Source organism: Salvelinus namaycush, chromosome 31, assembly GCF_016432855.1.
Source record: "Salvelinus namaycush isolate Seneca chromosome 31, SaNama_1.0, whole genome shotgun sequence".
NCBI classification, from domain to species: domain Eukaryota; kingdom Metazoa; phylum Chordata; class Actinopteri; order Salmoniformes; family Salmonidae; genus Salvelinus; species Salvelinus namaycush.
In genome coordinates this window covers 32399406-32543584 of record NC_052337.1, presented here as the reverse complement: position 1 = coordinate 32543584, position 144179 = coordinate 32399406, and the positions used below count along the sequence as shown (strand labels likewise).

General features: G+C 42.9%; 5 protein-coding genes across 12 annotated transcripts; all 5 read right to left on the bottom strand.

Annotated features, from left to right (window-relative positions):
• Positions 1–56361: 56361 nt before the first annotated feature.
• On the bottom strand, positions 56362–72149 carry LOC120025896 (TNF receptor-associated factor 2-like). The gene is made up of 11 exons (XM_038970610.1): positions 71962–72149; positions 71665–71743; positions 71262–71360; positions 70869–71030; positions 70641–70715; positions 70364–70438; positions 70107–70193; positions 69142–69618; positions 68804–68981; positions 68057–68205; positions 56362–56580 (listed from the first exon to the last, which is right to left on the bottom strand). The coding sequence occupies exons 1-11, from the start codon at positions 72147–72149 to the stop codon at positions 56362–56364; spliced, it is 1788 nt and encodes a 595-aa protein (XP_038826538.1).
• A 3223-nt stretch (positions 72150–75372) lies between these two features.
• LOC120025897 (GRAM domain-containing protein 2B) lies at positions 75373–85194 on the bottom strand. Its single transcript, XM_038970611.1, has 14 exons — positions 84967–85194; positions 82891–83022; positions 81465–81555; positions 80435–80504; positions 80146–80249; positions 79710–79805; positions 79528–79599; positions 78997–79077; positions 78691–78802; positions 77733–77849; positions 77362–77452; positions 76963–77067; positions 76358–76442; positions 75373–75855 (listed from the first exon to the last, which is right to left on the bottom strand). Exons 1-14 carry the CDS (start codon positions 85077–85079, stop codon positions 75817–75819), a joined length of 1308 nt encoding a protein of 435 aa, XP_038826539.1. The 5' UTR covers positions 85080–85194; the 3' UTR covers positions 75373–75816.
• Positions 85195–107239: 22045 nt separating this feature from the next.
• On the bottom strand, positions 107240–115785 carry oclna (occludin a). Its single transcript, XM_038970844.1, has 8 exons — positions 115691–115785; positions 114679–115327; positions 114381–114548; positions 112444–112577; positions 109461–109646; positions 109090–109261; positions 108690–108731; positions 107240–108414 (listed from the first exon to the last, which is right to left on the bottom strand). Exons 1-8 carry the CDS (start codon positions 115738–115740, stop codon positions 108316–108318), a joined length of 1500 nt encoding a protein of 499 aa, XP_038826772.1. The 5' UTR covers positions 115741–115785; the 3' UTR covers positions 107240–108315.
• Positions 115786–117606: 1821 nt separating this feature from the next.
• On the bottom strand, positions 117607–127186 carry marveld2a (MARVEL domain containing 2a). Of its 5 annotated transcripts, XR_005473038.1 has the most exons (10): positions 127075–127186; positions 126202–126301; positions 123547–124554; positions 123081–123301; positions 121865–121900; positions 121559–121701; positions 120356–120527; positions 119832–119882; positions 118666–118847; positions 117607–118514 (listed from the first exon to the last, which is right to left on the bottom strand). XR_005473038.1 is itself a non-coding variant. In XM_038970454.1 (9 exons), the coding sequence occupies exons 3-9, from the start codon at positions 124535–124537 to the stop codon at positions 118728–118730; spliced, it is 1734 nt and encodes a 577-aa protein (XP_038826382.1). In that variant the 5' UTR covers positions 124538–124554; positions 126189–126301; positions 127075–127186; the 3' UTR covers positions 117607–118727. The 5 variants fall into 5 exon arrangements, 4 of the variants coding, with proteins under 4 accessions (XP_038826382.1, XP_038826380.1, XP_038826383.1 ...); XM_038970454.1 differs by having other exon boundaries at positions 117607–118847; positions 126189–126301; XM_038970452.1 differs by having other exon boundaries at positions 117607–118847.
• A 9336-nt stretch (positions 127187–136522) lies between these two features.
• Positions 136523–141667, bottom strand: stard4 (StAR-related lipid transfer (START) domain containing 4). 4 transcript variants are annotated; one of them, XM_038970885.1, is made up of 7 exons: positions 141494–141667; positions 141092–141203; positions 140808–140857; positions 140403–140529; positions 140007–140121; positions 137520–137666; positions 136523–136674 (listed from the first exon to the last, which is right to left on the bottom strand). In XM_038970885.1, the coding sequence occupies exons 2-7, from the start codon at positions 141194–141196 to the stop codon at positions 136586–136588; spliced, it is 633 nt and encodes a 210-aa protein (XP_038826813.1). In that variant the 5' UTR covers positions 141197–141203; positions 141494–141667; the 3' UTR covers positions 136523–136585. The 4 variants fall into 4 exon arrangements, with proteins under 4 accessions (XP_038826813.1, XP_038826814.1, XP_038826812.1 ...); XM_038970886.1 differs by having other exon boundaries at positions 136546–136674; positions 137543–137666; positions 141494–141660; XM_038970884.1 differs by having other exon boundaries at positions 136556–137666; positions 141092–141216; positions 141494–141665.
• Positions 141668–144179: the final 2512 nt, after the last annotated feature.

The following is a 144179-nucleotide window of genomic DNA, read 5'->3' as shown; positions in this document are numbered from 1 at the left end:
GGTTGGGCAGGCTCGGTGCTCAAGAGCTCCAGTACGCCTTCACGGTCCGGTATATCCGGTGCCACCTCCTCGCACCAGCCCAGTATCACCAGTGCCAACACCACGCACCAGGCTTCCTGTGCGTCTCCAGAGCCCTGTTCCTCCTCCACGCACTCGCCCTGTGGTGCCGTCCGTCAGTCAGGAGCCGCCAGGGCCGTCCGCCAGTCAGGAGCCTCCAGAGCCGCCAGCCAGTCAGGAGCTTCCAGAGCCGCCCGCCAGTCAGGAGCCGCCCGCCAGTCAGGAGCTGCCAGAGCCGCCCGCCAGTCAGGAGCTGCCAGAGCCGCCCGCCAGTCAGGAGCTGCCAGAGCCGCCCGCCAGTCAGGAGCTGCCAGAGCCGCCCGCCAGTCAGGAGCCGCCCGCCAGTCAGGAGCTGCCAGAGCCGCCCGCCAGTCAGGAGCTGCCAGAGCCGCCCGCCAGTCAGGAGCTGCCAGAGCCGCCCGCCAGTCAGGAGCTGCCAGAGCCGCCCGCCAGTCAGGAGCCGCCCACCAGTCATAAGCCGCCCTCCAGTCATGAGCCGCCCTTCAGTCATGAGCTGCCCTTCAGTCATGAGCTGCCCTTCAGTCATGAGCTGCCCTCCAGTCATGAGCTGCCATTCAGTCCGGAGCTGCCATTCAGTCCGGAGCTGCCATTCAGTCCGGAGCTGCCATTCAGTCCGGAGCTACCTCTCAGTCCTGAGCTACCTCTCAGTCCTGAGCTACCTCTCAGTCATGAGCTACCTCTCAGTCATGAGCTACCTCTCAGTCATGAGCTACCTCTCAGTCATGAGCTACCCCTCAGTCATGAGCTACCCCTCAGTCATGAGCTACCCCTCAGTCATGAGCTACCTCTCAGTCATGAGCTGCTCCTCAGTCCGGAGGGGTCCCTCAGTCCAGAGGCGCCCCTCAGTCCAGAGGCGCTTCTCAGTCCAGTGGGGCCCTTTATTAGGGTTCCCAGGCCAAGGCCGACGGCGAGGGTCGCCACTCAAAGGACGCTAAGGAGGTGGTCAAAGACAATGGTGGAGTGGGGTCCACGTCCAGCTCCAGAGCAGCCACCGCGGACAGATGCCCACCCAGACCCTCCCCTATAGGTTCAGGTTTTGCGGCCGGAGTCCGCACCTTGGGGGGGGGGATACTGTCACTTTCTGACCTTAATTTTCCTCTGTTTTGTCTTTGTTTTAGTGTGGTCAGGGCGTGAGTTGGGTGGGTTATCTATATGTTGTGTTTCTATGTTAGGTTTGTTGTTTGGCCTAATATGGTTCTCAATCAGAGGCAGGTGTTTGTCATTGTCTCTGATTGGGAACCATATTTAGGTAGCCTGTTTTGTGTTGGGTTTTGTGGGTGGTTGTCTTCTGTCTTTGTGTTCATTTACACCAGATAGGACTGTTTCGGTTAGATTCACTTTTGTTATTTTGTATTGTGTCTTGTTCAGTTGATTATTATTAAAACATGGACACTAACTACGCTGCGTCTTGGTCCGATCCCTGCTACACCTCCTCTTCAGATGAAGAGGAGGAAATCTGCCGTTACAGGAATGATCTGGAATATAACTAATTTTTTTGAATGGCAGAGACAAAAATATATATACTGTACCAGTCAAAAGTTTGGACACACCTACTCATTCAAGGGTTTTTCTTTATTTTTACTATTTTCTACATTGTAGAATAATAGTGAAGACATTAAAACTATGAAATAACACATATGGAATAATGTAGTAACCAAAAAAGTGTAAACAAATCACTGGATAGGTGCAGTGAAATGTGGTAGTAGTACAGTGCCCCTGGAGCAAATTAGGGTTAAGTTCCTTGATCAAGAGCACATCGACAGATTTTTCACCATCTCGGCTCATATATTCAAACCAGCAACCTTTCGGTTACTGGCCCAAAGCTCTAACCACTAGGCTACCTGCTGCCTGCATAGATTCTCAGCAACTCTGTCATCTTAAACTCCTTCGACTGAGAAAAGTTGATGTTCATAACATCCCAAATGGCAATGACACTGTAGGTATAGCCAACATCTGAATATAACCATTATGCAGACAATACATTTTTTATTTCACCTTTATTTAACCAGGTAGGCCAGTTGAGAACAAGTTCTCATTTACAACTGCAACCTGGCCAAGATAAAGCAAAGCAGTGAGACAAAAAACAACACAGAGTTATACATAGGATTAACAAAAGTACAGTCAATAACACAATAGAAAAATCTATATACAGGGGCCATAGTGGCGAAGTAATTACAATTTAGCAAATTAACACTGAAGTGATAGATGTGCAGATGATGATGTGCTAGTAGAAATACTGGTGTGCAAAAGAGCAAAAAAAGTAAATGAAAACAATATTTGGATGAGGTAGGTAGTTGGGTGGGCTATTTACAGATAGGCTATGTACAGCTGCAGCGATCGGTAAGCTGCTCAGATAGCTGATGCTTAAAGTTAGTGAGGGAGATATAAGTCTCCAACTTCAGCGATATTTGCAATTCGTTCCAGTCATTGGCAGCAGAGAACTGGAAGGAAAGGCAGACAAAGTGGGTGTTGGCTTTGGGGATGACCAGTGAGATATACCTGCTGGAGCGTGTGCTATGGGTGGGTGTTCTATGGTGACCAGTGAGCTGAGATAAGGCGGAGCTTTACCTAGCAAAGACTTATTTATGACCTGGAGCCAGTGGGTCTGGCGACGAATATGTAGCGAGGGCCAGCCGACGAGAGCATACAGGTCACAGTGGTGGGTGGTATATAGGGCTTTGGTGACAAAACGGATGGCACTGTGATAGACTGCATCCAGTTTGCTGAGTAGAGTGTTGTAGGCTATTTTGTAAATGACATCGCCGAAGTTGAGGATTGGTAGGATAGTCAGTTTTACGAGGGTATGTTTGGCAGCGTGAGTGAAGGAGGCTTTGTTGCGAAATAGGAAGCCAATTCTATATTTAATTTTGGATTGGAGATGCTTAATATGAGTTCGGAAGGAGAGTTTACAGTCTAGCCAGACACCTAGGTATTTGTAGTTGTCCACATATTCTAGGTCAGAACCGTCCAGAGTAGTGATGCTAGTCGGGCGGGCGGGTGCGGGCAGTGATCGGTTGAAGAGCATGCATTTAGTTTTACTAGCGTTTAAGAGCAGTTGGAGGCCACAGAAGGAGTGTTGTATGGCATTGAATCTCATTTGGAGGTTTGTCCAAAGAAGGGCCAGATGTATACAGAATGGTGTCGTCTGCGTAGAGGTGGATCAAGGAATCACCCGCAGAAAGAGCGACATCATTTATATATACAGAGTAAAGAGTCGGCCCGAGAATTGAACCCTGTGGTACCCCCATAGAGACTGCCAGAGGTCTGGACAACAGGCACACTGAATTGACACACTGAACTCTATCTGAGAAGTAGTTGGTGAATCAGGCAAGGCAGTCATTTGAGAAACCAAGACCTGTTGAGTCTGCCGATAAGAATACGGTGATTGACAGAGTCGAAAGCCTTGGCCAGGTCAATGAAGACGGCTGCACAGTACTGTCTTTTAACGATGGCAGTTATGATATCGTTTAGTACCTTGAGCGTGGCTGAGGTGCAGCTGTGACCAGCTCGGAAACCGGATTGCACAGCGGAGAATGTACGGTGGGATTCTAAATGGTCAGTGATCTGTTTGTTAACTTGGCTTTCGAAGACTTTAGAGAGGCAGGGCAGGATGGATATAGATCTGTAACAGTTTGGGTCTAGTTTGGGTCTCCCCCTTTGAAGAGGGGGCAGCTTTCCAGTCTTTAGGGATCTCGGACGATACGAAAGAGAGGTTGAACAGACTAGTAATAGGAGTTGCAACAATGGCAATCAGAAACTGACCATAGATCAGTGGTAACACTTTACAATGAGGATCCATTTGTAAAGAGTTTATAAAGGGTTTGTAATTACGTTATTAACGGTAATTTAATCATTTGTAAGTGCATTATAAACCATTAATAAAGGGGTTATAACAAATTGATTAGAATAGTGCGATAGTCAGTCAGTGAGACACTATTTACCTCCAGCTATTAACCATTTATAAATATTGAACCCTTATGTATCACCATGCAACCTTATTTTCAATGGTTGCACAGTTAAATAATTGTTATTTTCTCACTTTTGGGTGTGATGCCTTTTTGCTCTGTCCCAGGAACAGATGGTTGGTTTTCAGGCCAGTGGACAACGCCCATGATGTGTCTTCTTGCCCCACGTTTCAAACCGTGATGATGTATTGGTACACTTATTTATTCCAGGAATGAAAGCCTCATCTGAAGATATCAAGCCATATTATTGGCATGGTTTGCTGGTTTTGGAGAAGTACCCCCCACTTTCTGAGATCTGCCCATCTGTGAAATGCGCTTGAAATTAAGACGACCTGGAACGTCCCCATAATTTTGTGTTGACACTGAAGAATCAGGATGGAAGTGTGCAAAGGCCAGACAGAAGAGATTTCGCAAAATAAACGTTGTTCAACAATTAAAATGTTGACAGAGGAGAGAAGGTAAATTCAGAAACTGTGGATAGATGGCAGAATTTGCGCAAAACTGAAAGTGCAAACCACTGCGTTTAACCATGGCAAGGTGACTGGGAATATGGCCGAATACAAACAGTGTAGTTATTCCCTCCGTTAGGCAATCAAACAGGCAAAACGTCAGTACAAAGACAAAATGGAGTCGCAATTCAATGGCTCAGACATGAGACATATGTGGCAGGGTCTACAGACAATCACAGACCACAAAGGGACAACCAGCCACGTCGCAGACACCAACGTCTTGCTTCCGGACAAGCTTAACACCTTCTTCGCCCGCTTTGAGGATAACACAGCGCCATCAACGTGGCCCGCTACCAAGGACTGTGGGGTCTCCTTCTCCGTGGCCGACGTGAGTAAGACATTTAAGTGTGTTAACCCTCGCAAGGCTGCCGGCCCAGACGGCATCCCTAGCCGCGTCCTCAGAGCATGCGCAGATGAGCTGGCTGGAGTGTTTACGGACATATTCAATCTCTCCCTATCCCAGTCTTGCTTCAAGATCTCCACCATTGTTCCTGTACCCAAGAAAGAAAATGTAACTGAACTAGTGCTTTGAGAGGCTAGTTAAGGATCATATCACCTCCACCTTACCTGACACCCTAGACCCTCTTCAATTTGCTTACCGCCACAATAGATCCACAGACGATGCAATCGCCATCGCACTGCACACTGCCCTTTCCCATCTGGACAAGAGGAAAACCTATGTAAGAATGCTGTTCATTGACTATAGCTCAGCATTCAACACCATAGCACCCTCCAAGCTCATCATTAAGCTCGGGCCCTGGGTCTGAACCCCATACTGTGCAACTGGGTCCTGGACTACCTTCACCGCCCCCAGGTGGTGAAGGTAGGAAACAACACTTCCACTTCACTGATCCTCAACACAGGGGCCCCACAAGGGTGCGTGTTTAGCTCCTTCCTGCCCTCCCTGTTCACCCATGACTGCGTGGCCACGCACACCTCCAACTCATGAAGTTTGCAGACGACACAACAGTCGTAGGCCTGATTACCATCAATGACAAGACAGCCTACAGGGAGGAGGTGAGGCCACTGGGAGAGTGGTGCCAGGAAAATAACCTCTCACTCAACGTCAACAAAATGAAGGAGCTGATATTGGACTTCAGGAAACAGCAGAGGGAGTATGCCCCTATCCACATCGACGGGACCGCAGTGGAGAAGGTGTAAAGTTTCAAGTTCCTCGGCGTACACATCACTGACAATCTGAAACGGTCCACCCACACAGGCAGTGTTGTGAAGACGGCGCAAAAGTGCATCTTCAACCTTAGAAGGCTAAAGAAATTTGGCTTGGCTCCTAAAACCCTCACAAACTTTTACAGATGCACAATTAAGAGCATTCTGTCGGGCTGTATCACCGTCTGGGCTCTCCAGAGGGTGGTGTGGTCTGCCTAACACATTACCTGGAGGCAAACTACCTGCCCTCCAGGACACCTACAGCACCCAATGTCACAGGAAGGCCAAAAAAGATCATCAACGACATCAACCATCCGAGCCACGGCCTGTTCACCCTGTTATCATCCAGAAGGCGAGTACAGATGCATCAAAGCTGGGGCCGAGAGACTGAAAAACACCTTCTATCTTAAGACCATCAGCCTGTTAAATAGCCATCATTAGCCGGCTTCCACCCGGTTATGCAACTCTGCACCTTAGAGGCTGCTGCCCTATATACATTGGAATCACTAGCCACTTTAATAATGGAACACTAGTCACTTTAGTAATGTTTAAATATTCTTTACATACTGCTTTACTCATCTCACATGTATATACTGTATTTTATTCTACTGTATTTTAGTCAATGCCACTCCGACATTGCTCGATCTAATATTTATACATTTCTTAAATCCATTCTTTGACTTTTAAATGTGTGTGTATTGTTGTGAATTGTTTTAGATTCTACTGCACTGTTAGATACTACTGCACTGTTGGAGCTAGGAACATAAGTATTTTGCTACACCTGCAATAATATCTGCTAAATATGTGTAGGTGACCAATAAAATTTGATTTGATTTGAAATTCTCTATGCCATTTGTTTCAATTTTGGATACATAAATTCTGCTGGATAATTAAGCACACTGCTCAGTTAGCTAAGTAGCCTTCTAGCTAGCTAATGTTTGCTAGCATAGCTAATAGAACTAACGCATTAGTAAACCCGCTACAATCATGAAGTAACGATAGTGTACAGTCAGTAAGCAGTTACACCGGCAGGCCACGGTGGCAATAAATTAGTAATACCAAAAGCTTACCTTGACTTGAAAGATTTCCAGTGTTGTGTTGAAAAGTCATAGCCAGCTAGCTAACATAGCATCCCTCTGTTTGAGCAGGGTGTTTCAATAGGCTAAACTAGATAGTTGCATTTGCTAGCTAAGTAAGTGACACTGAAAGTGAGAAAAAAATTACTCTCTGTCTCTCTCTCTCTCTAGTTCTCTCTTGCTTCTCCTTATTGGAAGAAATCAATTTGGTCAAAACTTTCAACTATTGTCTTTCTCTCTCTTTGAGTCATCTACTCACCACATTTTATACACTTATGTGCTAGCTAGCTGTAGCCTATGCTTTCAGTACTAGATTCATTCTCTGATTCTTTGTTTGGGTGGACAACATGTCAGTTCATGCTGCAAGAGCTCAACTTCCTCTGGAAGTTGCCATAATTACTGTGTAAGTTTATAGAACTATGAGCCACCTAGGTTTTGTATTGAAGTCAATGTACCCAGAGGAGGACGGAAGCTAGCTGTCCTCCGGCTACACCATGGTGCTACCCTACAGAGTGCTGTTGAGGCTACTGTAGACCTTTGCAAAATAATGTGTTTTAATATTTGGTGACGTGATTATATTTAGTGTAGTTTTATCTAAAATGTATAACTTTTTAATGTTTTACAATTTCAATTTTTATGTAATTCACTGAGGATGATGGTCCTCCCCTTCCTCCTCTGAGGAGCCTCCACTGTAGTAGAGTTATGTGTAGCTAGAGTGTCTATGCTAAATTGTCATAAATTGCTCTCCCACAGATTCCCATAAGGTCTCAGACTCAAGGATTGGGAAATGCTTACCAAGAAAAAAACAGATTAAGATGCAAAAGGGGACCATGAGACCCTACTTTATATTTTAAGTACTTCATCTATTGTCTATTTCTATTCTGACTTGTAATGTTAAAAAGACAAATCCCTTGTCAGGCTACTCACTATACCAATGGTAGGCTACAGATTTGCCTCACTGCAATTCAAATAGTTTTCCAAATGTATCCTTCTATTAAATTACATTTGTTCTTTCTATGTATTGATGAGATTATATGCTGTTATAAATGTTTGCAGCTCATTAATAAATGGTCAGTAGGTTTCCACTTTCTTTAAAGTTATCTTTTCAGCACTTATAAATGTTGGTAACATTTGTTAATGGTCAGTGGATTGCCACTTTAAAATAAGATGTCATTTTAGCCGTTAGAAATGTTGATAACTCAGTTGTAAATATTCAGAGGTATGTCACTACAAAATAAGTTATACTTTTAGCAGTTATAAATGCTGATAACTCAGTTATAAATGTTTATAGGTCTGTCACTAATAAATAATTGCTAGATGATTTGAGAGTTCACACAGAGCTTACATACTTATAGGCAGTATTCTGTACTCATCATAACATACATGAGAGAAGATTCAAGACTTTGTTAAACATGTTCAGTCAATGAATGGTGGGCATGAAGACCAAAACATTCAATGTTGTGAGAGGATACCTCCTCCATTGTTTCAACAACCAAAGGTATTACGGTTACCATTTCACACCAGAGTGTTCACTATACTTGGACTATGACAGAGAAGTGGTAAGTGTGTTGATATAATCTGGAAAGGAGTAATGTGTTAGGAATGATGATGGAATAATGTTCTGGATGCAAATTTGGCCAGGGCATCAGGGTTTCATCAGGGTTTCATCAGGGTTTCTTCTATTCCTGGGACCAATGCATCACACCCAAAAGTGAGAAAATAACTATTGTTCAACTGCAACTATTGAAAATCGGTAGTATGATGATACATATGGGTTAATCTTATAGGCATTTGTAAGTGCGTTTATAAATGGTTAATAACTGGAGCTAAATATTGGCTCACTATTTGGCAAACACTGGCCAGTTATTGGATTATTTTGACCAATGCGATATAATAGTTTATTAATAGTTTATAATGCTTTTACGAATGATTAAATAATTGTTAATAACATAATTATAACCCCTTTATAAACTCTTTACAAATGGAAGCTTATTGTAAAGTGTTACCAATCAGGGTCTAGGGGCATCTTCATCCTAGTCCTGCTAACTTCCTAACTGGAGCTGTGCACCCCTGCCCTAGAGACATGGTTTGCATTAGAGAGATTTGGTTTGTCAGTTCTATGATGAACAGTCCAGTATCCCCATTGGAAAATACTTCACAGTGGATGGGATCTCCAAAATGGTTCAGGGGACTGTAGCAACTCATCACATCCCTTGTGACTCTTTATAATATCTACATAAACTTTTATTTATCCAGGTTAGTCTCTTTGAGATAAGTTTTTGCAAGAGAGACATGACCGGAGATTGTAGATCTGGTCCAAGATAGAAACCTATAAACCGTGGCCAAGAGAGCAGCAAGGTCAGTAATGTTACAAATACTTTAATACTAAATCCCCGTAGGTCACCTGAGCTAACCTGACATAGCGATCACGTCTAGCAGCTCCCAGTGTGTAGTCACCTTCAGCAGTGGGATAGCAGCTCATTGCGGATGTACGGACTAGGCTTTAGTTTCAAAGAGACCGGAGAAAGCGGGCTCCCCCAGACAAAGATGTCCCAAAGCCAAAGGCCTGTCAAAGACGCACGCTCCACAGCTGCTCCGTGGTCTAAACAGCACCACTCCATACATCGAGGAGGACGGTGATGTCATCCTTGTTAAGCTACTGGATGTCAGAGGTTGGGTCAGAGTCAGAATGAGATAGACACGACTGTGTTCATACCAGTATCTTTTCAATGTCCCATGTATCTATTAAAGATGCACTATGCAGAAATCGCTCTGCTATTTCCTGGTTGCTAAAATTCTAATTGTTCGCTTAATTTCAGTTTATCTGGCAAAACAAACAGTATACTGTAGAGAATCATTGTACGATCTAAACCGCTGTGAAATATATTTTCCATAGCCAAGAATATTGTATATTCAGCTGTTTTAAGCTGGTGTACAAAACCTAAAGTAAAAGAGGCACAAACAAACTTAAGAATGTGTCACGCCCTGACCATAGAGAGCCCTTGTTTCTCTATGGTGTAGTAGGTCAGGGCGTGAATAGGGGGTATTCTAGTTTATCATTTCTATCTTGTGTTCTAGTTTATATTTTCTATGTTGGTGTTTTGTATGATTCCCAATTAGAGGCAGCTGGTAATCGTTGTCTCTAATTGGGGATCATATTTACATGTAAGTAGCTATTTTTCCCACCTGTGTTTGTGGGATATTGTTTTGTGTTTGTGCACCACGTAGTCACGTTTAGTTGTTAGTTTATTGATATATTTTGTTTAAGTTTCTCTTTGAATTAAATATGTGGAACTCAACATCCACTGCGCCTTGGTCCCGTTCTTACGACAGCCGTGACAGAATGGGTAGCATAGAAATAGCGCCTCTTAGACTTGCTTTCAGTGAGAATGACAGATCTATTACACACATTTCTATGTGAATTTGGTCAGGTCGCTTTAATTTGACTAATTATCGTTAGTTTAGTGTGTCTTTGCACCAAGTATTCAATGGCCTGACATTTGCCTAGATAAATGAAGAGTGCAGTGAATTAGCTACATCTGTACTAAATAGAAATAAGCTAGCTCCATTACATTCCCAGTCCTTAAATCATGACAGGCCAGACAGTAATATAAATTAAAAGCCAGTAAATACATATCACACATCAACTGCTGTACTGACACAATACCACAGGCCTGAAGTAACTGTCAGTCTTGGCAAAGGAGAAATTGGAAATAATGTGTGAATTTCCTAAACCTGGAGGATATGCAGGCATAGCTTCAGAAGATGTCATAACACAAAACATGCATTTATAATCTTGAGATATTTTTTTAGTCTGCAGATGTGCAGGCTTAAATAAATCTGAAAATAGATTTAAGATCATTCATTTTTAAACAAAGACAGTGAAAGAACATGCTACTTTTTCCATGACTGACGAAAGGGTATCATTCATTCTGTAACTTAACATCAGACCAGGGTGGCTAAACCTAAAAGATCTAAAATAAACCTTCACAATTTTCAATGCTAACACTTCTCTGAGCCAAACCATGCCATTTTGAAAGGAAGGAAATGCCGCTGAACCAGGATACTGCATGCCATGCGTTGCGGCAAGAACCAAACCCAATTGTCCACATTTCCCATCTCTCCAGAGATGATGTCAGCCTGCTGAGTAGCCAGCCCTGCAGGCCTTGTGGAGGTGGGGGTCTGTGCCTCAGCTTCACCACGGACAGCCAGCGTCAACGGTAAAGAGAGAAAGCACTGTCTTGTGGAACTAAAATCAGCTGGCACCCACCACACACTCCCCCGCTGCCAGAGGGTGCCCATGGCAGTATGCCATCCTCACTGAGTGCTCAGAGAAACTGAGAGCAGAGCAGGCTGGTGAGGAGAGTGATGTAGATACAGGCACCAGTCGTTGCAGTGGAACACACACTTTGCACATAGAAATGTATTGAATAGAGACAACAGGATATCTGACAATAATATATGCTCTACATAATATATTTATATCTGCTCGGTCTTCTGAACAGGCCACAGGTCATAAGAGGTAAACCTGAGGTAGTCTACAAAGCCAAGCATCCTGGGAGGTGGAGGGTTATCTGTGGAGTCAGCAGAGTGTCATGGAACCTTTACCATGCAAGAGAAAACCATGACCATGAATCTCTTTCCATGAGGTAGCCCACTATCTACATTGACACACTGTAAAGATCTGATATATTGCTTTTTATGAATCTGTACTGTATATCCTTGAGACAGATATAGTGAGTGTCACGCCCTGACCTTAGAGAGCCTTTTTCTTTCTCTATTTGGTTAGGTCAGGGTGTGATTCGGGTGGGCATTCTATGTTTTCTGTTTCTTTGTTTTTGGCCGAGTGTGGTTCCCAATCAGAGGCAGCTGTCTATCGTTGTCTCTGATTGGGGATCATACTTAGGCAGCCCTTTTTCCCACATTTAGGTTGTGAGATCTTGTCTTTGTTTGTTGCATGTGTTGTACTCCGAAGCTTTACGTTCGTTGTGTTGTTTATGGTTTTTTTGGTGGAACATTTAATAAAGAAAATGTACGCCTACCACGCTGCACCTTGGTCCGGTCATTCTACCACTAACAACGGACGTAACAGTGAGGTAGAGCAGACCTGTTGCCAAGACCATTATGCTCCCTCTTCCTCTCCATCCAGCCTCTGTCAGAAGAACATATAGCCTTACATTTCCTCTCCCTCTGGCCCTTTCTATCAGTACCACATCTTTGAAAGATGCCATAAAATACTTGACCTCTGCTCTGCCCTCAAATCCTATATCAGATCCTAATGTGGGAGGTCAAGTGGAGATGTCTTGACCCAGAGTCCTGTTTGACATACATACTGTAGGAGACAATCACTCTTAGCTTCCTACATCACTGTAACCTTTGACTCCTAACCAGTGGCATGCCGTTTTTCACGGTGAATTTTCTTTGTCCCAACACTGCATGGAGTGGTGTTTTTCAATCTAACGGCTGGCCATCTCAGTTTGGTGATTTTTTTACTTTTCACCTTACAAGCTCCTGGTTGCATTAGTCTTGCATTTCTGAGGGAAGCCATTGCAGTATAGGGACAAAGTGGCTAGCTATTCACCTGTGCCTCTGAGACTGAGCTGAATACATCATGATGTCAATCAGACAGCCACTTAATCACAAGGAGGGTGGAACACTACAGTAGAAAATAAGGCCACTATGACAAACAACCCTTTACCCCCACAATTCATCTTTTCATGCGTTCCTGGTATGATTAAATTGTTTAACGAGCGAAGCAGACATGCATTAGACTGACTCGACTTTGACAGAGTAATACCTGGCAACAAGTGGTTGTGGTAAACTGATTCTGCTGCTGTTCAGTCACTTAATATTTTACACTCAAATTCCCACAGGATATTCCCCCATATTTACTTTTTTCTTTCACCAAACCAAGATCAAGTTCATGTCAAACGAAAGGACACATACCAATGATCCATGTTTATTATTTCATTGAGTATGTGGACCATTAATGTTTGCCATTGTTACAATATAGAATTACAATTTTCCTGACATTGACTTTTCAGTGATCCCAGAGAAGTTAAAAGCAGGAATTATAAGTTAAAAAGAATAGACACAGGGGTCCCATTGTTGTATGTACGCTTCATTTAAATCTCACCAGAATATTGGAAAGCTCTTAAACATACACATCAGGGCAAGAGACAATGGTTGCAATATAGTCCGAAGATGGGATTAAGTTACAAAAGAATAGCCTGAATCCTAACGTGAGAACTCAAACTGACATCAATGCAAGAGGAACGTAAAAGTTTCAGTATAAGATGGAGTCCACTTGCTTTATCATATTGAAGATCAAGACAGATATGGTTGCTAAAGGGCTGCTATGCTGTAGGTCTTTCTAAGGAAAGACAGTGTGACATCATGCCAAAACAAGGACTTGATTGGATAAGAAAGGAAACTATTTTCAGTTCATCAAGTGACGCATCTCTCTTGGTATTTCCGCACAAGGTGAGACATGCTCCACCACATCCAACTAAATGGACAATTAAACTTAGTGATTTCGGCTAGAGTCCTTGGAATCCACAGGGTTTCAAACTAATAAACTTAACCCATTTTCTGAACTTACCTATTCACTGTCTTCAAATCAAATCAAATCAAATGTTATTGGTCACATGCACATGGTTAGCAAATGTTAATGCAAGTGTTGCAAAATGTTTGTGCTTCTAGTCTGACAGTGCAGTAATATCTAACAAATTCACAACCACTACCTTATACACACAATGTAAGGGGATGGAATAAAAATATATACATATAAATATATGGATGTGCGATGGCCATGCGGCATAGGCAAGATGCAATAAAAGGTATAAAATACAGTATATACATATGAGATGAGTAATGTAGGATATGTAAACATTATTAAAGTGGCATGCTGCCATCAATCCACGGTTTCTGGTTAGGGAAGATTTGAATTGGCACAGTTGGTACAACATCTCCAATGCACTTCCTAATAAACTCACTCACCGAGTCAACGTATTCGTTAATGTTATTATCTGAGGCTACCCGGAACATATCCCAGTCGACGTGATTGAAGCAATCTTGAAGCGTGGAATCCGATTGGTCAGACCAGTGTTGGATAGACCTAAGCACGGGCGAGACCTGTTTTGGTTTCTGCCTAAATGAGGGGAGCAACAAGATGGAGTCATGGTCAGATTTGCCGAAGGGAGCGCGGGGGAGGGCCTTGTATGCATCGCGGAAGTTATAATAGCAGTGGTCCAATGTTTTGCTCAAGCAGGTGCAACAATCATTGTGCTGGTAGAATTTAGGTAACCTTGTTCTCAAATTAGCTTTGTTAAAATCCCTAGCTACAATAAATGCAGTGTCAGGATATATGGTTTCCAGTTTACGTAGAATCCCGTGAAGTTCTTTCAGGGCCGTCGAGGTATCTGCTTGGGGGGGATATACACAGCTGTGACTATAATCAAAGAGAATTTATTGGAAGATAATTCAGTCTGCATTTGATTGTAAGGAATTCTAGGTCAGGCGAACAAAAGGTCTTGAGTTCCTGTATGTTGTCATGATTACACCATAAGTCGTTAATCATGAGGCATACACCCCCGCCCTTCTTCTTACCAGAGAGATGTTTGTTTTTGTCGGCGCAACACATGAAGAAACCCGGTGGCTATACCGACTCTGACAACATATCCCGAGTGAGCCATGTTTCTGTGAAACAGAGAATGCTACAATCTCTGATGTCTCTTTGGAAGGCAACTCATGCCCTAATTTCGTCCACCTTGTCGTCTAGAAACTGGACATTGGCGAGTAATATGCTCGGAAGCGGTGGATGGTGTGCTCGCCTTCTAAGTCGGACCAGGAGGCCCCCCCGTCTGCCTCTCCTGCGGCGACAACGTTGTTTTGGGTCGGCCTCTGGGATTAGAACCAATGTCCAGGGTGGAGGTCCAAACAAAGGATCCACTTCAGAAAAGTCGTAGTCCTGGTCATAATGTTGGTAAGTTGACGTTGCTCTTATATTTGATAGTTCTTCCCGGCTGTATGTTTCTTCAACTTCATTGGACACTTACGATTTTCTGGGCTAACTATGTAAGAAATAATACATTTAAAAAACGAATTACTGCATAGTTTCCTAAGGATGTGAAGCGAGGCAACCATCTCTGTCTGTCCATCTTGCTATGGTTATTGAGGCAGTTGAACATAATGGTCTTGATTACAAGCAATTATGCCAATGGGTGTAAGGCTTTATTTACGATGAAAGTCTTTCCATGAAAGAACCAAGTCTCTGAACGCACAATGGAAACAGGTCCTTCTGTTGCTTTAGGAGGGAGAGAAGGGGAAATCTGAAGCAGAGAAGGCATCGCTCATAAAGAAGGAAGTCTAACCAACACCAACCAAAACAATCTGGCGTCCCTATGGCAACTGCACCCTCGCCCTTAGATGTGGACACCCGTGGGAGGTGGAACATTTCTGAAGGTCTTGCTCATGGTTTATCCTCCTCATGTACATGCCCTCAGCTGTGGACACACACACAGCAAATGTGGAGAGAATTTTGGTGAGTTCCGCAATCTCCAAACCAACACCCTCTCTTAAAGAGGCATAAGTCAAATCTAGTAGGCTATATCAGTGCTTTCCAGAAGTAGACTTAAACCTGGTTATAAATCCTTTATAGATGGTAGCTAAATGTAACGTAACATGTTACGAAATCCCAACCTAATTGTATGTTTATCCATCACTGGGTTAAAATATGTGGGTTAGTCTAGACTGTTGAGAGGTCTGTAAGCAACAGTCCAGTGACTTCTAGCCCATATGAATCTTTGTCCCAGACACACTTCTCTGGTGGTAGTTGGCATCCAATCTTGGCTGTCTCGCACTGCCATCTATCTCCAGCACAGGAGCATGTGACTCCTGTCTCATAATTTTTCCCCTAGTAAAGTCCAAATCCATGAAGAGCAAAACACAATCAGAGAGAGAGAGATACAGAGAGAGATACAGAGAGAGATACAGAAAGTGTGAGGGATAGACCTCATGAGTGCAAACCAGATGACTTCACAAACCTGCCAGCTGCCATTCTGACTTTACCTCAACAACTCTGTCTGACATAAGATGAGAAAACACTTGACTGGGTTGCCCTCTTTTCACCTCTTTGTTGATTAATGATTATTTAAAGATAAAAAGAGTAATTACAAGACACCCCAATGTCTGATATGGGAAATGTAATAGTAAATCCTAGAATTAGATATTTATAATCTCCATTACAGACATGTTTTGGAGTTTCCTGTCAGGACAACCAGATTTTGCTTGTACACTGACAGTTGCATGAACTTGGCTGCCCTGTGTTGTTTTCTTTTGAAATATTGCATGTGAATTCACTGTCTCATTGTGATTGTGCAATAGTTGTGCAGCCTGCCTAGCTCTATGCATAATTCACCTACAGGGTGTGTAACTAGTTGTGTGTGGCTCCGTTGGTAGAGTATGGCACTTGCAATGTAAAGGTTGTGGGTTCAAGTCCCATAGGGGACCAATTAAAATGTATGCATTCACTACTGTAAGTTGCTCTGGACAAGAGTGTCTTTGTAAATGTATTGAATGAAAATGATGCATGTGGCCAGAAGGTGTGTGTTATTATATTTCTGAGTGGTCAGATAGCTAGCTAGCTAGCAACAATGACAAGAAGCTGCTGTGTGGGAAATCATGGGGATTTTGTTATTGATACTATGTCTTGTTTTGACTGATTTCATGTCTGCTAATAATAAAAAACTGTTAGATAGCTAAATAATGATGTATTTAAGAGACAAGTACTAATTGTGCAAATGTATGTATGTGTGCGTAAAACATTTGGAGACTAAATATAGTTTACATGTTTTCAACAGTCTAAGGTCGTGTCTACACTTGACACTTACAGTACTTTCAACTTCTGCTATCAGATTACGAAGATCGCATTGAAAAGACGGGTCTAGATGCACAAAAGTTGTGGTCTGATTGTGTTCAGATCTGGCTGACCACATCAGAAGGTGGTCAGGGATGCATTGTGTGTGGATGTCTCCTCAGTCTGGATGTAGCCAGGCTACCAAAAGCGCATACAGTGGGTGACGTTATCAGCACTCCTCCCACAAGTCTCCAGAAAACGTGTGTTTTGGGACCGAGAGGCACCTTTTCATTATAACGTTGGAGGAAATACGTGCCTAGCATATGAGGAACATGTTTGCTGGCCTCATAAATGCTAGCCATCTAGCTAATATTTTGAAAAACGATTTTTGAGTTATGCTAACCCGTTTGAAATCCCTTTAGCATTGCTTGCTAGCTACCGAGGTTAGCTTGCTAGTTAGCTACAATAGTTAGCTACTGCCATCAGTTGTTGTGTTATTATCATATTTTGCCTATTCCACCGTCTGTAGAATGCATACTGGCATTTGAATATGGCTCGGGAATCCGTAATCACTGTGGACATGGTAGAGACATTTAAATGTAGGTGTAGATGCAATAGCGTTCAGAATTCCATGATCAGAACTCTATGATCAGAATACTAAAGCTGCATGAACTGTCAGGTCTAGACAAGGCCTAAGCCAACCCTGTCTGTTTTGCCCTATAGTTGCCCATGCATCGGTTTTGTTGCTAAACAACCAACCCGTCTATAGGAACATATCTTTTTCCTGGCCAAGTGACCAGAGCAGAAAACTAAGTCCCAGTGTTTGTCATAGTCAGGTGACATGGTAAGGATTCAGGAAAAACCTCTGGCCTTCTACTGACTGATCTGAAATATTTTAATATTGAATACTGTTCCAGTCCCTGTAACGTCACAAATAACTTTTTCAGCAGTCATGTTTCCTCTTACACCATGATTATTGTGTCAATAAATCTACACTATGGGCTTCATTCATGAAAATAAAGTTTGATTGGATGTCGAATCTGTAAAGATCTATGTCACAGCTCTGGAATAAAGGTCAAAATCATTGAGCCAGAAATCAATGTAAATCCACTAGGTCTGGGAGGAGTACCCTATCAAAAGAACTATGCCTCGTATTTCCAGCCTCCCTGCCTATTCATTGTTCCCTGGATCTATATCACGCATGGAAAAATAGGGTGCTTACTTCTTATCATTAACATGAACCGGATTTCTACTTTATTAACATGAACCGGATTTCTACTTTGTTCCAATTGTTGTCTAGAATCTGGCTTACTTTATGGTACTTTAAAATAAATACTTTTTTTGCATTGCCTTTTCACCAATATGTACAGTAATGAAAAATGTTGGAACAAACCTCTAAGCAGTTTCACCTCTTCAACTCCCTCGGCTCTATCCAGTGAGCTACTACAGCTGTCTACACTGCACAGCCACAGCGTGACTAGACAGACACTGCAGGCCTCTTGAGGTCACTGCATGCTTCTTCCTTCTCAAATTCAGAGGGTAACCACCATCCATCCACTCTCCAAAACAAACCAGAGGGATGCAGGGGATGCCCCTTTCATGTCACAAGTAGGTCTTCCGGTCCAAATGTTCTCCCGTGTTCTGGTGTCACTTCATGAAACATCCAAGAGCCATGTTGTAAACCGTAACACTGTCAGCCATAGACGAGAGTCTACTAAGTTTGTAGTCCTATGCTCTCAAAGCCTTGACGATCGGCTGGGTCTACAAGTTCGCTCAAACCCACAGATCTGACTACTGCAGACAGCCTAGCTAATACTCATCTCTCTACAGACAATGCAATTCAGCAATGGATGATTTCAATGGCCTATTTCAATGGCAATCTGCCTCTCGGTAGGAGCCAAAATCAATACTGACAATCAGCTGTCAGTCGCACGAATCAGTGGCATGAAAGAGGTCAGTGCCTCCAGACATACTATATAGATATCAGAGTTGAAAACCTACCCTTCTGTCTGAACAGTAGTGCAAAATAGTGATGTGTATTGTCAAGTTGTAAAACAAAAGTAACATTTCTTTTTGGATAATAGGTGCATTTCATTATCTCTTTGAACTTGTTGGGAACCAATCCATTGGTTATGGACTAAAATCTAACACAGGCCCGGTAATAGGGATGGGGCAGATAAAGAGGGAAATCCTTGACTAAGCCATTTATAACTACATCAGTGTGATTTCAGCATTACAGTATTCATGAGGGCATGTACAGTGCAGTAATTTGTAATTCAAACTAATCCTTTCCAAATAGCCTATCTCTATTTAGGAACCCAAACGTCACTATTTATAATTGTCATGGTGACTCTTCTAGTTTGGCACACTGTCACCCGGTTTCCTTCCATCACCATATGTCTCCATCTATTCTATCTTGGTTATGGCAGTGTTTGGTTAACAGGGCCTGTGCATGCCGAGTGCAGCCGTGCCTAACCCCACTACAGCTAGCCAGACAGTGACTAATCCCCCTCAGGCCTGCATCCATCACAGAGACAAAAGCCTGGGTGTGAAGTCTACGGGGAAATCTCTGCGAGGATCAGAGTCTCTCTCTATCTCTCTCTCAGTTTCCAGACAATTGAAGGGGACTGACTGACAACATGGTGAAGCCACCCTCTCTGGGGAATAGGATAAGGATGTGGACTGTGAACAGTAACAAATAGGTTCTACTGTTATAAAGAGGAGCTTGTTCTTGTAACTTGGGTGATGTAGTGTGAACTCAGCTTCTCCCCTGTGTCCTTGGAAAGAATTGTGTTCTAACCTGAAAAAGAATACAGTCAGAAAAGTTTTTTATGTCAAAGGAAAATACAGCACATGTACAGTTCATTTGCTACAATACATGTCTGTACAATTGACCCTTCGCTAAGCCCCGCCCCCTTGCAACATTTTCCGGGCAAATCCAATTCCCCTTTTAACCACTGGGGAAATGCCCTCACAACGATCTCAACCTGTGTTAAACACAGACTACCCCTTGCTGATCAGGAGACTCTGGGTTATGTTGTGGTGGACTGTCATTACAATTGCTTCACGGGAACCTGGTAAAATGTATGAGACAGATATTTCACTGGATGTATAAATATGAAGCATCCATTTGGCATTTCCACTCACTACCAAATACGGTGGTGAGAGGAAGCCCGGTGCCTAGTACTGGGAGAAGATGGAGCAAGATGGATTCTGGCAAACATTCTGCTAATTTTCTCAAAGATTAAACATTTGATCTTAATACAGTTGTATGTTTCCAAAACTAGAATCTGTTACGAACAGAGTGGACAAAGTTTGTAGAATTCATCCTTTGCCAAACTTTTAAGAGTGCAAGTGTGAATTGAGTTATTGCACATGTGTACTTCACAGAGTAGGCGTTCCCTAACGGAAACATGCAAATACATGGTGGAACGTGCCAATAGGCTGCCGCTAGCTCATGCTTGGCTCTGCCCACCTCCTTGCTTGTTCTGCCCACTATGATTAATTTGCTCCAGTTGGAAATTACAGGCTGTGGTCTATCTTAATTATACAAATTTTTGGTTGCAGTATGGCTAGCCACTGGCTCTGAATTCATTGTCAGCATACAGTCAAAGCTACTAACCACTTTTGGAGCTAACTAGCTAGTGCTCTCAAATAGTATCCTGATGTTGACAACAGATGAGAGTTCTATTCATCACATGGCTAACTTAGTTAGCTATCATATATTTCATATTAAGTGGTTAGCTAGCTAGCTTTAGCAATGCTTGGTGGTCAATGAGACGGAGAGCTAGCTAACTAACCAGCTAAGCTAGCAAACAATGCAACAAAAGTATGATTTTGGATTCGAAATATACTCCATCAACAGTTTCTGCATTTCAGGAATCACAGTAGCAAATATTCCTGGTGCACTGTTAAATTATTTAGCCATTTAAACAATTCATTTTGAAAGAAAACTCTTATTTTTTTCCTCTGGCTTTCATGCTTTTGAGATGTGAGCTTGTCAAGTCCCGAGAGTAGAGTGGTAAGGAGGAGTCAACCGTGTCCAGAAGCGACTTCACCATTCATTTTCTGTATTCAGGGGTCACTCAATGATTGTTTTAAGCTTTGTTTTACTATTGACAGTTACAGCTGATTTGGGGATTGTATATCAATACACTCTCCTGAAATGTAAGTAATCAGATTTATTTGTTTCAGTCTCTGAATTGTTTAATTAAAAACTTTTCGCTGACAGTTCCTAATATCAGTGCATAAAAACTACAATCTGCCTCCTGAATTAACCAAGTGTGCATGTGCGCCGAGCACATGCCCACTAGGCCTGAGCTCATTTCCCCCGGCTAAACTAGCTGGCTAGTGGAATTATGCTAGTTTTCAGCCTCATTGCTAAACTTCATAAATACTGCACCCTCAACTTCAAAACACCTTTGCTAGTTATACAATCATGTAACTACAAAATTCGCTGGAAAGAAACTTGAAAATTATTTCTTATTTTGTTGAATAGTCATAACTGGTTCGCGATATCTGTTGTAAGATATCATTGCTACTTAACGCGGGTTCAAGTTCAGTTTTGAGATCCACTGGCTTCATTGGCGTAGTGTTAGCTGGATGTTTCTGACTGGTCTTGGAACTGTGACAACGGGCAGCTTCTTCTCGCTTGGCTCGATGGGATATGTAGTGATTTTGCCAACTCAGCCAGATACAGTGCATTTGGAAAGTATTCAGACCCCTTGTCTTTTTCCACATTTTGTTATGATACAGCCTATTTTAAAATTGATTAAATAGTTTTTTTTACCTCATCGATCTACACACAACGCAAATTTATTCAACATAAAAAACTGAAATACATAATTTACGTAAGTATTCAGACCCTTTACTCAGTACTTTGCTGAAGCACCTTTGGCAGCAATTACAGCCTCAAGTATTTTGGGGTATGACGCTACAAGCTTGGCACACCTGTATTTGGGGAGTTTCTCCCATTCCGCTCTGCAGATCCTCTCAAGCTCTGTCAGGTTGGATGGGGAGCGTTGCTGCACAGCTACTTTCAGGTCTCTCCAGAGATGGTCGATCGGGTTCAAGTCCGGGCTCTGGCTGGGCCACTCAAGGACATTCAGAGATTTGACCCAAAGCCACTCCTGCGTTGTCTTGGCTGTGTGCTTAGTGTCGTTGTCCTGTTGGAAGGTGAACCTAAGCCCGAGGTTCTTGAGGGCTCTGGAGCAGGTTTTCATCAAGGATCCGTTCATCTTTGCCTCAATCCTGACTAGTCTCCCAGTCCCCACTGCTGAAAAACATCCCCACAGCATGACGCTGCAACCACCATGGTTCACTGTAAGGATGGTGCCAGGTTGCCTACAGGCTTGGCCTTCAGGCCAAAGAGTTCAATCTTGGTTTCATCAGACCGGAGAATCTTGTTTCTCATGGTCTGAGAGTCTTTAGGTGCCTTTTTGCTGAGGAGTGGCTTCCATCTGGCCACTCTGCCATAAAGGCCTGATTGGTAGAGTGCTGCAGAGATGGTTGTCCTTCTGGAAGGTTTTCCCATCTCCACATAGGAACTCTTGAGCTCTGTCAGAGTGACCACCGGGTTCTTGGTCACCTCCCTGACCAAGGCTCTTCTCCCCCGATTGCTCAGTTTGGCCGGGTGTCCAGCTCTAGGAACGGTCTTGGTGATTCCAAACTTCTTCCATTTAAGAATGATGGAGGCCACTGTGTTCTTGGAGACCTTCAATGCTGCAAAAAATGTTTGGTACTCTTCCCCAGATCTGTGCCTTGACAAAATCCTGTCTCCGAGCTTTATAGACAATTCCTTCAACCTCATGGCTTGTTTTTTTCTCTGACATGCACTGTCAACTGTGGGACCTTATATAGACAGATGTGTGCCTTTCCAATTCATGTCCAATCATTTGAATTTACCACAGGTGGACTCCAATCAAGTTGTAGAAACATCTCAAGGATGATCAATGGAAACAGGATGCACCTGAGCTCAATTTCATAGCAAGGGCTCTGAATACTTATGTGAATAAGGTATTTCTGTTTTTTATTTTTAATAAATTAGCAAACATTTCTAAAAACCTGTTTTCACTTTGTCATAATGGGGTATTTTGTGTAGATTGCTGAGGGAAAAAAATATTTTATCAATTTTAGAATAAGGCTGTAAAGTAACAAAATGTGGAAAAAGTCAACGGGTGTGAATGCTTTCCGAAGGCACTGTATTTACACAGTATATACTACTCTTAATTTTTTTTAAACTGACTATCGTATTTGTTGATTAAATCTGACTTTATAAAAATGTAATGAGTAATCCAGGAATGTCACAAGTTAATTAACATGAAAAAACTCTATAATGAATGGCTAAATTATTTCCGGAAACGATCTTTCTCATCACTCTGTTGCCAGGCTTCCACTAGTTACCACAGCCAAAGTAAAACTTAGCTAGCCTGTCTAGGACAGGGGTTCCTCTAGCGCCACTCCTCCCACATTCCACTGAAAAGGCAGAGCGCGAAATTCAAAAAATATTTTTTTGAAATATTTAACTTTCACACATTAACAAGTCAAATACAGCAAATGAAAGATAAACATCTTGTGAATCCAGTCAACATGTCCGATTTTTAAAATGTTTTACAGCGAAAACACCACGTATATTTATGTTAGCTCACCACCAAATACAAAAAAGCACAGACATTTTTCACAGCACAGGTAGCTAACCAAACTAACCAAGAACCAACCAAACTAACCAAGAAACAACTTCATCAGATGACAGTCTTATAACATGTTATACAATAAATCTATGTTTTGATCGAAAAATTTGCATATTTGAGGTATAAATCAGTTTTACATTGCAGCTACCATCACAGCTACCATCAAAAATAGCACCGAAGCAGCCAGAGTAATTATAGAGACCAACGTGAAATACCTGAATACTCATCATAAAACATTTCTGAAAAATACATGGTGTACAGCAAATTAAAGACAAACATCTTGTGAATCCAGCCAATATTTCCGATTTTTTAAGTGTTTTACAGCGAAAACACAATATAGCATTATATTAGCTTACTACAATAGCCTACCACACAACAACATTGATTCATGGCAACAGTATTGATAGCGACAAAACCAGCAAAAGATATTAATTATTTCACTAACCTTCATAAACTTCATCAGATGACAGTCCTATAACATCATATTACACAATACATATATGGTTTGTTCGAAAATGTGCATATTTAGAGCTGAAATCCGTGGTTATACATTGGGAAAACTTAGCATCTTTTTCCCAGAATGTCCGGATATATTTCTGACACTCACCTATTCTGACCAAATAACTATTCATAAACTTTACTAAAAAATACATGTTGTATAGGAAATGATAGATACACTAGTTCTTAATGCAATCGCCGTGTTAGAATTCTAAACATAACTTCAGTACGACATGCAGCTTACGTTATAGCGAGAGCGCGCCCAAAATCTGGGCGCAAACTAATAGTAAACATGTTCGACAGATATATGAAATAACATCATAAATGGGTCCTACTTTTGATGATCTTCCATCAGAATGTTGTACAATGGGTCCTTTGTCCAGAACAATCGTTGTTTGGTTTTAGAATGGCCTTTTTCCCTCTCGATTTAGCAAGCAAAACTAGCCAAGTGGCGCTAAGCTCTCCTTCGTGTACAAACGCAGAGGACGGAACACGCCAAAACTCCCGAAAGAAATTCAATAATCTGATTAACCTTTTCTCAATAGGGGGGCGGCATTTCGACTTTGTAAAAATTCGTTCCCAAATTAAACTGCCTCGTACTCAATTCTTGCTCGTACAATATGCATATTATTATTACTATTGGATAGAAAACACTCTCTAGTTTCTAAAACCGTTTGAATTATATCTGTGAGTAAAACAGAACTCATTTTGCAGCAAACTTCCTGTCAGGAAGTGAGAAATCTGAAATCGGGCACTCTGTTCCAGGGTCAGTTTATTAATTTGCATGTAATCTATGGGTCGACATGCACTGCATACGCCTTCCCCTAGATGTCAGTAAGCAGTGAGAATTGGAATGGAGTGTCTAGGTAGATCTGAGGCCGTACAAAAGCTCTTGGAACCGGGGGTGCAATCTTTTCAACGTTCGTCATGACGCGAGACAGACCTCAGGATTGCATTCTGAAAAGCTCTCGTTATAGGAGTTAGATTTATCCGGCTCTGATTTTATTCGATATAGGTGTTAAAAACATCATAATGTAGTTAATTTAAACCGAGTTATATCAGTTTATATCAGTATATTGCGATTTTCGGTATTTTGTTTGTGCTGCGTTATGGTGAGTTGGACACGTTTTCGCCACATGGCTAATGTTTGCTGCTAATTCCAAAGTTGAAGACGACAATCTACAACCGAGCAACGATTATTCTGGACAAAGGACAACTTGCACAAGATTCTGATGGAAGCTCATCAAATAGCAAGAACTATTTATGATGTTAATTCGTTGTTCTGTTGAAAAATGTTAAACTATTATTCTGCCATTAATTTCGGTGCGGTCTCGCTTTAACGCACGCTGTATGTCGTAGTAACGTTAATTTTAAAAATCTAACACAGCGGTTGCATTAAGAACTAATGTATCTTTCATTTGCTGTCCAACCTGTATTTTTTAGTCAAGTTTATGATTAGTTATTGATTAGATTAGGTGCCTCTCCCAAGATTTCTCCCGACATTTTGTTTGCAGTTTGGCTACTATTCTCATTGTATAACCACGATTTGTGCCGCTAAATATGCACATTTTCGAATAAACCATATATGTATTGTGTAATATGATGTTATAGGACTGTCATCTGATGAAGTTTTGAGAAGGTTAGTGAAAAATTTAATATCTTTTGCTGGTTTATTCGCTATCGCTAACGTGCATGAATCAATGCTGCTGTGTGGTTGGCTAATATAAGCTAATATAATGCTATATTGTGTTTTCGCTGTAAAATATTGGCTGGATTCACAAGATGTTGGTCTTTCATTTGCTGTACGCTGTGTATTTTTCATAAATGTTTTATGATGAGTATTTAGGTAATTCACGTTGGTCTCTGTAGTTATTCTAGCTGCTTTGGTGAGATTTTTTGATGGTGGCTGCAATGTAAAACTATGATTTATACCTGAAATATGCACATTTTTCGAACAAAACATATGCTATACAATAAATATGTTATCAGACTGTCATCTGATGAAGTTGTTTCTTGGTTAGTGACTATTTATATCTTTATTTGGTCGAATATGTGATAGCTACCTATGCAGTAAAAAAATGGTGGAGAAAAAAAAGTTTGGTCTTTTGCTATCGTGGTTAGCTAATAGAAATACATATTGTGTCTTCCCTGTAAAACATTTTAAAAATCAGAAATGATGGCTGGATTCACAAGATGTGTATCTTTCATCTGGTGTCTTGGACTTGTGATTTCATGATATTTAGATGCTAGTATTTACTTGTGGCGCTATGCTAGGCTATGCTAGTCAGCTTTTTTACTGATGAGGGTGCTCCCGGATCCGGGATGAGTACCAAGTAAAAGTTAAACTATATTGAAAAAACATACTTTACGATGATATTATCACATTTATCAAATAAAATCAAAGCCGGAGAAATTAGACGTCTATAGCGAATGCTTTTCAGAAGCCAATACTGGTGACCTTTATGCGTCTTCCTGAACAAAGGAATTCGGGGTCATGTCATTCCAAGCTCTCTCTTTTGACCATAGAAATACCTAGAAACCCCATTTCACCTCTCACAGCCTATTGACATCTAGTGGAAGGCGTATGAAGTGCATGTATAGTCATAAATTTCAAGCAAATTGATAGGGAGGCCCTGGAACAGAGCCTCGATTTCAGATTTTTCACTTTCTGACAGGAAGTTTGCTGCAAAATGAGTTCTGTTTTACTCACAGATATAATTCAAACGGTTTTAGAAACTTGAGAGTGTTTTCTATCCAATAGTAATAATAATATGCATATTGTACGAGCAAGAATAGAGTACGAGGCCGTTTAAATTGGGCACGATTTTTCCCCAAAGTGAAAATAGCGCCCTCTATCCTCAACAGGCTAGAGTGTACAAATTCATGAAAACAAACATTTGATTTTTGATCTTAAATTAAGCGTAGGGTTAGCAGTGTGGTTAAGATTAGGGTTAATATTAGGGTTATGTTTAAAATCAGATTTTAAGAAGAGAAATTGTAGAAATAGGTAGGATTTATGACTTTGTGGTTGTAGTAACTAGTGACGACCCTGTTGCTATCCATTGGAGTGCTGCGATTGGTTTCCCAGATGGCTGGGGCGGGGCTTAGTGAAGGGTCAATTGAGTACAGTAGAGCATATCCTCAAACGCCTGGAACCAATTAACCAGAAGTCACACAAATTCTCCTTGACCTGTCCAGAGAAAGACACATTGGATCGTTTTGGCTCACTACTATTCATTTCTATTTGCAGGAAGACATTTTTAGAGTTTGAATAACCATACAAAAGTATTTTAAACCTCTTTTCCCACATTGCCACCCTGAATCCTTTCATGTATTAAAATGCGTCTAAAGAGATTATCACAGTGTGGGAGTCGTACTCCCGTTCAAACACAGACCACTCCTCTCAAAATGATTTAGAGTTTTTACATCGTCCAGCCCCCAAGGTTACTTCAAGGCTGCACAACAGTCCAACCAAAACCCTAATACAACAAAAATGAAGAAAGACTTTCATCTTTATGATAGGAAGGAGTTTGAAATATATGTCAATAACGGCCTGTGTAAAACTTGTCGTAAATATTGGTGGTTTTCTAAATGGTTCCCAGGTCAGAGGCTGAAATGGACAGCTTCTTGGGGTTCTTTGATCCTGTTTCTAACAGGGCTGCCTCGGAGGCATCCAGGGGAAGCTAATCATTGGCTCGCTGATTTACGACCGCATGAAAGAGGAAAGCTATTGGGCAATCCTCAACTAGTGCCAATACCAACACGTATCCAAACCTGAAATGAAAAACAGGATTTCCCTCTCTATATATAAAACTGTTTCATGTGTGAGACTTAGTCCATGCCTAACAGACTCTCCTCAAGGCTTTTGATAAAGAGTAAGTCTCTAGGGAATGATTGAAATAAAATATATATTAAGACTTGTCATCAACTGCTCCCTCTGCCATTGATGTAAACTGTAGAAGAGGTACTTCATTCAAGACTTTTGGGTCTCATCTATCCTGTACTACCTGGCTCACATGCCTCCTGTTTCACACCATGCAGAACATCAACATCTGACAGACCATATCACGTAATGAAACCAGTGCCATTGGTATTTTGACAGGAATCCCAATATTCAAATTCCTGAACAGTATTTGTTGCTTATCACACACATTTAAAATGTTGTATCATGAATGTTGATAGAGCAATGCATAATTATTGTGCATAAGTGTGCATAATGGTAGCTAACCATCTAAGCTGTGTTTATCATAAAACAAAGGCCCAGTGTGTTTTTAAGACCATAGATACCTAGATTAAGTGTATTCCCTGATTCCGCAAATCCTATCAAGTTATTTCTCTGCCTCCCTTGTTGAGACACCACTGGTCCATAGACGTGTTTTGACTTTGCCCATCCGAAACGCATGAAGTATGGCTCCTAGGGGATTCCAGGCAAATTTCCATGTTTTAGCACTGCTGATTTCAATATTTGGTTACCAGGGGAACCCGTCCACACGGCATCCGTTCTCCAAGGTCGGGAGGTCACTGGAGAGGCAGACAAAGTTCTCCAGGGGTTCTCCAAAACAGCATTCCTTGGCGAATCGCAAAACTACTTTAACCCTCAGTGGTGACAGTGCCGTCTGTTCCAGAGGAGTTGAAGACATTAGGATGAGATGCACAGGAGATGAAGACGTTGGGAGGAGATAACATTGTGCCCAGCATTTGGATGTTGTTACCAATATTGCAAAAGCCCACCTAGCATAGCCCTGTGTTGCTAATATCTCCCCAGACTTCTAAGATATGTCAGTATGGATAGGACCGCAACATGATCTCACAAACTCACTGACCTTTGACATTTATCCAAAAGACACAAACTGAGAGGGTAGGTGTTTGATTGGGAATTAGGCATAATGTCAGGCCACAAAGAGGACATCTTCTCTCCGATGTGAACCCAAAAGACCCCAGAGGGACAACGCCAAACAAGGCCAGACCAGTGTGTAATCAGCCCAGTGGAACTAGACCAAAACAAACCTCCGTCTCATGTTAATGAATCAGCACACCAGTCAGGAAGCTATGATATCATCGCTATCTACCGAGAGCGAGCTGAAATGGGCTCATTGACATCGGTCTGGGCCAACTGGGGGACCACCATGATGGATAGGCAAGATAATAAGGAGTAGGAGTCAGGGTGTCCTGTTGTAGAACTCTGTCCCACTGGTAGGAAGGCCATGTGTCACAGCAGTGGTCATAGACTGTACAGAGGGAGTACAAAGCATCTAAATAATACTAAGCACATGAAGATGATAGTGCTTACATTTGCAATAGCCTACATGTTAGCATTTTTTTATTTTTTATTATTGTTTTTTTTTGTCTTTAAAAAAAAAAATGGACCCCCTTTTCTCCCCAATTTCGTAGTATCCAATTGTTAGTAGTTACTATCTTGTCTCATCGCTACAACTCCCGTACGGGCTCGGGAGAGACGAAGGTCGAAAGCCATGCGTCCTCCGAAACACAACCCAACCAAGCCGCACTGCTTCTTAACACAGCGTGCATCCAACCCGGAAACCAGCCGCACCAATGTGTCGGGGGAAACACCGTGCACCTGGCGACCTGGTTAGCGTGCACTGCGCCCGGCCCGCCACAGGAGTCGCTATGAGACAAGGATATCCCTACCGGCCAAACCCTCCCTAACCCGGACGACGCTAGGCCAATTGTGCGTCGCCCCATGGACCTCCTGGTCACGGCCGGCTGCGACAGAGCCTGGGCTCAAACCCAGAGTCTCTGGTGGCACAGCTAGCACTGCGATGCAGTGCCCTAAACCACTGCGCCACCCGGGAGGCCCCACATGTAAGCATTTTAATTATATAGTATCAACATAATAAATGGTGTTATTACATGTACTACCACATTTGTAGACATGTTTTGGGAATCCCTCTTTGCTTCATCTTGATTTAAACAGTGATTGCTGAGATTAAAGCGATCATCAGCCATGCATGATTTGATGGAAGCCTCTATCTACAGTTATCACAAAATACCACAGCCTTCAAACCAGCTCCCCAACATATGTCTAAATATGATCCCATGGTCACAGTGTAAATGTTGCATCTTTAGTATGTCTGTGACATACACTGGCTGGGCTGATGATGGAATCATGGTGCACGCACAGTAGTTATTTTTTCAAACAACATTTAGTTTATTTTGTACATTACGCTATACAGGTTGAATCCTAACTTGAGTTTAATGTATGTACATTCCAACTTTTGAGTAAATTGTCGTTCTCAACTAACATCAAGGCGGTGACCCGTTCCTGTAGGTTCATGCTCTACAACATTCGCAGAGTACGACCCTGCCTCACACAGGAAGCGGCGCAGGTCCTAATCCAGGCACTTGTCATCTCCCGTCTGGATTACTGCAACTCGCTGTTGGCTGGGCTCCCTACCTGTGCCATTAAACCCCTATATATTTTGATTTGTTTAACACTTTTTTGGTTACTACATGATTCTTTATGTGTTATTTCATAGTTTTGATATGTTCACTATTATTCTACAATATGGAACATAGTAAAATAAAGAAAAACACTTGAATGAGTAGGTGTGTCCAAACTTTTGACTGATACTGTATATCCATTGATTCTTGAAGAATATAGCTTATAAATGAGTCATGAGCTGAGTTCAACTGTCACACTCCATGAGAACCCAAAATATAAGCTTGTTTTACTCCAATGTTTGTAAACATTGTAAATATAAACAAACACTGTATAGCCTCATAACATAGTTAAAACAATAATTTTATTGCATCCATAGCTCTGTCTATTAATCTGAGACTGGTTACATTTCTCCATGCCCAATCCCTCAGTTTTATACCAAAGCAGAGGTGGGGCGACCGTTTTGTTATTGTTTCATCTATGGATTTGCCCTTTAAACAGCTGCATATTATCAAGATGTCAAAGTGTCACCAACAAAAAGGTAAACAATAGACCTATAGCAAATGCAGCATATGGCATTCATTTTTCACATGTAAATAGCACTTTTTAGTAGTACTCAAAGCATGCCATTCCACAAGCGCAGCATTTATTTTTCAACTCGAATCAATGAGCCCAATAAGTCCTCCATTACAACAAAATAATAAAGAACAGAGTAGGGCTGGCTAATAAGTCCTTAGTTTTGGGGTCATGCTCAGGTAACACAATTTGGCTAATTTATACGTCCATATTTCCGAGTCCTATTCTTGAAGATCAAGGGGTATAACATTTATTGGAATGACTGGAATTCTGATAGACTTTGGTTTTTAATGTAAACATATAATTTAATTGTATTATTATATGTACGTAGTAGAAAGCGATGGGTTAGAAGAAGCCTACATAACCAACCCATGAAGTAAAATGTAGCATCCATATATGGCCAGCTATGTAAACTTTAACATTGATTTATCCTGCAATAGATGTCCTTCAATTGGTAACATAAATTGTTGTCTTTATCTAATGCCTCTTAAAAAGAAAGTAATCTAAAAGTAACTAAATGTAATCAGAGTTTGGGTAATCCAAAAGGTATGTTACTGATTACAATTGTGGACAGGTAACTAGTAACTGTAACAGATTAAATTTAGAAAGTAACCTATCCAACCCTGACTACATCCTGTCGCACATCAAATTGAATAATACCCTTAGGGGAATTCATCTATTGCTTAGAAACCATATCATTAAATAACAAACAGGTAAAAGGACATAAAGGTAAAATATACTATATTTGGTAATCCCTGAACTTGTACTCAACAGCAGTCCTGAGAGACTGTCACGTTTCTGACCTTATTTCCTTTGTTTTGTCTTTATTTTAGTATGGTCAGGGCGTGAGTTGGGGTGGGCAGTCTAGTTTTGTATTTCTATGTTTTTCCTATTTCTGTGTTTGGCCTGATATGGTTCTCAATCAGAGGCAGGTGTTTTGTGTTGTCTCTGATTGGGAACCATATTTAGGTAGCCTGTTTTGTGTTGGGTTTTGTGGGTGGTTGTCTTCAGTCTTTGTGTGTCTGCACCAGATAGAACTGTTTCGGTTTTCACGTTTGTTGTTTTGTATTTTGGAAGTGTTCAGTTTTTTGTCTTTTATTAAACATGATGAACACTAATCACGCTGCGCTTTGGTCCTCTCCTTCCAAAGAAGAAAACCGTTACAGAGACGGTAGAAGAGAAATGCAACCCTTCATTTCAAACTGGCATCACCTCAGTCCAGGCATTTCACTGCCCTGATCAGAACAATAACATCTTTCATGATATGCCTAGCAACTAATCCCTTGTTTGGCCATTCCACCGGTGGTAAAACGGGCTCGCAAGGCCCCGGGCTCGAAACTAACCAGGGGCCTTTTACATTCATTCAGCCCTGGGAAATCACAGCTCCTGTAAAATCCATAGTGTCGAAGCATCACTACATTGGAAGTGTGACGCTGTTTACTGCTTTTCCCCATTTACCATGAAGTCACCTTGTTTCTACCCCCTGAGTGAAGTTTCATAACTGTGTTCTTCTCCTTAATGTGACATACTGCTTCTACGCTAGTCGTGCTTAGTGTACATGTACTCCGTACAGGAAAGCCAGTGTTTTATGGTGATTGGGCGCAGAAGACCTGGCAACTCTTAGATGTGAACGATAATATTCTGAAATGGAGAATGGGAATTTGGCTGGGAAACCAGAAGCACTGTCCAAACCCCAATGTTCCTCTACAAAGAGAAAAGACAAAACAGTGTTAATTTCTGCTCTAAAATCCTGCTGGTGTGACTGTGAATAAATTATGGATAATGACTGTTGTTACGCAACAAATATCATGAAATTGCCAATGAGCCGAAGTCAATATTATGAAACTGCCAATGAGCCAGAGTCTGGTCCTGGGTAGGGAAGCCAACTCTGAGCTAAGGTACGAATCCCACCCAGCGACTTTAGCTACAAACCCACTGTCTTCCCTCTAATCTATCTCCCCATCTCAATTTCTTAGCAACAAAAGTTATTTGGTCATATTCAGATTTATAGAATTGGTTTTATTTGATTGAGGGATGGATGGATTGATGGATGGATTAATGGATGGGTTGATTGATTTGAGATATGCCCATGAACTGCATTCCCCTCAATATGCACACAACTTCCTGTCCCAGCTCTGCATGGTTACTGGATCAGAGTTCCCACTGAATAGCAGGAGTGTGAAATCAGACTGCAGTCAGGGTCTACGTGAGTGTTCATTCCAGTCGGTGACATGACTGATACCAACAAACCTCAGAAAACAGGAACGTCATGGCGAGAGTCAAGCAATACACACACCTCAATTACTCTGTTTAAAAAGCTGAGCATTCTTGCTACGACATCTCAAGTAAATATATGACAGAATGATTACTTCTTTGTATAAGTGCTGACCGAAGCCAACTCAACATTCTTGGAGTAGACACCCCATGGATTGCAGTTTACTATGTTCCATAAACTATCACATTTAAAGGTATGACCCAGATGCAGAAGGTGTAGAAGTAACAAGAGTTTATTACAACCACAGGGGCAGGCAATTGACAGGTCAAGGCAGGCAGGGGTCAGTAATCCAGAAAGGGTGTAAGGGTCCAGAACGGCAGGCAGTCTCAGGGTCAAGGAAGGCAGGGGTCACAGTAATCCAGAAAGGGTGTAAGGGTCCAGAACGGCAGGCAGTCTCAGGGTCAGGGCAGGCAGGGGTCAAAACTGGGAAAGACTAGAAAACAGGAGCAAGAAACAGGCAGAAGCAGGGAAACAAACACTGGTAAGTTCTACAAACAAAACAAACTGGCACAGACAAACAGAGAACACAGGTATAAATACACAGGGGATAATGAGGAAGATGGGCGACACCTGGAGGGGGGTGGAGACAATCACAAAGACAGGTGGAACAGATCAGAGCGTGACAATAAACCATGTTCATATTGGGAAAATAACTATTTAATATGATCTAAGTTATTTATTAGCTGATAGACAGCAATTTTACAAATGGAATGTGACTTCTCTTGTCTTTTGTGACATCTGCCAATACATTTTCAAGATTTACACACATAGTTTTGGAGTAACCATAGTTTTCTTGGAAACTAACCGTGGGAGTTTTTTCATACAGTAGGTAAAGATAATCATAGGACTCAATAGAACAGCCCTATTTACACACTAGCTCTCAAAGGTAAAGTAAATTCACCCAAAAGGGTTTTTCGGTTGTCCCCATAGGATACCCTTTTAGGTTCCAGGTAGAACCATTTTGGGTTCCATGTAGAACCCTCTGTGGATATGGTTGCACATGGAACCCAAAAGAGATCTACCTGGAACCAAAAAAGGTTCTTCAAAAAGGTTATTCTATGGAGACAGCCAAATAACCCTTTTAGGTTCTAGATGGCACCTTTTTTTCTAAGAGTGTACTGTAAAAACCTACTTTAACTAGTACTGCTAGCAACTAAACATCATGCAGTTTTGTATAGTTCGAATGAAGAAACACCTCCTACTACTACTACTCTAGGCTCCCTTCACAGGTAAATTATTTCAGTTTTTCAGAATTATATACAGTGCATTTGTAAAGTATTCAGAATCCTTGACTTTTTCCACATTTTGTTACGTTACAGCCTTATTCTAAAATTGATTAAATACAAAAAAAATCATCATCAATACCCCCATAATGACAAAGCGAAAACATAAATACCTTATTTACATAAGTATTCAGACCCTTTGCTATGAAACTCGAAATTGAGCTCAGGTGCATCCTGTTTCCATTGATCATCCTTGACATGTTTCTACAACTTGATTGGAGTCCACCTGTGGGAAATTCAATTGATTGGACATGATTTGGAAAGGCACACACCTGTCTATAAAAGGTCTCACAGTTGACAGTGTATGTCAGAGCAAAAACCAAGCCATGAGGTCGAAGAAATTGTCTGTAGAGTTCCGAGACAGGATTGTGTCGAGGCACAGATCTGGGGAAGAGTACCATAACATTTCTGCAGCATTGAAGGTCCCCAGGAACACAGTGGCCTCCATCATTCTTAAATGGAAGAAGTTTGTAATGTCGTGTCTTTGGCTATGCCGGATTAAGTGTTATGACATGCTATTCTATAAAATCCTTTCTCCGTAATAACTATTACCTGATTGAGCTAATCATGTAAATGTAATTAACTAGAAAGTCGGGGCACCACGAAATAATATTTATAGAGCTGTTATCTTCCGAATAAACTCTTAAAGACCTGTAATATTTTACATCAATAGCAGTCAATATTAATCGTCACCTTATTTCAGTCTCATCTGAAAGTTGTAAATCTTCACGAACCCTGGCTAACAAGTTGAATCAGCAATACAAAATTGGGTTTAATTATTTATTTACTAAATACCTAACTAATCACACAGAATTACACATACACATAATTAATCATAACTTGATTACAAATTACGTCATAAAAGAAAACGTCCCTAGCGGGCGGAACAGATATGACAGCTTGTTACACAAAAGAAAAGGGGCTGGGTTTGAGTGAAAGAGCGGGAAGACTGAGGAACAAAGGGCGAAGCTGTGCTATCGTAAATACAATATATTATGCATTCTAAATTACCGCCCATTTGGAAAAGGAAAATGCAATAAATATTTACTCTGAGCTGCGCTTCGGTAGGTTGGTGGTAGATGGAAGGCCGTGTTGCCCAACCGAGTCCTTTGTCCTTTGAAGAATGTCTCTGGTGGTCAATTGGATAGTTGTAGTAACGTCGTTGTGTGGTAGACGGGATACTCTGTCTATCCTAATTTATGTTTGCAGCTGCTGTTGCTAACTCAACGGCTAGGCGGTATCACTTCTGTAGTGAATAAGAGTTCAAAGTTCATACCATTCGCAACCAAAGCTCACGCTGATGTTGGCTTCGTTCTGTAGTTATTATCTGAACCATTCTGACATCGGACCGTCGTCCTCACATCCTCGGAACAGGAGGCTACATTTTCGTCAATGGCTTATATAGTAGAGGGAGAAAAGGGGTGTGTTTCATAATTTACAACCTATGTCTCTTCACGTGGGCGGGCCACTGAGTCGGGCCTAATTCACTCATGAAAACCCAATTCTCACATTTTAGAAGCTAAAATCACATTTCATCCCATCACGAATAATTTAATATTCAAACATTTGAATTGAACAACAATTCCATGTGAATCCGATAACTCTGATGTGTAGACTTTCCACAGTAGAGTTTATGTCATTCTATCATTGATGAGAATGTGCCAGATGACAACCGAACTGACATAATATACCTTAAGTACCACCGCATATGTTCAATTGATCGGATTACCAGAATATAGTTAATTTCCCCCCAACTTCTGATGTTCCCAGAATCTCTATGTTAACCAAGGGGTTTTCTAATGTCACATCAGTAGAGTAGAGAGAGGAAAAAGGGGGGAAGAGGTATTTATGACTGTCATAAACCTACCCCCAGGCCAACGTCATGACAGTAACCACCAAGACTCTTCCTAGAGCAATTGGGGAGAAGGGCGAGAGGTGACCAAGAACCCGATGGTCACTCTGACAGAGCTCCAGAGTTCCTCTGTGGCGATAGGAGAACCTTCCAGAAGGACAACCATCTCTGCAGTACTCCACCACTCAGGCCATTATGGTAGAGTAGCCAGACTGTCACGCCCTGACTTTAGTTATATTTGTTTTCTTTATTTTTTGGTTAGGTTAGGGTGTGACAAGGGTGGTTTGTTTAGTTTTTGTATTTGTCTAGGGGTTTTGTCTTGTCTAGGGGTTTTGTCTATCTATGGGGATTTGGTATGGTCTAGGGGATTGTAGGTTTATGGTGGCCTGAATTGGTTCCCAATCAGAGACAGCTGTTTCTCGTTGTCTCTGATTGGGGAGCCTATTCAGGTTGCCATTTTCCATGTTGGTTTTGTGGGTAGTTGTTTTCTGTTTTGTATGAGTACCTGACAGAACTGTTGCGTTTTGTTCCACTTTTGTTTTTTGTTTCAGTGTTCAGGTTATAATAAACATCGTACCATGCTGCGCTTTGGTCTAATCCTTCTTCCTCAGACGAACATCGTTACACAGACGGAAGCCACTCCTCAGTAAAATGCACATGACAGCCCGCTTGGAGTTTGCCAAAAGGCACCTAAAGGACTCAAATCATGAGAAACAAGATTCTCTGGTCTGATGAAACCAAGATTGAACTCTTTGGCCTGAATGCCAAGCGTCACGTCTGGGGGAAACCTGGCACCATCCCTATGGTGAAACATGGTGGTGGCAGCATCATGCTGTGGGGATGTTTTTCAGCGGCAGGGACTGGGAGATTAGTCAGGATCAAGGGTAAGATGAACGGAGCAAAGTACAGAGAGATCCTGCTCCAGAGCGCTCAGGACCTCAGACTCGGGTGAAAGTTCACCTTCCAACAGGACAATGACCCTAAGCACTCAGCCAAGACAACGCAGGAGTGGCTTCTAGATGTGCAGCGACGCTCCCCAACCAACCTGACAGAGCTTGAGAGGATCTGCGGAGAAGGATGAGAGAAACTCCCCAAATACAGGTGTGCCAAGCTTGTAGAGTCATACCCAAGAAGATCAAGGCTGTAATCACTGCCAAAGGTGCTTAAAAAAAATACTGAGTAAAGGGTCTGAATACTTATGTAAATGTATAAAAAACAGTTTTTGCTTTGTCATTATGGGGTATTGTGTGTAGATTGATGAGGGAAAATCTATTTAATAAATTTTAGAATAAGGCTGTAACTTAACAAAATGTGGAAAAAGTCAAGGGGTCTGAATACTTTCCGAATGAGCAGCAGTTAACAAAGACGTTGCCATTGTAAGAAAGTGACATGGAGGGTTGTGAATGAACAACTGCATACCCTTAGGTCTATTTATCGGAAAGGTTTTGCTCATCAACATTCCTTACCAGCTAGAACAGGCTGTGGGTCATTCTGACAAATCCCCATTTTATTTTCATTAAAGGCACTTTAAAATCAATGTTACGATACCTCACCAGCCACAATCTTTCAAACACCCGGGAAACGTCTGGGAAGAGAGCCGAAACACTCTAACCCTCCATCCTCCTGCCTGGTCAAAGTAAGTCCTATTACACAGAGCTCGGGAATCCTGGAAAAACTTGACATCATCGTTAGTATTCAGCCCCTAGCTGTCAAAACAAGCACTGAGACCATTAACATGTTGACGTCTCTTGTTAGGGGAACAGTAAAGAGACACGTAGTCTACAGTACACCTACTACTGCTGCTACTGTGTGGGTCACAACCCAGCATATAATGTAAATAGTTTTTTTGCAACTCTTAGAGCATAGGCCATGGGCATGATGAATGTCTATCATTATGGCTGGCAATGAAATAGTCCAAGACGCTGGTGACAGCAATCAAGGGTTCAAAGGTGTACATTGATTTTGAAAATGTCTTTCTCTGATATTTACCATATGGGAAGGCGACATTCTACCACAAAGCTGCTTGTTCTAAATAAGAGCATCAGAGTTATTATCTGAGGCTATGGTTTCACTGTTGGGGCATTATATAGATGCAGTCCACAGTAGATGCTTAGCTAGACAATCTGATAAAGTAGCAGACATTTAACACAACATTTAACAACTTCAACAACCATGTTCCAAAGATTATTGTATGATATAGTACATGTGTCCTATATCCAAGTGCCTCCCAATTTACCAAAGACACTTTCACTGGTTTGTTGGATATCAAGTGCCCTTAAAACCAAAGTGCCGACGAACATCGACATCATCCACTACAGTAAGTGCCCTGCCGTAATCACCTTTGAATGACTGATTGGGGAGTTCCGTGTAAAAGCATTCAACAGAGTCTGAAGCTGGGACTAAGTGCATTACATACTGTATATCCCTATTTACGGGGTCAGAGCAGAGGTCTAGACAAAATAACGCATCCACTATGCTATCTGTTTAGTCTGAATGGAAACTGTTGGCATCAGTGAATAGGGATGATGATTTAGAATGCAGAGCACAAAAGTGGTGGAGCGCAGACTATAGAAGACGGTGATCTCATTTTCAGTCTGTGGGCCTGGGGGAGGACGGGGTCACGCGCTGCTTTGTCATCGCCGGCTGTCCTTTCCTAGCCTCGGCTAGAAACAGAGGCTGAGGCCAGTGAGTCAGGGGTGTCCATCACACACACACATCAGGCTTTCCTCTCAGTTGCAGCCTACTAACTCCTACTGTCTTCACTACTGTACACACTAGTCTGCCATGATGAGTGTGTTTGTGTGGGACGGCAAGGGTACATTAGATCATGTGGTGTAATGTTTCTGCACTTTTATATAGATGACATATCAGAAGTCTTGTGCTTAAAAGGGAATATGTGCTTAAAAGAGTACATATGATATAGCCTTGGGCATGAAGTAGCATACAAACCATTAAACTGAGCCAATATTGAATTTAGAACTTAGACAGGGTTGGACAGGGCATAAGTCAAGGGACTGTTAATGTTCATGTGGGTAAATAAAGGTCTGAGGGCCCGATTCAGACTTAGGAAATGTACGTCTTTTCTACGCACGTCTCAGTAGTTGGTATTCAGACTTACCTTATGCTAGTGCGAAACGGACTTTGCAGGCGTGGTTCCCTTGAGTGCTCTGAATACAATTAATTCAACCACTGAAAACCCTCCCACTTGCTGGTAAACTGATTTTCTCATCAAGTTTTCATTCAATAGAGTTTTCAGTACATTTATCTAAAGCCATTCCTTTAAATTTGGTGTACCTTTAATTTTCTCAAGTTAAAGGTGCAGAATATTAGGGTTGGGATCAATGAAAGAAAGCCATGTAAATACATGCATATTCATCTCCTTTTCTGCACCAATTGTTATATGTAACGTTCGTCTTGTGGTGAATGAACGGACCAAGGCGCAGCGGGTGATGAATACATACTGATTTATTAAATGAAAGACGAAACACTAATGAACACTAGAACAAACTACAAAACAATAAACGAAGGCAACAGACCTGAAACAAACGAACTTACATATAGACGAAGAACGCACGAACAGGAACAGACTACCTAAAACGAACGAACAAACGAAACAGTCCCATGTGGTATACACAGACACAGGAACAGACTACCTAAAACGAACGAACAAACGAAACAGTCCCATGTGGTATACACAGACACAGGAACAATCACCCACAAACAGTGAGAACAACCTACCTTAATATGGTTCTCAATCAGAGGAAACGTCAAACACCTGCCTCTAATTGAGAACCATACCAGGCAACACATTAACCCAACATAGAAAACACATAACATAGACTACCCACCCCAACTCACGCCCTGACCAACTAAACACATACAAAACAACAGAAAACAGGTCAGGAACGTGACAGAACCCCCCCCTCAAGGTGCGAACTCCGGGCGCACCCCTAAAACTCAAGGGGAGGGTCTGGGTGGGCATCTGTCCGCGGTGGCGGCTCCGGCGGTGGACGAGGACACCACTCCACCACTGTCTTTGTCCCCCTCCTTAGCGTCCCTTGAGTGGCGACCCTCGCCCCCGACCATGGTCCAGGAACCTTCACCAACGCCCCTCCTAAATAGAGGAGACAACTCAGGACAGAGAGGTAGCTCAGCACACAGAGGTAGCTCAGGACACAGAGGTAGCTCAGGACACAGAGGTAGCTCAGGACAGAGAGGTAGCTCAAGACAGAGAGATCGCTCCGGACAGAGAGGTAGCTTAGGACAGAGGGACAACTCTGGACTACTGGCAGCTCCGGACTGAGTGGCAGCTCCGGACTGAGTGGCAGCTCCGGACTGAGTGGCAGCTCCGGACTGTAGGGCAGCTCTGGACTGTAGGGCAGCTCCGGACTGTAGGGCAGCTCCGGACTGTAGGGCAGCTCCGGACTGTAGGGCAGCTCCGGACTGAGTGGCAGCTCCGGACTGAGTGGCAGCTCCGGACTGGGTGGCAGCTCCGGACTGAGTGGCAGCTCATGACTGTGGGGCAGCTCATGACTGTGGGGCAGCTCATGACTGTGGGGCAGCTCATGACTGGAGGGCAGCTCATGACTGGAGGGCAGCTCATGACTGGAGGGCAGCTCATGACTGTGGGGCAGCTCATGACTGTGGGGCAGCTCATGACTGTAGGGCAGCTCATGACTGGAGGGCAGCTCATGACTGGAGGGCAGCTCATGACTGGAGGGCAGCTCTGGCAGCTCCTGACTGGCTGACGGCTCTGGCAGCTCCTGACTGGCTGGCGGCTCTGGCAGCTCCTGACTGACGGACGGCTCTAGCGGCTCCTGACTGACGGATGGCTCTAGCGGCTCCTGACTGACGGACGGCTCTAATGGCTCGGGACAGACGGGCGGCTCTAATAGCTCGTGGCAGACGGATGGCTCAGATGGCGCTGGGCAGACGGATGGCTCAGACGGCGCTGGGCAGACGGATGGCTCAGACGGCGCTGGGCAGACGGATGGCTCAGACGGCGCTGGGCAGACGGATGGCTCAGACGGCGCTGGGCAGACGGATGGCTCAGACGGCGCTGGGCAGACGGATGGCTCAGGCGGCGTTGGGCAGACGAGCAGTGCAGGCGGCGTTGGGCAGACGAGCAGTGCAGGCTGCGTTGAGCAGACGGCCCGACTCCGACCTGCTGAGGCGCACAGCAGGCCTGGTGCGTGGTGCCGGAACTGGTGGTACCGGACTGGAGACACGCACCTCAAGGCTAGTGCGGGGAGCAGGAACAGGGCACACTGGACTCTCAAAGCGCACTATAGGCCTGGTGCGTGGTACCGGCACTGGTGGTACCGGGCTGAGTGCACGCACCTCAGGGCGAGTGCGGGGAGAAGGAACAGTGCGTACAGGGCTCTGGAGACGCACAGGAGGCTTGATGCGTGGTGCCGGAACTGGAGGCACTGAGCTGGAGACACGCACCACAGGGAGAGTGCGTGGAGGAGGAACAGGGCTCTGGAGATGCACTGGAAGCCTGGTGCGTGGTGTAGGCACTGGTGGTACTGAGCTGGGGCGGGAAGGTGGCGCCGGATATACCGGACCGTGCAGGCGTACTGGCTCCCTTGAGCACTGAGCCTGCCCAACCTTACCTGGTTGAATGCTCCCCGTAGCCCGTCCAGTGCGGGGAGGTGGAATAACCCGCACTGGGCTGTGTTGGCGAACCGGGGACACCATGCGTAAGGCTGGTGCCATGTACACCGGCCCGAGGAGACGTACTGGAGGCCAGATATGTAGAGCCGGCTTCATGGCACTTGGCTCAATGCTCAATCTAGCCCGGCTAGTGCGGGGAGGTGGAATAACCCGCACCGGGCTATGAACACGTACAGGAGACACCATGCGCTCTACTGCGTAACACGGTGTCTGCCCGTACTCTCGCTCTCCACGGTAAGCCCGGGAAGTTGGCGCAGGTCTCCTACCTGACTTCGCCACACTCCCCTTTAGCCCCCCCCCCCAAGAAATTTTTGGGTGAGCCTCTCGGGCTTCCAGCCGCTCTGCCTTGCTAGCGCCTCATAATGCCGCCTCTCCGCTTTAGATGCCTCCAGCTCCGCTTTGGGGCGGCGACACTCCTCTGGCTCTGCCCAGGGTCCTTCTCCGTCCAGAATCTCCTCCCATGTCCATTCCTCCTTGACCCACTGCTGCTGTCGCTGCTGCCCGTTAACCCGCTGCTTGATCCGGGTTTGGTGGGTGATTCTGTAACGTTCGTCTTGTGGTGAATGAACGGACCAAGGCGCAGCGGGTGATGAATACATACTGATTTATTAAATGAAAGACGAAACACTAATGAACACTAGAACAAACTACAAAACAATAAACGAAGGCAACAGACCTGAAACAAACGAACTTACATATAGACGAAGAACGCACGAACAGGAACAGACTACCTAAAACGAACGAACAAACGAAACAGTCCCATGTGGTATACACAGACACAGGAACAGACTACCTAAAACGAACGAACAAACGAAACAGTCCCATGTGGTATACACAGACACAGGAACAATCACCCACAAACAAACAGTGAGAACAACCTACCTTAATATGGTTCTCAATCAGAGGAAACGTCAAACACCTGCCTCTAATTGAGAACCATACCAGGCAACACATTAACCCAACATAGAAAAAACATAACATAGACTACCCACCCCAACTCACGCCCTGACCAACTAAACACATACAAAACAACAGAAAACAGGTCAGGAACGTGACAGTATATAAAAAAATACTCTGATCTTGTATATTAATTAAGGTTAGGAAGGTATTTATGAAAAATAAAACTGGTGAAACTGGTGAATCAAAAATACAGTGGTTTGATTCCTCCTTAAAGTTGCCATATTCAATTTTTCAATACATGAAATATTGGAAGATGAGAAAAGTGTACAATAGGGGTTGAACAGTAGTTCTTTAAATCGACCTTAATATTTCTCACTAATCATGGAACTGTGATGACAACGGTCCAGTCGTTGTGAACTGTCCCAAATGATTGCACAACTTCTAATACATTAGCCTAACAGCATCCACTATTCCTAGCGGTCCTCAGGAACAACCAAACAAACGCAGAGGGGAAAAAAGGTAAACTAAGAATGGAATGGAATGATGCAAAATGTAAGGAAACAAACACTAAAGTGACAATTATAAATGTATGTGGGTATAGCTGACGGTAGCTACCGATCGTGGCTAATATTTAACACAATACCATTTTTTTTAATAAAGTGAAAAGTCCAGCCATATAATTAACACCTAAAAATCATAAATCAACTTGGTAGGTTTTGCGCTATACTGTCATTGCTAGAGAAGCCTATAGCTTGGGTCTCCAAATGTCATCCCTGCAAGTTATAAGGCCAGCATTTCATAAACTTCACTATGGAAAAGGTGATATGTTGATATGCTTCAGTTTGTTGCCATATGACTGTTTTCACATTTGTCTCCAGCGATCATAAGGCCTAAAATATATCTAAAACAAGTGTAATTTATATTTACAATCTCCTTATCCAAATGGCTTACTCATTTACTTAGCTCTTATCAATAGCTCGTTTCAATTAGTCAATTACAGTGAATGGAGAATGGTGTTATTTTATCGGGACAAAGAAAGTAGATGTTGTTCCACTTGGAACCGACAGGTTGCTTGACCTTATTCATCGTTTCATCGCTCGTAAAGGTGGTGGAATTATGAAGGAAATCATTCAAGGTCAGAATACAGCTGTAGACACACCTCCGCCACACCTTCATTTCTTTGATCTCCACCACAAACGAATAGCGGGTGAATAGCATGCTATTAAGTTCAGGTCTGAATACGCATAGAGAGAAAAGTGCATAAAAAGGGAATTACATTCCATTTACAAACTCTTAACTCGGGTTGGAATCGGCCTCTGAGTGAATATAGGTCACACAAACACATACACACACAGTGCACACACAGAAAGACAGTGAGTAAGAGGTGAGGAAAAGTGAATAGAACTGAATGCTATGCAGGCGTACTACTCTCTCTCTCTCTGTCGTCAAAACTTTTGCTAGGAGTCCAGATCACACACATACAGTGTGTCTCCAGAGTCCTGTTGCATTTGGTATGTAGTTTTCACAGCCTCCAGTCCAAACCCCTCACAAAACCGTGACAGTCCCCTTACTTCACTGCCATCTGACGCCTTTGTCCATCAGAAATACGATTTGGGAACCTCAAACATGACATACAGCTATCTCTATAGTTGAGCACCTCTGGACCACGTTGTTTGAATTATACTGTTGACAAGTCAAAGGCACAGTGGTAAATTTGAATGGTAAGCGGTGTCATTGCTGCCATTTTACAGGCTCTACTCATAAACCGCAGGACAGATCCAGGTGTCTAATAACCTGTGAAAACCTGGTGTTCATGTGAACAAAGCATGGATAGGCCTAACAATTTAATTTGGTTGGTCATTTAGGTCAGGAGGAACAAACACGCTTACAGTACACACACACACACACACACACACACGCACACGCACACGCACACACACACACACACACACACACACACACACACACACACACACACACACACACACAGACAGACAGACAAATGCACGCTAACATACACACTACACACACACACAGTTTTTTAATCAAAATAGAGGACTGGATTTAAAATAATTCAACTTTAAATGATACTCTAGTACTGTAGTAGACCTACCACTGCTCATGACATCACTCTTGTCTCACCTTCATCTGGCAGTGTATGTGGGGAGACCCTAGATAATATCGGCTCAGATCTTACAGATCTTTCCATCCAGTCATGACTAAGGAATATCCAGCTCTCTCTCCTGGTTTTTATGGCCATCTACAGAATAAGAATGAAGCTCCATTACTCTTCATGCATGGAGCAAAAGGAGCCGCATGGGCAATAGGTAATGCTGTGATTAGTCTGGTCAGATTTAAAGTTTTGAGTCAGATTCTGATTGGACTGTAACTGATTCCAAGGTGTTGAAGACTTCATGGCCAGAGAATGTGCATTTTGATTGGAGTCTCAAGACAAAAAAAGTGATTGTATGGAGATATACACTGAGTATACCAAACATTAGGAACACATTCCTAATATTGAGTTGCACCCCCAACACCCCCCATTAGAACAGATTAAATTTGTACGGGCATGTCCTATACAAGGTGTCGAAAGCGTTCCACAGGGTTTCTGGCCCATGTTGACTCCAATGCTTTTCACAGTTGTGTCAAGTTGGCTGGATGTCCTTTGGGAGGTGGACCATTCTTGATACACACTGAAAGCTGTTGAGCGTGAAAAACCCAGTAGCATTGTAGTTCTTAATACAAACTACCATACCCAGTTCAAAGGCACTTAAATCTTTTGTCTTGCCTATTCACCCTCTGAATGAAACACATACACAATCCATGTCTCAATTGTCTCAAGGCTTAAAAATCCTTCTTTAACCTGTCTCCTCCACTTCAACTACATTGAAGTGGATTTAACAGGTGACATCAATAAGGGATCATAGCTTTCACCTGGATTCACCTGGTCAGTCTATGTCCTGTTCTTAATGTTTTGTACATTCAGTGTATAGAGCATTGCAGTTCTATAAAGTATACAAAAAAAGAGATTGTATGGATATATTCACTGAGCATCACACCATCGTATTATTTACATTTAGTCATTTAGCAGACGCTCTGGGAGGGGAAACAAACTTAATATACTTGAAAATGACTAAAACCAACTGAAAACTGAAAACTGTGTAGAAATGTTCATGGACCTACATTTATACAGTTTCTTGACTGTGTCCAGCTCATTAATAATCACCTAAATTAAAGCTAGACAGTCAGGGAGTATAAAAAATTCCCCCAAATTTCTACGGCGAGGAAATATAACATATTTTCAGTGCATCCCTCCATACCTCGTTGAAGACCAATTGCGTCCCTCCGGACCTCGTTGAAGAACGAGTGCGGCCCTCCGGACCTCGTTGAAGATCGAGTGCGGCCCTCCGGACCTCGTTGAAGACCAATTGCGTCCCTCCGGACCTCGTTGAAGATTGAGTGCGTCCCTCCGGACCTCGTTGAAGATTGAGTGCGTCCCTCCGGACCTCGTTGAAGACCAATTGCGTCCCTCCGGACCTCGTTGAAGAACGAGTGCGGCCCTCCGGACCTCGTTGAAGACCAATTGCGTCCCTCCGGACCTCGTTGAAGAACGAGTGCGGCCCTCCGGACCTCGTTGAAGATTGAGTGCGTCCCTCCGGACCTCGTTGAAGATTGAGTGCGGCCCTCCGGACCTCGTTGAAGATCGAGTGCGTCCCTCCGGACCTCGTTGAAGAACGAGTGCGGCCCTCCGGACCTCGTTGAAGAACGAGTGCGTCCCTACGGACCTTGTTGAAGATTGAGTGCGTCCCTCCGGACCTCGTTGAAGATTGAGTGCGTCCCTCCGGACCTCGTTGAAGATTGAGTGCGTCCCTCCGGACCTCGTTGAAGATTGAGTGCGTCCCTCCGGACCTCGTTGAAGATTGAGTGCGTCCCTCCGGACCTCGTTGAAGATTGAGTGCGTCCCTCCGGACCTCGTTGAAGATTGAGTGCGTCCCTCCGGACCTCGTTGAAGAACGAGTGCGGCCCTCCGGACCTTGTTGAAGATTGAGTGCGGCCCTCCGGACCTCGTTGAAGAACGAGTGCGGCCCTCCGGACCTCGTTGAAGAACGAGTGCGGCCCTCCGGACCTCGTTGAAGAACGAGTGCGGCCCTCCGGACCTCGTTGAAGATCGAGTGCGTCCCTACGGACCTTGTTGAAGACCGAGTGCAGGCCTCTGGGGGCAAAATGAGTTTGACAACCCTGACATAGAGCAACAGGCCCTCCTATAGCCTTCAACATAGCTTGATCAAGTCCCTTTTACAGGTTTGCAGTTACAGTATATAAACCACACCCTTCTCCCTCTTTTCCGCTGGACACTTCTTCATTACTGGAGCCTGATCTTTATTGGAGGACCATATCAGTATATCTGGATTGAGAAGCTCTCATAGGAAAACAGAATTATGTGGAAGTCAAAAATGAATACACAGACACTGAGGGCTTTCTACCCACAAGCTCTAATTCAAAAGGATCCCCGAAATGACTGTTGGCTGTCATCCCCAGCCTTGTCACCACCAGGGCCAAACCGGTGGTGTTTGTAAGACAACCCTCGCATCCCCCCCACCATCACTTTCACCCCATAACCAATTTCCACAGACTTTACTCAGCAACAGGGGAAAACAAACTCTCCCCTCCACCACTTTCACCCCCATAACCAATTTCCACAGCCTTTCCTTGGCAACAGGGGAAAACAGAGACAAGTGGAGTACTATTATGTCAGTATTTCATAAATGTTCCATCTACTGAAGACCTGTTTCTTTGCTATGTTATTCACCTATCGCACCCAACTGTGTAAAAGCACACTGGGGGAAGCTAATAGCTCAAGCCTACGACAGTTGGATAGACATAGATCCTCAACAATGCAGATTTCCACTCAGTGTGTTGTATTTATTAGTTTGAGTACCTTGAGAGTGAAATACTTTGAATCAGCATCGGAAAACTCTCTTAAGAGGGCAATCAGCCACAGCCACAGTGTAACTTAGTCATTATATCCCTCAGTCAATAAGAGTAATTCCATATCTTCTCATAAAAGATTCATGAGTCAGTGGTCCACGTCTGAAATGACGTGGGACCAATATAGAATTGACGTCTGTGCCAAGAGGGAGACAGCTTCAGTACTCTCCAGAATTGTTGCTTTTAATTCCAGAAATGGCACGATATTGATTCTATGGATGGACTGTACTCGAGTATTGATGCCAACTAAGTGACTGCTATTTTTCCACTGTTGTTTGGCAAAACAGCACTGCAACACAATCTCTGTGAAGGTCATACCACCTCATCTTTTCACATTTTCAAATGAGCATCAGAGCACGGGCCCTTATGGAGTAAGCAATTTAGGGTCATTGTATCAATGAGCTGTATACTGTGACCCTTGAAGCACTATAATAATTGAATTATTGAAGTCCCTGCTGAGTGGGGAAATTCAGGCAACAACAAAAACCATAGCTATGAATCAGAGAGAAAAAAACTTTTATTGAAAATTCAGGCAGAAACAGTGACTATTTCTCAAATAATCACCTACATTGACATGGAACATAGCCACGTATGATTAATATACAGTGAAACCAATTTAGAAATGCTGGGAAATAGATCAGCAATGTACCGTCTATAGCCCTCCTCACCTCAGTATACTACATATGGTGCCTGAACCTGAAGTACCCTATTATCCCAGTGGGGCACTCATGCTTTATCGCTGTGACGTGTCGGTCCAGGATTCTCTCATATGAGTGATTGACCCTCGGTTTGGGATGGGGGCTTGTAAAAGTGGCTCCTGTGGGTAGCCGTGTGTTTATTTCAGGGGAGATGGGGGAGTGTGTCAGGGCCTATTACCCCAGTGGTCAACTCACTCATTTGAGGATGGCCTGTAGGCCTAGTATGCAGGGTGAAAACTGGGGTTTCCCACCCAGCCCCTGCATTGTGGAACCATATACAGTACCAGTCAAAAGTTTGGACACACCTACTCACTCTAGGGTTTTTCTTTATTTGTACTATTTTCTACATTGTAGAATAATAGTGAAGACATCAAAACTATGAAATAAAACATATGGAATCATGTAGTAACCAAAAAAGTGTTAAACAAATCAAAATACATTTTAGAGTGTGCAAAGCTGTCATCAAGGCAAAGGGTGGCTACTTTGAAGAATCTAAAACATAAAATATATTTTTGGGGGTTACTACATGATTCCATATGTGTTATTTCATAGTTTCGATATCTTCCCTATTATTCTACAATGTAGAAATCAGTACAAATAAAGAAAAAGTAGGTGTGTCCAAACTTTTGACTGGTACTGTAGGTACGGCGGTCTTTAGGGATCATTATCAAACTGGGGACTTGCATACGCTTCGTTTTTCCATTTCCCTACTGCCTCACTATGATGACATATGGCAAACTTTACAGATATCCCTCGTTTTGATTTATCCGCTAACCGTTTCCATATAGATTTCATGAAAAATTTGGCTTTGAAAGAGTTTTCCCTATGCAACGTGTCATTCAAAGACTTGGCTCCTGAAAGCTGTGGATCAAGTTGGTTTATCTTGAGTGAACAGAGAGGGAAACCCAACAAGCCGTCACCATGGTCTTGTTCATTAGGGTATGCAATGGAACATTTTTAAAACGTTTTGCAACAGAAATAAAAAATGTGTGTTTCTAATTGGAAAAATCCGGTAGTCCCTCCCTGTTTCAGTATTTTTTCTTCCATGTGGTCCCCGGTGAACACAGCCATTCAAACTTGCCTGATCAAAGGTAGGTAGCCTCTAGATCTACAGTATTTTGATAGCCAATGTATTTTCCCCAATTTCCCATTCGTCTCCCTCTCTTAAAAGACTGGTCCTCTAAAACAACTAGGTAGCTTTCCTAAACCCAAAACCAAAGTCTGAGACTGAAACAAATACCTCTTTTAAACCGAAAACTCGGTTGAACGTACTGGACCCCATTTTCATGGCGGACCTGTGACCCAATATAGAGGGCCGTCTGTGACATCACATCTTCTCTGAGCGCCAATAAGAGTGCTTGTCAGAGGGAGGGTTAATGGGCATGCCTGGGGCTGGTTATTGCCCTAATAAAGCTAGCGGGGGACATGGCAACTGAGGGTGTTGCATAATAAGGGGATTTAAGACAGAACATTTTGTGTGGAGCCTTATTTTTTTGGAGCCTTATTTTCTTAGACAACTTGAAGCAACTGTCTTCAGTGTGATTACATGTTAGTGTCATTACCCAATTAGCGGTGGGGTAATGGGGCAATACAGTCTCTTATTGTGTGTACTCTATGTGGGTGAACTCTCTTTCGCTGTTTTCTCGCTCTCTCTCTCGCTCTCTTTCTCTTTCTCTCTCTCTCTCTTTCTCCCTCTCCCTCACCTTCCTGTCTTTGTGTCTGATTTGAAATTTCACTTTTGAAGAGGAAGATAGTCTTGAAGAGTTACTGCAGGCATTATGAACTTATTTGAACTTTACAATGCATGGTTCACATCAAAGATTTAAACCAGACACATCAATTCCACACGTATTCATCTGCCTTTCCAAACACATACACACACACACTTTTCCCATGATATTTATAACAGGCACAACTAGCTGAAAAGGTTCCACCATTCCAATCCTCTATCCAAACAGCACGAAGATGTATCCTTCTGATTCCAGCCTCTCCAAGTATGATGAAGCACCCCAGCTTCTTCTCATGGTCTCTAATAAAACACTGTCATATAAAAGTGTACATGACAGATGGTCAGACTAACTCCTTTCATGTTTGCCTAGAAACAAATAGTAAAAGCTATTGGCTGGCAACTGCAGCATTGCAACGTTAGGTCTCCTCAAGATATCTGAACGCACCTTGATATAACCCAGGTTCTATGGCAGGAAGACAGGGTTGGTGACTTACGGTAAGTTTCAGTATATTGTTTTGGCCGGATGTTAATCAAAAGATGAATATGTATAAATCTGAATATGGACAATAACTAATGGAATGAAACAATTTCACAAACAATAGCCACCACAATGCACAAGGAGAATCATCTCCAGTTACATGTCTATGGAAATGAAAGCTCCATTCCCCAGCCATACTGGACCAGTATAATGTTCCACTAGCATGTGATGAAGAGGTTCCAGGCTGCACAGAGGAAGTGACTCACTGGTAGCCTGTTACTAAAAACACCACATTGTGAGTGTAAGCAAGGACCCAAATGAAATCACGTCATAATGGCTCTCACACACACACAATCACACCCACACGCTCACACACACGCACGTAAAAAACGTGTGCAAGCACACACATACACACACACCAGAGGAGGCTGGTGGGATGAGCAATAGGAGGATGGGCTCATTGTATTGGCTGGAATGGAATAAATGGAACGGTATCAAACATATCAAACATTTGGAAACCACATGTTTGACTGTTCCATTAATTCCATTCCAGTCATTACAATGAGCCCATCCTCCTATAGCTCCTCACACCAGCCTCCTCTGACACTCACACACAGACATAAACCTGAATGATATCATGGCATAATGGCATATGGCCTCTGCCCACCGAGGGTGTATATGCTGGTAGAATGCCCTCTGACCAGAGTAGGGAAACTAGATCTGCTTATTATCGTTAGTATAGAGCCACATTGTGTATGTCTAACTGACATTTCACTAACTGGTTGGTGCTGTAAGACCACTACAGACAGATGCCAGGTCAGAGTTAATTGTCCTGTCCATCCACATCTCTTCCAGAGTTAATCAATTATCATCAGCAACCTCTAATCTCTTTTTGGAGGGCAGACTGGCAACACTGTATTAGGTCTGTGTAATCCTACCAATCAACACCATGTCAGAGGACTCTCCTCCTATCCAGGGGTTTCGGTTCAGGCCAAACAGACAGACCATGCTATAATGTACAGAAATGGCACTATTGAACATTGTTAGAATTAATCAACAAGACCATGAACACCACATTTGTGCTTAATAGACAGTCATACTTTCTAGCATATCCCGCTAGTGACAACTGCAGCCAAGTTGGTTGCCAAGTCAGAACAAACTCATTTCTGGGAGATTGTAAAAATCCCTTGGCAGTTTTAACACTAAATCATTCATTTCAATTAGACATGTAATAACTTTACTGCTCCCTGGTATTCAAAGGCTGATTTCTCCATCCTCCAGGAGCTTCCAGTTCAGGCCCAATGGGCAGGGTTGGCAGCCCTAGCTACAGGAGCCTCAACGGCTGTGTGGGCAAGTCCTCTTCCCTTCCCACCACTTCCTGTAGGAAAGCCTTGGTACTGCCAATTCAGTTCCACTGTCCCATCATGAATCATGACTCACCCAACCACTACTATACTAGAATACCCCTCTCTGGGATATATTAGAGTGAAACTTCCAGTTAAGAGTCCCGACGCTCTAAGACTGTCTGGGAAGGAATTTGTTTCACTGGAATTTGTGTGAGGTGGATATTGTATTGTGACGTTAAGCACAAGGTGCATTGGTGAAATTTGGGTCATTGGGTTTTATTCATTGTCCCAACACTGTCAGGGAAATAATTTGTTTGACTGCAATTGTGCAGTTTAATGTTTTGTATTGTAGCATGACAAAAGTACAAGTTTGCCAAGCAGACTTGCCAGTAGATTGATGAAACGTGGGTCCTTGGCTATTTCTTGTACACACAAAACATAAAAGTATGGAATCCTTGACAGAAGGATTGTGGGTATCAGTCTAGGGCTCAATCATGCCTTTGAAAGACACATAGAAACTATTCAAGGAGCCAAATCACACTATAAAATCTACTCCACATAGAATAATGTATTATTTCCATTTGCTATATTCCAATGATTCATGTCTGTTTTATTCTTCTCGATAAAGAGCCTGTTACATAAATCTGTCCATGGTTCAGTTGCTTTGCCTATGACTCGTCCCTCCTTAAAAGGCGCAGAATACGGTCAAGGGGGTATTTGACTCAGAGAGTAAATCCGAGATTCTCAGAAACCAGAATCTGTATTAGATCTTTATCTCTGGCAGATGGCCAAATCTCATTAAAAGGAATGGAATAATCCCTGTTTGAAGATCATACATGGTAACTGTACTGATGGTAACCAGTGTAAAACAATGGTGAGCAGCACCCTCTTCTGGGTGAATACAGGAACAGTAAAACCAATGACTCCCTCTAGCCAGCAGGAAAGAGATGGAAGTCAGAGGCAGTGTCCCAAATGTCGACCATATTCCATGGGTCCTGGTCAAAAGTAGTGCATAATATAGGGAATAGGGTGCCATTTGGGACACAAATAGAGATTTGGTATGAGACAAACAAAACCCAGGAATTCAATGACAAATGTATTGCATACTGCATGTCCTGTAACAGCCTTTATAGCATATAGAGAACATAAATGATCAACACATCAGAATGTATATAGCTCTGACTTCACAGTATACAAATCACAGAACAAAGTAGTACCCTGTTTGACATATAAATAATACAAAGTGCACAATTAAAGTTCATTAAATTCAACTGCATAAACAACTGTTAAAACAGAACTGTTTTTCTCTCCCAGAAAAAGTAAAGGACCACTGCATTAAAAGCTTTACATTCAGAGACCTAAAGAAAGGTATATTATTGGATTACAAGGAGATATTTTGCTTAAAGTACTCCATCAATCTAGGTGGTTCCAAAAGTGACCCATGCATTACATTGGAATGAAACAAAAATACAAACCATAAACCTTCATATGTACATAATATCTATTTTTTCTCTAAGCATATTTGGCACCATTTTTTAGCATAGAATACAAGTACAACATATAACACAGCTTTGCAATAATTTGGAGGTAATATAACATTCTGGCATAACACAAGAATAAGTAATTATGGAAAGGAAAGATTATATATGAATTCCTTTTTGTTGAGGGCTGTAAACTGACTGAACAACTTCTCCAGTTTGATGCTAAAAAGCTACCTCTGCAGGAGGGATTCGCCCTATAATGAACATAGTCAGAATCAACTCCTGCAGAACCAAACCCTGTCTATAACCATCAAAAGACCAAACACCATATTCACTGACTGCACAAATATGATGTTCAGTGCGCAAATACTACCTATAATAACAACCAACGCACCCTTTCTCAGAAGAAAGAAAATCAGTGGTCCTCAACCTCTGGTCCGTGGACCCGCACCAGTCCCAGGGATGCTGCTGACTGTTCCATCAGATAGTTAGCTGACAATAATGTAGCCAGATCTCAAGTGCTGTTTTGATATAGGCCTAAGGAGTCCTTCGAGGAGGAAGGACCATAGCAACTTGACGGTTCTTGGTACAAGAGAGACCATCGTTTCCCGGTCCCAGTGGTACAGAAAAGGTTGAGAAGCACAGTTATATGACACATAATTACTGGGGGAACCTTTAAAGGGTCATTTTGGGGAATGTAAACACAACCACTTCATATTTTGGTTTTTAACCCTCAGTTAACCCAGGAGAATGGGGTGCCATGGTTGGTATTATGTAGCACAGCTTTTGATGTATTTGGGTTACATTTAAGGGTTTTTCCAGACCTGTCTTAAACCATCTCGACAAACAAAAAGTAGGTATTATTTATATCATTAATAATATATTCAACTATACTATATTTATTAATAACAATATGCGTATAGTAACATCAATATATTGAATTGTTCAACATGATGATATTATATTTATAAATTCTTATGAATATATATATATAGGCATCTGCTTGTGTTGAACAGAAGCTGTGCGAGATATGACATAATAATAACTCTAGCATCTTTATTTATACTCCTCCAAACAAATGCAAATAAATGCATTCGCCATTGGTCTACGAGGTAAGCCAACCACGAACTGCGATACTGAATATGAATTGAACCCTCCCATGCACAGAGAGGTTTCAAAACAGGTCAAGACTGGTTTCAAAACAGGCAGGTGAAAACCCTGACACAAGTCCAGAGGGGGAAGACTATTGGGGACGCACACAGGCATACCAAGTAAAACAGCACCCCCTGATGGACAAGCATACAACATACAGATATATTTCAGATCTAAAGGATTTCCTCAGATTTAGCATTTTGGTTCAGCGTCATTTGTGGGGCTTCATGAATCATAACACCACCTAGGCTAAGAGGTTTCACTGTCACCCACAGGTTAATGGGATTTATCTAGAGTTACATCAAACATCAATTAACGATGATCAACCACTATGGTCCAATGGCAAAGTATACCATCACATTCACTTGTTTTCACTTCGTGGCTACATCTCTCTTTATCCTTCCACTTTACACCTTCAACTGTCTGTGCTAAATTTCGCATCGATCGCAACACATTTGTTTTACATCACCAACATATCTGACATAGCAGCAAAACTACATACAAATGTACCACACTGTAATATGAACAGAAAACAAGGAACACACCATTCCTTCAGTTCATGGAACCTGTATTAACATCTGTGGTGGGGCACAGTACTATGTGTTGATATATGAGCTACTGTAATGAGCATATCCTAGAGGGGAAAGCTCTTCCAGCTTGATGTATTTACCAGTGATAGAAATACACTTGTCGTACGCCTCAGGCTTTGATTGGCAAGCTGCCTTATAACACCCTGATAACGCCACTGTATCTTCCACAGATGTACCGAACCACCAATCCCATAAGCCTCAACCCCTAAAGAGGAACAAGAAACGCAACACCAACAAGTATATGTAAAAGTATATGCCTGGATCCAAGACATGCAGGCAATGTCCACCATCACAGATGGTTTAACTCACTAACAAGTGTAATAACGAACAAGGAAGGATCCCTTCAGCAGCTCAATGAAAAGAGAGAGCACTTCAACACCAAGGCCAATAAAAGATAGCCGGCATGCAATTTGCGCAAAAAGGCAAACAAATGCCCATATTCTTATTCATAACATAACTCCACGTTTGTCTATGCAAATATACTCAACAATGGCATTGAGAAGCTCACGATATCCACAATCAAAATTACTCGGGTTGAGATCGGAAACAAGAGAAAAAGTGAATAACCTGCCACGATAAGCTCTACTTCTGCGATAAGCAGTGGGGCAGTTTTCTACACTGACAAGGAAAAGGTTCATATCCCTCTTTTTACTATTCTCTAATGGCTACAATTCACTCTCTCTGAGACCTAATGAAGTCTTATGAAAAACAAAGAGAAAAAGATGCCCTCCAAATCAATTCAATTGCCACATATCCCCATTTAAATACCACAGGTTCTGTCCTACTAAATATTGAGACTATATTCTGGAGTTATTTCCATGGATACAAATAATAAAGCTACACACCACACCAACTGGGGTTCAAGCACCATGAGGAACCAGTATTGTGGCATTAAGAGATGGTAGAGCTACAACAGTGCAAGGGCCTCCTGAGCTGGGCAAACTGGAGCCACATGCAGCACACGGTAGCAAGGGGACTGAAATAGGCCCGAACGGAACCAAAATGGAGCCGAAATGGCGCTCAAAAGCAGCCAAAATTAAGCCTGAATGGCCACAGTGCTACTCAGTTGTCTTGCACTTCCACTTCAAAGGGTGCATCCTAGAGGCCTGTGAGATCCACGATGGCCTTAATGAAAATGGTGTCGTCGCGGATGTAGGAGTTCTTGGCGTCGAGCTTGGAGAGCGGGCAGAAGAGCGGGCAGCCGCTGGCAATGTTCATCTCACTTACAGGCCTCTGGAAGGAGGAAGAAGTGATGTCGGGCCGGAAGGCATCGATGATGTGCTCCCTGTTACTCTGGTCCAGCAGCATCAGAGTCACCTGGTGAGAGAGAGAGTTTGAGTTTGAAATAATCTTTATTGGGTCTGGGAGCCCACAACACTATATACACTCATACAAAACCATAGTTACACATCAATTAAAAACAACACCAAATTCTCCTCCACAGTAACTAAACATAACAGCCTCTGAATACCCCATATACTCAAACAGTTCAATATTGTTAACCAGTTTGTAATAGGCAAACTCAACTCTGTCTCGCTGCCAACATTCCCTCCAGCATTCCCACCACATCCACAGACCCCTGTCCCCGAATACTGTTCTTTCGGGTCTTCCATATTGCTAATTTGGCTGCCCCTGACACAAAATTAAGCAAAGTAACTACACCCCTTTGACTAAACCTGTACTTTTGCCCAAATATAAACAGTTGGGAAGAGAAAACCTCTCCCAGAGCTGAGAACCAATTAGTGATCAGGTCAATCATCCCGACCAACCTGGGACATTGTAAAAACAAAATGTGCCAGAGGTTCAGACTCAGCACAAAATGGACACCCTTCCTCAACTGTCGGATCCAGGTGTACCAGATGCATGTTGGTAGCTATGGCTCCATGTATTATCCTCCATTGGAGGTCAGCTGTCCTCTTTCAATAGGCAGTTTATATAAAGACCTCCAACAGCCTTTTGGGGAGGCACCTGGACCAAACACACCCGCCCACCTCATCGATTTTACCCCTTCCAGGGAAGAGGCTAAGGACACTTTTACACAGATTTTATACATGGCCTTCTTTCCCACCGCCTTAAACTCCCCCCGCTCCGGGGTATCGAAAGAAAGCAGCATCCGCACGTCCTCCTCGAAATCCCCCGCCGCAGAACTTACAATCAGTGCAGGGAACACATAATCCAGACCGTCCTTCCACCGATCAGAATTGGAAGTGTCAGTCACATATTGTCGATGAAGTACTGGCAAGGAATAACAGACCTCAGCGACGACCTTCCTCAGTAGGCGAGATGATCGGATCCCTGCTCTTTCTCCCAGCTCCTCCAACGATCTGCTCCTGCTCCTCATCAGATGACCCAGCTTAGTACACCCCACACCTAACAGGCATGAACGTAGGCTGGCTGAACCCATAGCACGGGACTGGATGGCAGTGTTGTAAAAAAGAGGCTCTTCAAAAAGCCACATCCCTGGTGGCGTGCCGGCCTTACAGGACTTGACAAAAACTCTCCAAGCCTGCATAACAGACTCATAAAATGGAGTCAGTCCAGACAAATCACCGCCCTCTAACTTTAAGAGGAAAAGGTGCTTGTCTAAGCCCAAACAGCCCGCTCTCCTCATCAATGTGTAGGCTGTGTCAACCCAGCTATAACCGTCACTGTACAACAGTCTCTGGGCTGCTTGAAGCCGAAAAGCCATGATCCTGGAAGAAATGTCCACCAGACCTTGCCAACCCTCATGCAGTGAGGTACAGGGCTGCAGCTTTAATCCAATGTTGTCCAGACCAAAATAAATTGATAAGGGTCTTCTGAAGCTCTTGTATCAGACCCCACAGTGTCTGTAAAATCATTAGTCTGTGCCACAGGGTAGAGGCAGCAAGATTATTAGCTACCAGTACCCTTCCCCTATAAGACAGCTGGGGTAGCACCCACTTTCACCTTGACAGTCTGGCACACACTTTCTCCACTACACCCTCCCAGTTATTTTTCTGAAATACATCGGAGCCTTTGAAAAAACCCTAGTCTTCATCCCATCTCTTCCCCACTGAAGCCCCCCTGGTAACCGTGGAGTGGACCCTATCTGAAGCTGACCTGCCCACAGCGATTCACTCTTTTCCCAAATGACTCTAGCTGAGGAGGCCCTCTCATACACCTTTAAAGCGTTTGAGAGAACCTTAACATCCTCATCCCCTGTAATAAAAACTGTCACATCATCTGCATACGCAGATAGTGCTATCATGGAACCCTTCATTACTACTGGCACAGAGAAACCAGTAAGCCTTGCTCTTAAAAAACAAAGCATTGGTTCAATTGCCAGACAATATAACTGTCCCGAAATTGGGCATCCCTGCCTGATACCCCTTTGGACAGAGATGGGGCAACTCAAACCACCCCCACCTTCACCATACATGAGGCCACAGCATACAGTAAACTCATCCAAGACAAAAACACATCCCCAAACCCAAAGGCTTTCATCGTTTTGAACAAGTACTCGTGGTCCACACGGTCAAAAGCCTTCTCCTGATCCAATGAAAGTAAACCCACATTCACATCAGACAGTTTACTAATGTCTAAAACATCTGTTATTAGAAACAAATTATCAACAATAGAGCGGTCAGGTACACAGTAAGACTGGTCCTTGTGGACCAACAGCCCCAGATATTCTTTCAACCTGTTTGAGAGACATTTAGATACAATTTTATATTCCGCACACAGCAACGCAACAGGTCGCCAATTTTTTATAAGAGCCAAATCCCCCTTTTTTGGCAACAATGAAAGCACAGCACGCTGACAAGATACAGGAAGAGAACCCTCAGAAAAAGATTCACACACCACTTCATAAAAATCCTCCCCAATAGACCCCCAAAAGTGCTTATAGAACTCAGATGGTAACCATCGATGCCAGGGGCTCGGCCTGATGAGAGCTGCATAACTGCTGTGGACAGCTCTTGCAGAGTAATGTCAGAATCCAAAGCAACTCTCTGCTCAGGGCCCAATTGAGGAAGACCTTGTAACAACTGATCAGTACTCAGAAAATCACAATCCTCCGCCTTATAGAGGGCAGAGTAGAAATCCACGGCATGTTGGCGCATTTCACTGTCATCCGTGGTCACCTTCCCATCTGTCACGCCCTGGCTATAGAGAGGCTTTTTATTCTCTATTTTGGTTAGGCCAGGGTGTGACTAGGGTGGGCAGTCTATGTTCTTTTTCTAAGTTGTTGTGTTTCTATGTGTTTGGCCTGGTATGGTTCCCAATCAGAGGCAGCTGTCTATCGTTGTCTCTGATTGGGAGCCATATTTAGGTAGCCTGTTCCAACCAGTGTTTGTGGGTAGTTGTCCTTGTTTAGTTGCCTGTGAGCACTACGTTGGCTTCAAGTTTCGTTTTGTTGTTTTGTGAGTTTGTTAAGTGTTCTTCGTTTAATAAATAGAAGAATGTATTCAAATCACGCTGCGCCTTGGTCCACTCCTTTAAACGGCCGTGACACCATCAGGGAGACAAAGGCAGACCATCTGTTTACGTTGCAATGTTGACTGCCCTAGGTTAAAATTTAAAAAAGCGCTAGGAGCATCCATATCCTTGAGGGAAGCGAAACGAGACCTAATCAAGGCACCCTTCACTCTTTCATGCAGAAACGACCTCAGTTCATGTCTCTTGTCCTGTAAGTTCATGACTAGTCCGGGGTCATTCTGAGTGAGCAACTTCAATTCAATAGATTTGATATCCTGTTCAAGGGCCCTAATAGTCTCTTTAACTTCAATTCGAGACAGAGCAGTATACTGTTGACAAAACAATCGTATTTGGGTCTTCCCAACCTCCCACCATTGGCTCAAGGACTCAAAATTCCCTTTAATAACCCTCCATTTTTCCCAAAACAACAAAAACCTTTCACAAAATATGACCACGTAACAATTTAACATTAAAATACCAGTAAGGTTATGACCTTCGAGGACAGGACAAGTGAATATCAACAGACACATGATGGTGATCAGAGAAACCCACAGGAGTAATATCACACCTTCCAACCCTACTACATTAGTGCTCAGATTAGAGGTTGACCGATTAATCGGAATGGCCGATTAATTAGGGCCGGTTTCAAGTTTTCATAACAATCGGTAATCGGCATTTTTGGACACCGATCATGGCCGATTACATTGCACTCCACGAGGAGACTGCGTGGCAGGCTGACTACCTGTTATGCGAGTGGAGCAAGGAGCCAAGGTAAGGTGCTAGCTAGATTTAAACGTATCTTATAAAAAATAATCAATATTTTTTGATGATATTACTAGTTTATCTAGCTTGTCCTGCGTTGCATATAATCGATGCGGTGCCTGTAAATTTATCATTGAATCGCAGCCTACTTTGGACAAACGGGTGATTTAACAAGCGCAGTTGCAAAAATAAACACTGTTGTTGCACCAATGTGTACCTAACCATAAACATCAACGCCTTTCTTAAAATCAATACACAAGTATATATTTTTAAACCTGCATATTTAGTTAATATTGCCTGCTAACATGAATTTCTTTTAACTAGGGAAATTGTGTCACTTCTCTTGCGTTCTGTGCAACAGAGTCAGGGCATATGCAGCAGTTTGGGCCGCCTGGCTCGTTGCGAACTGTGTGAAGACTATTTCTTCCTAACAAAGACAGCCAACTTCGCCAAACGGGGGATGATTTAACAAAAGCGCATTTGCGAAAAAAGCACAATGTCACGCCCTGACCATAGAAAGCCTTTTTATTCTCTATTTTGGTTAGGTCGGGGTGTGACTAGGGTGGGTAATCTAGGTTGTTTTATTTCTATGTTGGCCTGGTATGGTTCCCAATCAGAGGCAGCTGTTTATCGTTGTCTCTGATTGGGGATCATATTTAGGCAGCCATTTCCCCACTGTGTTTTGTGGGATCTTGTTTTGAGTTAGTGCATGTGGCACCTCTGATGTCACGGTTCGTTGTTTGTTTCTTTTTGTTTGGAAGTTTCGCGTAAATAAATATGTGGAACTTTAATCACGCTGCGCCTTGGTCCGTCTCTCCACACAACCGTGACACACAATCGTTGCATGAATGTACCTAACCATAAACATCAATGCCTTTCTTAAAATCAATACACAGAAGTATATTTTTTTTAACCGGCATATTTAGTTAAAAGAAATTCATGTTAGCAGGCAATATTAAACTAGGGAAATTGTGTCACTTCTCTTGCGTTCATTGCACGCAGAGTCAGGGTATATGCAACAGTTTGGGCCGCCTGGCTCGTTGCGAACTTATTAGCCTGAATTTTACTGCGTTTGCCAGCAGCTCTTCGCAATGCTTCAAGCATTGCGCTGTTTATGACTTCAAGCCTATCAACTCCCGAGATTAAGCTGGCAATACTAAAGTACCTATTAGAACATCCAATAGTCAAAGGTATATGAAATACAAATGGTATAGAGAGAAATAGTCCTATAATAACTACAACCAAAAACTTCTTACATGGGAATATTGAAGACTCATGTTAAAAGGAACCACCAGCTTTCATATGTTCTCATGTTCTGAGCAAGGAACTTAAACGTTAGCTTTTTTACATGGCACATATTGCACTTTTACTTTCTTCTCCAACACTTTGTTTTTGCATTATTTAAACCAAATTTAACATGTTTCATTATTTATTTGAGACTAAATAGATTTTATTGATGTATTATATTAAGTTAAAATAAAAGTGTTCATTGTTCATTCAGTATTGTTGTAATTGTCATTATTACAAATATATATATAAAAATCGGCCGATTAATCGGTATCTGTCACGTTCTGACCTTAGTTATTTTATTATTTCTTTGTTTTAGTATGGTCAGGGCGTGAGTTGGGTGGGTTATCTATGTTTGTTTTTCTATGTTGGGTTTTTCGTTTGGCCTGATATGGTTCTCAATCAGAGGCAGGTGTTAGTCGTTGTCTCTGATTGGGAACCATATTTAGGGAGCCTGTTTTCCATTGTGTTTTGTGGGTGGTTGTCTTCCGTGTCTGTGTGTTTCACACGGAACTGTTTCGGTTTTAGTTCGTTCACTTTATTGTTTTGTATTTCAGTGTTCAGGTTTGTTCCATTAAATATTCATCATGAACACTTACCAGGCTGCGCATTGGTCCTCCTCTCTTTCTCCCAACGAAGTTCGTTACAGTATCGGCTTTTTTTGGTCCTCCAATAATCGGTATCGGCGTTGAAAAATCATAATCGGTCGACCTCTAGCTCGGATACATGCAACCTGTCTAACCTTGCTGCACTGACACCACCTTCATTAACTTTTAACCATGTGTACTGCCTAACTTTTGCATTCCTTACTCTCCTCACATCAGAAAGCTCAAACTCAGTTAATAGACCAGACAGGCAAGTGGTTGACCGCAGATGAGGTTCTTCAGCAGTGCGGTCAACAGTAAAACCCACTGTACAATTCCAGTCCTCCACTAAAACCATACACCCCTCTTGGTCACACTGTCTTAAGGTTTCCTTTATTTTATCAAATACAGCAATACGCTCTGTACCCTCATTAGGAGCATAAACATAAAAAATGTAAATAAATAATAAACATAACATCCACCTGACCAATAAAACCCAACACTTGACAATCTCTGTTGTAGATACCACAGCCACCCCTAAGCCTGAGGAAAACAAAATGGCCACCCCAGCACTGAAATTAGTACCATGATTGAGTATATGCTGCCCCTCCCAACACAGTCAACCTCATTAGCCTCATCACTATGTGTCTCCTGTAGAAAAACTACATTAAGCCTTTTCTGTTTTATTACTTCTAATACCCAAGCCCTCTTATTCCTGTCCCTTCCCCCATTTATATTGAGAGAACCTACCCTTAGTACCGCCATATAGAAAAGAGAAAGGAAAAGCAGAAAACACCACAGATAAACCAGACAAGGAGAAAAAAAAACACCATATGAGGCATGATCATCATCATTGTTTTATTTTTCTCTTAACCTGACCGCGTTTCCCACTGCCTTTTGCTGCAGTGACAGCAGTAGTACATTTCTTCAAGCGAAAACGCTTCTTCTCACTCAGCTGGTCAAACCCCACCGTCTTCTGTAACATCACAGCTGACCTCACAAACTTATCAACATCAAAAAAATCTGCCAATTTCACAGATTTCCCAAAAGTCTGATCCAGGAACCCATTTACCTCCTCTAGACTGTAAATTGAGTCTTCATCAGCTGCTATCGTATCAGGAGAGATATCCATATCCTTATCCTCCCCAACTGAGCCCACAGACCACTGACTCCCCTCTACCACATCCCTCTCAACACTCCCCACTTGCACCCCATCACTCGTACCAGGCATCTCCTCCACTACCTGGGAGACTAGCCCCACCTGAACCCCCTCCTGTACGCCATTACTCGTAGTGGGCATCTTCTCCACTACCTGGGAGCCTAGCTCCACATGAACCCCCCCTGTACCCCAGCACTTGTACTGGGCAACTCATCACCAGTCTGAGGAAATTGCTCTTCAGATCTGTCCATACCTTCTACAACAATATTTTTCTGCTGCATAGCATTCTCCTCTGGTACAAGTTGCAACTCCGTGCCCTCAACATGGACAACTTGTTCCTCAACAGGTGCTTGTGGCTGCTCAACCACTGTCGACCCACTTCTCCCTACATCACTGGGCCCAGGCGTTACAAGGACCACATGCGCCCCTCCCTCCGCCTTCTCCCTTTTCTGGCAAGCATATCGCTTATGGGAATATCTCAATGGGAATAAACGGCGGTATATTCCAAATCGTTACCCTTGTTGACAGAGGAAAAAAAGCGGCGTAACTAGAATAAACATACCTTTAACTAAGACGTACGCCATGCTCAACCATACGATCAACAAGACGCTCTTCTTTAAGAAAAAACAACATCGCTTTATTCATCCGTGACGCATAAGCAACATTCTCATAGCATGCCTTCTCTCCTACGGCGACCAACAACTCCTCCACAGTGACAGTAGCTTCAGTAACACACCTAAAGCCGTGCCGAAGTGACAGCGACAGCGTCCCCATGTGGGTCGCCATCCCCGCCAAAGCCAGGGTAATTATCGACACGACAAACAATATACTTAATTCTACCACAACAACTAAATAAAAATAATGATAACCTTAATCATGCATAGGAAGAAAAAAGATACCACCAATAAAAGGAAACGTAAAAGAAAAAACAGGATTTCTAACTCTACACAACACTCATACAATTCCCAGCATGCAGAGAGAGAGAGTGAGTTCTCAATTGATACAAAATATATAGAGTACTGCACACACTACAATTACGTAGGTGTCACGCCCTGACCTTAGTTCCTTGTTTATGTCTCTATTTTGGTTTGGTCAGGGCGTGAGTTGGGGTGGGCATTCTATGTTTTGTTCTATGTTTTGTATTTCTATGTGTTTGGCCTGGTATGGTTCCCAATCAGAGGCAGCTGTCAATCGTTGTCTCTGATTGAGAACCATACTTAGGTATCCTGTTTCCCACCTGTGTTTGTGGGTAGGGTTTTTCTGTTTAGTGTAGTGCACCTTGCAGAACTGTTCGGTTGTCGCTTTGTTGTTTTTTTGTTCAAGTGTTAGTATTTATTAAAAGTTAATATGGACACTTGCCACACTGCACCTTGGTCCTCTTCTCCTTCTCCCGACGACAATCGTTACAGTAGGTTGAAAAATAAGCTCAACTGGACACCTTAATGAGGCAGTGAATGAACTGATAGAGAAAGCACGCAGGGCATTCTACGCCATTAAAAAACGAATTCAAATTGAAATACCTATAAAAATTTGGCTAAAACTAATTGAATGTGTCATTGAACCAATTGCACTTTATGGCAGAGGTGTGGGGTCCACTTGTAAAACAAGATTTCACCCAATGGGACAAACATCCAATTGAAACCCTGCATGCAGAGTTCTGTAAGATCCTCCTACGTGTCCAGAGGAAAACTACAAACAATGCATGCAGGGCAGAATTAGGCCAATATCCACTAATAATTTAAAAAATTATAAAATAGAGCAATTACGTTTTGGAAACATTTAAAATACAGTACTCATATCATTACCAAGCCCTGCAATGCCAAGAGCTGAGCAAAGACAATAGTCCGCTCATCCAGCTGGTCCTGGGGCTGAATTCACAAACATGTTCTACTAACACACTGAAGCCTCAGGACCAGAACATCCAATCAATCAGAATAAACAAAATTACAACACAATCAAAACAAAACTATATTACCTATTGGGAAACACAAGCACAAAGCAATATGCAGTACTATCTGGTCTTAAATCGACAGTACACTGTGGCTAACTATTTGACAATTGTTACTGATCAAAACCTTAGAAAAACCTTGACAAAGTACAGGCTCAGTGAGCACAGCCTTGCCATTAAGAAGGGTAAACACAGGAAAACCTGGCTCCCTGTAGAGGAAAGGCTGTGCAACCACTGCACCACAGCAGAACCGGAGACAGAGCTGCATTTTCTGACAAAATGTCAAAAATATAAAACAAGAGTGTCATTTCCCCAGAGTTGAAACCCTTATTCAAGATTTCAAAGACCTCTCTGATGAGAATAGGCTACCCATCCTGTTGGGGGAGGACGTAGACAGCTGTGGGTTGGCAGCGCACTACGTACATTGCTGCCTGCCATAAGATGAGGGACAGTGTCTGACAGACCAACCAACCTGTCCTCTATGCTTATTGTATTGTTATTGCTCAATGTATGGTTATTTTGACCCTTGAATATTGGTGTTACTGTTGTCAATATTGGTTATTATTATTTTAATTATGTTAATATTGTAAATCTCCAAAGTAAGTTTTGGCAATATGTACATTGTTACGTCATGCCAATAAAGCAAATTGAATTGAATTGAGAGAGAGATACAGAGAGAGATACAGAGAGAGATACAGAAAGTGTGAGGGATAGACCTCATGAGTGCAAACCAGATGACTTCACAAACCTGCCAGCTGCCATTCTGACTTTACCTCAACAACTCTGTCTGACATAAGATGAGAAAACACTTGACTGGGTTGCCCTCTTTTCACCTCTTTGTTGATTAATGATTATTTACAACTAAAAAGAGTAAGAACAAAACACCCCAATGTCTGATATAGAAAAGTAATAAATCATAGAATTAGATATTTATAATCTCCATTACAGACATGTTTTGGAGTTTCCTGCCAGGACAACGAGAGAGAGAGAGAGAGAATCCCACAAAAGCATGTCTGATTTATACATCACACGTGTCATGCAAAATCAAAATTGTGTTGCACATTTTCACATCAATTTGAAGATAAACAGTACCAGTCAAAAGTTTTGACACACCTACTCTTTCAAGGGTTTTTCCTTATTTTTGCTATTTTCTTCATTGTAGAATAATATTGAAGACATAAAAACTATGAAATAACACATATGGAATCATGTAATAACCAAAAAAGTGTTAAACAAATCAAAATATATTTTATATTTGTGATTCTTCAAAGTAGCCACCCTTTGCCTTGATGACAGCTTTGCACACTCTTGGTATTCTCTCAACCAGCTTAATGAGGTAGTCACATGGAACGCATTTCAATTAACAGGTGTGCCTTATTAAAAGTCAATTTGTGGAATTTCTTTCCTTCTTAATGCGTTTGAGACAATCAGTTTTTGCAACTGCAATTCTTCAAGTGCAGTTGCAAAAACCATCAAGCGCTATGATGAAACTGGCTCTCATGAGGACCGCCACAGAAAAGGAAGACAGAGTTACCTCTGCTGCAGAGGATAAGTTCATTAGAAATTGCAGCCCAAATAAATGCTTCACAGACACATCTCAACATCAACTGTTCAGAGGAGACTGCGTTAATCAGGCCTTCATGGTCAAATTGCTGCAAAGAAACCACTACTAAAGGACACCAATAAGAAGAGACTTGCTTGGGCCAAGAAACACAAGCAATGGACATTAGACCGGTGGAAATCTGTCCTTTGGTCCTTTACCTCTGCTAAAGAGGATAAGTTCATTAGCGTTACCAGCCTCAAAAATGTAAGCCCAAATAAATGCTTCACAGAGTTCAAGTAACAGACACATCTCAACATCAACTGTTCAGAGGCCACTGAGTGAGTCAGGCCTTCATGGTCGAATTGCTGCAAAGAAACCACTACTATAGGACACCAATAAGAAGAAGAGACTTGCTTGGGCCAAGAAACACATGCAATGGACATTAGACCGGTGGAAATCTGTCCTTTGGTCTGATGAGTCCAAATTTGAGATTTTTGGTTCCAACCACCGTGTCTTTGTGAGAAACAGAGTAGGTGAATGGATGATCTCCGTATGTGTGGTTCCCACCGTGAAGCATGGAGGAGGAGGTGTGATAGTGTGGGGGTGCTTTGCTGGTGACACTGTCTGTGATTTATTTAGAATTCAAGGCACACTTAAACAGCATGGCTACCACAGCATTCTTCAGCAATACGCCATCCCATCTGGTTTGCGCTTAGTGGGCGTATCATTTGTTTTTCAACAGGGCAATGACCCAACAAGCCTCCAGGCTGTGTAAGGGCTATTTGACCAAGAAGGAAAGTGATGGAGCGCTGTATCAGATGACCTGGCCTCCACAATCACCCAACCTCAACCCAATTGAGATGGTTTGGGATGAGATGTCATCACTATTATTCTACAATGTAGAAAATAATAAAAAGAAAAGAAAAACCCTTGAATGAGTGTGTGTGTCCAAACGTTTGACTGGTACTGTATAAATTACAGGATTCGTGTGGATTTCAATATACAGCATGTAAAATGTATGACCTTCTAACGCATATTCTATGCATTTTCTAAATGTGTCCCCTGGTCCTTACCTTCTGGTTGAAGGGCCATTTGAGCAGAGCATCACTCAGTCCCCTCATCACCACAAAGAACAGAGACAGGTGGCTGCCACGCCCTGTCCCGTCCCCGTTCAGGTAGATCCGCAGACACATCTTATAGCCGTATTTACTGGTGTAGAACGCTGTTGGGGAAAAACAGACATATTTTATAGCCATATTTACTGGTGTAGAAGGCTGTTGGGGAAAAACAGACATATTTTATAGCCATATTTACTGGTGTAGAAGGCTGTTGGGGAAAAACAGACATATTTTATAGCCATATTTACTGGTGTAGAACGCTGTTGGGGAAAAACAGACATATTTTATAGCCATATTTACTGGTGTAGAAGGCTGTTGGGGAAAAACAGACATATTTTATAGCCATATTTACTGGTGTAGAAGGCTGTTGGGGAAAAACAGACATATTTTATAGCCATATTTACTGGTGTAGAAGGCTGTTGGGGGAAAACAGACATATTTTATAGCCATATTTACTGGTGTAGAAGGCTGTTGGGGAAAAACAGACATTTTATAGCCATATTTACTGGTGTAGAAGGCTGAAAAACTGTGATTTAAATATTATTATGGAAACACAATAGCCTACGTTTTGCACTGTCATTATGACTTGCACTACTATGATATAATATAGTCTCGATATGGTTGTTCTGGTTTCGGTCTTGACTCGGTCTCGAAGCCCCTTTGGTCTCAGTCTTAACACGGACTGCAATAGTTTAGGTTTACCTGGTGAGAACATGGCAGGGGCTCGGCCAGCGATGGCATCCTGTCTCTTCTTGGTAAAGTCAGAGATCCTCCAGATGAAGACGCCGTCGAATGTGGTGGCCGATATCTCCCTCAGCCTGCCTTCCATCTCTGCTACCGTCAGGTCCTTCAGCCCCACCGTCCTCTCCAGCTGCCGCACCTGAGACACACACACCAATATGTGTTAGCTTCTATGAATTCAATAACCTCAGAACCTCCAGCTTTATACCCCAGTAAGTCATGCCATTGAATTAAAATGTTGGGAAAGGGCTATATAAATTAAATGACTGAATTTAATTTCTGCTTCAGGGCCTTCCTACCTTGTTGCTCAGGGCCTCGATCTTATCCTGGTCTAGGCGGTGCTGTCTGTTACTGGCCTCCATGGTTGTGGCAAAGCGCTCCACCTCTCGGTTCAACACGCAAACCACATTCTCAAACATCCCCGCCTTCACCTCCAGGTCGGTGCACCTGCGTCCCAGCTCCGCCACCTTGGTCTTCTCACTGTGGAGCTGCAGCTCCAGGGCCGCCCCCACCGAGCTGGGCAGGGGGGTGAAGGAGGTGGACACAGTCAGGGTGGGGGCCAGGGCGGGAGGTGGAGCCAGGGGAAGAGCTAGGGCGGGAGGCCCGGAGAGGCCCGGGGAGGAAGAAGAGTTGGTGGCCCCCTGCACGGGAGGCCCGGTGGAGGTAGTGCTGAGCTGGGAGACACGTGCTTCCAGCTCCCTGAGGGAATGGTGGAGCTCCAGGAGCTGGTTTCCAGCCAGCTCCAGGCCTTGCGGCTGCAGGCCCTCCATGCTCACCTTCATGGATGGAGAGGAAGAAAATAAGGTGGGTAAAGTAAACACAGAGGCAAGTCTGCTAATGCTAATGTAAATGCTAAGTAAATGCTAATGCAAACAACCATCTTTTAGCGCAGTGTTATTCAAACTTTTTCAGCAGGGACCCCATTTTTTTCGCATTAATTTCTCGCGACCCCACCCCAAATCTAATTACACAACCATAAAATTGGTACATTTCGATTTTTACATCAGCACATAACCTTCAATTCATTACGTTTTCATCTCTTAACAAAACAAAAGGAAACCAATAAATATATCTACTAAATACAATTGTATTTCATTATCTTTCTCAACAACTTTTTTATATAGTCCCATATAATATCTTGTACTTTTATAATAATTTTTTGGGCGACCCCATTGCAGTTCCCCTACGACCCCGACTTTGAATACCACTGCTTTAGTGTGTGTAATGGGCATTTCCGCTCCACTACATCCATACTCATCCTCACCTTCATGCCCATAATGTAGTGCAGCAGCAAGTTGAGGTGCTCGTAGGCGCAGGCCCTCTCGTGGTCATGGATCCTCTCCTTCTCCACCTGTACAGAGATAGGGGGTGAGGACAGCTGTTCTAACAGTAGCACTGCATTATTACCAGGTATTATTTAAGAAATAACATGGTAAAATAGTAATTACACAGTAACAACCTCGTTTGTTTAATTAGGATTCATTAAAACCATAGCTCTGGAGAGATAAGAAAGCTACTTACTGACATATCACACCCAACAACATGGAATCTGCATGGAGTTCTGAATTTGCTGCAGAACTTAATGTGGTCCACATACTAGGGAAAGAGCCAAAGACAAAACAATACACAATGATTTGACAAGTTCTACAGCTATTTCAAACATCAACCTTCTTAAAAGAGAGTGGCTTATTTTCTCTCAATATTGAGCTTCCTTTTCCGTTATGCATTTTCCAAACGCATTCAGTCACGTTTGGCTATAATTGGCTATATTGTGTGTGTTGAAACTTTAAGAACTCACCTTCTCCCTGGGTATTTTCTTCTTGGCACAGCCTTCACAGATCATGGGGTACTTGGGGCAGATCTCGTCGTGGGCCTAAATAAAGGACGTGTTTTTGTATAGCTTCTTACAAATATTGACCCTAATGTTCCTTGCAAAATTGATACAATCGTAAGCCAGCCATTTGAGAGATTTCACAAATAAACAGATGGATGGAAGTTCTCTCTCAGAGCATGCATTATTTCTCACCTTGATGTTTTTGAAATGGAATGGTTCCTTGCAGTACTTGCAGTTGAGAGTTCTCTCAGGGCACTCTCGCTCGTTGTGGCGTTCCTGTTCGTTGAAGCGTATCTGCTCTTTACAGGAGGGGCAGGGGATGATCATGTACTCACACTTCCCCTCGTGGCTCAACTGTAAGAGACAGGATTCATTTGGCTTTAGTATACGTTCAGAACAGCCTAAACAAGGATCTTCGGTCAAACTGATCGTGAAGCAAGAACACAGCAAAGCAAATAGAGTATTGAGGTGCATTGCTTATAACCATCTGTGGCACCATTTCTTTTTTCAACAAAAACGTCTGTCTAAATGCATCATTGAATGATGAAAAGGTTTATAATCAGTCTAAAACCACACTCAACTAACCTCATATTCTTTAATATTGCCTTTCCAGGTACAGCCTTCACTGATGCAGACAACAGAGAGGTTTTCGACCTCTCGTCGAGCTGCGTTGTCAGGAAAAGCCTGCAGAAGTGAGAGCAAACAAACATTTTGCTGAGGCTTTTTCCTTTACAGTGAATCTGTACTGTTTCCGAATGCTTAATTTATGATTGAGAGGTGTGTGTGTGTGTGTGTGTGTGTGTGTGTGCGTGCGTGCGTGCGTGCGTGCGTGCGTGCGTGCGTGCGTGCGTGCGTGCGTGCGTGAGATAAGCGCACACGCTCGAAATAACATGGACGCATATTATTTGAAGGGTACATTTTGATCTTACTTTTTCTTTGAGAGGATAAAGTGGCACTGTAATGAAAGACGCATATTGTAGAAACTTACACAGCCTTGTTTTAGAATCGACGTGGGCTCTTCAAAAATGTCCTCTTTGATACAAGCATTGCATTTCTGAGGTCCATCTCTGTAATGGGAATATTATGTCAACAAACAGTACAAAATAACAGTACAGTCAGTATTGTCAAATGTGTAATATATTCATCAGGCATCATAACCTGGGGTGCATTTCAATAGTCTAAAGTTTCTTCCTTAGGTTTTACCAGACCAGTACTTACACATTACAGCTAAAGAAGAAAATACAGATGAGTGTATACAGTTGAGATACACTCTTTGAACTCCCACCTGACAGTCCTATTGAAGCAGTAGGAACAGAAGCGGTGTCCACACTGGGCTTGGAAGGGCCTCCGCAGCAGCTTCTGACAGCAGTTACACAGGTGTTTATCTTCCAGCTTGTTGGCCAGGATCTGCTTGGGGAAGCCGGGTTTGTTGCTCTCCATGGACGACGGAGGGGATGGTTCTTGCGTGGCCATGATTCCCTCAGTACGCCTAAGACCTGGCAACAACAACGTCAGAGTCCAAATTAACTTGAAAAGTTTACTATGAAGGCATATTTTTCTGATGTGTTGATGACATGGTAAAGCTAGATTATCAGTGAGCGCAGGTCTCCATCTGAATATCTTTTGGAAACCAAACTATAATACTATTTAATTAAGACTGAGAGAAAGGTACTGCAGACAGTAGGCCACTGCTTTTCCTGTATATGACACTAATACAATACTACATCAGTCGGGTCAGAGATAGACAATTTGGCAGATCTGATGTATTTGCCAGTATGTATTTCTTGTTTAGGTTCTTGTTTAGGCATTATAGCCCATTGCCCATAATAAACAATTGGCATGGTATGGCATCTAGCCTGATAATTGTGCATTCAAAAAAGCTTGTCATTGTATTAGAAGAGAAAATAATTATACTGAACAAAAATATGAACGCAACATTCGATAATTTCAACGATTTTACTGAGTTACAGTTCATATAAGGAAATCAGTCAATTGAAATAAATGTATTTGGCCCTAATCTATGGATTTCACACGACTGGGCAGGGGCGCTTGAAAACCATGGTTATTTCTATTTGTTTAATTTTTTTATTTTTGTAAAGGTAATGGATTTGAAACTGAGGAGCCAGGCCCAGCCAAACATAATTAGTTTTTCCCCACAAAAGGGCTTTATTATAGACAGAAATACTCCTCAATTTCATGGCTGGTCTCATATAATCCCGCAGATGAAGAAGCCAGGTTACACATGGCTACACATGGTCTGAGGTTGTGAGGACGGTTGGACGTACTGTTAAATTCTCTAAAACAACATTGGAGGCCACTTACGGTAGAGAAATTAACATAAATTATCTGGCAACAACTCTGGTGGACATTCCTACAGTCAGCATGCCAATTGCACATTTCCTCAAAACTTGTGACATCTGGGGCATTGTGTTGTGTGACAAAACTGCACATTTTAGAGTGGCCTTGTATTGTCCCCAGCACAAGGTGCACCTGTGTAATGATTGTGCTGTTTAATCAGCTTCTTGATATGCCAATGTCAGGTGGATGGATTATCTTGGCAAAGGATAAATGCTCACTGAACAAGGATGTAAACAAATGTCTGCACAACATTTGAGAGAAATAATATTTTTGTGCTTAATTTAAGGAGAATTTCGGGAAATTGTTATTTCAGCTCATGAAACATGGGACCAACAGTTTACATGTTGCGTTTATATTTTTGTTCAGTACATCTTTTTCTATATTTTGAAACATTTATGGTTTAGCAGACACGATCGACCACATGGACCTACGGTCTGCTTGTACTAACACATGCACCGTGCATAAATAAAAACAGTTATTGACACGATCAACGACAACTTCAATGCAGCTAACCAGGCATTGAGAGAAATAGCAAAAGGCCCGTCTCCCTTTGTTTACATTTCGAGTCAGCAGTCATAGCACCGTGTAGCTCGCGCTACAGTCGTGTCAGAACAGTTGATGGTCGGGTCATCACACAAAAATGCTCCGTGCATAGTCAGACATTGCGAATGATGCTTACAAATGGTAAATCCATTGGTGTTGCTCTCGTCTGCTTTCCCCTATCGTAGTTGCTAAGCTATCAGCATCTTTAGCTGGAGGTGGGGTACCCTGCATTCCAGCCGCCACGCCCCTTTAAAACCAGGTGCACAAACCAGTTTGCTGCGAAAATGGTTTGGCATTGAAAATGGACGGTATTGCAATTACATGAAACTTACCCGCGTTTTAAACTGTCATCGCTTGCAGAGACAGTAGAATACTCCTAGTCGCAGCCCCGCGCGCGTTAAATTTACAGATGTTGCATGATGTGACTCTGCAGAAGAATGATTCTGTTTTCTTTAATGTTAACGACATAATACATATGGTACCGAGAAGCGATGGCTGTTATTGTTCAATTTCGCCATTACACTTTGCAGTGTGGGTGTTACGTCATGTGCAGCCTTAACATGGGTTGAGACAGGCCAAATGTAAAGGGGGTGCCTTCCTAACAATAATCCATTGCTAATGGTTTCATGACATTTAAAATAATGAAAATATAGGCATTTGGACAAATTATATAGGTTAGTTGTGCATAATTTTGTTTTATAATTTTCGTGTTTACCAAGCATACCTCCCAATAGGTGAGTTTATAATGATTGACAAGACATCAATTGAGGCTCTATAATAGTAGGCTAGTAGCTGCCACTATTATAACAACTTCCCTCATTCATTAGAATAAAATGCAGATATTTTGTTCAGATGTGAAAAGCATGACAAATGTATCAACAGTGTAGTGTGTTCAACAATGTATTGTGAACACTCAAAGTGAATGCAAACCATTAATTCACTTGACACTGGCAAAACGCACTGAAAGAGCAGTCTGTTCTGTGGTATGAGGTTGAATGGGGCACTCAAATTCATGCTCTGCTTTACCTGAATGCAAATCTTACTCAAAGTAGGGGACCAGTGTTGGACCACACTGTCAGACAAAGTGAGGGAGTCATGTCTCTTTTACTATATACATCCACGATGCAGTAGAAGCCATAGACTTGTCATATCTTTTAGATGGCATTCACTTCAGTTATACATTGTGTGAATCATTCAGTGCTTAATGAAAATTGAGAAAATGGAGCCTATTTACTGAGTGGTTGCAAACAGCATTTAGGCATGTTGGACGACAGTTTGAGACAAAAAATGAAGCAAGAACTATAAATATTTTATTGGCAAGTCATACCTGTAACAAAAGGGGCACATGAACAGTAGGCATTACAAGACTGACCATTTTTGAAATGTTAATAGAAAAACATTGAAATAGGTGGGTCCTTGGGACCTACTCATACCTGAAACCTAACATTAATATTGAAAAGCTTCTCAGGTACAGTACTACATAGGCTAAAGCTTATGGCTTCTCTTTGCTAAGGGTTGCATCCTATACCTTAAAACCTGAACACCTAACTCAAATTTCCACAGAAATCTCCCATTGACATTGAGGCATGATTTAATGCGGCAATCAGCAGTTGAAACAATGCATTTTCCCGCCCCGGTTTCGGTAAAAAACACACGGGGCTGGGGAAATGTAACCACTCAAATGAATAGACAAAGCTATGGATGCAAAGACTGACCACCAATGATGTCATAGTTTTAACCATGTTTTTAGGCTATATAGTGTTTGTTTACATTAACTTTGTTTTCAAATATTGGAGTAAAACAAGCTTATATTTTGGGTTCTGGTGGGGTACAACAGTTGAACTAAGCTCATGAAACACTTATAAAGTTATGTACCCATTGATTCTTGAAAAATATAATTAATTCAGTCCAAAATGAATGTAGCAACTGCAGATTGCCCCTAAAAGCAGAATTCTGCGTTATTAAGCGCGTGAGTTTCAAGTTAGGATTCAGCCCAAACTAGCTACAGTTGCTGAAATGTCTTGATTACTCTGGCATGCTATCAGACACAAAATAATGGGTTTTGTCCTGAGTAGAAAGAGAAGGAAGATACTGCTATTGCACAATTAAGAAATGGTCTCTTTTCCAAAGTGGCAGTCTGTTATTTGGTAACAGATTGCCGATCAGATCTGCAGTGTTTTCACCAGCGTTTTATGAAGGCGCCACTTCCGTCCAGCGAGGCGACCAACGGGTCCTTAAGTCAGGTCTCTTCAAGTAGCTTACGGAGATTTCTCTGAATCTGGTTTGGTAGGATTATTGACAGGTTAAAACATGCACTGAATTAATAAAAACACACCTCAAAACAATAGCATGCATGAGAGGCTGATGAGCAGAGAACACTCCCACATTGGCCTCTTCAGTCCCCAACAAGCTCACTTTATGTAACCGAGTGGGGAATGGTTCATACAAAATATGTTATTGGGAAAGCAGAGCTATTGTCCCACTTAATGAGTAGTTGTTAGCTCAGTGACAGAGCTGACTGCATGGCATGTTTGAGCAGTTCCATGGAGCTGACTTGCGTGGCATGTTTGAGCAGTTCCATGGAGTGGCGAGGTGACAATGAAAGAGTATCACACACACACTCGAGCATGACACAGGAGCTGGGCAAACTCAGACAAGCTAGACTAGTAACTATAAGCTACTCCCAAAAAGTGAACTTTAATGAAGCGGATTAAACAACTTTTGGGAGTAGCAAACAGTGAGCAGATATTGACACTGTCTTCGTTGGCAAGGAAACAAACCTTTTCTAGCTTGAACAGGTTTGTAGACAGCTCCCCATAAATTTCGGCATTGAAGTCGACCTGCGATCTATGATGCACAACGTTTCTGAAACAAAATATGCTCTGAATTAGCCGTCATATGAATTCAGGTGAATTCAGTTTCAGCTCATTCCTATAGCAAGACGCAAATGAAAGACCACAAATGCAAAAGGTCAATTTTACTGTATCCCGTCATTAGAATACATGTACGTATTGTAAAATAGCCTTTAAATTAAACACCTAAAGAAATTAACATTTAGATTGTATGGATTTTTAACACAAGTGAGTTTACAATTTTCTATGGAAAAGTCAGGAAATGTTTGGAAAAATTACATCAAAACATGCATATTACATATATTTATAACATGATAAAGAATTACAGTTTCTTGACTGACAGTCATTCTTCGGGTTTTCCAACAGTTTGTGATGTCAAATTCCAGGTTTATCATGCACTATAACACTATCTACTGTATACCACGGATACTAGGACTGGATTCGCATTGCAATTGTTCATCTGTTAACAAATTCCCATTGATGCTCTGTTATCTCAGACAAAGCTGTTGTGAGTGTTTAATGGCAGCTCTTACTCGTTGTGTGCATACTCCCCCACGGAACTCAACGAGTTCAGCCGCTTCTCAAGAGCCACAATCTTGAAGGCCATGTAACACGAAGACAAGACAAGGACACTAACTCTGCAAAGACAACAAAACACGTCACGCACCCCGATGAGGGCTGGAATCTACAGGAACCCATTGGCGTTCAATAAGAAACAAGTATTTCCAATTCAACTCCCATTGTTGAATCATCTCCTACAAGACAAACAGTCACAATTCCACAACCAAGTTAACACCCAAGGCAGGACAAAACACCCAGTTCACTTAACTTGTTTTGACATGCCTGGCGACAAGTGAAATTATTAGATTAGCTACAAAACTTGTCAGATGGCCTCGACACCCCCTTATGACTCATAATGAGAGGATACTCACAGGAACAAATAGACGAGTAGAAGGGTGTTCAATGACACTGGCTGTAGCGATTTCACTTTGTGTACAACACCCTGGGCAGGCTTGGTCGGCCCTACAGATAAGACAGGATTAGTGCACAGGTCAGCAACACAGAGGGCCGGACTTAAATCCAAAAAGACGAAGCTAAACAAATTAATTAACACTTGCAGAACTACATCTTTAAGACCTTATCCTTCTATTAATGTTTATATTACAATCTGTTCTACTTTTCAGATTCCATTCCCTCTGGAAAATGATAGAAGCCAAAGGATACCAGGGAGAGAGAATGCAGAAGTATTTAACAGAGTCTAGCCATTTCCATTGCACCACGCTCATGCATAAGGGGGCCTCACCGTTCTGGTGAGCGGCTCCATGTTTTTGGTTGGGGGTCTGGAGGTGGATGTCTGCGTGCACCGCCACCTCTCCATTCTTCACTGCGCTCAGGAACGTGTCTGGGATGCTGGGGAACTCTGCAGAAACAAACACAGATTGCTCTCTGAACACCACAAGTCGTTAAATATTTGAACTCATTTCCTTTCAATTCAACATGCCTAACTACCAACATTATCAGATGTGGTCTTGTTAATTGGTATCAAGGCCAGGTCACCTGTGCACAAACTAAACCATGTTAGCCCACTGAGCTAAAGCCAAGGCATTCGCTCGGGGAGCTAAGATGAGTCTTCAGGTCTCAGGCAAGATTACTCTTCATGTGCGCGTGGCTCAACGAACCATCTGTGTTACACTCAGCCTTCCAATAAGCATATGCAGTGAACAGGTGAAAGGATATACAGTACATACATCAATGAGAGAGCTAAGACTGATTTGTCTATAGCCAATTAATCCCAATTACTTTGTTAAATATACGTTATTGATTTTCTTAAACAAACCATAAAATCATGACTGTATCAACATGTAAAAAGTAAATCGTGTCTGTTCAAATACAGCTGAACTCAAGCCTACAGACTACAAGAAAACGTGAGCCTGTACAGTACAAGTTTGACGACTGCTGTGTCTGGGCAGAGAAGCTGAACTAACTGAAAGCCTCTGATTGCACCTCCCAGTCCAACTCATGACTCAGTAATAACTAATCTATTAGGTTATTAGAAGCTGTGAGAGTACTGCTCTTTTCTAAGCTGTATAGATAAGACTACATACTCAGGGGCAATTCCTTTCTCTTTCTAATCACCATCTCGCAAGGTTTATTTCTGTCTCTATGATGTTGCATCTGTCTGTCTATTGTGTATGATGATTGTCTTGTTTTTCACAAGGTGGAGGGTTGGACTTCCCTGCCATCATAAAAGGAGAACCCACCCGTCATTTTCTCATAGTCTGGGGTCTGGGAGCCTGAGCTGCTGGTCTCCAGCATGTCTTGCCTCCTCTGGCACACAACCCCATCCAGGTCTGAGAAGTCTCCAGAGAAATCCTACACACAGAATATTTACATTCATTTTGTCCATACAGTTGATCCCATTGAAATAAAAACATTATTGAATATAAATGAAACTTTGTCCAGACACAGAGGGTAGAGTAGAACCATTACATTACACACACACACCCTATGCTGTATGGTCATAAAAGAAGAAGATTTGGGAGAAAGGCAACTGTCTTAGTACTGACCAGAGGAAGTGAGGAGGGACAATCGGCTATGAAGCTGTTCTCAGCAGAGGAAGTAATGAGGCTGCTCCCTGTATTGTCCCCCTACAATGGTGTTCAATGAGTTAGACTTGAAAAGTAAGGCCGGGACGATACCAGTATCGCAATACTCATTAGTACCGTGGCAAGGAAACAAAAAGCGTATTCAATTTCTTTAGGAAAACAGCCCTAATGTTGTAAACAAACATCATCCAGTCACATGTATTTATTTCCCAAGCTATAGCACACAATATTTTACATAGAGGAAGTTTTTAAAGGACCAAAGAGTTGCTCTACTTCGTGTTTATTTTTTTCCATGGCAAAAATGTACTTTGATACTGGTATCGTCACAGCCCTATGGAAAAGTCCCTGTTGCAGTCTAATACAGTATTATGACAACAGAAAGAACATGTTTAACCTCAGTGCTAATGTTATCTGTAAAACAACACAGAATAAGACTATTTAAAATGTCACAACAATGCATTAAAGAAAAGAGGACAAGGAGGAAGAACTTACATCCAGATGAACGCAGACGGATTTCAGAAGTTTATAGGTTGTATCTCGGGATAGGAATGATGCAAATACGTGCTGGAAAACAGATTTTAAATAATGAATTATAATGACAATAATGAAAAATAAGTGTTATTAATTAAGACCAAACTTGACAATTGAATATCTACAAATAAAACTGGTCATACCCGCTTGTTTGTGGATGTGATAACGAGTGCATTTGGAACCAAAATGGCAGTTTTTGTCTTCTTGATAAGAGTCACAGAGAGTACAGGAATAGCAATCTGGGAAAGGGAAAGCAAACATTATTTCACTTCAACTATATTTCAGTGAATGTCTTGTTTGAACCTCTTTTCCTAGAGAGACCAGCAAGGAGAAACAGTCAATAAAAAGTATTATTAAAAACATTTATAGCAAATCTGTTGACATTGAGTCAGTGAAACACACCTCCTGGTCTACAACCTTCAGTTCATTAGTAGGAAAGTCAACTCCTGATAAATGTAACGACTCAGAATTGTAATGATAGTGTGCACTAAACTGGGGCTTGCAGTTATCAGGAACAACAATGTAATTAAATCTAGACTGGAGGAGTAATGACTATAGTATTCCATTGTTATACTGTACCTTAGTATCTCTGCCGAAGACTTTGGAGTGGAAACATATCCAGTTATCAGACACAAACATTTTGCCCTGATACAGCATGTCTTTCTGCAGTGCACAGGTGTAACCTGAGAAGAGGCATAGCAGAGGATGTCAGGCAAAATCTATTCTGCACAAATGACAAGACTGTGTGGCTTATTTTCAAGTGAAAGAAGAATGCAAATCTTATGTATTTTTATAAACGAGAGGAAACTGGAGAAAGTCACCCTATGGCTTTTTAACTTTCATTTAAATTGAAGACTACGCCACTTACTTTGTTTCAGTAACTCATCCTTGCTGATTTCTTTGAATATTTTATGGTACTGGGCATTTGTCTTGGATATCTGCAAGAGAAAACAATACATCCAAATGTTGATAAATGTGACCTTTTGAAATGTATTACTTTCTTTACCTCCCTTTCCAAATGAACAAACGTATTGATATTGAGGTGCATGTGCAACTTGGTAATGTCAAATACGAGCATCAATATAAAGATCATTAGGGTTGTGTAGACTTAAAGCTACAATCTAACTTTTTGGGCACCTCGACCAAATTCACATAGAAATTTAAGTTAGAGATCTGTCATTCTTATTGAAAGCAAGGCTAAGAAGTGTTCTATGTGCACTATTTCTATGCTTCCCATTTTTTAAGTTTCGTTTTTTGGATCTTTTACTTTCAGTTTCACAGCTGAAAATACAATATTTTTGGTGATGGAAAACATATTTCACAGCGGTTTAGATGGTACAATGATTCTCTACACAATGACTGCTTGTTTTGTCAAACAGAAATTAGGCGCACTATTAGAATGTTTTCAACCAGGAAATGGCAGAGTGAGTTCTGCATATTGCACCTTTAACTTGGTCAAGATACTTTACTCACAAAACTCTAGTTTTGCAAGTCAGCTGTTCAGCCATTATGCTAATTCCAAACAAACATACACACATTGTGGAGATGGCCTCCCGGGTGGCGCAGTGGTCTAGGGCACTGCATCGCAGTGCTAGCTGCGCCACCAGAGTCTCTGGGTTCGCGCCCAGGCTCTGTCGCAGCCGGCCGCAACCGGGAGGTCCGTGGGGCGACACACAATTGGCATAGCGTCGTCCGGGTTAGGGAGGGTTTGGCCGGTAGGGATATCCTTGTCTCAGTATGTAAAATGTAATAAAAAATGTATGCACTCTACTGTAAGTCGCTCTGGATAAGAGCGTCTGCTAAATGACTAAAATGTTTAAAAAAAATGTAAATGTAAAATGTGGAGACCAATGGAAAATGTGATTGTGTGGGTGGCCCGATATACAGTATAAACACACCTGGCTGGACTGGGATTTCTTTCTTCCTTCAAACTTAGTTTCACCGTCACTTGGAGTTTGCATTGGGGAAGGCAGCTCCACAGCCTTAAATCTGAAAAAGGGGACAAGATTAACACACAAGCACAGTAGCAACCCATACTGCAAGTGATTGGTACAAAAACAATAAATGTAGACAGACAACTTCAATAGAATAGTCCAAAACAAGTTGACTTGGCTAAGTTCTTACTGTCAATGACACATCCACTTTGACTCCCATTGAAATGAAATATTGTTTCCCCTAGATCTACAGCAGTGAAAAAGACGAGCAACTCCCATGAGGACAGCCAGCCACATCCCTTGCAGCATGGTTATGTAAAGTGTGTTGTTTATACAGCAACGTCAAGGTTCGTCAACACAATACTCGGCCAAGCTTCGTAGGTCACAAAACAGGCCAAAATGTTTTGAAATGGAAAACAAATTGGCTTTTCTTATTAGTCAAGCAAAAGAAGAACCTCCTGTTTCAAAACAGTTTCTCCTGATTTGCAGCTAATGAACTCGATCCAGGTGTGGATCACATAACAGCCCCAGACAGTGCAGTCTGATGTATTAATCAATAACATAAAACTGTGTTCTAGCGCCATCGAATGTGGTCAAGGATTAGAGAGTTGGTAATCTACACTACCGTTCAAAAGTTTGGGGTCACCTAGAAATGTCCTTGTTTTTGAAAGAAAAGCACATTTGTCAATTAAAATAACATCAAATTGATCAGAAATACAGCATAGACATTGTTAATGTTGTAAATTACTATTGTAGCTGGAAACGGCTGATTTTTAATGGAATATCTACATAGGTGTACAGAGGCCCATTGTCTAATGATCTATTAGCCTATTAAAATGATAAGCTTGGATTAGCTAACACAACGTGCCATTGGAACACAGGAGTGATGGTTGCTGATAATGGGCCTCTGTACGCCTACGTAGATTTCCCATTTAAAATCTGCCGTTTCCAGCAACAATAGTCAGTTATAACATTAACAATGTCTACATTTCTGATCAATTTGATGTTATTTTAATGGACAAAAAAATGGCTTTTCTTTCAAAAACAAATTTCTAAGTGACTTTTAAACAGAAGTGTATATATCCAAGTTCCAAAACCTCACATGTATGGTATCACAACAAATGTGTATGACAACAATGGCTAAAGCATTGTTTCTCCATCCCTAGGGGATCCACAGGTGGTGCACATTTTGTTCTAGACCAGCACAAACTAACTTGATCTACGGACACTAAACTAAGAAGGGGCTTGGAGATTAGTTTAATCAAATATGTCAGTGCTGGGCTAAAACAAAACATGTGCACCCTATGTGCTAGAACAGACAGTTGACCATTTTACCACATATTCACATCATTACACATAATATATGATTTATGGTATCTGTAAGTCTCACTTCATGAGGGGCGGTTTCTTCCTGCTCTCCGAGAGGTCTGACTCAGTGTCCATTGACACCTGAGTGTCCCCAGCAGACCTCCCACTGGCACTCCTCCTGGGCCTGTCCTCTCCTCCATTCGCTGCCTCCGACCTGGACACAGTAGTGTGACAGTCAAACATGATATGTTGTAGCTAGCTAAACTTGTGTCGTTTCTCCATTCAGACCTGTAGAGATATATTATTAAAACGTTTAGCCTCAAGTGATGGGAAGGAAAACAGCAGGGCAGAAGTAATACAAAGATCTGGCACCTTTTGATGTGGGACAACAGTCCGTAGAAGAGGGTTTCCTTCTTTATGAACATGGACATTGATTCAACTAGCTACCTATCATTGGGAAATCATTTAACAAAATCCCCATAAACTCTTTCAAAAAGAGGATCAAATCTGTCTGAGCATTGATATTGCACATTTACCAATGTAGCCTGTAGTTTTTGGAAATCGCAGTCAACTTTAGTTACTGAAGTCATACAATCTTTATTAACCTTTGAAAACCATACATTAAAATGCAATCAACAATTATCACTGCTGTCAACCTTAGCTAGCAAGCAACACTGAACAAAAATATAAAATGCAACATGCAAAATTACAAAGACTGTACTGATTTACAGTTTATTGAGTTGATCAGGCTGTTGATTGTGAACTGTAGCCCCACTCCTCTTCAATGGCTGTGCGAAGTTGCTGGATATTGGTGGGAACTGGGATCCAGAGCATCCCAAACGTGCTCAATGGGTGACATGTCTGATGAGTATACAGGCTATTGAAAAACTGGGACATTTTCAGCTTCCAGGAATTGTGTACAGATCCTTGCGACATGGGGCCGTGCATTATCATGCTGAAACAGCGGATTAATGGCGTGACAATGGGCCTCATTCAAATTGCCATCGATAAAATGCAATTGTTGTCCGTAGCTTATGCCTGCCCATACCATAACCACACCACCACAGGGCACTCTGTTCACAACGTTGACATTAGCAAACCGCTCGCATCTTGTGTAACAGTATAACTTTAGACCGTCCCCTCGCCCCGACACGGGCGCGAACCAGGGACCTTCTGCACACATCAACAACAGTCACCCTCGAAGCATCGTTACCATCGCTCCACAAAGGCCGCGGCCCTTGCAGAGCAAGGGGAACCACTACTTCTAGGTTTCAGAGCAAGTGACGTAACCGACTGAAAGGCTGCTAGCGCGCACCACCGCTAACTAGCTAGCCATTTCACATCCGTTACACTTGCAATGGAAACATTTACTTTTCAAGAATCAAATGAAAGCAAACAGGGGTGTAATCATTATGCTGATTCTGTTGCAAATACGTTTTGCAACATAAACCGTTTATTCCAAATGGAAAACACAAACAATCGTTTCTGTTGGACAAATTCAGGTAGGTCCCTCGCCGTTTCGTTTGCGCAGTTCGCTTCGGTTTAGTTCTTAACGGTTATGAATACACCCCAAAGAAAACAGTACAAAACAACGAGGGAACTACCTGAATTTGTCCAATAGAAACTCGTTTTCATTGCAAAACGTTTTCTATTTGGAGTAAACAATTTGTTGCAAAACGTTTTGCAACAGAATTGGCGCAGTGAACTGATTGGACATACTTAACTGGCTGATTAAGACCAAACAGTGCCACGCGTCAAATGTTAACGATATCCCCCATCAGAATGACGACAAATAACCTTGATTGTGCATTTGCGAAACTTAACTAACTAGGTAGACAAACAATGGAGGAAAATCCATTGGGACGAGGTCAACTTTAGTTATCCAATTCCATGTCTTTAAAGTTGAAAACACTGTTCGCTTGCTAACGTTAGCATTATAGAAATAACTGCATAAAAAATACACAACCTATCATAACTTCGTGTGAGGTTGCTTCCAAATTAAACGCAAAGTTTATCGACAGGGGTCGGGAAAGCAAGGACTTAACTAGCTAACGTTAGCTAGCTATGCATCAACAACAAAAGTGGTTACATGGCTAACTTGCAAGCTTACTAGGCCCCCGGCCTTGCGCTGTGCTGAACTGAAAACATACAAACTTACGTCGATTGGATCCCTCTCGGATCTTTTCTGACCGGTTTGACAGACTTTACAACTTGTTCTGGCGTAGATAACGGAGTTAGGTCTCTGTCCGGTTGTTCGGTCATAAGTACCATCTCTTGAGGGACAGCCTGGATTCGCTTTCCTTAACAGTTCCCTAACTCCGTAAAAACTTTGGCAGTGACTCCGTCCTACGCCAAGGAGGGGTTAAATTTGGGAAGATCGTTCGATACCCGGGACACTATGTGGAGGTAGGGCATGGAAGAGGGGGTGGGTTGATCTGGTGGCCCGAGTGGGGGCAACCAAACATGGCACTGCGCTGACATTAATCACTTTATTTCAGGACAATATAAATAAAGCCCTCACTTACACCCCCGCCTCGTTTAGTTTCTAATTTACTCCCCCCTTTCCTTCTTATCCCTTCCTCGCTACTTCTCTCCCCTAATTTCACAATGGCACAGGGCAGTTGCTAAATGCCGCCATCGTGTGTCGAATAGGCAGACACAAATACATTATTTTAATATTTTTTTTCCCCACCTTTATTTAACCAGGTAGGCAAGTTGAGAACAAGTTCTCATTTACAATTGCGACCTGGCCAAGATAAAGCAAAGCAGTTCGACACATACAACAACACAGAGTTACACATGGAGTAAAATAAACATAGTGTAACGACCCTGGGTTTATAAGCGCGGAAATCGACTCTGCCGTTTGAGCATGCTTTTGCGGCACAGTCGATAGCGCGCCGGACCTCGGGCTAGGAGGTCGAGGGTTCGAGACCTGCTCCCTGCCTGTTTCATTACACTGGTGTCGGAAGTGATCGGACCTCGCATCCACGACAGTGCGTGTGCTTGGCCGGTGAGCGCGTTCCTGTAAGACGTAAAGTCGCAAGCTAGCGCGAGGACGCGCTCTTTGAAAGGAGGGAGTAGTGTAACGACCCTGGGTTTATAAGCGCGGAAATCGACTCTGCCGTTTGAGCATGCTTTTGCGGCACAGTCGATAGCGCGCCGGACCTCGGGCTAGGAGGTCGAGGGTTCGAGACCTGCTCCCTGCCTGTTTCATTACAATACAGTCAATAATACAGTAGAAAAATATGTCTATATACAATGTGAGCAAATGAGGTGAGATAAGGGAGGTAAAGGCAAAAGAAGGCCACGGTGGCGAAGTAAATACAATATAGCAAGTAAAACACTGGAATGGTAGATTTGCAGTGGAAGAATGTGCAAAGTAGAAATAGAAATAATGGGGTGCAAAGGAGCAAAATAAATAAATACAGTAGGGTAAGAGGTAGTTGTTTGGGCTAAATTATAGATGGGCTATGTACAGGTGCAGTAATCTGTGAGCTGCTCTGACAGCTGGTGCTTAAAGCTAGTGAGGGAGATAAGTGTTTCCAGTTTCAGAGATTTTTGTAGTTAGTTCCAGTCATTGGCAGCAGAGAACTGGAAGGAGTGGCGGCCAAAGGAGGAATTGGTTTTGGGGGTGACCAGAGAGATATACCTGCTGGAGCGCGTGCTACAGGTGGGTGCTGCCATGGTGACCAGCGAGCTGAGATAAGGGGGGACTTTACCTAGCAGGGTCTTGTAGATGACCTGGAGCCAGTGGGTTTGGCGACGAGTATGAAGCGAGGGCCAGCCAACGAGAGCGTACATGTCGCAGTGGTGGGTAGTATATGGGGCTTTGGTGACAAAACGTACGGCACTGTGATAGACTGCATCCAATTTATTGAGTAGGGTATTGGAGGCTATTTTGTAAATGACATCGCCGAAGTCGAGGATCGGTAGGATGGTCAGTTTTACGAGGGTATGTTTGACAGCATGAGTGAAGGATGCTTTGTTGCGAAATAGGAAGCCAATTCTAGATTTAACTTTGGATTGGAGATGTTTGATGTGAGTCTGGAAGGAGATTTTACAGTCTAACCAGACACCTATGGCCCTGTACGACGACGATACCCCCGGACAGGGCCAACTAGGCAGGATATAACCCCACTCACTTTCTCAAAGCAAAGCTACCACACCAACGAAGGGATATCAACTAACCTACTACCCCAAGACAAAGTTGAGTATAGCTCAGGAAGATCTCCCACCAGTGACTAAACCCACTCAAATCGAGTAGGGAAAAAGCCTGTCAGGACAGGAAACACCACTCCTAGGGAGGGCATGGGAGAGCACTAGTAAGCCAGTGAAACCCGTAATAGGGTCAGATGCAAAGAATCTCAGTGGAGAGAGGGGAGCCAGCCAGGCAGAGACATCAAGGGCGGGTTGTCACTCCAGTGCCTTGCCTTTAACCTTCACACCCCTGGGCCAGACTACACTCAAACATAGGACCTACTGAAGAGATGAGTCTTCAGTAAAGACTTAAAGGTCGAGACCTAGTCTGCGTCTCTCACATGGATAGGCAGACCATTCCATAAAAATGTAGCTCTATAGTAGAAAGCCCTCTTGAAATTCTAGGAACAATAAGGAGGCTTGCATCTTGCAACCATAGCGTACGTGTAGGTATGTACGGCAGGACCAAATCGGAGAGATAGGTAGGAGCAAGTCCATGTGATGCTTTTTAGGTTAGCAGTAAAATCTTCAAATCAGTCCTAGCCTTAACAGGAAACCAGTGTAGAGAGGCTAACACTGGAATATGAGTAATATGATCAAAAGTTTGGGTTCTAGTCAAGATTCTAGCAGCCGTATTTAGCATTAACTGAAGTTTATTTAGTGCTTTATCCGGGTAGCCAGAGAGTAGAGCATTGCTGTAGTCTAATCTAGAAGTGGCAAATGCATGGATGAGCTTTTCTGCAGAATTTCTGGACAAAAACTTTGGGATTACGAAAATGGAAAATAGCTACCCATTAAATATTTTTCATGTGCTTGTAAAAAGAGAGATCAGGGTCCAGAGTAACACCGAGGTCCTTCACAGTTTTATTCTAGATTCATTGTCAGATCAAACAGCAGATCTTTCTTTCTTGGGACCTAGAGATAGCATCTATGTTTTGTTAGAGTTTAAAATATCAAATTTCTTGTGACAGTTGTTTTTTGTTTTTAGAGGTGAGACTGCATCTAGGTTATTACACAAGGTTAAGTTTAGATCCTTGGTTAGGTGGTTAACTGATTTTTGTACTCCAACGTCCTTGGGTAGGTGGAGGGAGTCTGGAAGGGCATCTAGGAATCTTTGGGTTGTCTGAGAATTTATAGCGCAGCTTTTGAATATCCTTGGTTGGGGTCAGAGCACATTATTTGTTGCGATCGCAAACTTAATAAGATGGTGGTCCGATAGTCCACCCAAAAAACATTTCGATCCACGATATTTATTCTACGGGACAAAATTAGATCCAGGGTATGATTGTGGCAATGCGTAGGTCCCGAGACATGTTGAACAATACCCACTGGATCGATGATGGCTCCTAAAGCCTTTTGGTGTGTGTCTGTGAACTTTTCCATTTGAATATTGAAGGCAACAAAAATTCAGAATATTTTCTGCCATGACTATGAGGTCCAATAGGAATTCAGGGGACTCAATGAGTAACGCTGTATATGGCCCAGGAGGCCTGTAAACAGTAGCTCTACAAATGTATTGAGTAGGCTGCATAGATTTCATGACTAGAAGCTCAAAAGACAATAGCGCAATAATTTTTTCCTCCATAAATTGACATTTGCTGTTGTAAAAGTTAGCAACACCCCCACTTTTGCGGGATGTGCAGGGTTATGGTCGCTAGTGTATCCAGGGGGAGCGGCCTCATTTATCACAGTAAATTCATCAGGCTTGAGCAATGTTTCAGTCAGGCCAATCATATAAAGTTTATGATCTCTGTGGAGAGACCTGTTTACAAACACTACAGGAACAAGATCATACACATGTATCGATCACATGTTTACTAATACTGTAGAACTTTGTTCTAAAGCTGTATTCGTACCCACTGGATGCAGTGATCACAATATAGTGGATATATCCAGGAAAGCCAAAGTTCCAACAGCAGGGCCTAAAATAGTGTATAAGAGATCATACAAAAGATTTTGCTGTGACTCTTATGTGGATGATGTTAAAAATATTTGTTGGTCTGATGTGATTAATGAGGAACATCCAGACGCTGCACTTGATGAATTTAGAAAATTACTTCTTCCAATTATTGATAAACATGCACCTGTTTAGAGTTAAGAAACGGTCTGTTAGAACTGTTAAAACTCCATGGATTGATGAGGAATTGAAAAACTGTATGGTTGAAAGAGACAAAAGGGGCGAAAGGAGTGGCTAATAAGTCTGGCTGCACATCTGACTGGCTTACTTACTGCAAAATTAGAAATTATGTGACTAAACTCAACAAAAATAATAAGAAAATGTATTATGAAGCCAAGATCAATGATATAAAGAATGATGGAAAAATACTTTGGAGTACTTTAAATTAAATTATGGGCAGAAAGACAAGTTCAACTCCATCTTTCATCGAATCAGATGGCTTATTCACCACAAAACCATTTGATGTTGGCAATTATTTTAATGATTATTTCATTGGCAAAGTTGGCAAACTTAGGCAGGAAATGCCAACAATGAACAGTGAGCAATTGTTTTCATTCATTAAAAAAACAAATAATGAAAGAAAAGCATTGCAAGTTTGAATTTTGCAAAGTTAATGTGGGAGAGGTGGGAAAAGTATTGTTATCAATCAATAATGACAAACATCCTGGCATTGACAACTTAGATGGAAAGCTACTGAGGATGGTAGCTGACTCTATAGCCACTCCTATCTGTCGTATTTTTAATCTGAGCCTAGAGGAAAGTCTTTGTCCTCAGGCCTGGAGGGAAGCCAAAGTAATTCCGCTACCCAAGAGTGGTAAAGCGGCCTTTACTATAAGCTTGCTGCCAGCTCTTAGCAAACTGTTGGAAAAAATTATGTTTGACCAAATACAATGCTATTTCTCTGTAAACAAATTAACAACAGACTTTCAGCATGATTATAGAGAACACTCAACATGTACTGCACTGACACAAATGACTGAAGATTGGTTGCAAGAAATTGATAATAAGAAGATTGTGGGAGCTGTACTGTTAGATTTCACTGCAGCCTTTGATATCATTGACCATAACCTGTTGTTGAAAAAATGTGTGTTATGGCTTTTCAACTTCTGCCATATTGTGGATTCAGAGCTATCTATCTAATAGAACTAAAAGGGTTTTCTTTAATGGAAGCTTCTCTAATGTCAAACATGTAAAGTGTGGTGTACCGCAGGGCAGCTCTCTAGGCCCTCTACTCTTTTCTATTTTTACCAATGACCTGCCACTGGCATTAAACACAGCACGTGTGTCCATGTATGCTGATGATTCAACCATATATGCACCAGCAACCACAGCTAATGAAGTGACTGAAACAAAGAGTTGCAGTCTGTTGTGGAATGGGTGGCCAGTAATAAACTGGTCCTGAACATCTCTAAAACTAAGAGCATTGTATTTGGTACAAATTATTCCTTAAGTTCTAGACCTCAGCCGAATCTGGTAATGAATGGTGTGGCTGTTGAACAAGTTGAGGAGACTAAATTACTTGGCATTACCTTAGATTGTAAACTGTCATGGTCAAAACATATAGATTCAAGGGTTGTAAAGATGGGGAGAGGTCTGGCCATAATAAAGAGATGCTCCGCTTTTTTGACACCACACTCCAAAAAGCAAGTTCTGTAGGCTCTAGTTTTGTCTAATCTTGATTATTGTCCAGTCGTGTGGTCCAGTGCTGCAAGGAAAGACCTAGTTAAGCTGCAGCTTGCCCAGAACAGAGCGGCACTTCTGCTCTTCATTGTAATCAGAGGGCTGATATAAATACTATGCATGCCAGTCTCTCTTGGCTAAGAGTTGAGGAGAGACTGACTGCATCACTTCATTTTATAAGAAACATTCATGTGTTGAAAATCCCAAATTGATTGCATAATCAACTTACACACAGCTCTGAGACACAAACTTATCCAACCAGACATGCCACCAGTGGTCTTTTCACTGTCCCCACAAATTCAAGAAAGCATACAGTATTATATAGAGCCCTTATTGCATGGAACTTCTGTAACGCTGTGCACTGAGAGTCGGGAGTGAGTGTTCTAATAAAATAAACAGAACATAAAACAAAACAATAAACACTAACAGCACACAGACAAGAAACAGAAACAGAAACAATGACGTCTGGGGAAGGAACCAAAGGGAGTGACATATATAGGGAAGGTAATCAGGGAAGTGATAGAGTCCAGGTGAGCATAACAATGGTGACAGGTGTGCGCCATAATGAGCAGCCTGGTGACCTAGAGGCCGGAGAGGGAGCACACGTGACAACTTCCTTCCATCTCATATTGCTCAAATAAACAGCAAACCTGGTTTCAAAAAACAGATAAAGCAACACCTCACGGCACAACGCCTCTCCCCTATTTGACCTAAATAGTTTGTGTGTATGCATTGATATGTAGGCTACGTGTGCCTTTAAAAAAAAATGTATGTATCTCTGTCCTTGAGCTGTTCTTGTCTTTTGATGTTCTGTATTATGTCATTCTGTATTATGTTTCATGTTTTGTGTGGACCCCAGGAAGAGTAGCTGCTGCTTTTGCAATAGCTAATGGGGATCCTAATAAAATACCAAAATACCAAAATAGCTGTGCAGCAACGCTCCCCATCCAACCTCACAGAGCTTGAGAGGATCTGCAGAGAAGAATGGGAGAAACTCCCCAAATGCAGGTGTGCCAAGCTTGTAGCAACATCGCTGCCAAAGGTGCTTCAACAAAGTACTGAGTAAAGGTTCTGAATACTTATGTAAATGTGATATTTAATTTTTGAATTTTTCCTAAATTTCCTAAGAATTCTCTAAATCTATTTTTGCTTAGTCATTATGGGGTATTATGTGTAGATTGATGAGGGGGGGAAACAATTTCGTCCATTTTAGAATAAGACTGTAACATAACAAAATGTAGAAAAAGTCAAGGGGTCTGAATACTTTCCGAATGCACTGTATACAAACAAGTATACAGGACTGTAATCACTTAGTTACTGCTTTGTAATAGTGAGATTTGAAAGAAATACAAGCATCAACACACACACACGCACACCTGTTAACTGAATATGATTGGAGAAACACTGCACATACAAGCACACTCATATAGGCCCGCGCACACACACACCAACAAATTACCAAGTTTTTGTTTGAGACACTGCAAATAAAGGTGGCTTAATTAATTTCAGTGAGAAACACAATTGTCACGTTGTATAATGATAGGAGACAGGCGCAGGAATACGAAATAGGGGCTTTTATTTCTCTACCCAAAATAGCGTACATCATGAACATGATCCTCACAATCAAATGTCGACCGCATTATCTACCAAGGGAATTCTCTTCGATTATAATCACAGCCGTATATATTCCCCCCCAAGCAGACACATCGATGGCCCTGAACAAACTTTATTTGACTCTATGTAAACTGGAAACCACATATCCTGAGGCTGCATTCATTGTAGCTGGGGATTTTAACAAGGCTAATCTGAAAACAAGACTCCCTAAATTCTATCAGCATATCGATTGCGCAACCAGGGCTGGTAAAACCCTGGATCATTGTTATTCTAACTTCCGCGACGCATATAAGGCCCTCCCCCGCCCTCCTTTCGGAAAAGCTGACCACGACTCCATTTTGTTGCTTCCAGCCTACAGACAGAAACTAAAACAAGAAGCTCAGGTCTGTTCAAGGCTGGTCCGACCAATCTGATTCCACGCTTCAAGACTGCTTCGATCACGTGGATTGGGATATGTTCCGCATTGCGTCCAACAACAACATTGACGAATACGCTGATTCGGTGAGCGAGTTCATTAGAAAGTGCATCGGCGATGTCGTACCAACAGCAACTATTAAAACATTCCCAAACCAGAAACCGTGGAATGATGGCAGCATTCGCGCGAAACTGAAAGCGCGAACCACTGCTTTTAACCAGGGCAAGATGACCGGAAACATGACCGAATACAAACAGTGTAGATATTCCCTCCGCAAGGCAATCAAACAAGCTAAGCGTCAGTATAGAGACAAAGTAGAGTTGCAATTCAACGGCTCAGACACAAGAGGTATGTGGCAGGGTCTACAGTCAATCACGGATTACAAAAAGAAAACCAGCCCCGTCGCGGACCAGGATGTCTTGCTCCCAGACAGACTAAATAACTTCTTTGCTCGCTTTGAGGACAATACAGTGCCACTAACACGGGTCGCTACCAAAACCTGCAGACTCTCCTTCACTGCAGCCGACGTGAGTAAAACATTTAAACGTGTTAACCCTCGCAAGGCTGCAGGTCCAGACGGCATCCCCAGCCGCGTCCTCAGAGCATGCGCAGATCAGCTGGCTGGTGTGTTTACGGACATATTCAATCAATCCTTATCCCAGTCTGCTGTTCCCACATGCTTCAAGAGGGCCACCATTGTTCCTGTTCCCAAGAAAGCTAAGGTAACTGAGCTAAACAACTACCGCCCCATAGCACTCACTTCCGTAATCATGAAGTGCTTTGAGAGACTAGTCAAGGACCATATCACCTCCACCCTACTTGACACCCTAGACCCACTCCAATTTGCTTACCGCCCCAATAGGTCCACAGACGATGCAATCGCAACCACACTGCACACTGCCCTAACCCATCTGGACAAGAGGAATACCTATGTGAGAATGCTGTTCATCGACTACAGCTCAGCATTTAACACCATAGTACCCTCCAAACTTGTCATCAAGCTCGAGACCCTGGGTCTCGACCCCGCCCTGTGCAACTGGGTACTGGACTTCCTGACGGGCCGCCAACAGGTGGTGAGGGTAGGTAAAAACATCTCCACCCCGCTGATCCTCAACACTGGGGCCCCACAAGGGTGCGTTCTGAGCCCTCCTGTACTCCCTGTTCACCCACGACTGCGTGGCCATGCACGCCTCCAACTCAATCATCAAGTTTGTGGGCGACACTACAGTGGTATGCTTGATTACCAACAACGACGAGGCGGCCTACAGGGAGGAGGTGAGGGCCCTCGGAGTGTGGTGTCAGGACAATAACCTCACACTCAACGTCAACAAAACAAAGGAGATGATTGTGGACTTCAGGAAACAGCAGAGGGAGCACCCCCCTATCCACATCGACGGGACAGTAGTGGAGAGGGTAGTAAGTTTTAAGTTCCTCGGAGTACACATCACGGACAAACTGAATTGGTCCACCCACACAGACCGCGTTGTGAAGAAGGCGCAGCAGCGCCTCTTCAACCTCAGGAGGCTGAAGAAATTCGGCTTGTCACCAAAAGCACTCACAAACTTCTACAGATGCACAATCGAGAGCATCCTGTCGGCCTGTATCACCGCCTGGTACGGCAACTGCTCCGCCCACAACCGTAAGGCTCTCCAGAGGGTAGTGAGGTCTGCACAACGCATCACTGGGGGCAAACTACTTGCCCTCCAGGACACCTACACCACCCGATGTCACAGGAAGGCCAGAAAGATCATCAAGGACAACAACCACCCGAGCCACTGCCTGTTCACCCCACTATCATCCAGAAGGCGAGGTCAGTACAGGTGCATCAAAGCAGGGACCGAGAGACTGAAAAAGAGCTTCTATCTCAAGGCTATCAGACTGTTAAACAGCCACCACTAACATTGAGTGGCTGCTGCCAACATACTGACTCAACTCCAGCTCACTTTAATAATGGAAATTGATGGAAATTGATAAAAAAATGTATCACTAGCCACTTTAAACAATGCCACTTAATATAATGTATATGTATATACTGTACTCTATATCATCTACTGCATCTTGCCATCTTTATGTAATACATGTATCACTAGCCACTTTAAACTATGCCACTTTTATGTTTACATACCCTACATTACTCATTTCATATGTATATACTGTACTCGATACCATCTACTGCATCTTGCCTATGCCGTTCTGTACCATCACTCATTCATATATCTTTATGTACATATTCTTTAGCCCTTTACACTTGTGTGTATAAGTTAGTAGTTGTGGAATTGTTAGGTTGGTTATTACTGCATTGTCGGAACTAGAAGCACAAGCATTTCGCTACACTCGCATTAACATCTGCTAACCATGTGTATATGACAAATAAAATTTGATTTGATTTGATTTGATGGGGACGAAGCCCAAAACAAACACTTAATATATATAACACAGGGCTGTAACCCAAACAAAGAGCAAGGTATAACCTCTAATAAATACACGGGACGAGATCCATAATAACAATACAAAGGACGAGACATGTAATGACAAGTGCACACTAACACAGTAACAGAGCACAGGTACTCACAAGACCAACAGACATGGAACAATAATCAACAAGGACAATGGGGAACAGAGGGCACATACAGTGCCTTGCAAAAGTATTCACCCCCCTTGGCGTTTTTCCTATTTTGTTGCATTACAACCTGGAATTTAAATGGATATTTATTTTGAATTTCATGTAATGGACATACACAAAATAGTCCAAATTGGTGAAGTGAAATGAAAAAATGTTTAAAAAATTACAAAAGGAAAAGTGGTGCCTATTCACCCCCTTTGCTATGAAGCCCCTAAATAAGATCTGGTGCAACCAATTACCTTCAGAAGTCACATAATTAGTTAAATAAAGTCCAACTGTGTGCAATCTAAGTGTCACATGATCTGTCACATGATCTCAGTATATATACACCTGTTCTGAAAGGCCGTAGAGTCTACAACACCACTAAGAAAGCGGCACCACCAAGCAAGCGGCACCATGAAGACCAAGGAGCTCTCCAAACAGGTCAGGGACAAAGTTGTGGAGAAGTACAGATCAGTGTTAGGTTTTTTTTAAATATCCGAAACTTTGAACATCCCATGGAGCACCATTAAATCCATTATTAAAAAATGGAAAGAATATGGCACCACAACAAACCTGCCAAGAGAGGGACGCTGTCACGAGAATTTTCAATCCCAATGATGATAACAATCACTATAGCTTTGACCAATTCCCCCTAGTTTGTAAAGCTATGGTTAATAAGAATTAGGAAAAGACTCAGATTCTGCAAAAGGTTCGTTGTAGTTTATTCATGAGAGCTCTAAAAATCATATAATGCGCATAGCCTTTTCTATAACTCCTACAAGCGCCTACAAGTCTACAAGCGCATCTGGGTACAAGTCTACAAGCGCATCTGGGTACAAGTCTACAAGCGCATCTGGGTGGAGGAACTTCATCTCCTGTCCTTGGTCTCACAGTACCAAAACATGTCTGTTGTCAGTTCCTCTTTATCACACACAAACACAATGTTCTCACTGTCTCACAATATTCTAGTATTATGTCTAAACACATTGTCTAAGCTTCTGTAACTATTAGGGTGAAATACTTTAGTCATTACTCGTAATGTCATTCAGATTCTCTTATTATTACTTTAAACATGTAACTCACGGAACTCCGGACCAGGCAAGGAGGGCATTAATCAGAGAGGCAACAAAGAGACCAAAGATAACCCTGAAGGAGATGCAAAGCTCCACAGCGGAGATTGGAGTATCTGTCCATAGGATCGCTTTAAGCCGTACACTCCACAGAGCTGGACTGTACAGAAGAATGGTCAGAAAAAAAACATTTCATAAAGAAAAAAATAAGCAAACACGTTTGATGTTCGCCAAAAGGCATGTGGGAGACTCCCCAAACATATGGAAGAAGGTACTCTGGTCAGATGAGACTAAAATTGATCTTTATGGCCATCAAGTAAAATAACAAAGTCTGGCGCAAACCCAACACCTCTCATCACCCCGAGAACACCATCATCATCATGCTGTGGGGATGTTTTTCATCGGCAGGGACTGGGAAACTGGTCAGAATTGAAGGAATGATGGATGGCGCTAAATACAGGGAAATTCTTGAGGGAAACCGGTTTCAGTCTTCCAGAGATTTGAGACTGGGACGGAGGTTCACCTTCCAGCAGAACAATGACCCTAAGCATACTGCTAAAGCAACACTCGAGTGATTTAAGGGGAAATATTTAAATGTCTTGGAATGGCCTAGTCAAAGCCCAGACCTCAATCCATTTGAGAATCTGTGGTATGACTTAAAGACTGCTGTACACCAGCGGAACCCATCCAACTTGAAGGAGCTGGAGCCATTTTGCCTTGAAGAATGGGCAAAAATCCCAGTGGCTAGATGTGCCAAGCTTATAGAGACATACCCCAAGAGACTTGCAGCTGTAATTTCTGCAAAAGGTGGCTCTAGAAAGTATTGACTTTGGGGGGGTGAATAGTTATGCATGCTCAAGTTTTCTGTCTTTTTGTCTAATTTCTTGTTTGTTTCACAATAAAAATATATTTTGCATCTTCAAAGTGGTAGGCATGTTGTGTAAATCAAATGATACAAATCCCCCCAAAATTGAATTTAATTCCAGGTTGTAAGGCAACAAAATAGGAAAAATGCCAAGGGGGGTGAATACTTTCGCAAGCCACTGTATATACACATACTAATCAGGGGGAATGGGAACCAGGTGCGCGTAATAAGACAAGACAGTCCGGGGTTGGTGGTAATGATCCAGTTCAGTGACGCCTAAAAGGCCGTGACAGTACGCCCCCACCCCAACACGCTGCATTTTCACCGGCCTTGGGGACGACCACAGGGACACGGTGCGGGTTGGTCAGGGCGCCGACGGTGAAAATCCCTGGTCAGCGAAGCGTCCAGGATGTCCACCGCAGGAACCCAGCACCGCACTTCTGGGCTGTACCCCTCCCAGTCGATGAGGTACTGGAGACGCCCTGCCCGACGCCTCGAATCTAGGAATTCACGGACCGAGTACGCCGGACCTCCCTCGATATCCAGAGGAGGAGGCGGGGCATCACTGGGTCCAGCCTCTGCGAGGGGACCAGGCACCACTGGCCTAAGGAGAGACACATGAAAAGTCAGGATAATGCGGTAATCAGCAGGGAGTTGCAAACGGTATGTTACCTCATTAACTCTCCTCAGGACTTTAAACGGCCCCACAAACCGCGGGCTCAGCTTCCGTCAGGGAAGGCGGAGGGGCAGGTTCCAGGTGGAGAGCCAGACCCAGTTGCCTGGAGAGAACCTGCGGTGGTGGTCGGCTTGTTACTTGTGCCAACGCACGGCCCGCTGGAGACGAGTGTGCGCAGCGTTCCAGATCTCCTCAGCACGCCGAAACCACTCGCCCACCAGGGCCGGCTGATACCCCAACACGCACTGGAAAGGAGTGAGGTAAGTGGAGGAGTGGCGAAGGGTATTCTGCGCGTACTCAGCCCAAGGTAGAAAATCCGCACACTCCCCCGGCCGGTCCTGACAGTAACATCTCAGGAACCTGCCCAGTTCCTGATGGACCCTCTCCATCTGCCCATTTGCTTGAGGACAGTACCCAGAGGTGAGACTGACAGTGACCACCAGTCGTTCCATGAACGCCTTCCATACTGAGGGGGAACTGAGGGCCACAGTCTGACACAATGTTCTCCGGGATCCCGTAGTGCCGGAAGACGTGCGTAAAAAGAGCCTCCACAGTTTGCATGGCCGACAGGAGCCCAGGCAGAGATTGGAGGCGACAAGCTTTGAAAAACCGGTCCACAATGTGCTGGAGACTGGAGGGACTGCACATTCCCCTCCAAACGCAGGATGGTTGCCAGTAAGCTGTCCGTGGCGCGGCCGAGTCTGGAGAGACAGTCCTCTTGATGCTGGACTGTCCCTGCGATGGTCGCCAGCTCGGTCTTTCCTGCTGTCTCCATTAGATGAGTTGATTACTCTGTCACGTTGTATAATGATAGGAGACAGGCGCAGGAATACGAAATAGGGGCTTTTATTTCTCTACACAAAATAGCGTACGTCATGAACATGACGGGGACGAAGCCCAAACAAACACGTAATATATATAACACAGGGCTGTAACCCAAACAAAGAGCGAGGTGTAACCTCTAATAAATACACAGGACGAGACCCATAATAACAATACATGGGACGAGACCCGTAATAACAAGAGCACACTAAAACGCTAGCCGATTCAACAGAGCACAGGTACTCACAAGACCAACGGACGTGGAACACTCGGTTACCGAGATATAATATATATCTTTTTTTTTTTTTTTTCTGCTGTACCGGAAAATTACACCAGATGATGACTGACTGTATATGGCAAATGGACATTTCATAACCAAATGGACATGGCCATTTCTCGTAAATGGAACACACTTCAAAGACGAAACTCTGTGAGCACAGGGATGGCCAAATGTACTTTTAGCCCAGAAACAAGATAGCGTCGAGGCCACAACGCTCTTTGAATTCATGCACATTTTGTGGGATTAAAGGTAGAAAACTGTAAAACAGTACTAATTTGACCTCTTCACGTCAAAGTACATAAATCTACGTTGTAAGGAAAAATAGAACCAGCAATTTATCTATCATAGTTTACGAGAAATCGTACAACATCCATTTCATGATGCTAAAGCAAATGTTTTTTTTTGTTTTTTTAAAGTTATAGATCCAGTTGAGGCGTGTTAAAGGGAATCCGTTGAGGCGGGTTTTGGAACTACGTGATTTCTGTGATTTTCTGTGATTTTCTGTACTCACACACACACACAGCCAAGATGGAGTGACACCGTGTGGGGGTTACAAACAGCAGGGCCTGCAATAGTAACCAGCATTCGCACAATCAAAGAACCACCAGACCCAGGCTCTGAAAGTTTATTAACCTGTTCTAGAGCTTAAGTCGGTAGTGCACAGTGAGTTACGTGGCTCTAGAAGGTTCTCAGGTCAAGAAACAGCCTTGTCCATTTGCAATGTATTCAATTCATTTTTAACATCGCGAAAATGACGACAATTAGATACAGTTGATGTCGGAAGTGTACATACACCTTAGCCAAATACATTTAAACTCAGTTTTTTCTCAACCCCTGACATTTAATTATATTAAAAGTTCCTTGTCTTAGGTCAGTTAGGATCACCACTTTATTTTAAGAATGTGAAATGGCAGAATAATAGTAGAGAGAATTATTTATTTCAGCTTTTATTTCTTTCATCACATTCCCAATGGGTCAGAAGTTTACATACACTCAATTCGTATTTGGTAGCATTGCCTTTAAATTGTTTAACTTGGGTCAAACGTTTTGGGTAGCCTTCCACAAGCTTCCCACAATAAGTTGGGTGAATTTTGGCCCATTCCTCCTGACAGAGCTGGTGTAACTGAGTCAGGTTTGTAGGCCTCCTTGCTCACACGTGCTTTTTCAGTTCTGCCCACAAATGTTCTATAGGATTGAGGTCAGGGCTTTGTGATGGCCACTCCAATACCTTGACTTTGTTGTCCTTAAGCCATTTTGCCACAACTTTGGAAGTATGCTTGGGGTCATTGTCCATTTGGAAGACCCATTTGCGACCAAGCTTTAACTTCCTGACTGATGTCTTGAGATGTTGCTTCAATATATCCACATAATTTTCCTCCCTCATGATTCCATCTATTTTGTGAAGTGCACCAGTCCCTCCTGCAGCAAAGCACCCCCACAACATGATGCTGCCACCCCCATACTTCACGGTTGGGATGGTGTTCTTCGGTTTGCAAGCCTCCCCCTTTTCCCCCCAAACATAACGATGGTCATTATGGCCAAACAGTTCTATTTTTGTTTCATCAGACAAGAGGACATTTCTCCAAAAAGTACGAGCTTTGTCCCCATGTGCAGTTGCAAACCGTAGTCTGGCTTTTTTATGGCGGTTTTGGAGCAGTGGCTTCTTCCTTGCTGAGCGGCCTTTCAGGTTATGTTGATATAGAACTCGTTTTACTGTGGATATAGATACTTTTGTACCTGTTTCCTCCAGCATCTTCACAAGGTATTTTGCTGTTGTTCTGGGATTGATTTGCACTTTTCGCACCAAAGTACGTTGATCTCTAGGAGACAGAACGCGTCTCCTTCCTGAGTGGTATGACGGCTGCGTGGTCCCATGGTGTTTATACTTGCGTACTATTGTTTGTACAGATGAACATGGTACCTTCATGCATTTGGAAATTGCTCCCAAGAATGAACCAGACTTGTGGAGGTCTACAATTGTTTTTCTGAAGTCTTGGCTGATTTATTTTGATTTTCCCATGATGTCAAGCAAAGAGGCACTGAGTTTGAAGGTAGGCCTTGAAATACATCCACAGGTACACGTCCAATTGACTCAAATGATGTCAATTAGCCTATCAGAAGCTTCTAAAGCCATGACATCATTTTTTTGAATTGTCCAAGCTGTTTAAAGGCACAGTCAACTTAATGTATGTAAACTTCTGACCCACTGGAATTGTGATACAGTGAATTATAAGTGAAATAATCTGTCTGTAAACAGTTGTTGGAAAGATTACTTGTGTCATGCACAAAGTAAATGTCCTAACCGACTTGCCAAAACTGTAGTTTGTTAAAAAGAAATGTGTGGAGTGGTTGAAAAATACATTTTAATGACTCCAACCTAAGTGTATGTAACCTTCCAAATTCAACTGTACATCTTAAACTGCAAATTATTAATTAAAGGCCCAATGCAACCATTTTTATATCAATATCAAATCATTTCTGGGTAACAATTAAGTACCTTACTCTTTTCAAGGAAGAGTTTTGTTAAGACTGTCTGGGAGTAGTCTGAGTGGAGAGGGGAAACTGAACACTAGCTTTTACCACATAGTGATGTTACCATGGAAAGCCAAAACTCCCACCCATGCAAACCTGCTGATTAGAAGGTCCTTTGTAGACTGTATTTTGAACCATCAACTATCAGCAAATAACCCTGATCAAACTTTTTCACACTTTCCTCAGCTGTTCTACAATATGATATACAGTGGTGGAAAAAGTACCCAACTGTCATACTTGAGTAAAAGTAAAGATACCTTAATAGAAAATGACTTAAGTAAAAGTGAAAGTCACCCAGTAAAATTCTACTTGAGTAAAAGTTTAAAAGTATTTGGTTTAAAATATACTTAAGTATTAAAAATGTCATATTCCTTATATTAAGCAAACCAGATGGCACCATTTTCTTGTTTTTTTTTAATTTACGGAAAGCCACGGGCACACTCCAACATTCAGACATAGTTTACAAACGAAGAATGTGTGTTTAGTGAGTCCGCCAGATCAGAGGCAGTAGGGATGAACAGGGATGTTCGGTTGATAAGTGCATGAATTTGACTATTTTCCTGTCCTGCTAAGTATTCAAACTGTAATTAGTTATTTTGGGTAACAAGGAAAATGTATGGAGTAAAAAGTATAATAAAGTAAAAGTAGTAAAAAATATAAATAGTAATGTACAGATACCCATAAAAACTACTTAAGTAGTACTTAAAAATATTTTTTACTTAAGTACTTTACACCACTGATGATATAAAGCACAGGTAAAACATATTTTTGACTGCACTAGGCCTTTAACATCAACAGGAATTTGTTTCACCTAAACTACTTATTTTTTAAACTAATAACGTTAGTTTCCCCAAAAAAACATACAGGTCATCTTTGTCATTAAGATCATGGTTCATCCATTTCCCAACAATGGATTTAAGATGATCTTAGTGATAAAGATTCACTTTATGTTTTGGGGACACTCATCCAGCATTAGTTAAAATGTAGTAATGAGCCAGACAAACAATGTAATATTTCTGCAGGTGTAATGGATTTCCAGAGCAAAGAAACCATTAAGCAGGAATGTCAATATGACAAAGGAAAATACATTCATGCTGTGCATTTAAATTACAATGCATTTATAGTGCCCCGCGTCAGAGAGTTTCACTTTGGTCAGTTTTAATTAAGTGTTGCCTTTCTGAAGTTCTTTGAACAGTGCTGTTCTTCCTCTGTAGAAGTCATTCTGCTCCTCTTCTCTGTCGCTCTGGTTTTCATAAATATGGACAGTAGTGAGGGACTTGTCCGGTCTGAGCCACTCCACCTTTGTGCCCACAGCACTGATGCTGGGTTTGAGGTTACATGGCAAAATTACATCATTCCCCGCCAAGGCAACAACAGGACCAGTAGGACCGCTCAGTTAAAATTTCACTGGGAAGAATGATAAGCAAAGAAAAAATATGCTAAAAAAAACTGTTAAAAAAAACATTATTACATGTATGCTGAACACAGACAGAGATCCTAACTTCACCTTTACTGTGAAGGTCCTTGAATATATTTAAGGAGATTGCCCACAGTCATCTTAGCCTATTATATTTTCATATTCTTAATTGAAAGAAATGATGGTGTCAAGGTCAGACGTATAAGAGAGTGAACCCCAGTTGGGTGAAAAGTTTAAATATTTCCTCTAGACATGGCCTACTCAATAGTTGTATGTATTTAATGTTAAGAGGTACAGTATATACAGTGAGCTCCAAAAGTATTGGGACAGTGACACATTTTTTGTTGTTTTGGCTCTGTACTCCAGCACTTTGGATTTGAAAATATACAATGACTATGATGTTAAGTGCAGACTGTCAGCTTTCATTTGAGGGTATTTTCATTAATTTAGAAACTACGGCACTTTTTGTACATAGTCCCCCCATTTTAGGGGACCGAAAGTATTGGGACAAATTGACTTATATGTGTCTTAAAGTAGTTTAAAGTAGTATTTGGTCCAATATTCCTAGCATGCAATCACTACATCAAGCTTGTGTCTCTACAGACGTGTTGGATGCATTTGCTGTTTGTTTTGGTTGTTTCAGATTATTTTGTGCCCAATAGAAATGAATGATAAATAATGCATTGTGTCATTTTGGAGTCACTTTTATTGTAAATAAGAATAGAATATGTTTCTAAACACTTCTACATTAATGTGGAGGCTACCATGATTAGGGATAATCCTGAATGAATCGTCAATAATGATGAGTGAGAAAGTTAGACACACAAAATCATACCCCCAAGACATGCTAACTTCTCACCATTACTTTAACAGGAGAGGTTAGAATTTTTGGGGGAGGGGGTATGACTGTGCCTCTGTAACTTTCTCAGTTGTCATTAGTCACAATTCATTCAGTGTTATCTGTAATCATGGTAGCACCCACATTAATGTAGACGTGTAATCATGTAATCATGTAATCATGTAATCACGTAATCTGTCCACCCTGATCTGTTTCACCTGTCTTTATGCTTGTCTCCACCCCCTCCGGGTGTCACCCATCTTCTTCATTATCCCCAGTGCATTTATACCTTTGTTCTCTGTTTGCCTGTTGCCAGTTCGTCTGGTCAAGCATACCAGCGTGTTTCTTTCACTGCTCCTGTTTTTCCTAGTCTCTGTTTTCTAGCCCTCCCGGTTCTGACATTTTCTGCCTGACCATTTAGCCTGCCCTGACCTCGAGTCTGCCTGTCGCCCTGTACCTTTCGGATTCTGACCTGGTTAATGAACTTCTGCCTGTCATCGACCTGCCTTTTCCCTGCCCCTTGTATTTTAATAAATATCAGAGGCTCGAACCATCTGCCTCCAGTGTCTGCATCTGGGTCTCACCCTGTGTCGTTACAGTAATCATGGTAGCATCCACATTAATGTAGAAGTGTAATGCTGTGAAACCAATTTTTTTTGTTACACTAGTCTAAAGTCTAACTATAACAAAACTCTAATCATAGCTACACTAGAGCCTAGAGTGGAAGAGGAACAGGGTGTGGTGCTAATTTAGCTACAGGAAATAGACAATTATGAATGCACTGTTGCAGTTAATTAGTACATTCCTTCTTCTAACCCACAGCTATAGAGATTGTATTGTCGTATTCACATGCGTACCTAGCCCCAAGGTCTGCTAGATGAGGAATAATAGCGCCCATTAGCATACCTTGAGTAGGGTGTAATGGGACAAAATTCAACTTTGTTTCTGGTGTTATACTTTGTATTCCATGTTATAGAGAGGCTTCTCAGGAACACAGAATACATAATTACATTAATTTAAGTCTAATAATTTAAAGTGCTCACACAGCACCCACCAACACACACACACATAGCCTAACACAGACACACATAGCCTAACACAGACACACACCTCTCACTAAGTCTGAACTGTAACATAGAAGGGTACTAGTCTGATAACATAGCTGGCTTAAAAGGTAGGCCTACACCTGAATTGGGTTATATTGTAATGTTATTTTTGGTGTTGATGAGTTACTCTGGTAAAGGGAGGATAAACTATACAGTTCCAATTTCCCATTTTGTATCATAAAGTGTAATTGATCAGTACTATAGTTCAGTTGGGGGCGGTAATGCAACATATTGGATACCAACCGCTGTTAAACCTCACCGAAGAAGTGCATGTCAGAGCAGAAACTATACTAAGTCCAAGGAACTGTTCGAAGATCGCCGAGATAGAATTGTGATGAGGCATATATCTGGGGAAGGATATTAAATCATGTCTAGTGTTGAAAGTTTCCAAGAACACAGTGGTCTCCATTATTGGGAAATTTAAAAAATATGGAACTACCCAGGCTCTGCCTAGAACTACCCGTCCGATCAAACTGAGCAATCGGACAAGAAGGACCTTAGTCAGGGAGATGACCAAGAACCCAATGACCACTCTGACAGAACTACAGAGTTCCTTGCCTGAGATGGGAGAACCTGCCAGAAGGACAACAGTCTCTACAGCACTTCACCAATCTGGGTTTTATCAGTGGCCAGACGGAAGCCACTCCTGAGAAAAAGGCACATGACAACATGCCTGGAGTTTGCAAAAAGGCATGTGAAAGACTGAGCATAAGGCAAAATTTTGTGGTCTGATTAGACAAAAATCTAACTCTTTGGCAGGAACGCAGTGTTATGTCTGGAGAAAACCAGGCACAGCTCATAATCCGTCTAGCACCATCCCTACGATAAGCATGGGGGTGGCAGCTTTAAGCTATGGGGATGCTTTTCAGCAACAGGGACTGGAAATCTGGTGAGGATAGAGAGAACAATAAATGGAGCTAAATGCAGGCAAATCGTTGATGAAAACCTTCTTCAGATTGTAGATTCCAGACTGGGGCGAAGATTTACGTTCCAATAGGACAATGACCCCAAACATACAGCAAAAGCAATGCTGGAATGGCTTCAGAACAAGAATATGAAAGTCCTTGAGTGGCCCAGACTTTAATCCCATTGAAAATCTGTAGAAAGACTTGAACATTGCTGTTCACCGCAGATCCTCATCTAACTTAACAGACCTTGAGAAAATCTGCAAGGAAGCTGCCAAAGGTGCTTCCACAAAATATTGACTAAGGGGTGTGAATACTTATGTAAATTAGAAATTTGCAAAATGTTCTGAAAACATGTTTTCACTTTGTCATTATGGGGTATTGTGTATAGCTGGATGAAGGAAAAAAATCTATTTTGAGTTCAGGCTGTAACACAACAAAAGTGGAATAAGTCAAGGTTATGAATACTTTCTGAAGGCACTATGTCAGGATCAAAAAAAATATGAAAAGCGCAAAGTCCAGGTAAAAAGTTAGAGGAAAACCCACCTCAGTCTTCTGAAACCCTAACCCTGGGATAGTTTAATTTTTCAGCAGGACAATTACACAAATATTAATGCAAAAGACTCACCGGATTGGTGTCTGCAATCTAGATCTACTCAGGGTTTTCTAAAGATAACCAGCTTCAGTTAGTTTCACATTGCAGTTTAGGCTTCATCCATACTACGAAGGTGGATATTGCTCGTCTGCCTGCTGCTAACTCAGCAGGCTTGTAACTGCGCGTGCATGATGTCGCACATGGCTAGCACTAGTCGAATGCCAAACTCTTCATTGAGACAATGCTGAAACATAAGTCTATGAGCGAGTCAGTGCCACATTTTCATTTGTGCCAAAATCAAAATGAAAAAAGTTCTTACAAATTCAGCAGGCTATGGTGTGAAATATGCTTTTAGAAGTGCCATCTTTATTTTCCAACTGGGCACAGCTTTCAGTTCAACATCTAGTTTTGATTTAGGCCAAATTTGATTGTCGTCAACTAACATGAAATCAACCCCAAAAAATTGCCTGTCATTGGAATTAGATTAAAAGTTAGGTGAAAAAAGACTCAAGGTATCTTTGTGCTCAAAAATAAGGGGTTAAATGTGTCCAAAAACAAAAATATATTTTCTGAGCATTCTTATGCAGTAGCTCCTAGATATGACAGACACTTCAAAACCGCCAAGTCGGAAACTCTGGCATCTTTCTAGAGCGCCGACTTTCCGACCTGAAGATAAGTAATGGTTTGACCACGTTATAAAAGTGTTAATTGCTGGTTAGCTATGATTAATAGTGTTCGCAGTAGACTGACAATGAAAAGTACTGGTATTAAAAATAAGTTATTGCAAAAAAAGTGCTGTTTAATTATTTTATTTAAAAAGACCTTAAGGCATCTTGATTAAAAAAAAAAGTCAAAGTCTTTAGCAACTGACAAAAGACCGCAGACCATATTACATCAATATAACTAAGTATATAACAGTATATTCACACATTGAAAAACCTGAGAATGTCTTTAAGAGACCATATAGAAAAAAATTGATTGGGTTGATTTCAACTGTTACGCAAATCTTTATTGAATTTTCAGTTTTAATAAAGTGACCTTGAATATATTACATTTAGGTCAAAAAAGTAAAACAGAACATGAAACAAATGCATAATGATTTACAACAGTTTCAAAGTCTTTAGCAACTGACAAAAAAATTACAGGAGGGGACAAAGCATTAGTACATAAAGAGACAAGTATATTCACATATTTACAAATGGCAAACCTTTCATAAGTATAAGTATCAAAACCTGACAATGAGGTTGAGAAAATAGAAAGTGAAAGAATAAAAAGTTAACATCTCATCTAAAAGAGGAAGCTGTAAAAAATGTCTAATGTATCAGAGTGAAATCCATCTCACAACATCACAGTTTGAGGTTGTCATTTTGTCTCATCCCTTAAAATGGCTACCAACAGACAACAGAGTGAGGATAAACTGCACTCTAAGTACCATTCATTATACGAAACAAGAATGAACACAAGCCTTTGAACACTAAACTTAATGCAGTCATATAAATATATTATTTCTGCACATTCAAATGACCCATTTTTTTAAAAAGTCACAAAACCCACACATATTTCTACAGCCATTGTCTCGGGAAGTATGTGCGAGATACTTCATGTTTAACAGCTTTGTAGTATACTGTGGATTGGCTGATCCCTAGCACATCCATCCAATCACAGTGGAGATCCTTGGGCAGACACTTCTCAGTGAAGATGCTTAGTATACTGCAACCACAAACCTAAATTACAAAGGTTACGTTCTTATATCTACACAAGCATACCACTTATAATAAATGCTCAATACATTGCTTAATTCTAAGTGATATGCTAGTGTTACTAGAGCAGAGCCAAAGAAATAAGTAGAATCTGACTCAAACCCCCAGTGTTACATCTGGCATCAACTCTGAACCGGAAGAAGTATCCTGGCTGACGTCAGGTGACAGGAAGTTCAGGCCCTGCGATCGTAGTCAGCGACCATCCTCTTGATGTGGGACAGTTTGGCCTTCAGGTATTTACACCTGCGCTTCTTCAACTGGTAATCTGCTGACTGTAGACCAGGAAGAATGGGCCAATGAAGGTACATTGTCTTCTGTAGCTGGTCTGAGATCAGTTTTGTTTTATGACTATAATAAGTGTGGTAAGTACAAGTGTATCGAAAGCTGGTTCTAAATCAGTTCACAAGGGACATGATAACCACATGTACTTTCTCAAACTTCCTGACAATGTGGGACTGGGGTGTAGTACTCAGAAGAGACACAAGAGGGAGTACATAAGGAAGTAGATCAAACAAAGAGGAGTTGCTTAAATGTTTTGGATACGTACCTTCTTTATGTCCTTTAGCCTGTTGTACTTTTCCATAGCATCCTGTAGGGCAGAGAAAGATTATTGAAAATGCAAACAAATCTACCTCTCAAACAACTATCCCTCTCATGACCCCTTTCTTCCACACCCTAAAGTTAGCATGTGATTAGGAAACGATGCAACATATCATGGACATTATCTCAATGTTATAAATAGGGACCAGAGTTTTTACTGGCCACATGACCTGACCAGGAAACCTTTAGAGGACCCTAGCTAGTTAGTTAAAGTGCACATTTGAGATTGTGCAGTCTGAATGTAGTCAAAATCACTGATCAACAAAATCACCTTGCTTCCCAAATAACTAGTCATTATGTGATCAAGATTAGCCCATTCCTCACCAAACTGATTCCCTCAAACTCACCAGGAACTGGGGGCTTCCCTCCTGCAGCTCATCCAGCTCTCTGTCCACCTCTGACAGGCTCTTGTTGATGATGTCCAGCTCTCCCTGCAGGTCCTTGTACTCCTGGTGATCCCGGTCAAACTCACGCTTGTAGTCCACACGTTCCTGCTCATTGGCAATGGTGGGGAACTCACTGAGGAGAGAGAGAAAGGGGGGAGAGGGTGTGTCAGAATACACTTGAAAATGTTATTGTGGAAACCTAGACGGCAATATGTTTTCAGACTTTGTGGCACAGAACAGCAACTTCAATCTTGTAGTATTAATAGTAGCTGTCAACTAAAATACATACAACCATTATCACTACAACCGTAATTCTGTTACTCTCTCTGTACCTGTCGAAGTCATTGTCGTCGTCCAGCTCGTCCCCAGAGGAAGCGTAGTCTGTATCCTGTCCGTCAGTACGGCGAGGACGACCGGCCCGTCTCTTTTTGGGCTTCCCTGCTGCTGAGCTGGCCATCTCTGAGCCACTGCTGTAGGGGGCGCTACTGTGCACAGGGAAGTCACAAACTACTGGAGGACTGGAGACAGACAAGGAAAGATGGGAGTCTTGATTTAGTACTTTACGAAATGGAGTTGCCCCTATACAAACTGATCAAATTAGTATTATTAACCATTGACGAACCAAAATGACCCAGATCAGTTAATGCTTCACCTCTCCTAAGCAGTGATCAATGCTGCGGTCTACCTGCTAATACTTCAAGTTAGTGTTGGATTGCTGTTGTAGGCCATTACAGCTACTGCCACAAGCAAAAGTTTAAAAAATATAAATACATTTTTTTTTAAAGTGCCATATTTGCACTGCCCATTTTTACTTTGCTGACAGGGCGGAAAACATTTACACTAATGTTGTGTAATGGTGAATTAAAAATAAAAGCAAAACATTTCTGCTTCAAAAAAGCATGACAAGGTGCATTAGTGTATTTCAGTCACCAGTCGTTGGTTGAGTTGGTGGTTGAGTTGCGTAAAGGTTACAAACTTAAGGTATGTCGTTTTGCTTGACTTTCTGGGGTGAGTTAAGCCATGAGTTGACCTACAGTACCATCCAAGACTGATGATTGCACTACAGGAAACATGAACATTTCGTTCTGCCAGAAAGATTTCCTCATGCAAAATAATGATAATAAAAGGATGATTCTGACATGAGACCACTCTCTCCAGCTATTTGTGTGATCACACACACGCACCACATGTCTTGCATTCCAGAGTCCAGGGGTGGTATTTCTTTCTAAGTTCCTACATCTAAGATAATCATCCCAGAGATACACACGGTTTTTTTTCCTTAAAAACAACTGTCTGATATCCAGGTTGTGCGATAAACACTTTTTACAAATATAGTACAACCACTCTGAACTTTTATTTGGGACTAGGTAATGTACATAACTGATCATGGGATGATAGCCTATTTTTACAAGGGGTCTGGTGACATCTTTTTTGAAGAATTTGATTCAAAAACAAATCCAATCTTGGTGAAATGCCAAGCAAGTTTATGCCTGACTTTCAATATGTTGCACAAGACAACAGTTTCTCCTCTCCAACAATGGAAATACAGACTTGTTCAATGTGATGATGTCATAGTAAGATGGAGGGGAAATAAGGAATGTCACACTTCCTTCACTACAGCCCTCACCTACCATTCCCATTGTCCTTTCATAGCAGTGTCTTACAGTAAATGGACTTTAAATGGACGGAAGATTTTACCCATTTCCACATTCTCTGTCTTCTGCACAGAAAATCCCATATGCCCACAACCCCTGCACAAACACGCCCAGTCATCTCAGTACAGCAGCAAGCCCTAACTTGCTATCGTCCCCTCCCAGCTGTGTAGAATAACACCATAAGATTCGGATCAACCTCAAACCTGCCATTACTGTGGAAGCACTACACTGGTATGCACTGACATATGTAGAAAACAGAACAATCTTCTCAAATCAAAGTTTGTCACAAGCGCTAAATACACCTTACAGTGAAATGCTTACTTACAGGCTCTAACCAATAGTGCAAAAAAGGTATTAGGTGAACAATAGGTAAGTAAAGAAATAAAACAACAGTAAAAAGACAGGCTATATAAAGTAGCGTGGCTATAAAAGTATTGAGGCTACATACAGACACCGGTTAGTCAGGTTGATTGAGGTAGTATGTACATGTAGATATGGTTAAGGTGACTATGCATATATGATGAATAGAGTAGCAGTGGCATAAGGGAGGGGTTGGTGGGTGGTGGGACACAATGCAGATAGCCCGGGTTAGCCAATGTGCGGGAGCACTGGTTGATCGGCCCAATTGAGGTAGTATGTACATGAATGTATCGTTAAAGTGACTATGCATATGATAAACAGAGAGTAGCAGCAGCGTAAAAAGAGGGGTTGGGGGGGGGGCACACAATGCAAATAGTCCGGGTAACCATTTGATTACCTGTTCAGGAGTCTTATAGCTTGGGGGTAAAAACTGTTAAGCCTTTTTGTCCTAGACTTGGCACTCCGGTACCGCTTGCCATGCGGTAGTAGAGAGAACAGTCTATGACTGGGGTGTCTGGGGTCTTTGACAATTTTTAGGGCCTTCCTCTGATGCCGCCTGGTGTAGAGGTCCTGGATGGCAGGCAGCTTAGCCCAAGTGATGTACTGGGCCGTACTCACTACCCTCTGTTGTGCCTTGCGGTCAAAGGCCGAGCAATTGCCGTACCAGGCAATGATGCAACCAGTCAGGATGCTCTCGATGTTGCAGCTGTAGAACCTTTTGAGGATCTCAGGACCCATGCCAAATCTTTTTAGTTTCCTGAGGGGGAATAGGCTTCTTCGTGCCCTCTTCACAACTGTCTTGGTGTGTTTGGACCATTGTAGTTTGTTGTTGATGTGGACACCAAGGAACTCAACCTGCTCCACTACAGCCCCGTCGATGAGAATGGGGCGTGCTCGGTCCTCCTTTTACTGTAGTCCACAATCATCTCCTTAGTCTTGGTTACGTTCAGGGATAGGCTGTTATTCTGGCACCACCCGGCCAGGTCTCTGACCTCCTCCCTATAGGCTGTCTCGTCGTTGATCAGGCCTACCACTGTTGTGTCGGCTGCAAACGTAATGACTTAAATAGGCCACCACCATCTTGTTTCATGAGCTAATGTTCCATGCACCCATGTAGATAGCTTTCCTTCCCTTTGGTAGTTAAAATCTCTTTGTTTAATTCCCAGTATAACATTATGAGATAAGACATTATAAGGTAATTGTTTTTTGATAAATTCCACATCTAATCTAGTCTGTACTAAAGTGGGCTGTAGTTGCAGTGTAAGCCTGTTTGTAACTGTACTGTATTGTCTGTACTCACGCTGGGCTGTCATTGTAGGGAGGTTTGTCGTAGTTGGTGCTGGTGTCGTCCAGGTGACTCCTGGATCCTCCAAACTTCTCTGGGTAGTCGGTCAGCACCATACCTTCATCAGGAAAACCTGACACATTGTTCACCTGCAGAGGGGACACAACATATACTTCAGTGACCTAACTCACAATAGCTGAGAGAGCCACAACAGGCAAGATAATCATAATATTTGTACTGTGGCAACGGAACCACCTTGAGATACAAATTGAAAAAGTGTCATCTGAACAGGTAGGCCTATATATGTAGAGGGGGGCATTGAAATGCAGATGTACAGTAATAGAAGTATACCTCTGGGGAGTGAAATGCCACATCATGCTTAGAGTGAGTGAATCCTCATCAAAACAATGACATACTGTATTTGATGACGTTGTACCAACTTGATAATAAGACACATTTACACTGACAGGTTGAGACTTGGGATTTCCTTCAGTCCAAAAAAACAAGCAGAAATACTTCCCAGAGCAAAGCCAGCCACTACAGTAATGCTTGGAGCGTCGGTGTTGGGACTTTGTTCAAATCTGAAATAGCTAATTGCATAGGTATAAGGCTAGCAATATGGTAGTACCTCTGACAGGCTAAGTGGAATGTTCACAGTATGGTTTACACCTATCCACTCCTCTCAGATCTCCACAAGTGCATAAGGGGTAGGTACTAAGTAGGTGTCATTTGTAGACAGACAGAATTTTCCCATCAGAGTAATCAGTAGACCAGGGAAGACACACTCATCCATGCAATAACACTGCCTCAGCAATTTCAGAAAGGTTTTCACGAGCCACACAGCCCTTCACCGCCTCTTCAGTTTCTCAGGGTCATGTTGCTGTTCTGTAATGTTGTGCATGTGTCTACTTTGCTTGTATTGGTCAGCATGGGTTTAAATACTAGTTAGACCAGCTCTTCCTCTTTCACATTGTCCTCTAGTGCAAAACTCAAATACCAGCTGTGAGTTTGGTGAAAAAAGCTGCAGTGTGTAAATGTTAAATCATTTTGTTGGGCCATACTGAAACTTACCTTAACTATCAGCCACTTACTATCTTGACTGAAGTCACACTTCATTATCATGATTTAGGTATGTGGAAAGCGGGTGTTCTAAGAACAGTTTCAGAAACCATGATTCATCGTTGACTCATCTTTTTACTTTTGAGCATTGACCATGTTTTTCCTTAACTGCTTACTGTCCTCATTCAACAGAGACAACCTCTTGAAATAATATACCTCCCAACTGCCATTTTTGTTTTTGAGGGCCTTATTCCGCCATTTTACTGACTGAGAGTGAAACCACCATACACAAACCACACCCAGAAACTGAGTGTGAGAGAGCTCTCTCCTCATACCTCCAATGCTGCTGACTCTGGGAGAACAGGTCTTACTACTTTACCTATCAGACTACTGCTGTAGAACAAAACAGTCAACAGGCAACGAAGTGCTACAATTCTGTGTAGGTTGTCATTCATAACAACTGGAACGGTCTAAAAAAAATGTCCCCTCCTTTCTTCCTTCTTCATACAGCCTTCAGGAAGGGATAGAAACTATAGGGTCAGACAAACTCTGCAGATACGATTTCCTACCTCTAGCACTGTAGCTGTACATGTTTAGAGGAAGTATTACCTTTGAATAGAATCTGAGAGCATTTCAATAGTGTAAAATGTCTTCAATCGTTTCTGTCCTATCCTTCATGATCACTGATCTGTTAGCGCCTAACAGGTGAGATCAATATGAAACCGTATTGTCTCATTTCTTACAAGTGTGTTTCCTTTGATCATTGTTTCCACATTTCCTCCCCTCTGAGGTTTTGTGTGGGATGCAAGTGAAAGACAGGAGAGGACACAAGGAATTTAAAAAATATATTTGACATTCATCCCCCATGTGTGCCCATCCACTCCCTAACTCACCCATGCCTCCACGTCCTGGGGCGGGGCCTCCTCGTTGATGATCTTCACCTTCCTCCACAGGACGTTGGACTTGCCATAGTTCCTGATCTTCTGGCGCGTCTTTAAGGCAAACACCATCATGATGATCAGAGCCGCCATCACCAGGAAGCCAAACACTATCGCTATGGCCTGGGTCGGGATGGGGAAGTTGGGTGAGACACACAGACCCAGACACCACCACAGAGATGAGAGGAAGTATGCGGTGAAAGGAGGCACACATACATCCCCTCTCTCACAAACACACACAAAGTACACTCACCTCCTGAGGCTCCACCACACAGTAATGGTAGAGATACTGGTTGACCAACATTCCTGAAACCTGGGGGCCCTGGTACTGGGCACACAGGCCTGCCAGCTGGCTCCCATAGATCGACCCTGTAGATTGAGCCATGGGGTTCACCGCCACCAGGTACACTATAGTCGCTATGAGCATCAGCAGAGCCAGGATAGCACAGATGATCACCACAGCTAGGTAGAACCTTCTAGACTCCGACAGGCCCTGCCTCGACACCACGATAATGAAAATGACAAGGGCCGTGATGAAGCTGAATGCTGCCATGGCAATGATGAATCCTTTGCCCGTGCGAGGGTCATTGTAGTTCCCTCCGAGTCCGCCGTAGCCATAGTTGTTACCGGCGCCATAGGCAGCACCACCGAAGCTACCCGAGTAACCACCGCCTCCGTACGAGCTGCCCCCGTACGAGCTGCCCCCGTAACCACCGAAGCCAGACATGGCCCCCTGGCTGTCCCAGGCCAGCGTAGAGGCCACACAGGCGAATATGGCCACACAGAGGACGATGACGATGATGGACATCAGCTTGATGATGCCCGGGGGAGACGTCCATTTGTAGAAGTGCTGGAACTCATCGTCGGGGTAGTAGGAATACGCCGGCTGGGGTGGCTCATGACTGCAGAGGGAGACAGACAACCGATTAAACGTGGATTGTAACAGAGTGTGGGTGTCAAGTGTAGGAACATAAATTGTAGGATGAGCGAGTTAGCAAAGACAATTGTGTGAGAGACACATATAGAGGAGAGATAAACTGCCTTGGGTCAACAACACAATCTACAATCTCTATTGAGCAAACACCTCGTATAGTATGACTATTCGCACTACTATGGTTTTCAATAAACATAATACAAGATCAAACCTTTAGGTAAAAGTTCATGCCTTTTCCACCAAAACAAGTATATCAAATATGTATAGGTCAGGAAGGTCATAAACCTTTTGACAAAGATATAGTAGGGGTAAAGTAAAAGTTAAGCCTCACTATCCATCTGACTCATAGGGAGGCGGACTCCCGTTGGGCTTGGAAGACATTCCTGAATCCACAGGGGCCCGAAGGGTCTCTCTCTTTAAAACTGTTTGAGCTCTGTTGGAGAGAAAAACATTAGAATAAAGCAAAGAAACATACAGCTCACTGCATCAGTGTCCACAGGAGGGTTACAAAACACAGGGAATAATGACACAAGGCTTCCTCCCCAAGGGAAACAGTGAGAACAAGTGTGACAAAAAAAAAAAACAGTCCACAAAGAGGTGTTTTCAGTGGGGTATTCAGCTTTTAAAAAATGAGAGGACAATTATCTGCAGTATTCTCTAATCCACATAAGCCATATGGCTTATCAACCAGGTTAAATTTATATCTGTAACATTTTGAACCTGAATAATGACACAGTAACTGACATGTTTTACTGATTTCTTAAATGAGGGTTCCCCAACTGGCTGCCACGGGACGAATTTGACCTGCGGGTGGATTTATTTGGCCCCCCAAGTTTTATGAACAAAAACAAATGTCACTGTTGGACATAAAAGACTGTAAAAACAAATATAAGCATGGTTTGAAATGATTATGTTTAAGGCAAACATAATATAGATTCATGAAGTAAATTTTCAATCGACAAACTATTTGTAATTATTTTCAGCTCCTCCCCGACTATCCGCTTCAAAGGGGGTAAAAAATCTGCCCTTGCATGAATCTAGTTGATGATCCCGGTGTTAAATCATAGGCTACTCATAATCAATCAAATAATATCAGTAAAGCGTTTGAACTAGGCTGAACAAATGTTGATACAAAAAATACACTTTTGTTGCGTTTCCAACACGACATTTTAATTCCTATTAAAAAAATTAAGATAACATTGCGAAAAAAGATCATGTGATCTTACCACAAACACGATTTCACAATGAAACAAATGTTCCACAAAATATAGCCAAACCACTCACCTGTTGGAAAATAGTCAGCGCGTCTAACACCAGTGGTTTCTGGTGAAATTCCGTCCGATTCTCAATAACAGGCCACACCTTGTTCAGGTGTGGATTCATCAAAATATGACCCGCCCCTTCACCACACACCACACACCCACATTTCCCCGCCCCCGAATGTGTAGGGTGTCGGGTCTCCTCCTCTCATCTCCATCAGGCAGGCTAGTACCACAATGAAGAGTTGTTACAACGAAAAATTTATTGAAGCGAAACAAAGTCTAGAGAAGTGAAACAAAACGAAAATAATCCAAGTCAAACGCACGTGCACTAATACGTTTTATTTTGGCTGCTTGATAGGCCTACAAGAGGCTTCCTCTGGGAGTAGCCTAGGCTAGCCTTTTTCTTTCCCCTGTATGTCTTCCATTCAGTTCGGTGGTAAGCAAGTGTCAAAAGCCAGAAACTACAAACATATTTATATACATCCCTGTGGTACACATATAATGGAAAACATCTAGTTTGTTACAAGTGTTATTGAATACCTGCAGATGCAGTAGGCCTATATCACACAAGTTTGCATAAAGCAGACTGTAATCGATGGAATTTCCATCAGCAAAAATGCTTTACTATAACAATGACAAAAGTAAACTGCCAAGTGTATGCATACCCTGTTATTTCAGCTTGTGAGCTATCAACAACTGCTTGTTTTTCAATTTCAGACATATTTTACTATATGTTTTTAAGGAGAGTGGCAAACTGACAGCTCTGCTTGTAGGACCTACTACTAAATAATACAAAAACAGACATGCAATAGCAGAGGTGTAGTCTCAAAGACAGCAAGCACCAATTCATCATGGCTGACTTTCGAAAGAACCCCCAAAAACATTTCTAAATATCACCTTTGGTCTAATACAGGAAGACAACATTTAAATGCAATACAACAAGTGATATGTTTGTTCATAGTCACAAAATGATAGAAGACAGACATAAATATAACAGACATTTATTTACATTAACACACCAAGGCACATGCAAAGGTTATTCACTACTACAAACTGCTAGTCTAACACAAGTGGAGGAAATAAGTAGTGTTGTTTAATGAAACGGTAGAACATGGTACTAAAACTACACAGAAATTAGTGTGGTCATTAAATATATCAGAAATTGTGTGTGATCATAAAAACTTTCCAAAAAGCACAATCATCACTCAGGAGGGACACCTGTATGTTACCTGATTCTCACAATATGATGATTTGGAAATTCACAAATCCTCCAGATGGTCAGTGTATAACACAGACAGTCTTGAGATACAGCAGTTGAAGAGTTCAGGTAGTAAACCATACCCAAAGTGAGCCATAGTATCAAGGTTACCTCATAAGTTAACTTTGGATAGTGGTTGAACAGTGGTTGTAAAGTTTGCACAGTGATTGAGTAAAAACAAAAATGGATTGCAACATGACAATCACATTACTCTAGTGTTCCGATGATTCAGTGAGCTAGGAGTCAAGGAATGGAGGGAGTATAAAAACGTGATTGATAAAAGCATGTAATGTGTAAACGCATGCAACAATTTCCATGATCCATCATTCGTTTGAAGGATTATAGGCTAATCCTGTTCTCCCTTTGTGAAACACTTGAGCAGCTGGTGTTGCGTGAGTATAGTGAAATGGATTAGAAGGCCTTATATACAGTGGTATGTCCAGTTACAGTACCATACTTGTCTTTGTTTGCATATCAAGGTCATTTTCAGTAAAAAAGTCAAGCATTGCTCCAGATGCCCCTTTGGTCAATTCTCCATCATGCGCACACACACACTCCAGTTTCTTTTGTGGTTTAATTAAGAAAATGTACAGGTGTGTAACCAGCTTGTTCCGGTTCAAAAAGAAGTGCAGTCTCTGAAAGGAAAAGGACACCATTTTAAACCACCGTTCCAACCAGTCTGAACCGGTTTCATTCAATTCATTCAATCAAATTTAAACTAAAAATGGCTCCCATCTGTTTGCACTGGTCCCCATATGTTTTCCATTATTTTAAACTGGTCCCTACTAGTTTTAACTGGTCTCCTACTGATTCCCAGTGGTCTCCCCAGACAGATAGGCCATGCTGGTTTAGCCGTAGCCATCGTTCCACTCCATGACCTTGTCGTACTCGTGGATCTTCTGTTTAATGTGGGCCAGTTTGTTCTTCAGGTATTCACAGCGCTCCCTCTTCTCCTGGAACGTAGGATCCTAACAGCGAGAGAGAGAAGAGTAGCTTCAGATGTCTTGAATTTTCAAACCAACCAAACCAATCAGTTATCCTGCAATGTTCTGGCAAATCAAAATCCAGTTTAAAGAGTTACTGGTATATGCGTCATTGCATGGCAGAAAACCTCTTATGGGCTAAGCATAATGCATATGAATTAGCTCTGTGTCAAATGTCAAAAAGACCATGTAAGGCCAATAACATGCCACATGTAGAACTCTGGCATTCAAGCGTGGATAATTCTGATATTAAACAGCTTTGTGAGTTAGAGTGTGCCAGGAAGAAGAAGCTTAGTACTACTTCTTTATACAAGTTCAGCTTGTGTTTTCCCTGACCCCACTCCTTTTAAATAAAGAAGGATAGAGACTATCAGCACTGTGCTGAATATGAAGTGATGCCGTTTCCTCTAACTCTAGGTTTCGAGAAAACACAATGAGCCCATTCATGTGAGAAGGTTTGCAAGGAAATTCAATACTCCCTCATGCCGGAACAGAAGCACACACGTTATGTTCTTCTATCCTCGTCGGGACCGAAAATAAATTTCCTTAAAAAAAAAATATAAGATTTTCCCTAATCCTAATCTAACCCTAATTGTAACCCGAACCCCTGAATTTAAAATAACCAATGTCCCCACGAAGGAGAAGTTTCCTTGTTTTATTATCCTTGTGGGACTTTGTTATTTTAAGGACCCACAAGGATAGAAGAACCAACACACACACCCACACTTCCTCTCTCTGACCACTCATGCTTGATTCATCTTTCCCACAGTGGCAGTATAGATTAACAACCACTGGCACCCAGGTGACTTACTACACCCTGTCTGCTAATGGTGCTTCATTTACAAGGATAGGCTAGGTCTTTTAATCTGAATATAGGGCCAATTGGAGTTGGCAACTGTTACAATATGGGCAACTGAATTAGTGAATGGGTAGCTGAATGATTGAGAGAAAGGCAGGGGACAAACTCACATTTTTCTTCCTCTGGTACTCCTGAAGGATTTTGTTTACACGGTCATACTCCTGGTGAAAAAAAGATAATGCAAGATTGTAATGAGTTCAAAAATCAGGAAACTTCAGGAATCAAAAGTACAGTTTGATGACTTTGAGAGGAAGTGGAGGGTGGAGAAGTACAGGAGAGAGGAAATAGAGGGGGAGGATTCAAGGAAGTCTGAGGACGGGGGGGGGGGGTGAGGCAGAGCACCACAATGAGAGCAGAACAAACAACTATTTAGTGTTGATATTCTCAATATGGCTTCCTCTCATTGTCTCCATCGGCACTGATCTGAAAACATGCTAGGTGAAAGCAATATGGCTGACGTTTATAATGCTATTTCCTGTCACCTATCCAGTTCTTTTAATATCAGTGTTAATTCCAGCAGACAAAGAGAGAGGAAGACTCTTAGACCAAATAGATGCGAGCAATGAGAAAAGAACAAAAACAATAAACAGGAAGTGAATGTGTGATTGCGTAACAGCAGGACATAGCCAATCACCATCTGACTGTTGGGGTGCTGGGGTAGGGCACGCATCATGGCGTCCAGCTCGTCAAACTTCCTGGTGGTGGCCTGCACGTCAGCGTGGAGCTCCTTGTACTCAGAGTACTGGTCATTGAACACAGCCCGGTACTGGTCCCGCTCATCGACCGTACGGATGGTTGGGTACTTACTGCAGGGGGGAAGAGAGTAGGCAGCGGAGGAACAGATTCATTATTACAACACGAGAGGCAGAAAGAAAAGGGGGCTTCCTCCATGGCAGACAGTGTAACTTTACTTCCAACAACAGGTCTAGAAAGAACACAGAGTAGCCTACTTACTACAGTGAAACAGAGATCAGTCACACTTTACATAAATTAAATGTATTACTGCAAGGTATTCATATATTTACTTTACAAAATGTATATTTATTAAGGTATACAGTTATTGTTGTCAATGTAAATACAGTTACTACACCCTTTACTAATTAGAAACACAATTTCCCTGTCTTATTACTATTCAATGTAACCTAATATGTACATACCATGCAGAACTGGATAATTACATTCTGAGTACTAAAATAGTTGCAAGGCATTAGGGCAACTCAATGTAAAGTGTTAAACTTAAACAGGCTTAATGATTATAGGAGGGCTAAAAAACTAACAGGGTCATTGTTATGGGAGTGATAAAAACAACAAAGGATATTTACATCAGGAAGGCCGAAAATTCAACATTGTGCTCACTACGAGTGGCGAAAATGTGTGGGATCAAAAACAGCAAAGAAGCAATTTTTCTCCTGAACGCTTAGGATTTGCCCCCAAAATGTCCAGAGAAATAAAATTACAATTCCTGTCTAGACTGGTTAGGCAGAGCTTGAATTTGCATATGGCTCATGGTTTTTGTTTAGTGGGAAGTACAATCAGCCCACATGACATTCTACTTACAATACCGCCAGAGGACTCAGTAAGCGTTGCACATAACACATTCTACCTTTGTGCTAGATTGACTGTCCTTTTTTACACCCGCTTAACATTACAGGGCAGATATTTGTCCTAATAATTTTACATCCTGAGCATAATTCCATGCACCAATGAAATCTCTGTGCATTCCCTGAAAGCTTTCAAATAAACTCAATTCAGATTTGAACATGGTGCTTGAATTCTATCAATAAAACCCCTGTATCAACTACTCTCCCACTGCCCTGTGTGTGAAGGTGCCACTCACGCTATATAGTCAGGCATGATGACTGGTTTGGGGATGTGACCAGAAGGGATAGCTCCCTGTAGAACCTTCGGTGGCCCTGCCTTGGGTACCGCAGCCTGGATGGGAACCACAGTAGAACCCTGAATTGGCTCTGGAACCGGCATCTGGGAGAAAGAAGAACAAAGACAGAACCATAGAAATATGAAATATAGACCATGGTTGTACCTGGAGTATGTGTAACACTGTAAGGAGCTGATCAACACCATAGATTTCTTTCTTGGCATTAAGCCATAAATAAAAACATTAAGCTCAGCGGTAAATGCTTACCAAAGACCTCGCCGCAGGGAAATCTGTCGTATGCATCTGCGTAATAACAAAACAGAAGTTGTGCAAGTCTAAAATGACACTTCTGCAAAAAGAAATAGAGCTTATATTTTTGTAATATTAGACTGCATATACACTGAGTGTACAAATCATTATGAACACATTCCTAATATTGAGTTGCACCCCCCTTTTGCATTCCACAGAGATGCTGGGCCAGGTTGACTCCAATGCTTCCCACAGTTGTGTCCTTTGGGTGGTGGACCATTCTTGATGTACATGGGAAACTGTTGAGCATGAAAAACCCAGCAGCGTTGCAGTTCTTGATACAACCAGTGCGCCTGGCAGCTACTACCATGCCCTGTTCAAAGGCACTTAAATCTTTTGTCTTGGTCATTCACCCTCTGAATGGCACACATACACAATCCATGTCTCCATTGTCTCAAAGCTTAACAATCCTTCTTTAACATGCCTCCTCCCCTTCATCTAGACTGACTAAAGTGGATTTAACAAGTCACGTCAATAAGGGATCATAGCTTTCACCTGCATTCACCTAGTCAGTTTGTCGTGGAAAGATCAGGCGGTCTTAATATTTTGTACACTCAATGTATACAGCATACAGAAAGACAAGGTCACACTTGATTTGGAAAGTCCATCTGTAGATGCTGTACAGATGGTCAAACTATCTGTTGCTAAGCAAGGTTAAGTTTAGTTCTAAAATAAGGGTTCAGGTTAGTTCTCGAAAAAGGGTTAGGGTTAGAAGATAGTTTAAATGTTACTGAGTCTGTAGAGCATCTACAGATGGACTATCCAAATAAAATGTTAACAAAAACTATTGCTCCAATCTTTTCATAACTACAACAGATTTTCTTCCTCACATGAGAACTGAATGAAAGCGATAGAACAAGTGGTACCTGAGCTGCCTAGCAATTAACATAGAACATAGCAAGCTACCATGGCAACCCCCATCCACTAATGAACAATGTTCTCTCAATGGAGCATCACGCAGTGTGAACGTGCACAGCTTTATTTTCATTGCCAAGCTTGCATCAACTGTTGGATTTTCTGATTCAGACACCAATGAAAGCAAATAATATGTATTCACAGAGTACATTATTTGTGTTAGTTACCTGCAACTTACATTTCTGTGAGGATGTGTAACTTTCTTCTCAGTCCTAACTTTTAACCCAACCCCGTGCCTCAGGCACACACCCAATCTCACCTCCAGGCCGTACTTTTCCCGGTACATGCGTGCCTGCTCGTGCCTCCACAACTTCAGACACACAATGGCCCCGATCAGGTAGATCACCATGGTGACGAACAGAAAGATGATGGCGGCTGTCTGTCCGGCCTCGGTGCGGCAAAAAGCCCCATTGATGCCATTGTTGAAGATGGGAAGGGAGCAGAGACCGCCCCGCGTGGTGTCTCTGACGTAGACTACAGCTAATAATGATAGTAGTATGGTCATTTAGTAAATACTTTTATCCAACGTGTCAACACAGTTACTGTATATTATTATAAAATGTATGGCCCATGCTGAAGTCAACCACAACACTGGTGTTACAAGTATCATGCTATAACCAGCTAAGCAGTTGGAAGAACCACAAATAATAGTAACCATCATCATAGTTTGCATTGACATAGCATTGCATTCTCTCTCTAAAGTGTGTAGTTCACGTCCCACCCACCTGCAGCCATGTAGAGCACGGCCATGGCAAGGTTTATAGTAAACTCTGTTAGTGGCCACCAGGAGGAATCCAGTAGGATGGTGCGGTAGTACATAGTCATCCCGATCACCAACAATATCACAGTCACTATCCAGGCCAGCCCCGCCACAACTAACACAAACGGAGTCTGAGGACCCGAGTAGTAGGACCCTCCGGTGCCCGCTCCGTACATCCCCCCTCCGTAGCCTCCATATGCACTTCCAGGCGAGGAGTAGCCAAACATGTTGAACCACTCGTTGTCCTTGTGCACATAGGCGCACACGCAGGCGAACACCGCTGCACCCAGCAGCAGCTCCACGCATCCCAGAATCCTCAGCAGGCCTGCCCAGGACTTCATGTAGCCGTAGCGCTCGTGGTACTCTTCCACCCGCTCGCTGTAGGTGAGCGCCGTGTGGAGTGTGCGTCCCGAAATTGACTCTTGGTGGTCGCCCACTCCCAGGAGCTCCTTGCGGGAGTTGTAGCTGCTTCCCCCTGACCCCCCATAGGGGTCCCGGTAGGATCTGGGCAGGGAGGGCGAGTGTGGGGGCGAGCAGCGCACCCCGCTACTGGTGCTGTTGTTGTTGTTAGAGGAGGAGGAGGAGGCAGGCATGGGGCAGGGCTTGCTGCTGCGGAGACTGGTCCCTCGGAAGAAGCTCTTCCACGAGTCAGGGATGAAACGGTGGACCGGTTTGATGTCGAGGGCAGGGTCTAGTTCGAGGTGTGGATCTGGGTCAGGGTCTGGGTTGTCCTCACTGACGCTGGGGTCATACTCGGGCCCCACAGGGGGCTGGTCGGGCAGGGGAGGGGGCGGAAGGGGATCAGAGCTCAGGGCTAGTTCGGTGCTCCGCTGGTACCTCAGGGGTTGAAGGTCAAAGGGGTCGTTTCGGCATAGGGAGCCTGGCGGGACCTGGTCGTAATGGGGTTCATGACGGACACGCTCAGTGCGGCCGCAGGGACCTCCTCCAGAGGTCATGGGGAAAGAGATGAGCCCTGCACACACATACCCGCACACGAGTACACACACACACAAAAGTTATAGTGCCCTTTTCAAAACAGCTAAATATCAAAACTTTTTATATTTCACAAAAGTATTAAAAATCTTTTAGGATTGGCATGATGATGAAATAAGTACAGCAAGAAGAGATTACAAGAGCACAATAAATGAGGAAAGCAGAAGCAGGAAATGTGTCAAAACAATCAGAAATCCCAGATCCCAAACTTAAAAAACAGGCACACCACTGATAACGTCAACCAAACATGCACAATGTAATGGTAAACCAAACCATAGATACCAGCCCAAAACTATATGCTGACCCAAGCACCATAGAAAACTAACACTAAACCATAGGTCATCAAGAATGGTAGAGAACTGGAGTACCTTAGGGTGTTTTCACACTTGGTCCCTTTCAGCCTTTTTCTTTTGCGGTTTGCTTAATTTTTTAAGCAGTGTGCAGTGTGAACACTCCAAAGAAAACTCAGACCCCTCAAAAGATCCCCAGAAGCGAACCGAACTGAGACCATTCTTAAGAGGTGATCTGAGTTCGGTTTGCTTGAATTCCGTCGTCCAGTTCCCATTTTTAGGACAAAGTGAACGCAACACTCCCCAGGTTCATGTGTCATTATTCCCGCACCACACACTAGACTACTGCAACACCGTTTCCCCTGCCCTAAACCCTCACATTGGTCCCACAAAAGAGAGAATATGATGATGTTCAGGTTCCCCCCCCAAAAAAGATGGCTTGTCCTGCTCTTTGTAAAAAATCCAGAGCGCCAGATCCAGATGTTGGAGAAATATCTTGGTTCCTTTCTAAACATGCAAAGAGGACAAAATAGTTGAAGTGAACTGAGTTATTTAGCACTTTAAAGAGGACTGCGATCAGTTCTTTTAAAGAGGACAATATGTGAAAACACCCTAAAAGTACCAATGAATGAGTGCAAGTTGAGTCAGGAACACATTTTTGTGCCACAACTAAATAAGGAGGTGGGCAAATAGGCTAGCCTACATTGGACTATTGAGTACTGGAGTCATTTCCCTTACGAAAAAAAGATTGCAGTCAGAGTGCAGTTTTTTTTACACTGCTGCTACTCGCTGTTTATTATCTATGCATAGTCCCTTTACAAATTACCTCAACTAACCTGTACCCCTGCACATTGACTCGGTAGCAGTACACCCTGTATATAGCCTCGTTATTGTTATGTAATTTTCTTCTGTTACTTTTTGATTTTATATTATTTTTTTACTTTGCATTATTTAGTTAATATTTTCTTAACTCTATTTCTTGAACTGCATTGTTGGTTAAGGGCTTGTAAGTAAGCATTTCACAGTAAGGTCTACACCTGTTGTATTTGGCACAGGTGACAAATAACATTTGATTTGAGTTAGAGTGCAGTACAACTGCTGCAAATACTGCGTCCAAAATACCACAGTCGACTGCAGTTACTGCACTTTTACTGCAGTTTCAAAACTGCAATCTTTTTTTGTAAGGGTTGGATAGTCAGCGAAGTGTTGCTTTAATTACTAGCAGTAGTGACACAAAAATATATTATTGATGATCATCAGCCAGCATGCCATCTTCAATTGGAGAGGATAAATGATGTTATTAGATGATGATAAATGAACATACTGTGTTGGAATACCTCTTTCACACGCAGTCACTCAGCACGACTTACATTGGCTTGCAGGTCAGAGTGCAAACCTTGTCTGGACATACAGATCATACATACATCCAGGAATCACCTGCAGACACAAAGATGAGTCTTTGGGTTTATACACACATTAAATGGATACACATTCTACAATGTAATTGACTAAAAATGCAAGTCTCCAAAATCATATAGGTGGTAAAAGAAAAGAGTAGCCCGGGGCTAAAGCACTATATCATTATAGCCTACTGATAAAACAAATAAAACAATGCATTTTAATTGTTCAAAATGCATTTTGAATTGCCCTGCAATTTGTTAAAGCAAACCATTCAAAATATCTATAACACTATTAACAAACACATAAGAGTATTTCACAGGTGAAGTAAAACAACCATTGAAAGACAGGAATAATTAGGCCTACCATGCGAATCCTTATATTATTGCTTATTACACTATCACTTGACTTGAAACAAAATATAACTTAATACAGTAACGTTAACGTTAACGTTATATTGTATCCAGCACCCCTGACTCAGTTGTTTCAAAGGGCACGTTCGCTGTCATGGCACTTCAGTCTACCTTTTCAGTGTCTGTGAATGTTGGATTTAGTTTTGTCGCATTTAATAATAAAGACAAGTTTATAACCTACTTGGACGTAATAGTGGATTGTGCATTTGGTAAGGCTATCGGCAATAGGCTATCCGAATGCAGTCGCGACGAATTAGAAACTTGGCACCATTCTCCGGCAACACTGGAGTGAAAAGTAGCTTTTGAATATGTTATGGTAAAGCTATAGGCTTCTGTCTACGTGGTCATTTACAAAAATTGTGATTATTAGAGTGCGTTGTTGAAATAGTTTGGGCTTACCTTTGCCCCTGCTAAATTAGCTTGTTTTCTCCAGTAGTTTTTCTCCCAGTTTTTTCCCTTGCAGCTCAGAGGTTGTTTTCCACTAGATAGCGCAGACTTTAACCACGTGACAAGCCCATCCCTGGGAGTGACGTCAGTCGAAAAAGTACGATCTACCTGTAGCATCGCGCCAAGAAGTGAGCCCGATTTAGCTGTCCCGGCACACCGCTTGACCCATTTATTAGTCCTAAAGTGCACTGTCCTCCCACTGGCCAGGTCAGATCAGCCAAATCGAGCGCACCTGCAATTAGACTAGAGGACTGTGTGGAAATAAGATCACACTAGGGAAGTGATACTGATGACTAATTTATGACTGGATATCGAAAGTGTAGGCACACAGCCTAGAGGTAGCCTATCACTGTTTATCTCTCTCTTTTTTCTTTCCTTTAATTCTCACAGTCTCTCTCTCTCTCTTCCTCTCTCTCTCTCTGCAGGGATGTTGTGATTCCCTATGGTCAAATAAACTGACAAAGGACACTTTATAATGAATACAGCAGAGTACAACACAACCCAGTAGAAGATCTGTTACTGATTAAACATAATCCCTGATGCGATAGTCTGGGTATCCGATTGTTTCTAAACTCAACAGTAAAACATCACAATGTTGTCTTGCCTTATGTTTAGCAAGTTTGGAAAGACAACAGCAAATTGGCTAAAGCAGAAAAAGACCGGAACCCAGACCAATGGTGTTATGTGCAATTCATAAGAACCAGGTTGCAGCAGGGATAGGCCGTTAAACAGCAACAGGTTGTCTGAAGGAGCCTGTCTGCCTCACACACACACACACACACACAAGATGTTCACTGTACCCTGCAATCACACCTGCAACCCTGTGCACGTGACTATCAAACACTGAAAAAAACCTTCACCTCACTGATGTTAAAGGACCTCCTGACAGTGGTCACAGGGATCACGACATCATTATGCATCTGTGTCGTGGTTGTGAAAATACTGTATCACTTACCGATTTCATTGCTATCATCCACACATCAAATACATTAAGTCAAGCGCACCTGCAGGTATTCATTGCAGATGGAGTAGCAGAGATTTAACAAGTACAGAACTTACACAATTGAAAAGTGCAGAACATCCATTAGATGACCACCAGGGGGCAGACATGCTGTACAAAAGAATAAGAGGTTGTATATTATACATTATAGAGCATTTTAAATATGTGAATATTGAGAGTAACGAGCATTTTCTCAGGCTAATCTGACACACATGACTAGAACAGTCATGTCATATAAATGTATCTTTTCACCCACAGTGAGCCCATACCCAACTAAAACATTTTCCGTCAAGATAGAACTGCCAAAGGGGGATGAGTTGCAATCTACTGCAGAGATAGCCTGCAAAGTTCTGTCATACTTTCCAGGTCTATGCCCAAACAGTTCGAACTTCTAATTTTAAAAATGAATCTCTCCAGAAATAAGTCTCTCACTGTTGCCGCCTGTTATAGACCCCCCTCAGCTCCCAGCTGTGCCCTGGACACCATATGTGAATTGATTGCCCCTCATCTATCTTCAGAGTTCGTTCTGTTAGGTGACCTAAACTGGGATATGCTTAACACCCCGGCAGTCCTACAAACTAAGCTAGATGCCCTCAATCTCACACAAATAATCAAGGAACCCACCAGGTACAACCCTAAATCCGTAAACATGGGCACCCTCATAGATATTATCCTGACCAATTTGCCCTCCAAATACACCTCTGTTGTTTTCAATCAGGATCTCAGCGATCACTGCCTCATTGCCTGTATCTGCTATGGGTCCGCGGTCAAATGACCACCCCTCATCACCGTCAAACGCTCCCTAAAACAATTCTGCGAGCAGGCCTTTCTAATCTACCTGGCCCGGGTATCCTGGAAGGATATTGACCTCATCCCGTCAGTCGAGGATGCCTGGTCGTTCTTGAAAAGTAATTTCCTCACCATCTTAAATAAGTATGCCCCTTTCAAAAAATTTAGAACTAAGAACAGATATAGCCCTTGGTTCACTCCAGACCTGACTGCCCTTGACCAGCACAAAAACATCTTGTGGCGGACTGCAATTGCATCGAATAGTCCCCACGATATGCAGCTGTTCAGGGAAGTCAGGTACCAATACACGCAGTCAGTCAGGAAAGCAAAGGCTAGCTTTTTAACAGAAATTTGCATCCTGTAGCTCTAACTCCAAAAAGTTTTGGGGCACTGTAAAGTCCATGCAGAACAAGAGCACCTCCTCCCAACTGCCCACTGCTCTGAGGCTAGGTAACACGGTCACCACCGATAAATCCATGATAATCGAAAATTTCAATAAGCATTTCTCTACGGCTGGCCATGCTTTCCTCCTGGCTACCCCAACCCCGGTCAACAACTCCGCCCCCCCGCCCCCCGCAGCTTCTTGCCCGAGCCTCCCCAGCTTCTCCTTCTCCTTCACCCAAATCCAGATAGCAGATGTTCTGAAAGAGCTGCAAAACCTGGACCCGTACAAATCAGCTGTGCTAGACAATCTGGACCCTCTCTTTCTAAAACTATCTGCCGCCATTGTTGCAACTCCTATTACCAGTCTGTTCAACCTCTCTTTCGTATTGTACGAGATCCCTAAAGATTGGAAAACTGCCACGGTCATCCCCCTCTTCAAAGGGGGTGACACTCTAGACCCAAACTGTTATAGACCTATATCCATCCTGCCCTGCCTCTCTAAAGTCTTCGAAAGCCAAGTTAATAAACAGATCACTGACAATTTCGAATCCCACCGTACCTTCTCCGCTGTGCAATCCGATTTCCGAGCTCGTCACTGGTGCACCTCAGCCACGCTCAAGGTACTAAACAATATCAGAACTGCCATCGATAAAAAACAGTACTGTGCAGCCGTCTTCATCGACCTGGCCAAGGCTTTCGACTCTGTCAATCACCGTATTCTTATCGGCAGACTCAATAGGTCTTGGTTTCTCAAATGACTGCCTCGCCTGATTCACCAACTACTTCTCAGATAGAGTTCAGTGTGTCAATTCAGTGTGCCTGTTGTCCAGACCTCTGGCAGTCTCTATGGTGGTACCACAGGGTTCAATTCTCGGGCCGACTCTTTTCTCTGTATATATCAATGATGTCGCCCTTGCTGCGGGTGATTCCCTGATCCACCTCTACGCAGACAACACCATTCTGTACACATCTGGCCCTTCTTTGGACACTGTGTTAACTAAGCTCCAAACAAGCTTCAATGCCATACAACACTCCTTCCGTGGCCTCCAACTGCTCTTAAACACTAGTTAAACCAAACGCATGCTCTTCAACCATTAGCTGCCCGCACCCGCCCGCCCGACTAGCATCACTACCCTGGACGGTTCTGACCTAGAATATGTGGACAACTACAAATACCTAGGTGTCTGGCTAGACTTTAAACTCTCCTTCCAGACTCATATTAAACATCTCCAATCCAAAATCAAATCTAGAATCGGCTTTCTACTTCGCAACAAAGCCTCCTTCACTCATGCCGCAAAACTTACCCTAGTAAATCTGACTATCCTACCAATCCTCGACTTCGGCGATGTCGTTTACAAAATAGCTTCCAATACTCTACTCAGCAAACTGGATGCAGTCTATCACAGTGCCATCCGTTTTGTTACCAAAGCCCCTTATACCACCCACCACTACGACCTGTATGCTCTAGTCGGCTGGCCCTCGCTACATATTCGTCACCAGACCCACTGGCTCCAGGTCATCTATAAGTCTATGCTAGGTAAAGCTCCGCCTTATCTCAGCTCACTGGTCACGATAACAACACCCACCCGTAGCACGCGCTCCAGCAGGTATATCTCACTGGTCATCCCCAAAGCCAACACCACCTTTGGCCGCCTTTCCTTACAGTTCTCTGCTGCCAGTGACTGGAACAAATTGCAAAAAACGCTGAAGCTGGAGACTTATATTTCCCTCACTAACTTTAAACATCAGCTATCTGAGCAGCTAACCCATCGCTGCAGCTGTACATAGTTAATCTGTGAATAGCCCACTCAATCTACCTACCTCATCCCCATATTGTTTTTATTTACTTTCTGCTCTTTTGTACACCAGTATCTCTACTTGCACACCATCATCTGCTCATTTTTCACTCCAGTGTTAATCTGCTAAATTGTAATTACTTCGCTACTATGGCCTATTTATTGCCTACCTCCTCACGCCATTTGCACACACTGTATATAGACTTTTTTTTCTTCTGCTTTGCTTTATCTTGGCCAGGTCGCAGTTGTAAATTAGAACTTGTTCTAAACTAGTTTGCCTGGTTAAATAAAGGTGAAATAAAAAATAAAAAATAAATAAATTCCTGAAGTGTTGAACTGTTGCACCATCTACAGCCATCATGGTTATTATTTTACCCTGCTGGTCATCTATAAACATTTACACGTCTTGAAAAACGATCTGGCATTAATGACCTCATGTACTCTTAAATCTCCAACTGGTTCAGCCAGAAGAGGACTGACCACCCCTAGGCGCCTGGTTCCTCTCTAGGTTTCTTCTTAGCACAGCAGGTCTGTGGCACCTTAATTTGGGAGAATGGGTTCATGGTAATGACTGGAGCGAAATTAGTGGAATGGTATCAATTATATCCAGGGGCGCAACATGTCCCCCCACAATCTGAAATTGCATTTTTGCCCCCGAGGCAATGATGTGCTTAAATAAAAAAGTTATCTCCCCCACTTCTAAAACCAAAGTTGCCCCGTGATTATATCAAACACATTGTTTGATTTTATTTACATTGTTTGATGCCATTCCATTTGCTCCGTTTCAGCCATTATTATGAGCCATTCTCCCCTCAGCAGCCTCCACTGCTTCTTAGGTTTCTGCCTTCTAGGGAGTTTTTCTTAGCCACTGTGCTTCTGCATCTGCATTGCTTGCTCTTTGGGATTTAAAGCTAGGTATCTGTAAAGCACAACTGCTAAATAAAATACATTTGATTTGACTGATAACGTTTGTGTTTACCATTTTACAAACAAATGATTACAGTGGTGGAAACAAAAGTAAAAGTAGTGTACCTTTAATGACATAGATTCATACCCAACATTAGACCAAGAAAAGGCGATGGGGTGAGACATGAAGACCGTACTTTAATTAACTTTAATATACATAACAATAGACAACTTGAATCACATGAGAAAATGTATGAAGAATTCCAAAATGATAAGAGGGGGAAAGCAGAGCATGTTTTTTAGTATTGTACTATAAAACAAATACTACAAGGGATCCAATACATCCCTAATGTGATTAAATATTACAGATTTTATAGTAGCATACAATAACTTAACAAACTCTAACAATAACTTAAAATAAATAACACTAATATACTAATATCTGCCTTGGGGCTGCTTGTCCTATAAAGAATATCTTTCATTTTAGTTTTTTGTTTGTTTATCAAACCTAGAAAATATACTGAACAAAAATATAAACGCAACATGTAAAGTGTTGGTGCATGTTTCATGAGCTGAAATAAAAGATCCCCGAAATTTTACAGACACACAAAAGCTTATTTCTCTCAAATCTTGTGTCAAAATTTGTTTAATTCCCTTAGTGAACATTTCTCCTTGGCCAATATAATACATCCACATGACAAGTGTGGCATATGAAGAAGCTGATTAAACAGCATGATCATTACACAGGTGCACCTTATGCTGGGGACAATAAAAGGCCACTCAAAAATGTGAAGTTTTGTCACACAACACAATGCCACAGATGTCTCTTACATGCTGAATGCAGGAATGTCCACCAGAGCTGTTGCCAGAGAATGAAATGTTAATTTCTCTACCATAAACCGCCTCCAACATAATTTTAGAGAATTTGGCAGTACATCCAACTGGCCTCACAACCGCAGACCAAGTGTAACCTCGCCAGCCCAGGACTTCCACATCTGGCTTCTCCACCTGCAGGATTGTCTGAGACCAGCCACCCAGACAGCTGATGAAACTGTGTCTGTAATAAAGCCCTTTTGTGGGGAAAAACTCATTCTGATTCCCCAGTGGGTGAGCCTGGCTCCCAAGTGGGTGGGCCTATGCTCTCCCAGGCCCACCCATGGCCCATCAAATCAAATCAAATCCAAGTTTATTTGTCACGTGCCCCGAATACAACAGGTGTACAGGCCCAGACCTTGCAACAGGTGTAGACCTTACAGTGAAATGCTTACTTACAGGTTCTAACCAAAAGTGCAAAAAAGGTATTAGGTGAACAATAGGTAAGTAAAGAAATAAAACAACAGTAAAACATCCATAGATTAGGGCCTAATGAATTTATTTCAATTGACTAATTTCCTTATATGAACTGTAACTCAGTAAAATCTTTGAAATTGTTGTATGTTGCTTTTATATTTTTGTTCAGAATAGAATTGTTAAGTAGTCTTCTCATGTTCATTTAGTCCTAAGGCAAGGAACAATAGGGAGAAGTGTAAAGGATCTGTAACGTCCTGACCAGAGTTATTATGTGTTTTGCTTGTTTAGTGTTGGTCAGGACGTGAGCTGGGTGGGAATTCTATGTTGTGTGTCTAGTTTGTCTGTTTCTATGTCCAGCCTAATATGGTTCTCAATCAGAGGCAGATGGTAATCGTTGTCCCTGATTGAGAATCATATATAGGAGGCTTGTTTTGTGTTGGGATTTTGTGGGTGTTTGTTTCCTGTCTCTGTGGTTGCCTTCCGCCAGACAGGAGCAGCCAAAGCCTTCCGCCAGACAGGATCAGCCAGAGCCTTCCGCCAGACAGAATTACCCACCAATCTAGGACCAAGCGGCGTGTCAAGCGGCAACAGGACCCACCTACACAGGATTCATGGACATGGGAGGAGATACTGGATGGTAAGGGACCTTGGGCACAACCGGGAGAATATCGCCTCCCTCGTGAAGAGCTGGAGGCAGCTAAAGCCGAGAGGAGGCGATATGAGGAGGCAGCACGTAAGAGAGGCTGGAAGCCCGAGAGGCTCACCCAAAAATTTCTTGGGGGGGGGGCTAAAGGGGAGTGTGGCGAAGCCGGGTTGGATACCTGAGCCAACTCCCCGGGCTTACCGTGGAGTGAGAGGGCGTCGTACTGGTCAGACACCGTGTTATGCGGTAAAGCGCACGGTGTCCCCAGTACGCGTGCTTAGCCCAGTGCGGGCTATTCCACCTTGCCGCACTGGTAGGGCTAGGTTGGGCATCGAGCCGGGTGCCATGAAGCCGGCCCAACATATCTGGCCTCCAGTACGTCTCCTCGGGCCGGCGTACATGGCACCAGCCTTACAGGTGGTGTCCCCGGTTCGCCTGCATAGCCCAGTGCGGGCTATTCCACCTCGCCGCACTGGCAGGGCTACGGGGACCATTCAACCTGGTAAGGTTGGAGAGGCTCGGTGCTCAAGAGCGCGTGTCCTCCTTCACGGTCCGGTATATCCGGCGCCACCTTCCCGCCCCAGCCCAGTACCACCAGTGCCTACACCACGCACCAGGCTTCCAGTGCATCTCCAGAGCCCTGTTCCTCCTCCCCGCACTCGCCCTGAGGTGCGTGCCCTCAGCCCGGTACCTCCAGTTCCGGCACCACGCATCAGGCCTATAGTGCGTCTCAGCCGGCCAGAGTCTGCCGTCTGCCCAACGCCGTCTGAACTGTCCGTCTGCCCAACGCCGTCAGAGCTGGCCGTCTGCCAAGCGCCATCGGAGCCATCCGTCTCCCCAGCGCCATCTGAGCCATCCGTCTCCCCAGCGCCATCTGAGCCATCCGTCTCCCCAGCGCCATCTGAGCCATCCGTCTCCCTAGCGCCATCTGAGCCATCCGTCTCCCCAGCGCCGTCTGAGCCATCCGTCTGTCCCGAGCCGTTAGAGCCGCCCGTCTGTCCCGAGCCGTCAGAGCCGTTCGTCAGTCAGGAGCCGCTAGAGCCATTCGTCAGTCAGGATCTGCCAGGGCCGCCAACCAGACAGGATCTGCCAGAGCCGCCAACCAGACAGGATCTGCCAGAGCCGCCAACCAGACAGGATCTGCCAGAGCCGCCAACCAGACAAGATCTGCCGGAGCCGTCAGTCAGCCATGAGCGTCCAGAGCCGTCAGCCAGTCATGAGCTGCCCTACAGTCATGAGCTGCCCTACGGTCATGAGCTGCCCTACGGTCATGAGCTGCCCTACGGTCATGAGCTGCCCTACAGTCATGAGCTGCCCTACAGTCATGAGCTGTCCTACAGTCATGAGCTGCCCTACAGTCATGAGCTGCCCTACAGTCATGAGCTGCCCTACAGTCATGAGCTGCCCTACAGTCATGAGCTGCCCTACAGTCATGAGCTGCCCTACAGTCATGAGCTGCCACTCAGTCATGAGCTGCCACTCAGTCCGGAGCTGCCACTCAGTCCGGAGCTGCCACTAGTCCGGAGTTGCCCCTCTGTCCTGAGCTACCTCTCTGTCCTGAGCTACCTCTCTGTCCTGAGCTACCTCTCTGTCCTGAGCTACCTCTCTGTCCTGAGCTACCTCTCTGTCCTGAGCTACCTCCAAAATCATGTGGGGGCCTTGGGGAGGATTCTTAGGCTAAGGTCGTGGGCGAGGGTCGCCACTCAAAGGACGCTAAGGAGGGGGACAAAGACAGTGGTGGAGTGGTGTCCTCGTCCACCGCCGGAGCCGCCACCGCGGACAGATGCCCACCCAGACCCTCCTCTTGAGTTGTAGGGGTGCGTTCGGAGTCCGCACCTCAGGAGGGGGGTACTGTAACGTCCTGACCAGAGTTATTATGTGTTTTGCTTGTTTAGTGTTGGTCAGGACGTGAGCTGGGTGGGAATTCTATGTTGTGTGTCTAGTTTGTCTGTTTCTATGTCCAGCCTAATATGGTTCTAAAATAAAAATACACATGACATTTAAAAGAATGCATCAATCTACAGTGTACATAATATGCTGTACTTGATATTGAGCTGGTTATCCATCAGATGTGAAAATAATTCAAAAAGGTTTTGCAAACTCTTTTACATGAGGCTTTTAGTGCACAGTACCATGCTTTCCTACTCCTATTGTTGTTGTTCTTTTTATCATGGATTTTGTCTGGCAGTGACATTTGTTATTGCCTCACCGAGGACTATTTGGGACGAATGTCAAATCAGTGTCTGATATTTACTATTATAGTACAAAGAGTTACAGTTAATCATTATTATAAAAACGTAAACAGATAGATGCACGTCTGGCTGGAAACTGTTATCGGTAGCTATCGTTGAAGACATTTGATGGACATCACCAATTTATATTAGCACCATATCTCGGGTTCAAGGTAAGACCAAGATGCAGACTGTAGAAGTAACAATGTTTATTGTAGCAAAAGGGGCAGGTAAAGACAGGTCAAGGCAGGCAGGGGTCGAAAATCCAGGGTAAGGCAAAGGTACAGGACGGTAGGCGGACTCAGGGTCAGGGGCAGGCAGGGTTCAGTAATCCAGAGGTGGAGCAAAGGTACAGGACGGCAGGCAGGCTCAGGGTCAGGCAGAGAGGTCAGGCGGGCAGGTACAGGGTCAGGACAGGCAAAGGTCAAAAACCAGGAGGACGAGGAAAGAGAGGCTGGGAAACGATAGGCGCTGCCAGGAAAAACGCTGGTAAGCTTGAACTAACAAGACCAACTGGCAACAAACAGACAGAGAACACAGGTATAAATACACAGGGGATAATAGGGAAGATGGGTGACACCTGGAGGGGGGTGGAGACAAGCACAAGGACAGGTGAAACAGATCAGGGCGTGACACACCAGTCAAATTCCAATGTATAGTCCTGCAAACACTTTCACTTGTAACTTCCAACTGAAAGCAACATTGCAATGATTGTATTGGCTGTCTGTCTACCTATATTTTTTATCTATCTACCCCCAACGATTTAATTTGTTGGGTACGTTCGATGTTTGTCCGAAATCAGCAAAAAAGATCAACAAAAAAGGCAAACATCGACTTTGATCAAGTGCTTCAGTGTTTGTGTACTACCTTAATCTCGTAGCAATTTTCAGTATTATATAATGATTTAAAGAGCAGACAAATAACAAGTCACAACTCCAAAGTCCAGTGAGCAGCAGACCAGGTCAGACCACGTCCTTTAACTCCTACCCTGTTTCAACCTAAACTGGATCCTGCCCTGAGTTGGTGTGAATTGGAGTTGGATCTCTATAGCCCTCTATGAGGGTGGAGTGTAGACTGACTGATCAATCGACTGGTGTATTGAAAAGGAGAGCTATTAGGATGTACTGGTTTAGCCTAGTCGCCAGATTTGAACGTGTTTTAGCCAACCCCTCTTACTTCCCTTGCCATCCCATACATTCAGTATAACAACAAATACGACAGAGTTGGCTAAAGCATAAACCAATCTGGCAACCGGGCTGGTACTGGTTAGGCCTTCTTCAGAGCCCTGCGCAGGTCAGTGTAGAAGTTGATGAGGGTGCTGGCCATGGCTGTGTCCACGGCAGACTGGGGGATCATACCCCGGAGGTCTGTCTGAATGTACCCTGTCAGGAGGCTCTGGGCTGCGGTGGTGGTGCTGTCTGGGGTGGGCACACAGAACCAGCCACATGGGTGGTTGAAGCCCCGAACATAACTCTGGTGCTGCTCCTCATGCTCCACACTGATACCTGGTGGAGACAGAAGTGGTCAGACAACTTCCTGGAGTGGCATTCCGGGTCTCGCTAAAATAAGTTGACCCTGCATATAGACCTTGTGGAAAGGAAAGATAAAAAATGTACTCCCTAAAGTTTAGAACAATTTCAATGTTTCAGTTAAACACAACTTTTGGAAATTGAACAGAAAGAGAAACACCTACACAGACACAGAGCTATTACACACCTACACAGCGCTATTACACACAGACACAGAGCTATTACACACCTACACAGAGCTATTACACAGACACAGAGCTATTACACACAGACACAGAGCTATTACACACCTACACAGAGCTATTACACAGACACAGAGCTATTACACAGACAGAGTTATTACACAGATACATAACTATTACACAGACACAGAGTTATTACACACTCAGAACTATTAGACAGACACAGAGCTATTACATATACACAGAGCTATTACACAAACGTAGAACTATTACACAGACACAGAGCTATTACACAGATGCAGAACTATTACACAGACACAGAGCTATTACACAGACACGGAGCTATTACACAGACACAGAACTATTACACAGACACAGAGCTATTACACAGACACGGAGCTATTACACAGACACAGAACTATTACACAGACACAGAGCTATTACACAGACACATAACTATTACACAGACACAGAGCTAATACACACCTACACAGAGCTATTACACAGACACAGAGTTATTACACAGACACAGTTATTACACAGCTACATAACTATTACACAGACACAGAGCTATTACACACAGACACATAAATATTACACAGACACAGAGCTATTACACACCTACACAGAGCTATTACACAGACACAGAGCTATTACACAGACACAGAGCTATTACACAGACACAGAGCTATTACACAGACACAGAGTTATTACACAGACTCAGAACTATTACACACAAACACAGAGCTATTACACACAGACACAGAGCTATTACACAGACACAGAGCTATTACACACAGACACAGAGCTATTACACACCTACACAGAGTTATTACACAGACACAGAGTTATTACACAGATACATAACTATTACACAGACACAGAGCTATTACACACAGACACAGAGCTATTACACAGACACAGAGCTATTACACAGACACAGAGTTATTACACAGACTCAGAGTTATTACACAGATACATAACTATTACACAGACACAGAGCTATTACACAGATGCAGAACTATTACACAAACGCAGAACTATTACACAGACACAGAGCTATTACACAGACACGGAGCTATTACACAGACACAGAACTATTACACAGACACAGAGCTATTACACAGACACATAACTATTACACAGACATGAGCTATTACACAGACACAGAGCTATTACACAGACACATAACTATTACACAGACACAGAACTATTACACCTACACAGAGCTATTACACAGACACATAACTATTACACAGACACAGAGCTATTACACACCTACCCAGAGCTACTACACAGACACAGAGCTATTACACAGACACAGAGTTATTACACAGACTCAGAACTATTACACAGACACAGAGCTATTACACACCTACACAGAGCTATTACACAGACACATAACTATTACACAGACACAGAGCTATTACACAGACACATAACTATTACACAGACACAGAGCTATTACACACATACACAGAGCTATTACACAGACACAGAGCTATTACACAGACACAGAGCTATTACACAGATGCAGAACTATTACACAAACGCAGAACTATTACACAGACACAGAGTTATTACACAGACTCAGAACTATTACACAGACACAGAGCTATTACATATACACAGAGTTATTACACAAACGTAGAACTATTACACAGACACAGAGCTATTACACAGATGCAGAACTATTACACAGACACAGAGCTATTACACAGACACAGAGCTATTACACAGACACAGAGCTATTACACAGACACAGAACTATTACACAGACACATAACTATTACACAGACACAAGCTATTACACAGACACAGAGCTATTACACAGACACATAACTATTACACAGACATAGAACTATTACACAGACACAGAGCTATTACACAGACACATAACTATTACACAGACACGGGCTATTACACAGACACAGAGCTATTACACAGAAAACATTTCCTGGATCACAGTCTTTAAATATCAAACCTGTGAGGCTGTTTGGGATTTAGCATTTTAGTTAGATACTAATACTGTAGTTAGAAGAAAGTAGTGAACACCAGACTCCTTACACACAACACTTTTGTATTCATTATGCTACCTTCCCTTGTGGTTCCATAACTGCACATTGCTACTCACCGCAGGACAATAGTCCATCCTGGTAGTCTGTGGTGTAGGAGAAATCAATAAACTCTCTGGGAGCTATGATGTTCCACAGCTGGCCTGCAGTAGTGTACCTCATCACACAACAGCCCTGCAGACAGACAGAGATAAACATTGATTCATTTGGGATTCATTTGGGATAACATGCTAACTGTGACAAAGCCCTCTTATATCACCTAATAAGAAGATGGAAAATCATTATTCTGACAAATTGAGTAATATTTAGGGCAGTGGGTCTACTTAAGTGTGGTAAAATAAGAATTACACAAATAAAAAACTGTGTGCAGTCTACATGTATCTTCATGAGAGAAATAAGATACTTTTGCCATTTGATCAAGTTATCAAAGAAAACTTAAGGGATGATGGGTTTACCTGATCAAGGGTCTCTATTATGTCCATTGCTGTCATCAAACTATCCCAGTCTAATCGATAAGGCCCAGGGCGTATGTAATCCACTATTCTATTGGGGTTATCGTCGACCATACCCTGGGCTTTATACCTGCAAGATAAAACCATCACACATCAGATCAGACAAATAAACCTTCCCACTGGGTACACATTGGTTGAATCAACGTTGTTTCCACGTCATTTCAATTAAATTATGTTGAACCAACGTGGAATAGACGTTTAATATATGTATGTGGCCAGTGGGTTCCTTTTTCTTTTCCATCAATAAAAGGGAATGCATTGACTGCAATATGGCTAAAACACAGAATATAGGCATGATATTTGTGATTTCATGCCCAGGGTCATTGCTGAAAGAAGGCCCATACTTACAGATAGCCATGAAACTCCTCTGATGACTTTCTCCATACCGTGACATCTTTCTACAATGTAAGATTACAAAAAACATCAAGATAGTGGAAACCCCATAGAAGCAGAAGAAACAGTCTGGTGCCAGCGCAGTTTTGCACAAACAAAATGAGCTTAGGAGGAATTGAAAGTGTAAGTGGTTGAAGATAGCATATGGTGTGTGGTATACATCGTTTCCAATCAATTAACTTTTGAGCCTACAGTATAGGAGGTGATTAAATAGACTGTGAAAATACTCTATCACCCACCGATTTCTTGGCTACCCTCCACTCATTCTCATCCAGGCTATGGTAAGACATGAGAGTGTTCTGCAGTCTGGCTGTCAAAGCACTGGGTTCTTGCAAGCTTCCCATTTTGATCCTATTCAAAACAACTTCAAACATCAATCCGCATTGTATATTATGAAACATAGGCCTATAGCAATTATGAGCAAATCTATATTCATGGCTTATTTAGCACAGCTCAATTACCAGAATATTGTACTCTTTTTAAAGCTGATATGCTCAATTCAAAAGAGAAAACAGCGGCACAGTTTGCCCGACCTTAAAAAGCCAGTTCCTTTTGGTGAAATCTGACACCCCAATACCGCACAGTTAAATCAGACAATTATCGCTCAGCTCACATAAGGTATTTCACCGAATAGTCCTTACCTTTGAATGGTGTTGCAATTTACGATAGTGGTTCAGTTTTCATGTATTTATAGTAGACACATCTGCAAACGGTGAGCGAAAATGTTGTCCCTGTATGCGAGGGCTCCTCTATCACCCAATCAGAAGTGTAGTCGTTTCCTGTGTTTGGTATGTTCCGTGTTCCTATTGGTCAGATGCTTTACTGTATATCGGACCATCGAGTGGGAGCAGTAGGCGAGTGTGGAGAGTTTATATGAACCTGCATGAATAGGTGCGCTCCTTTTGAAAGCTAATGTGTTAAACGGCACAGGTGGAACCAGGGATCTGTATAAACCCTGGATTGCTGATGCTATGTATTGGCCAATGGTCCATGCTATCTGTGGGACATCCCTACCCAATGAAGTTGAAATTGAAAATGGTTAAGGTAAGGGTTAAGGTTAGGATTAAGGTCAGGGTTAGGTAAGGTTTATGGTCATGGTTAGGGTAAGGGTAAGGGTTAAGGTTTAGGGTTTAGTTGCAAGGATTCTGGATTGCACCAAGGAGAGGATTTGCCAAACATTCTTTTTTTGTAAAAAAAAAATATATATTATTAACCCATGCACCACCACCCCTCTTCGGAGGTGTAACGGCGTTCCTCCTCCTCTTCATCCGAAGAGGAGGAGCAGGGATTGAACCAAAATGCAGCGTTTGAATTCGACATAATATTTATTTACAAAACGGAAAAACACGACAACACTTTAACAAACTACAAAACAATAAACGACGTAGACAGACCTGGACGACGAACTTACATGAAACACGAAGAACGCATGAACAGGAAAACTGACTACATAAAAGAACGAACGTACAAACAAACCGAGACAGTCCCGTGTGGCGCAACAAACACAGACACAGGAGACAACCACCCACAACAATCAATGTGAAAACACCTACCTTAATATGGCTCTCAATCAGAGGAAATGAAAACCACCTGCCTCCAATTGAGAGCCATATCAGGTCACCCTTTAAACCAACATAGAAACAGAAAACATAGACTGCCCACCCAAACTCACGTCCTGACCAACTAACACATACAAAAACTAACAGAAAACAGGTCAGGAACGTGACATAACCCCCCCCCTTAAGGTGCGAACTCCGGGCGCACCAGCACAAAGTTTAGGGGAGGGTCTGGGTGGGCATCTGACCACGGTGGTGGCTCAGGCTCTGGGCGAGGTCCCCACCCCACCATAGTCAATCCCAGCTTACGTTTCCCCCTACGAATGACCACCCTCCTATTCCACCCACTTAATTTTTTGGGTAACATCGAGACAAGGGGCAGCACCGGGATAAGGTAGCTCAGGACAGAGATATAGCACAGGACAGAGAGGTAGGTCAGGATAGAGAGGTAGCTCAGGATAGAGGGGCAACTCCGGACTGAAGGGCAGCTCCGGACAGAGAGACAGCTCTGGACTGAGGGGCAGTTCTGGATAAATGGCCGCTCTGGGCTGAGGGGTAGCTCATGACTGGCTGACGGCTCTGGACGCTCATGGCTGGCTGACGGCTCTGGACGCTCATGGCTGGCTGACGGCTCTGGACGCTCATGGCTGGCTGACGGCTCTGGACGCTCATGGCTGGCTGACGGCTCTGGACGCTCATGGCTGGCTGACGGCTCTGGACGCTCATGGCTGGCTGACGGCTCTGGACGCTCATGGCTGGCTGGCGGCTCTGGACGCTCATGGCTGGCTGGCGGCTCTGGACGCTCATGGCTGGCTGGCGGCTCTGGACGCTCATGGCTGGCTGGCGGCTCTGGACGCTCATGGCTCGCTAGCGGCTCTGGCAGATCCTGTCTGGTTGGCGGCTCTGGCAGATCCTGTCTGGTTGGCGGCTCTGGCAGATCCTGACTGACGAATGGCTCTAGCGGCTCCTGACTGACTAACGGCTCTAATGGCTCGGGACAGACGGATGGCTCAGACGGTACTGGGCAGACGGATGGCTCAGACGGCACTGGGCAGACGGATGGCTCAGACGGCACTGGGCAGACGGATGGCTCAGACGGCACTGGGCAGACGGATGGCTCAGACGGCACTGGGCAGACGGATGGCTCAGACGGCACTGGGCAGACGGATGGCTCAGACGGCACTGGGCAGACGGATGGCTCAGACGGCACTGGGCAGACGGATGGCTCAGACGGCACTGGGCAGACGGATGGCTCAGATGGCGCTGGGGAGACGGATGGCTCAGATGACGCTAGGGAGACGGATGGCTCTGGCCGGATGAGGCGCACTGTAGGCCTGGTGCGTGGTGCCGGAACTGGAGGCACCGGACTGGAGACACGCACTTCAAGCCTAGTGCAGGGAGCAGGGACAGGGCACACTGACCTCTCGAAGCGCACTATAGGCCTGGTGCGTGGTACCGGCACTGGTGGTACCGGGCTAAGGGCACGCACCTCAGGGCGAGTGCGGGGAGAAGGAACAGTGCGTACAGGGCTCTGGAGACGCACAGGTGGCTTAGTGCGTGGTGCCGGAACTGGAGGCACTGGGCTGGAGACACGCACCATAGGGAGAGTGCGTGGAGGAGGAACAGGGCTCTGGAAACGCACTGGAAGCCTGGTGCGTGGTGTAGGCACTGGTGGTACTGGGCTGGGGCGGGAAGGTGGCACCGGAAATACCGGACCGTGCAGGCGTACTGGCTCCCTTGAGCATTGAGCCTGCCCAACCTTACCTGGTTG

Coding starts and splice junctions, on each gene's coding strand:
- LOC120025896 (XM_038970610.1), bottom strand. CDS start 72,149: ATGGCCACGCAAGAACCATCCCCTCCGTCGTCCATGGAGAGCAACAAA. Junction 70,716..70,868: donor TCCATTTCAAAAACATCAAG/GTGAGAAATAAT, acceptor TCCTTTATTTAG/GCCCACGACGAGATCTGCCC. Junction 56,581..68,056: donor AATGGCCCTTCAACCAGAAG/GTAAGGACCAGG, acceptor CTCTCTCACCAG/GTGACTCTGATGCTGCTGGA.
- LOC120025897 (XM_038970611.1), bottom strand. CDS start 85,079: ATGGTACTTATGACCGAACAACCGGACAGAGACCTAACTCCGTTATCT. Junction 80,505..81,464: donor AGAAATCCCAGTCCAGCCAG/GTGTGTTTATAC, acceptor TTTCTCTTGCAG/ATATCCAAGACAAATGCCCA. Junction 75,856..76,357: donor ACCTGTTCAAGCTAGAAAAG/GTTTGTTTCCTT, acceptor CTACCAAACCAG/ATTCAGAGAAATCTCCGTAA.
- oclna (XM_038970844.1), bottom strand. CDS start 115,740: ATGTCTTCCAAGCCCAACGGGAGTCCGCCTCCCTATGAGTCAGATGGA. Junction 114,549..114,678: donor GTGTGGTGGAGCCTCAGGAG/GTGAGTGTACTT, acceptor ATCCCGACCCAG/GCCATAGCGATAGTGTTTGG. Junction 109,262..109,460: donor GACGACAATGACTTCGACAG/GTACAGAGAGAG, acceptor CTCTCTCCTCAG/TGAGTTCCCCACCATTGCCA.
- marveld2a (XM_038970454.1), bottom strand. CDS start 124,537: ATGACCTCTGGAGGAGGTCCCTGCGGCCGCACTGAGCGTGTCCGTCAT. Junction 121,901..123,080: donor GGGAAAAGTACGGCCTGGAG/GTGAGATTGGGT, acceptor GTTATTACGCAG/ATGCATACGACAGATTTCCC. Junction 121,702..121,864: donor TCCCTGCGGCGAGGTCTTTG/GTAAGCATTTAC, acceptor TCTTTCTCCCAG/ATGCCGGTTCCAGAGCCAAT.
- stard4 (XM_038970884.1), bottom strand. CDS start 141,196: ATGGGAAGCTTGCAAGAACCCAGTGCTTTGACAGCCAGACTGCAGAAC. Junction 140,530..140,807: donor GAGGAGTTTCATGGCTATCT/GTAAGTATGGGC, acceptor TTTATCTTGCAG/GTATAAAGCCCAGGGTATGG. Junction 137,667..140,006: donor GGATGGACTATTGTCCTGCG/GTGAGTAGCAAT, acceptor TGTCTCCACCAG/GTATCAGTGTGGAGCATGAG.